The 144,179-nt window shown below is 40.9% G+C and overlaps 1 protein-coding gene, 2 long non-coding RNA genes, 2 other non-coding genes and 2 pseudogenes across 10 annotated transcripts; 4 read left to right on the top strand and 3 right to left on the bottom strand.

Annotated features, from left to right (window-relative positions):
- Nucleotides 1-5,579: 5,579 nt before the first annotated feature.
- LOC124093340 (MAP/microtubule affinity-regulating kinase 3-like) lies at nt 5,580-7,799 on the bottom strand (annotated as a pseudogene).
- Nucleotides 7,800-12,408: 4,609 nt separating this feature from the next.
- Nucleotides 12,409-26,770, top strand: LOC124092140 (uncharacterized). 4 transcript variants are annotated; one of them, XR_009228349.1, is made up of 4 exons: nt 12,409-12,675; nt 12,877-14,861; nt 15,728-15,835; nt 22,033-25,965. It is a non-coding gene; the product is annotated as an uncharacterized LOC124092140 (long non-coding RNA). The 4 variants fall into 4 exon arrangements; XR_006851538.2 differs by having other exon boundaries at nt 12,514-12,971; nt 14,664-14,861; nt 22,033-25,980; XR_009228341.1 differs by having other exon boundaries at nt 12,501-14,861; nt 21,367-26,770.
- LOC124075535 (small nucleolar RNA SNORA26) lies at nt 13,120-13,220 on the top strand. Its single transcript, XR_006846092.1, has one exon. It is a non-coding gene; the product is annotated as a small nucleolar RNA SNORA26 (small nucleolar RNA).
- Nucleotides 26,771-29,550: 2,780 nt separating the features above from the next.
- LOC124103856 (uncharacterized) lies at nt 29,551-33,795 on the top strand. Its single transcript, XR_006855305.2, has 2 exons — nt 29,551-30,049; nt 33,707-33,795. It is a non-coding gene; the product is annotated as an uncharacterized LOC124103856 (long non-coding RNA).
- Nucleotides 33,796-43,389: 9,594 nt separating this feature from the next.
- On the bottom strand, nt 43,390-43,513 carry LOC124075457 (small nucleolar RNA SNORA26). Its single transcript, XR_006846080.1, has one exon. It is a non-coding gene; the product is annotated as a small nucleolar RNA SNORA26 (small nucleolar RNA).
- A 19,150-nt stretch (nt 43,514-62,663) lies between these two features.
- Usp46 (ubiquitin specific peptidase 46) lies at nt 62,664-125,856 on the top strand. Of its 3 annotated transcripts, XM_046460271.2 has the most exons (9): nt 62,664-62,849; nt 88,849-88,929; nt 92,143-92,356; nt 93,698-93,927; nt 107,282-107,358; nt 114,543-114,626; nt 116,967-117,164; nt 121,371-121,449; nt 122,473-125,856. In XM_046460271.2, the coding sequence occupies exons 1-9, from the start codon at nt 62,814-62,816 to the stop codon at nt 122,572-122,574; spliced, it is 1,101 nt and encodes a 366-aa protein (XP_046316227.1). In that variant the 5' UTR covers nt 62,664-62,813; the 3' UTR covers nt 122,575-125,856. The 3 variants fall into 3 exon arrangements, with proteins under 3 accessions (XP_046316227.1, XP_046316302.1, XP_046316368.1); XM_046460346.2 differs by lacking the exon at nt 88,849-88,929; XM_046460412.2 differs by lacking the exon at nt 116,967-117,164.
- On the bottom strand, nt 81,261-81,669 carry LOC124103756 (large ribosomal subunit protein eL30-like; annotated as a pseudogene).
- Nucleotides 125,857-144,179: the final 18,323 nt, after the last annotated feature.

Raw genomic sequence — 144,179 nt, 5'->3', positions numbered from 1 at the left:
TAAAGGCTCATTAACAACTAAAAAATATTTTTTAAAAATAATAAAATTATTATCTTAATTTTATTCTTAAAGACCCTGGGGAGGATGTAATTTGCTTAAGGGTATACCTCTAATAAGTGGCAGAAGCTGGATTCAAAGCTGAACTTGTCCTCTTCCAAAACCCCAGGCTTGGTCCAGCATGCCCAGCCATAAGACTCACCTCCTGACTCCCTACCTCCAACTGTGCTAGAGCAAATCCTTACTCTGCCACTTTGAAGCATTTGTTCGAAGTTAAACTGTGTTTTGTTTGTTTGTTTGTTTGTTTTTTAAGTTGCCTTTGTTAATGGATGTTAATGCTTCTGTTCTCGAGGGAGCTTTCTATCCAGGATGCCCAGGAACATTTCAAAGTTACAACTGAGCAGTAACAAATTATGGTCTTAACAAATTTCCCACCTAATTATAAACTGATTGTAGATTTACAGGTATACACTGGGGTTTACATCCTGGCTGTGAGCGGGTATGCAGGCAAACATCAAAGTTTTGTGGGTGACAAAGAATCACCTCTGATCTTCACTTCAAAGACAAACCAAACAAAAAGACCTTCCCAGCTATACATTGGAGATTAATGTCAATCAGGCTTTTTCCTCAACTTGTCTATACAAGCGTGTGTTTTATGATGATGGAAGCTTGTTGGGAAACTGTAAACCTTCTCAGAAAGATGGTAAAAACACCTACAGTGTGCGCGCGCGCGCGCACACACACACACAATTTTTTTTTCCTGATGTGTTATAAGGAATTTTAGTTAATGGACTTTCCCCCCGACTTAATCCTTATTCCCTAAGACTAATTTTTAAAGAATTCCAACAAGTACCCACTGTAAAGATGTAAGAATTGTGTTTTCAAGCCCCAAAACCTATACTCCTAATGTTTTCTATAATGTCTGCAGAACTTTCCTTCCTCTCCAGAGCCCACATATAACTCTTCTCTCCCAGGAACATGCTCAGCTTCCAAAGCCTTTTGGTCTGATTATAGACTTTGCTCATGGCTCTGAATCCCACCTCATAAACAGAGTGTTTCTAGGACACACAAACCTGAGGAAGGCAGCCTTGCTCCTGGAATCTTCCCAGGCTGGTTCCCTGCCCCATTTCGGTCTCCCACAGAGCCTGAAGTTGCCACGACTACATCACTTCCTGTGCAGTCTCATCCATGAGCTCTCTGAGAGTTAGGACCATGTTTTAATTATTGTTTCCACAGACACAAAACTCAGGGCCCAGTATACAGTCAGTGCTCACTAAGTGCCTGTCATCTGATTAAGTGCATGAAGGGATGTGCAGACCACACTTCACCCATGCGGCTGATCATGAGTCCTCAGAAGTCCAGGAAAGGAGATGGAGAACAATTGGAGGAGGGGGGCACGTAGCTGGAGCAAGGTGGACAGTTGCAGTTTCTGTTGTGAAAACTCCAAAAAAAATCAGAAAATGTGTATTTAATTAAAAGGGACCCATGAAGCACAGGTTAACAGCCAAACAGATCATAATATGACAGTCATTATGGGACAAAGGCTGGAGCTTCTGATCCAGGAATGGTGATATCATTTTCTTTGCAATCAAGACCCAGGATGGTCTCTAACTTTTTAAACTAGTCCCATCCAAAATCTCTATGTTGTGTGTGTGTGTGTGTGATCTAAATTAATGTGATAATGGCCTCTTTTGTTTGACAAATACCTTCAAACTTCTCAAATACTGAATACTCATGGCCTCTGTATTAGTTTTCTGTCATAACAAAATACCTGAGGCAAAGACCTTACAAAGAGAAAAGGCTTGGGGCTGGGGTTGTGGCTCAGTGGTAGAGCGCTGAGCGCCTAGCACATGGGAGGCTCTGGGTTTGATCCTCAGCACCACATAAAAATAATAAATAAAATAAAGGTATTGTGTCCAACTACAACTAAAAAATATTTTTTTAAAAGAAAAAAGGCTATTAAAGCTCATGCTTTTGGATGTTCTAGGACATGATCCAGAGGCTCCATTCTTTGGGTCTCTAGTAAGGCAGCACATTAGGGCAAGGGCACATAACAGATCAAACCATTTGTTTCATGACCAGAAGACAAGGAAAGGAAGAAGAAGAAACTGGGGTCCTACAGTCCCCTTGGAGGGTATACCCCCAATGTCCTAAGGACTTTTTACTAAGACTCACCTTCTAAAGGTTCCACCACCTCCCAATAGCACTACTAAAGGGGCAGGTCTTTCATACATGGACTTTGGGAGCCACTTATCTAAACCACAGTAGCCTCCATGATGGGTCTGTCCCAAAAGGAGCTTGATAAGACCTCTTGGATCAGATTATCCTAAGTCACCTACTCTGTTACAGAAAACTGATTAAAGGCATTATGAAACCCCTTAAAATTGCTTTTCAACATTTTCAATTCAACTTTGAATTTGATGATTCAATAAATCAACAAATATTTGTTTAGTATCAAATACATATTAGCTCCTGGGCTAGGTCTAAGGATACATCTGCATACCACTAAGTCTTAATACAAGTATCAGCTGGAAAGATGCAAAGTAAAAACATTTCACTTTTCCCACTCACCCTGATTCTACAGCCACTGCTATCAAGAGGACAGAAGAACCTGAGAAAGAGTGAAAGAATGATATTATTTCTAATTTTATCTAAACATCAGTGTTATGGTTTGGATGTGAGGTGTGAGACAATGCAAGAAAGTTTAGAGGAGAGATGATTGGGTTATGACAGCCTTAACCCAATGAGTGGTCTGGCTATTGTTAAGGATGGTGGGATTAACTGGGTGGTAACTATAGGCAGTTACAGGGTGTGGCTGGTGGAAGTGGGTCATTGGGGGCATGCCTTTGGAGTACATATTTTGTGAGCTGAGCTGAGCTCTCTCTGCTTCCCTTCACCACACTTTTCCATCATGATATTCTGCCTCACCTCAAGCCCCCAAGAAATGGAGCCAGCCTTTTATGAACTAAGACCTCTGAAATCTTAAGCCCCCAAATAAACATTACCTCCTCTAAAATTATTTTTATCAGATCTTTTAGTCACAGCAGAAAAACAAACTGACTGAAACAATCAGCATCTATGAAAATGGTGATTTCTCTGAGTTACTGAAATGAAGTGAGTTGACTTGAGGAATTCTATGAACAGAGGTTGCCTTAGTTCTTTACATAAATGTTATCCCAGGGCCAAAGTAATGAACATTAATAGCAGATGGCAAGAAACTGCCCTCCCTGTTCAGTTCACTCTTCAAACTCACCAGGCAGAAATGTTCCTCCTTCTCTGGGAAGCAGGAAGGAAGGGAGCCGGCATGCTGTTCTGCTGGACACTTGCTCACTTGGAAAGTATATGATTGGGGAAGGAAGCACTGTCCACTGACCAGCTCAATATTTTAGAGTGGTTGATTTTATTCCCTATGATCCTGACTTGGACTCTGTCTTTCAAAAACAAGTACAACCATAATGTCTGTCTCACCTAATTGCTGAAGTAATAGCTGAGCTCTCTCATGGTCATATAGGACAGTAACAGTTACCTGGGATGGTTCTGTGGTTTCGCTATGGTTTGTCCCCACCAAAACTCATGTGAAATTGGATTTCCAATTTAGTGGTCTTGGGAGGTAGGCTCTTTGAGAGATGATTAGTCATTGCGCTCAAGAATGTATTAATGTCTTTCTCTCTAGAGACTGAATTAGTTATCTCAAGAGTGGATTGTTATAAAGCAAGACTGGCACCTTCCCTCAGACAGTTTAAGTCTTTTTTTCTTGTACATGTTCTCTTCTGCTTGTACCCCTTTCCCTGGTTCAATCCCTGGCAACACACACACACACACACACACACACAATGTGCATTGGGATTGATGGAAAGATCTCTGTATGATGAAGAGTCATTCTGAAATGCATTGCCACAATCTTCCCATGTAAATTCCCATGAAGACAGCAAGTTACTTTTTGTTGTTGTTGTTTTAATGTGTGTGTGTGTGTGAGAGAGAGAGAGAGAGATGCTGGGGATTGAGCCCAGAGCCTTGCACATGCTCTACTACTGAGCTACATTCCCAGCCCAGCTTCATTCAACTTAAGATTTAGTAATGCATTTCAGATATTCTTGCTAATTTTACTGAAAATAAACAGTGTCTTCCCAAGAAAGCAAAAGAAATAGACCTCCATTTGTAAGGCAACCCTTCATTTCCTTCTTACAGTTTTGATTATCACTTGAAAGATTTGTCTTAATTCTCCTCTTGTTTAAATTTAGAAACTGAATTTTAAAGTGCAGCTGATCAATTACACATTCCAGATTTTAAAGTTTTAGCTTTATATTAACTCATCAGGGGAAAAAAACTAGAAAATTCTCATTTCTTATGAAAATATAGGAATAGGGATACATAGCAGTCACAAAATAGGTCTAGGTCATTTGTGGTGCTCATTAGTCCTGCGATTCCTATGAAAAAAAGCTAAAAGCACTGCCTGTATTTTGCAGATGGAAAAAAAAAAGTGACAGGTTCCATCTTGCTCTGGGAATAATAGCAAAGCCTCTGGTAGAGTCAGAAATAGAACCTCAAGGGATTTGTGTCCTTACTTGATGCAGAACATAACTCAACTTAAGCAGTCTCATTAAAATCATGTTACAGAAGAAGCAGGTCTATCTCTTTCCTCAATTTTCTTTAATAGAATTAAGTAATTCACTTCAGCTCTACTCTCAATTGGATGTGTTATGCTAATAAAGCTACTGAACCAACCAAATATGATTTAGATAGTGGTCTTAAAGAATACATTGAATGCTAAGCAAAATGAATAACATGTAATCATTTTAAGAAATCTTTAAAAAAAAAAAGAAAAAGGAATATATAAAATCCAATGTATTCAGGGCTGTGAGAGAGAAAGCTCTATCATTTAGGTTCAGTAGGTCAATATGCAACATCTAATATTGCTGCCTTAAAATAATTATGAATTTTAAAGGATTATAAATTCCATCCCACAATCATTTTTTTTACTGAGAAAAAGTATAATTTTAATTATCTTGTGAATCTACTTAGGAAAACACATACAAGCAATGTTCACAACTATAAATTTAAACCTTTTGCACTAAAAAAAAAAAAAACACGAAACAACAAACACAGGCTTGAATTGTAAACCTGTATTAATTATCAAGTAGTCTTAAGGTTAACTCTTAGCAGTAATTCAGTATTTTCTTCCTTTGCAATTGTAATATTTTAGCACCAAATGATCTCCCACTAGTAACAACGCTGGTTGTCAGTGTAAGGAGATGTTTCACACACACACTCCTTGTACACACACCTTCCCCTCACACCAATAAGGAGATATGTGCAAGTGGCATCACATGCTGATCCAGAGCAATGGAAACGAGATGAAGGCATGGGGTCATACGTGCATTCCTAGAAAGGGCCAGCTTCTGCTCCCAGGTGTGTGCTTGTCCTCAAACTTTGCTGTCATTATTTAGAAGATGCAGATGTTATTGCCTAAATATTATTCTATACCTTTCCATCAGTGTTCAGGAAAACACTTTAAATTGCTACTCAATTTACACCATAATGACTGGGTTACAGCTTTAGCTCATTGGCAATTTTGGAAGCAACTATTTTTGAAAGTTATGGATGTCTCTGGTTTCAGCTTGAACCGGACCTCCTTCAAAGACATTCTCTTGGTCGCAGCTATTGGCGTCCATCACTTGGCGGATTTCCCTCATCATGTCACTGGAATCCCTGGAACTAGTGGTTCTCATGCTCCAGGTGAAGCTCAGGGAGCGAAGTGTTGCTTCTTCGTTCTTGTCCTTTTGCTCAGCAGAGACATTGCGGCTTCTTGTGAGTTTTGAAGTTAATTTACAAAAGAGATTAGTGGCACCTCTGCTTCAAGTCTGGGACAGTGGCGTGGCTTGGTGGGACAGGCTGCGCTAGTCAGGAGGGCCGTTGTCTTTGGCAGTTTGCGATTCCTGGGGGCTGGCGGTGGGAAGTGCTGCCACCAGCAGTGCCTCTAGGGAAGAAGTCTGGGGAGGTGGCACTGCTGACACTGTGCGTTGAAGCAGCTGGAGTTCTCTGATCTGGAATGGTGCTCTTCTCCTTGCCATTCTGGATCACTAAATATCTGTGTGCTGTGGTTTACTCACTGCAAATGTGAATATTTTTCTGTATCATCCCCTCCAGATCCTGTGCTACTGCTGGAGACCTCAGGCTTTTCTTGCGTTCAGGAATGTCCATCTTGTCGGGAATACTTGCCTTCCCAAGCATGGGACTGGCTGGAGCAATTCCCTTTCCTGTAATCCAAGTGGCACTGCCTCCTGATTTCCAGGAGAGAATCCCATCTTCTTTGAGGGATCTGCAGTGCTAGTCCGACTCCTCTTCGGATATGCCACAACTGAAGGAATAGCTGGTCCAGCATATTCACTGTACTCCCTGGGCTCCTGGATTGAAGAAATACTTCTTGGTACTTTGTGGTGAGGAGACTGTTGCTGAGGTCACTGCTTGGCCGCACCTCTGAAGATTTGCTCCTCAGCAAGTATGTAGCTGTGATTTGATTCTGTTTCATTTTACTGAGAGATTCTTGAATTTCCTCTTGTGAATATCCCATTCCTACTATAACATCTAGTCTCTTCTGGTCTGAGATGTCTAGCTCTGGTTCAACAAAGGGTTTAAGTTCATCTTCCTCATGCCCTGTGTTGATCCACTTGTCCTTCATGATTTGCTTTAGAGTACCTAGAGTAATTGGATTTGGCATCAGGAAGCATTTGAGAAGGTTCTCAAAGTCTATGGACATGAAGAAAGGGATTCTGTATTTCTGTCATAACACTCTTTCTCTCCAAGTTCCTTCAGATTTTGCCTGCCAAAGGGAAGAGACCCACTGACCCGGGTATATGGGAGAAGGCCTAGACGCCAAGCGTGGACTTCAAGCCCATCGTACTTCTTGCCCTGGAAGAGGTCTGGGGCTGCATATGGAGGACTACCACAAAACGTGTCTAGTTTACTGCCAAGAGTAAACTCATTGCTGAAACCCAAACCTGCTATTTTAATGTTCATATCCAGATCTAACAACAGATTTTCAGCCTTGAGTTTTGCCAGGTTTTATTCGTGACTAAAACACTTAGGGGTCACTCCAGGGGAACTGGGCTAACTGGGCTGTGTGAAATAACCCACATAAGAGACAGAAATACCTTTTTCTTTGGGGTTGCTGTGACAGCTCCTATTACCTTGAGGGTTGGGGGGGGGAGAATGTGCTGACCCCTTTTATTGAGAAGCTATTCAAATGAGGCAAGGGGTCAGGTTTCAGGGGACTGAGTCTAGCTTCATGATGTCTGCTGTCAGTAGGTTGACTAACATCTAGGTAGGCCACACCCAAGGGCACAGTAAGAGAAGGGGACATGCAAAAGGCACTTTCATAGAACATTCTATCCCAAACAGGGCAAGGGGTAATATTACAAAGGAATAGGTAAGCATAGCTCCACCCATGGGGCTGTAGGAAGGCACACCCAAGCACGAAGATACCATCCCTGAACCCAAGAAGGGTGGGGCAGTCTAGCAGCATCTGCTGCCTGATGCCTCAATCACCCAGCTGGGGAGTGACTCAGTCACATGCAAGGTTGGTATCCCACAGAGTTCCCTGTGATCAATCAGCTTTTAGTGGCAATACTGTACTGCGGACATGATCTGTCTAAATTTAGCTCTTGCTTCTTTTCCCGCCATTCATCCACGTGGAACCAAATAGTGAAATACGTCCCATCCACTTGTGTATTCCAAGATTAAGTAGAGTGGTTTTTTAGTTTCAATGACTTCAAGCAACTTCATTATGTTTGGATAATTAAAAATCTTCATACTCTTAATTCTCTGAAGACCTTTTGAAGACTTGTTGGATTCAACTGAGTTTTGTCAATTTTTTTTTTATACCAGGGATTGAACTCAGGGGTACTCAACCACTGAGCCACCTCCCCAGCCCTAATTTGTATTTTATTTAGAGACACTAAGTTGCTTAGTGCCTTGCTTTTGCTAAGGCTGGCTTTGAACCTGTGATCCTCCTGCCTCAGCATCCCAAGCCACTGGGATTACAGGTGTGCACCACTGGGCCACAACTGTTAATTATTTTTGTTGCAATCTCTCTGCCTGTAAGGATGTGTCATGTCAATGTCATTTTTGCAAAGTTCCCCTTGCTGATGGTTTTCAACAGTCTGTAGTTTCAGATGTGAGGCTGCTCATCTGCACAGGAAGCTATGGAGTTTCTATACCTCCAGAGCACCCAGTGTGGGAGGTGACTTCTAGTCACCCATCTCCATGTGAGGTGTGCATGCTATGTTCAAGGTTCTTTATCATTGAGTATCTTCAATGTCTTTTGATGATTTAACAGAAGAAAAATAAACACATAAATCTACTCAATCAGCAAAGTTAATAAATGTCTGTGAGTACCATTGGCAGGATTAGGACACATAAAGGGAAGGGGAAACAAGGAAAGAGTTGGAGATGAAAGATTGTTAAAAAAAAAAAAAAAAAAAAAAAAAGCTTCATGTGCCTTCCAAAACAAAAGATGTTTGCCCAGGTAAAAATTATTCTTCTGGGTAAGTCTAAGAGCAGAAGGCAAATGAGAAGTGGTACTAGGTCTACTTATTTTCAAGATTCTCATTCTATAATCTGCTATGCAGTCAATGTAATCATAAAGGTACTGACTGCGTAAAGAATGGGTATATACAACACTGGGATCAAAACTTCTGGGTTCAGCTTACACAGACTTCAAGTTCTATCAGTACAGATTTTCATGTCAAATGTCCATAACACAAACCCCACAATATTTAGACTCTACTAAAAAGCAACTGCCTAGCTATTAACAAGAAATACAAAACATCTCCTGCTTTGTTTGAGCTTCAACTTTGAACATCAAGATTCCACATAACCCACAGAAACAATGCCTTAACTAATCTACATAAGATTATATAAGACTGGTCATGGCTGAGCAGTTTAAGTGGCTAGAAAGCAGTGCTAAAGAACCTCAGGTTGAAGAAAAATTGGGTTCTGTTAGTTAGCTGTCTCTCAAATGAAATGCCTGAAATAATTAACTTGTAAGAGTAAAGGTTTGTTTAGCTCACAGTCCTGGAGATTCCAGTTCAGACAGAGGAGGAGATTCCAGTTCAGACAGAGGAGGAGGATGAGGAGGAGGAGGAGGAAGGAGAAGAAGAGCCCACAGTCACTTTTAAAGAAAAGCACCTTCGGGGCTGGGGCTACAGCTCAGTGGCAGAGCATTTGCCTAGCTTGCTTGAGGCACTGGTTCTATCCTCAGCACCACATAAAAATAAACAAATAAAATAAAATAATATAGTTGTCCATCTACAACTATAATTTAAAAATAAAAAGGAAAAACACCTTCAAAATTACAGAAATTGAGATTCCATGCTGCCATTATTATCCACCATCTTACCATTGCAGATTTTCTAAATATGTGTGTTTTTGCACACAAGTGTGCCAATGTTCAGAGAAGAACTGGAATCTCTAGTGCTATATTCATTGGATGTGCTTAGAATGCCTGATAGGCTCACCAGTCACCTATCCTATTAGACTGGGGAATCAAATGTTTTCACAAAATATTAGCAATATATGGGTCCTTGTGGAGTGTGGTGACTGAGATTGGGGGGTCCCTGACTGCTTCATAGCTGTGGCATACCTGCTACCTGGGAATGTATCTAGACAAGGGTACAGGATGCCCAGTTGTTATGGTGACACCCCCAACCCTCCCAACCCCCACCCCCACCAAGGTTCTGTGCAAGAGTCTTCTCAGTCTCTACCTTGATCTCAGGCACATAGCTCTGGGGAGAGAGGAATTCTAAGCTTGACAAAACAACTACAATGTTTCATCAACACTCCTACTTTGTAGCCTGCCCACTTAACAGTAACTTTAGACAATGGGCATCCTGGAGTGCTGCAGGAATCTCTAAGCATTGCAGCAGTGAAATAGCTACAAGAATGTTTCTAGCCTTGTAACTTTCTAGTGCACAAAGAACAATGCTTCTATAGTCCTGTACTTCTTGATTATGAAACATTATATAAATAAACTTGCTGGGTCAACTCTTTAGAAACTGCTTCTTCATCAGAGAGCAGTGCTCTACCTGATCCCAGCCTTTGGTCTTAGTATCTGTGTGTGTATTTCTTAATTTCCTAATGCCCCTTGCTGGTTTCTCAGGTTCAGCTATACAGGGCGTGGCAGGTACTCAGGTGGAAATTGAGGAGTTTAATCTTAGCTACTGGATAGGGAGTTAGAGGATTGAATTAAAAAAAAACTATATAGAGCAGTTAAAGGAGTCCAGAGAATGTAAAAATTGAGCAGTGAAAATTGGCTACTTTTATGTAATATACCAACACAAACACATGCTGGTCTGGCAAACATAACTTTTTATTAACATGCATGTATACAACACATTATTAATGAGCATCATTTATGGGCTTGTGTATGTGTTGGGATAAGTACTGGAGATTTAACACAGGGCATTCTACCACTGAAATGCATCTTCAGTCCTTTATAAGTTGGCCAGGCTGACCTCCATCTTGCAATTCTATTACTTCATTCTCCTGAGTATCTGATCTATGGGCATTTAATATGGTCTAAATGTCTACCATGATCTGATAGCCTCCAACATCTCTAGCCACATCCCACCTGTAGCCCGGTTTATGTTATGACATCCTGCATCTTTTTTCTACTTAATCTCTTGGCTGTTTTTGCTGAAGTCATGGCAGACATCCTGCTCTTCTAGGAATGAACAGAGCTCCATCCTGGAGCATACATTCTGTACACACTCTTGCCTTTGCCTGGAACTAGATCCCAAGCTCCTCTTCTTTGCCTCAGATACACTTTTTTTGTACTAGGGATTGAACTCAGAAGCATTCTACTACTGAATGCTCAGCCCTTTTCATTTTTTAAAGCAGCCCCCCACCCACCCAAGTTGCAGAGGCTGGACTTGACCTTGTGATCCTCCTGCCTTAGCCTCCCACGTCTCTGGGAGTGCATCACTGTGCCATGCTCTCATAAAGGCATCTTCAATGTTCTGCTTCTTCATCTCTTCCAGCCTTACACAGGAACCCTGATATCTCCATTTTAGCTCTTGTCAAGTGGCAATTTTACATTTTAAGTGAGTCTTACATTCATGTTTGTCTACTAGATTGAAAGTTCCACAAGAATGAAGTCTATGCTTTGGATTTTTGTCTACTTACTCCCAGGTCTATTTACAGTGATTTGGCATGTGGTAGGTTTTCAGTACATATTGATTCTATAAAATAACAAAAACATCCCAACATAAGGCTGGTGCTCCTGAAGAATGGGCATTTCTCTCTTTCACTTTATTTCACAATCATGGTTCCCCTTATCTCTGGCTTTACTCAACTATACTATGAAGAGACATACATATTTTACTAGGTAAAATTAGCTTGCAGAAAATATGAATTTAATTGTCAGGAAATGGGAGAAGGAGGAAAAGAAAAGTCAATTAAGTAAGCATACTGAGAAATTGGGTAGTCAGGGTTTTACACAAACATGTATACAGAATTTCTGGAGTATTACTTTCATAGTTGAGAACAGTGTTGCTGCACTTTCATTGGCCACAATGCCATGTAAACATGTGCATGGTGTCTAAAGATGTATCTATAAAGAATGTGAAACTGTGTAAAGAAACATTAATAAAAGATGTTCTTAGTGTGCTACTTGAAGAGAGGGAGGAGAAAGGGGAGGAGTTGGAAGAGAAATAATAATGAGGTGGTGAGTCGACATCAGCAAGGTACAACATGAATAGTAGTTAAACTCATGTCACGAACCAGACAAAGAACAGAAGACAGAAAGAGGAAATCAATGAAGAGACAGGAGACAAAAAATAATGGCCAAGGATGGGCTGAGATAGGTGGGAGCAGAGACCACAGGAGTGGGGTGGAGCATTCGTGGGGTAGGGTCCCTCCAGCTGCCAAAACAGTGGGAAGAACTAAGCAGGCCCATTTCAAGGCTGGGAACCGAGAAGCTGAAGAATTTGAAGACCTCAACTCCTCCCCATGACTGCCTTCTTTAGAGGTATCCTCTTACTACTGGCTCAGTCTAAGGGAGGCCTTTTATTTCGTCCATTTAAGAATTAGGAAGCTGCAGGGTACGTAGAAGCACTCACTGAACTTAATTGATCGTATAAGTGAATAAAAATATAGCAAAGAACTAGCAGCTCAGGATTCTAGAAGCTGTGAGACCATAGCCTAGACTCCGAGGTGGGGAGAGAGTAACTGAGCAGGCCAGGAAGGCTCAGTGACTGGAGACACCCCGATTCATCAGTGCCAAGGACTGGTGAGCAGCCTGATAAATCCGGTTCTTTGGGCTGGGACGCTGGAAGTTTCAAGAAGGATTCTTGGAGCAAGGTGCACTTCTTCTAGAGCTACTAAGTGCCACAAAGATCCCGGCGGGCACAAGACTTTCTGCAGCCAAGGTCCTGGCCCGTCCCGCCCCGCCCCTGTCCCGAGACCTCCCGAGATTGGTTGCCCGGCCAGAGGCCCCTCCCACGTGGCACGCCCTTCCAAAGTCCTTCCAGGGATTGGTTGCCCGTCCTCAGCCCCCAGTCCCAGGTCAGTGCTCCACCGAGCTCCGCGCCTTGAGTGGATCGCGGGTCTCTTTTTTCACTCGCCGAACTGACGGAGTCTTCGGCCTCCGGCTGCGATGTGCCCTGTCGGCCCCGGGCCTGGGTATGGCTGGGCTCGCCACACGTCCCCTCGACCTTTGCTCCAGCCGTCAGGATGGAGGGAAGAACAACTCCCGGCGGCCCGGGGGGCGGGTGGCCCTGGCATTCCCGGGGCCGCGCGAGACACCGGCTCTGCGCCCAGTCTCACGGAAGGTCCCTTGGGAGAATCTGACGCAGTAACAAGTTTGCGCTTTGCTTCCTCAAGCGGATCCGCCGCAAGTACCCGACCTGGGATGACTTGGGCCCCTGGAGTTTGTTTCTAACGTCTGCGGAGGTCAACAACCTCAATTCTAAGCGCAGGTATGTCCCTGTCCTTGGGCGAAATGAATTGACCCAGATTGCCAGCTCTTGGACAAAGGCGACAGAGTATTCTCCGGAGTTTGGTGCAGTGGTGCTAATCAGACACGCCCTAAAAATAAATAAATAAAGAACCAGAAAGCTCCCGAATAGCCTTTTCCTGTGTACTTTAACGGTTGACGCAGCAGATAGGTTAAAACCTAGAGAGGAGATTGCAGAACTCCTCTTTGGATCCTGGCCGGTGTCACAGCTGAACCAGAAGAAAAAGATTTCTTACAATTTGAGAACCTTTGTGATATTTTTACATAACTTAGAGCACAAGTAATAGATTCAAACTTATTCACTTTGTGGATCATAGTATCCACTCTGACCTCAGCCATTAACAACCCTGGTCTCTTTACATTGCAATAAGGTGCATGAACGGCTCCCACCAAATGGTCAGGGCAATATGGACTTAGCTCTTTCAATGCTAGCCAAGTTACAAAAATGGGATCCTTCGTGCATAAAGAAACACCACTTAGTTGCACCCAACAAGACGTCATAAACAATCCACTCAGGGATTCAATAATATGAACACTTTTTCCAAGTTTGGCAACTATGATCTTCCAAATGCAATTCCAAAGTAATAGAACAAATGTTCATGTCACTATGCAGACCTTAGAAGTCTATCAATCTAAAGTTACTGGAGTAACCTCTGTACCAAAATCGTGACCTACAAATACTGATCATACAACAGGGAAGAGCTTGTTCAATCATTGGCAAACAGTGGTGCTTCTATGTAAATAAAACAGGAGAAGTAATGTCCAATCTACAGTGTATAAAAGCACAAGTCAACATTCTACATCAAATAAATGAGGCACAATCATTTAATTGCACTGATCTGTTCCAGGAGTGGGAGACTATCTCTGTGGAACATGGAACTATGTGTTCTCTTCATTCTTTTCTGCTTATTCAACCTTGTTCTAATCTGTTCTTGTCTTTCATAGATCACTTAACTCCCAATCTTTAACCCAACTCCTCTCTCCACAGCAATGGAGCCAGCTCCTTGTCTATGAAACTTCATGTCCATTTTCAGATGGGACAGTGAACAACACTTGGAAATGGCAGAACAACTACTTAGTCCATCTGAACAAACAGCAGCTGCAGGAAAAAAAAAAAAAAGCCTTATCTAAGCTTGCCTTTGATGTGTATTTCAGGCCTCTCTGAGAATTCACCTGCTCTAGCCCCTTCCAAGGGAGCATCCTGTGAGGAAACTGAATGTGGGAACTTCTGGGGGGATTTAAATGTATAAATAAGCCTTATCTGACCCTTCCATACTTTCCCTCTGAAGCCTTAACACACACACCCTATCCTTGGTTATTCAGAAAAATACCATGCACAGTGCTTTCACATGCATGTATACTAATTCTCTTTCTTATTAATCTATTAATCAATTTTCAGAACCCCACACTGGAACCTAAGTTAGTAGAAGAAAACTTTTCCTCCCAGCAACGCTGTCTAGATTTTTCTGGATAGACAAGAGAGTGTGTTCAAGTAGATAATGTAATTTGGAAGCCTGTGTTTTGTTTGAAGGTGGGAAAATCCAATGTCTGCATATACACAAGGATTTCACCCTTTGAACTTGTCTTGAAGAGTAAACTTTGGACAGTCATCCTATACATTTAAGAACTGAGTGTAACTTTTTATTTCCTTTAGGGAGGAAGCTAAAAACCAGTTAAAGTGGATCTGTGCTTTCCTGACTTCCCATAGACACTGCAGTCTACAATCTTAACAGGGCATTAGGTGTGAATGGAACCAGCTGACCACCATGGGCAGCAGATGGGACTAGAACAGTGGGGATGATGTAGAGGAATCATTTATTGTACCAAACACTTCATTCTACCTGGTTTTGTGGTAAGTTCATAAAAAGAGGAAGAAGTAAGAAAAAAATTTATATACATATCTATTGGCATTTAAACTGAAAGATTAAGTCAGAAGTTAATGAGTGTGATTATATATAAGGAATGGGCAGTGAGATGTTCACCTCCTTTTTAAAAGTTGAATATAAACAAACTAATAAATTTAATAACAATAATTGTTTCAAGTTACATAAAAAACATATTCTGGGGACATTCTTAAAGGTAGGTTTATTCATTCTAATGTTGATACTGTAAAAAAAAAAAAAAAAACTCCATTGTGGGGAGAACCAAGACAATTACATATGTATACACACACCATATATATATATATATATATATATATATATATATATATATATATATATATATATATATATATATATTGTACACACACACACATATAGTGTTCTGGATAGAATTCTCTATGTCTAATCTATAATCTAATCAGATTGTATATTTATATATATAATTATATATATATATATATACACACACACACACACACGCAGATACACACACACACGCAGATACACACACACACACACACTTTTTATTTGAGGCTTTTAAATATCTTATTTAAAAACTTCTTATTCTGAGCTCAGTGCAGTAGCACAAACCTGTAATCCCAGAACTCAAGTCGATGAGGCAGGAGAATCCCAAATTAGAGGACTTAAGCAACTTAGTGAAACCATCTCAAAACTAAAAATTAAAAAGGGCTAGGAATGTGGCGCAGTGGTAAAGTGCCCTTGGGTTCAAACCTCCCCCAACCCCCCCCCCAAAAAAAAAACACAGAATTTTTATTCTGAATTAAATTTCAAAGAAAGTTGCAAAAATCATAAATTCCATGTACTCGTCATCCAGTGTCTCCCAGGGGAAGTATACCAACATTGAGATGTGTGGCAGTATTCCATGGTTCTGTCATTTTGTCACATGGAGATTCACATAACCACCACAATCCATATATAGAAGGTGGGTGGATTAATTTTTTTATCATCTTGATTTTTAAAACTTCCTATTCTCTTATGATGCTTTTGTTTTCATTTTACAGATAATTAAAATTGCAGTGTGTGTGTGAGTGTGTGTGTGTGTGTGTGTGTAATATATTCATTCATTCCTTCATTCAGATATTCTGGTCTTTTTCCACTGAATTTTTTAAAAGAGAGAAGTTGACTTTTATTTCATTGCTCTATTTTAAAAAAAATGTTTCCTAATAGTTTTATATTAATTTAGTTTTTATGTTTAATTTCTTATATTTGGATTGTTATTCAAATGTCTATCCAATATTCCCTTGATTTAAAAAACCTTGTACAGCGTGTATTGTTTTATTCTTTTTTAAATTGGAGCCATGTTTCTGAATTCTTATTCATTGGAATAAAAAATTTCAATACTGCTATTATTCTGTAGCCAGCAGAATAGGCTATAAAAGCTAATAATGACCTCTTTTCAGGTATCCTTTTATATTCAAATTCATTTATTTTTCCATGTGAATATTTGTAAATATTTTCTCTTTATATTGCATTCAGAATGCTCTATATATAATCATAATTGTATCAATATAAAAACTTCATATACATTTGTGCAGTTGTAAATTAAGTAGAGAAAACAGGCATATAAAATATTCAGTCTCAAGCTTCAGAACTTAACTTCTTATGCATCTAGCCATCTACAGCTTATTTCTTTTTTGCCTTCCTTCATCCGTTATGCCTCTATTCAAGAATAAGCTATAGCTCTCTCTATATACAATTCCTTTCTCAATAGACTCCCAGTAATAAACCTAAGAACTAGCACTGAAATGTATTTGCTATGCAGCAGAGAGTGTCCTAAGCACTTTATACTTTTAACTCATGTAAGCTTTCCAGGACCATTTCTTCATTTTCGAGCTAGGTAAATAAGACAAGTAGAAAACTCTCTCAAGTTCTCACAGTTGCTAAGTGGTGAAAGCCAGTGTGACCCCTGATACAGCCAGTTCTACAGGCCATTCTCTGAAGCCCAGTCCAGTCAATATGTTTTACAATTAAACAAATAGATGTTAGCAGCATCCTTTTTATTCTTTCATATAATTAAGTTTTTGTGACTGTTACAAATTACACATATTTTTAAGCTGGTTATATGAGGATCCTATTGACTTTTATCTGTTTTTTGTCATTAACTTATTTTTGTACCTACATTCAGGAAAATGTTACCTGATTTTTTGAATTTTCTAAGTGCATCAGTTACATCACCTGCAAATACTGGTGATTTTCTTTCTTTCTTTTTTTTTTTTGTATACAAATACACTGGCATGGAATTTTCAAAGCAATATTAAATACTAATTGTGTTAGAATTTGTTATTAAAGAAAGTGTGACTAGAGTTTAATTATTAGATTGAAACCTTTTTTTTATTATTGGTGCTGGGATCAAACACAGGGCCTTATACTTGCTAGGCAAGCACTCTATCATTGAGCTATGCCTCCAGACTTACATGAATATATAGTACTACTCTGACCTGGTAGAAGAAAACTTTTCCTTAACAATAATCGGCGGACCTGAGATTTTCTCTCTAATCTCAAATTTTAAGTGTAAGTGCTTTAGCTGAAGATCTTGAAAATATGAAAATGAATTTGATCCAGTTTAATTGGATTTGAAGATATGGGAAACCTAAGTGTGATTTAGGGATTATAGGGAAAGGTGATTGATGAGCCTTAGATGAAATGGTGTTTATCCTGCATTTATTTGGGGCACGAATTCTTGATCTTGGCTACATACACATTGGGAATTATCAGTAATATTTACAAATGATACTGATGCTTGGGTCCGTCTCCCAGGTACTCTAACATAATTGGTCTAGGGTACAGCATGAATACTAGGAACTTTTTAAACATTCAGGTAATTTTAATGTATGGCCTAATTTTATAACTATAAATTTAGGAGAAACTTTAAACCTTTTTCCCATATTGTATAAATTCCAGTTTAGAGGTTTATGTAGCCCACTAATAAAATATACCAATGTGTATATTAAAGTTCATCACAGCATGTTGAAAAATATGCTGAGTGAAATAAGCCAGACACAAAAGAGTCAATACTATATGTTCCCCCGTATTTGAGTTAGCTAGAATAGTCAAATTCATAGAGATGGGGAGACAATGGAAGGCAGGGGCCATGAGTAGTCTTGGTTCAATGGGTACAGAATTTCAGTTTGGGATTATGAAAAAGTTCTGGAAATGAATAGTAGTGGTGATTGCACAACATCATGTATGTATTCAGTTCTGCAAAATTGTACACTTAAAAATGGATAAATTTTATTATGTGTATTTATTTTATTTTTTATAATATCTTTATTTTATTTTTATGTGGTGCTGAGGATTGAACCCAGTGCCTCACACATGCTAGGAAAGCATGCCACTGCTTGAGCCACAACCCCAGCTGTTATGTGCATTTTAATACAAGAAAAGTTGCTGGCAGCTGGAAAACTTCCAGCTGCTGGCTGATGATTGGCTCACAGCGGCCCCAGCAACATCTAGCTGATTGGCTCCTCGGCCCCAGCAACATCTAGCTGATTGGCTCCTCTGCGGTGATGCTCATTGGGCTGTTTCCCTGCCCTTTCAGACCACGGAGCTGCTCATTGGGGGACTTTTTTGGCTCCGCCCACGTGACCCAGCCAATCGGCCTCAAGAGCAGGAGGATTGTGGGAGGTGGAGAGAAGCTTGTGTGGGAGAGAGAGGCTTGTGGAAAGCCGGTGGTGGCAGTTGAGGCTCTGAGGGTTTTTCCTGAGAGGCTGTTTTGTTTGGCATGTGTGGTTCTAAAAATAAAGTTAGTTTCTTTTGACAAGTGGCTCCTGATTGTGCCCAGCCAGACTGCGGCATTTGGTGGCCCGTACGGGGAACGAACCCGCGACCTTGGCGTTATCAGCACCAATACAAATAGATCAAGGAACAGAAAGACATGGGTTGGATTTTCAGAAAGGGCCACTGAGACAATAAAAATTACTTGGAAATCAGAAAGACCAGTATGGGTTCCTCAGTGGCCCCTGACTAAAGAAAAGATACAAGCAGCCCATGACCTGGTCAAACAACAATTAGCAGAAGGACATATACAACCTTCTGTATCTCCCCATAATACTCCCATTTTTGTCATCAAAAAGAAATCTGGTAAATGGAGATTATTGCAAGATTTAAGAGCCATTAATAATGAGATGGTTATTATGGGACCTGCTCAATCAGGGATTCCTCAGTTGTCTGCTTTGCCAAAAACCTGGTATGTTTTAGTTATAGATATTAAAGATTGTTTTTTTTCAATTCCAATTCATCCTGAGGATAGTCCACGTTTTGCATTTACTATCCCTGCACTGAATCATGAAGGTCCTGATCAGAGATATGAATGGAAAGTACTCCCTCAAGGGATGTCTAACAGCCCAACTATGTGTCAAATTTATGTTAACAAAGTAATCCAGCCACTTAGAAATCAAAATCCTGAACTACAAATATTTCACTATATGGATGATGTATTATTAGCACACAAAGATAAAAACACATTGCTAGAATATTATGCCACACTTACAAACTTATTAAAAAATTATAATCTAGAGATAGCAATAAAGTACAATTAAATTTTCCAATTAATTATTTAGGAGTTCTATTATCCTCAACCATGGTCCGTCCACCAAAAATTCAAATACGAGTAGATCAACTCAAATCACTTAATGACTTTCAAAAGTTATTAGGAGACATAAATTGGATAAGGCCTTATTTAGGTATACCAACAGGAGAGTTGGTACCTTTATTTGATATCCTAAAAGGTCCATCAGATCCAAATTCACCCCGAATGTTAACGCCTGAAGCAAGAAAGGCATTAAAAATCATTGAAACATATATGGAAAATATGCATTTGGATAGAATTGATATAAGTTTGCCTTTATTATTTATTGTACTACCAACAAAAAATATTCCTACAGGAGTATTTTGGCAAGAAGGTCCATTATTATGGATACATTTATCTTATTCTCCTAACACTATTCTTACTAGGTATCCTGAGGCTGTAGGACAATTAATACTCAAAGGAATAAAAGCAGCAAAGGGAGTGTTTGGAATTTCTCCCAATAAAATTATTACTCCATATACTATGAATCAAATTGATGAGTTAGCTAATGAGTTAAATACTTGGGCAATAATTGTGTGCAAATCTAATGTTTCATTTGATAACCACTTACCATCTAATCCTTTATTGTCTTTTTGGTCATTGCATCCTGTAATTTTTCCAAAAATGACAAGAAAAACACCTATCATGAATGCTCCAAATATATTCACTGATGGGTCAAATAATGGTACAGCAGCAGTAGTTACCCCTGATCAAACTTTTACATTTTTAGTACCCAAACAATCAGCTCAAAAGGTAGAGCTTAATGCAGTTTTACAAGCTTTTGTGATGTTTAAAGATTCTGTATTTAATTTATTTTCTGATAGTCAGTATGTAGTTAATGCTATAGTATCTCTTGAAGATGCTGGTAGGATTTCCCCTTCTTCTACTGTTTTCTCTTTGCTTTCCACTATACAAAGTCTAATCTGGGACAGAAAAGATCCATTCTTTATAGGACATATCAGGGCACATACAGGATTGCCTGGAGCCCTTAGTTTGGGCAATGATTTAGCAGATAAAACTACACATGACATACATATTTTCTCTACACTAGAAGAAGCTATAAATTTTCATAAAAAGTTCCATGTCAATGCTAATACTTTACAAAAGCGTTTTAAAATAACTAAGGAACAAGCTAGACAAATAATAAAACAATGTCAAAATTGTGTGACCTTTTTACCACAAGTTAATCTTGGAGTCAATCCTAGAGGATTGATACCTAACCATATTTGGCAGATGGACGTCACACACTTGCCAGAATTTGGAAAATTAAAATATTTGCATGTTACAGTTGATACTTCTTCTGGATTTTTGATGGGCTCCCTTCATGCCGGAGAAAAAACTAAAGATGTTATAGCTCATTGCTTACAAAATTTTGCCACTGTGGGTGTTCCAAAACAGTTAAAAACAGATAATGCCCCTGGTTATACTTCTACCTCTTTTAAACAATTTTGCTCAACATTTGGCATTACTCATATAACAGGAATCCCATACAATCCACAGGGACAAGGCATAGTTGAAAGAGCTCATCAAACTATTAAAATGTACTTATTAAAGCAAAAAGAAGGAATTGGGAAGGGGTATATATTCCCCAAAGATAAACTTAAAATAACCCTTTTTACTCTAAACTTTTTAAATTTGGATTCATCAGGACTTAGTGCTGCGGAAAGGCATATGTGTCCAAAAAATGTACATAAGCCCAAGGTACTTTGGAAGGATATTCTAACAGGACAATGGAAAGGTCCTGACCCAGTAATTGTCTGGAGTCGGGGGTCTGTTTGTGTGTTTCCACAGGGAGAACAGCAGCCGATTTGGATTCCAGAGAGATTAACCAAGGTCCTGACCCAGTGATTGTCTGGAGTCGGGGGTCTGTTTATGTGTTTCCACAGGGAGAACAGCAGCCGATTTGGATTCCAGAAAGATTAACTAAAGCGATTTCTACAGACCAAAAAGAAGATGATTTGGCTCAAATCCATAACAACTGATATCCAAAACTCCAGTTTGGCTATTCTTACATCTGCAACAGAACCAGGATGCTTTTTTCAATATCTATTTTATTATTGCCCTTTGCCATATCATGAAGTTCTATTTTGTTTTTTGAGCTCATACAGACCTAGGTTAATGTTTTGCTGATCAGTTCTATTTTTTGACTATAGAGTTTTTAAACATTGCAATGGAGATTTCACCTGTAAAAAGTTATAAGGCCTTTACTATAATGTTATGTGTTGTATGTATTATATTATGTGTGCACACTTGTGTTTTGTGTTATATGTTTGAATGTATGTATGTCCATATATCATATAAGATGAGCGCTCATGATAAAATGGATCCAAATATTTTTTTTCACGTGATTTATATGGTTTAATTTAAATTGGGTAAACAACTGTTGAGGATTGTTTTAATATGTAAACAAAAAAGAAGGTTAACAGATCTGTTTGTTTACTTTCACCTTTCCTTTTCATTATATTTAATAATTCTCTTAAAGATAATGTAAATTGTTAAGAAAATTGTTTTCTTTTAGTGCCTTCTGTAATGTTACATAATTTTTTCTTAAGCCATTATTGCCAGAATTCCTATCTTCATCCCAGTGCTGGTGAAGACAATGTAAATTGTTAAGAAAATTGTTTTCTTTTAGTGCCTTCTGTAGTGTTACATAATTTTTTCTTTAGCCATTATTGCCAGAATTCCTATCTTCATCCCAGTGCCGGTGAAGACAATGTAAATTGTTAAGAAAATTGTTTTCTTTTAGTGCCTTCTGTAATGTTACATAATTTTTTCTTTAGCCATTATTGCCAGAATTCCTATCTTCATCCCAGTGCTGGTGAAGTGAAAGATAAAACCAATCTACAGCTTCTACAATAGCCATCACTGAACTGCTTGCAGAACTTGCCTGGACACATTGTGAGCTCACCTGTATGCATTGTGAACTATCTGTTGGTACAGCGAATTGTGGTAGTGCTGGAGTATTTTTGCTGATGGTGTCACCGGTGGTACAATTTTTCAAAGGAGCCCTCAATTGGCTTAATGTCATGGCATTTTGCATCCTCCTCTACTAGTGATGGTCTAAAATTTGGGGGCCAACAGAGGTGAGGCAAAGAACCTCACCCCCCCACAGGTGCAAAGGCCTATCCACAAGTATGGCTGTATGCTGGACCGGTAGTCAGTGACGGGTATGATCCAATTGCAGTGGTACCAACCTAAGACAGGAGGCTGACGCCTAGAGGTCAGTTCATCCGATGACGGGTAAGGACCATATGTTGAATTGGACTGCCTAACAGGCACGGTCCCTAAGCCACATGCTTGTTGTTTAAACAGAGAGGGGGAGATGTTGAGAGCCACAGCCAAAGGGGCCCCAGCAAACTTCCAGCTGCCAGCAAACTTCCAGCTGCTGGCTGATGATTGGCTCACAGCGGCCCCAGCAACATCTAGCTGATTGGCTCCTCGGCCCCAGCAACATCTAGCTGATTGGCTCCTCTGCGGTGATGCTCATTGGGCTGTTTCCCTGCCCTTTCAGACCACGGAGCTGCTCATTGGGGGACTTTTTTGGCTCCGCCCACGTGACCCAGCCAATCGGCCTCAAGAGCAGGAGGATTGTGGGAGGTGGAGAGAAGCTTGTGTGGGAGAGAGAGGCTTGTGGAAAGCCGGTGGTGGCAGTTGAGGCTCTGAGGGTTTTTCCTGAGAGGCTGTTTTGTTTGGCGTGTGGTTCTAAAAATAAAGTTAGTTTCTTTTGACAAGTGGCTCCTGATTGTGCCCAGCCAGACTGCGGCAAAAAGTATTTTTTAAAAACATGCCAGTGGGCAGTCCATGAACCTCCTTTCCCAGCTAAATTTAGAGCATTGATATCATAGGGTGTTGTAGTAATGACTATGACAGTTTGTTTATGGGGCTGGAAGGGGGCAGTCCTCATGCTTTTTTTTCAAGGAAGACAGCACATGCACTTTGCTAACAACTACTAGCCACTATAAACCTTACACAAGTGCAGAGAGGTGGGCGTGGAGCTGGATCTGCAGTGTGCTGCTCTGAAAGCCCTTGTGGGTGGAGCCTTTGTGTGTGTATGTATGTATGTATGTATGTATGTATGTATTTTTCTGTGCTAGAGATTGAATCCAGGACCTTAAGCACTGTTGACAAGTGTTCTACCCCAAGCCCTGTGTGGAACCTTTTGAAGCAGATTAGAGGTGAGTTTTGTTCACCCTATACCTTCAGACCTACACATACACACCAAATAAAGTTAAGACATCAAAGCCATTATTTCTTATTAATTGACAAATTTATCAATAGTATGATTTGCATTTGACTTGGCAGTGTTTGGATGTTCCAAAGAATGAACTGAAGTGAAACATCTCTTTTTGATGCTATTTTGCATGAATAAAATGATGCCATTTATTAGTTTTGACTGGTGAAAAATGATGGATCATGGTGTCAAAGAATTGCCTTGCATTACTATTGTCCTGAGGTTTTGTCTTAGCAGAAGATAGGTGAGCTTCCATGGCTTGTTGTCCCACGCAAACAGTTACATGATAAATTCAAATTGGGTGAGTATAGCAAATTTATATTCAGAATGTCTAAATTACCAAAAAAATGTCAAGTCCAAGAGATCTTGCCAAGGAACAAATGGTTCTTTGGCAAGCAGAAGACTGTAGAACTGCACTGTCTGAAATTGTGCCCTTCAAATGTGGCTAGTGCTACTGAGTGTTTTAATTTCCTGTAGAAAATGAATACAAAGGTGGTTTAACCCATTATGTCCCATATTCTCAGATGTGGGCCTCCTATAAAACATAAATTGAACATCATTACCCTAAGTACATGTATGAAGACACGAATGGTATGACTGTACTTTGTGTACAACCAGAGAAATGAAAAATTGTGATCTACATGTGTACTATGAACTAAAGTGCATTCTGCTGTCATGTATAACAAATTAGAATAAAAAAATAAATCTTTAGAAATGTAAACTGAATAATCCATGCACCACTTATGGTAACTTTGGAATAATTAATTCATTTTATTAAATTGATTATTCAAAAGCTTGGAACTTATCAAAGCAATACATGTTTATACTTTTATAACTCTAGAGGCCAGAAATTCAAAACCAGTTTGACTGGGTCAACATCAGGTGTAAGCTGGGCCTTTCTCCCTCTGGAGGCTCTAGGGGATAGTCTGTTTCTTTGCCTTTCCCAGCTACTAGAGCAGCATTCCATGCATTCCTAGGCTAGAGGCCCCTTCTTCCATCTTCAGAGCCAGCAGCATGGCCACTGGCTTCAGTGACCACATTGCTCCTTCTCTTCTATAGTCAAATCTCTTCTGTCTCCCTTCTGTGAGGACACTGCCAGTTACTTTTAAGGCCTACCCAAATAATCCAGGATAATTTCCCATCTCAAGATTCTTAGTTTAATTACATTTGCAAAGTCCCTTTTGCTAAATAAAGTCCAGGGATTAGGATATTGACATATTTAGAGACCATTATTTAGTCTACTGCACTGAGAAACTGAAAATTTAATTAGACCTACAGCTGGTGGCTATTATATTACCTTAGGAATCTTTATTTTTTATTTTATTTTATTTTATTATTTTAGTACTGGGGATTGAACCCAGGGGTGCTCTACACTGAGCTACATCCTCAGTATTTTTTATTTTTTATTTTAAGATAGGGTCTCATTAAACTGCTGAGATTGGCCTCAAATTTACCGTCCTCTTGCCTCAGCCTCCCAAATCTATGAAATTGCAGGCATGTGCCAACTAAGCCTGGTTTCCTCAGGAATCTTTTCCTGTGATATGGGGCTACATATTTCATCTTGTCTGATCATGAAAAATGTTTTCCAAGGCACTACATTCTCCCACACTGGAAATAGTATTTTCATTTCTAAGAGTTTAAGTTCAATTCTAAAAGTTCAAGGTTGAAAGAACCGGGTGTCTTACTAATCTATGGGAATTGTGTCCCAAATTCCTTTTAAAAAGGACTTACATAGATATTTTTGAAGAGCAGTATAATATTAAACTCTGGTATTTTCTGCCACAGACCATCTAGAGCTGTTATCCAATAGAGCTTCCTGTGAAGATGGAAATATTATAAATCTGTGCTGTCCAATCTGGTCGCCAATAGCCACGTGGCTATTAAAATTTAAATTAAAAATTCAGTTCATTGGTACACTATCAAGGCTTACAATAAAGCCATAGAAATGGGGACAGTGTGGTGATGGTGTGAAGATACACAAATCACCTGATAGAACAGAATCAAGTTGAGAAATGCATCTGCACACAAATTGTCACTTAAAACACTTATAACAACTAGAGAGGGGAAAGTGATTTTTTTAAATTAACCTTGCTAGATCCATTGGCTGTCTACATAGAAAAAAAAGTATCTGGACCTACCTCGACAAATAAAAAAGTTTTTCCTCAAAAGACATCATTAAAAGAATGAAATGATACATTAGTATAATTTTACACACTAAAACCTACATGTCCATAGTCATCACATTTATAATTTATCAAAATGTATCCATTTATGTTAGATTTCCTATCACTTTGTTGAATGTTTAGAATCTTCTAGAGCTTGTATCCTTCTTCATGCTGATAAAAAGCTGTTAACCTAATAAAATATATTTCTAAATTAAAAATAAAGAATGAGGGGCTGGGGATGTGGCTCAAGTGGTAGTGCGCTCACCTGGCATGCTTTCGGCCCGGGTTCGATCCTCAGCACCACATACAAATAAAGATGTTATATCTACCGAAAACTAAAAGAATAAATATTAAAAAAAATAAATTAATTAAAAATAAAGAATGAAATGGAACTCAGAATGAGAGAGGATATATGCAATATATATGTGTGTATATATGTATATATACAGAGAGAAGAGAAAGGGGGTAATCAGGCAGGAAGAAACTCTTGGAGATGATAGATATATTTATGGTAGAGATTATGCTGATGGTTTCAAGGGTGTATCATTATCTCCAAACTCATCAAGTTGTGTATATACAATTATATTAGGTATATACAATTTAATGTAGTAATCACACCTCAATAAAGTGATTCTTTTAAAAAGACACTTGCAGCAGATGAACAACCTGTGATATATTAATCCAGTGGAATACTACTCAAAAATGAAAAGGAAGGCATTAATGATATGGATAAATCTCAATACAGTGTGTTAAATGAGAGGAATGTTACAAAAAAAGAATGTACTGTATGACTCCAGTTGTATGAAATTTTGAAACAGGCAAAACTGACCTACAGTGGTGGAAAAGATCAGCATACCAGTCGCCCTGGGAGAGTGGAAATAGGGGGCAGCATGAAGGACCTTCCAGGGTGATGGTATGGTACATATTTGATAGAAGTTTGGGTTACACAAGTAAGTGCATTTGTTGAACCTCAGCAAATGTTCACTAAAGATTTGTACCCTTATTTCATGTACACTTTACACTGAAAGAAACCTTAGCTACTGATTTTAAGTGAAAAACATGCTAAAATATTTAGAAAGTTAAATATGTATTGCTATCTACATTTTAATTTGAAATGCAACAACATTAAGATGGATAGACAAAAGAACTGTCATTAAGCAAGTTTTATAAAGTATTAATGGAAGAATTTCTGTAGTGTTCTTTGGTTTTGTTTTTTGGTGTTTTTTGTTGTGATTTTTGTTTTGGTACTGGGAATTGAAACCAGGGTGCTTAACCATTGAGCCATATCCCCTGTCGCTTTTTATATTTTATTTAGAGACGGGGTCTCGCTAAGTTGCTTAGGGCCTTGCTAAATTACTGAGGTTGGCTTTGAACTCACAATCCTCCTTCCTCAGCTTCCCAAGTGCTGGGATTACAGGCATAAGTCACCACACCCAGCTATGTGATATGTTTAAATGTGTTCACTGTATGAAATTTTCTAAACTTTGCTCAATATTTGCTATTTTTTTATAATCAAATGTTAGGAAAATACAAAAAAGACGTTCTGAAAAACGGACAAAGATTTTAAAAGACACTTCATAAAGTTATTTCTAAATAGCAAATAAATAAAATGAAAAGGTGCTCAACTTTGTCAGTCATCAGGAAGAAGCAAGTTAAAATGACATGAGACTCAATTATCACCCACCAAAATGATCAAAATTGAAAACCAACAGAAGTTTCACTAGATTGGACAAAGGGAATGATAGGAAGGGAGGAGAGATGGGAATAGGAAAAACAGTATAATGAATCGGAGATAACTTTCTTATGTTCATATCCAAATCACAACCAGTGAAACTCCACATCATGTACAACCCCAAGAATAGGAAGTTATATTCCACATATGTATGATAAGTCAAAATATATTCTACTGTCATGTATAACTAAAAAGAATAGATAAATTCTTTTTTTAAATTGTTTTTTAGGTGTAGATGAAAACAACACAATGCCTTTATTTTTATGTGGTCCTAAGGATCGAACTCGGATCCCACCCATGCTAGGCGAGTTCTCTACTGCTGAGCCACAATCTCAGCTCCAGATAAATTCTTTTTTTAAAAAAATGGAAAACCAAATGGTGATGAAAATGGTGAACATGTTGCCGAAAGGAGTACAAATAGACACAAACATTTTGGAAAACTTTAAAAATATCTACTAAATTTGAACATGATATATAACCTCTGATCCAAGAATTCCATTTCTAGGTTTATACCCAACAGAAATGCATTCATCATTCACCAAGTTCATCAAAAGATATATTACAGTGTTTGTTACACTTTATTTGGCACTGGGGATTGAACCCAGGGGTACTTTTACAACTGAGCTACACCCCCATCCCTTTTTATTTTGAAATACATTCTTGCTAAGTTGCTTTAGGGCCTCCTAAATTGCTGAGGCTGTCTTTGAACTTGCCATTCTCCTGCCTCAGCCTCCTGAGTTGCTGGGATTACAGGCATGTGCCACTGTATCTGAAAGCAATGCTTTTAGTAGCTCCAAAAGGTGACTACTCCAAGAGGACCACTATCAAATTTGGCTAGATAAATAAATTGTATATTCACACAACGAAATCCAAGACAGGGTTTATATGAACAGATGATACTAAAAATAAATAAATAAATAAATAAATAGCATGAACCTCATGAACATAATAAATTAAACAAACCGAGAACAAAAGTATATTTGTTGAAATGGCTTCACTCACTTACTGTGCAAATGCAGGGATACTACCTATGCTCTTAAAAGTCAGGATAGTGGTCACCATTGAATGGAGGGGAGTGGTTAGTCCTGGGATATAGTTGTGTTCTGTTGCATGAGCTAGCATGAGTGTGATTACAATTTCAGCAAACTGCATTCATGACGGTGTACTTACGTGTAGGTATGTTGTATTTTAATAAGAATCAGTCTCTGCTAGAATATGTAAGCAAAAAGGGGCCACAGAAGGATTACGCATTTGAAAGACTTGAGAAGGATTTGAGAAATGGAATCAGATTTGCATTGGGAAGATTAATAGAGGGTGGCCAGAGAGGAGTAACTAAGCTGTTTATGGAAGTAACCCAGGCAAGCAATCACGAAGGCTTGAATTAAAGCAAGAGTGATAGGGATGAAAAGGGCTGAGTACAGTGGATATTTAGAGAGTAAAAAACAGAATTTGGATAGATAAATAATTCCCCCCCCCCTTTTTTTTAGCTCGAAAAATGAGAATGATAACAGTTCTACATTGTTGGGCCTCTTTTGATGATTTATCGAATTAAGGGAGTTTAGTAGTGATCCTTGTTTACTATATAAGGTATTGATGGAAAGCTTGAAGAGAAATACTTCAATATGACAAAGTTTAGGCGAGTGTGCCTTCCCCCAAGCACAGGTAAAAGCCACCTCCCTGATTAGGACTGGTCAGCATGGATCGCAGGATGGAAGGCCAAGGTTAGGAAGGAGTCAGGACAAGTCTGAATCTGGGCGTGAATTAGGACTGAGGTACCAGGAGGGACTCCACTAGGTCTCCATTCGGGTGGCCAGGAGCACGAACCAAAGGCCTATGTTGACATTTCCTCTCCTCACCAGCTCTGCTAAGGGGTGGACTTACGGGAAGGGCGGGGACTCAGGCCTAGGGGTGGAGTCGCAGTCGGAAAAGTGGCCAATGGAGCGCGAGCTTCCCCGTTCTTAACCAATTACGTGCACCGAGGACCACTTCCACCGGTGATTGGTGGACGCGTCGCGCAGGATTCTCGCGAGCTGCAGAAGTGTGTCAAACTCTCGCGAGGGTGTACGTCTTGTCCCAGTCCTGACCGCTTGGTCTTCCTCCTCCAGGTGTTTCCTTGTCTACGGTGCTTTGCACACCTGTCCTCTGGCTCCAGACCGTGAATCGAGAGCCTCGAGGAGAGGTGGGCGCAGCCAGGGTCAGTGACAAGCCGCCTCTCCTCAAAACCTGGGCCTGAGGCCAAGGTGAGGCGCGGCCCGAGCTCGGGCTTTACCTGGCGTTCACCTGCCTTCTCCGCGGGGTCCCGAGAGACTCTGCTGCCACTTGGCGGAAGGAACCTGTAAGGAACCTGTAGTGTAGAGCCACCCGATTAGGCTGCACCAGGTACTACGCTCACTTCCGCTCTGAAAAGTTGCGGAGAGGAACATTTGAATGAAATTTTATGGGTGAGCTTGTGGTCCTATTGTTAACACTTTTAAACAATTTTTTTTAGTTGTTGATAAGCCTTTATTTTATTTATATGCGGTGCTGAGAACCGAACCCAGTGCCTCACACATGCCAGGCAGGTGCGCTGCCGCTGAGCCACAGCCACAGCCACAGCCCTTGTTCGCACTTTTTAGCGCTTGCAGTACAGTATACTACCATGCTGATGGGGATTCACTGCCTAAGTTATTTAATTGATGGCCTCCTGTTCCCATTCTCTTTCTAGCTCTTGCTTTCTCTGCCAATTTAAAAGATGTTCAAGTGAGCTAAAGCCACTTATATTTTGAAGTGTCTTTCCAGTGCAATCAAAGTAGTCCTAATGCAGATTCCTTCAGTAAAGAAACAGTATGTCAATATGTACTGAATTCTTACATTTGGCAAATAACTCAAAATCATTTCTACGAATATAAGATTGTGAAGGTTCCTAAGAAAATAACAAGTGCTAATGAGGCTGGGAAGAAATTGGAACCTTTGTGCATTGCTAGTGGAAAAGTAAAGAAATGTAGCTGCTGTGAAAAAAGTTTCATAGTTCCTCAAAAAATTAAAAGAATTATGTAGTTCAACAATTTCAATTCCTGGTATATGCCCCAAAGAATTGAAATCAGGGATTCAAACAGATACGTGTACACTAATTACATAGTAACATTCACAATAGCCAGGGGGAAATGATCCAAATGTCTATCAACAATTGAATGGATAAACAAAATGTGGTGTACATACAAGTGGAATATCATTTGGCCATGAAAAAGAGGAAAATTCTGATACATGGTGACCTGGGTAAACCTTAAGAACATACTCAGTAAAATAAGCCATTCAAATATGATTCCACTTATGTGAGATAACTTAGAATAGAAAAATTTATAGAGACAGCAAAATAGTGGTGGCTAGAGTTGGGGGAGGGAGAAATAAGGAGTTATTCTGTAATGATTAAAAATAATTTCTGTTGGGATGATGAAAAACTTCTAGAAATGAATCGTGGTGGTGGTTGCACAAAATTGTGAGTGTACACAGTGCCAAAAAATTGTATCCTTAAGTAGGGTTAAAGGATATATTTTATTTTCTGTGTATTAATACACACCAAAAATAAATAAATGAATAAATAAAACCCTAGTAGATACACTCTAAATCACATCCAATCACTGTAAAACTTTGCTTTTTTTTTTTTTTTTTGTAGTTGTAGGTGGACATCATGCCTTTATTTTTTTTTTATTTTCTTGTGTGGTGCTAAGGATCAAACCCAGTACCTCACACATGCTAGGCAAGCACTCTGCCACTGAACTACAGCCCCAGCCCCAGCCCCTAAAACCTTATTTTTAACTGATTGTGGCATGTGCATTTTACAGCCTCTAAGTGAAATATCTATTCAAAATTTGTAAGATGCTATTTTTTAACATGTGTGTTTTTTCAACCACACTAAGCAGTATTTGCAGGATGAATTTGGGGAACAATACTTATGTTCCTAGGGACATAACCATACATATTATACAGACCAGAGACATCGATGACCATTTTCTCATTATATATTTTGAAATAAATTATTTTGATATTTTCCTTTGAGATTCCCTATCTGTCAGTACCAATAGAAAAAAATCCTAATTTCATCTTAGCTCATTCTAAATATACAGCCCAGACAAGGGAGAGTTTATATGTTTTTAAGGTGTATTTTTATCATCTTAGTTTATTGGGAGGGGGGAGTATGCTGCCTACATATAATGAATGTACTTCCTATTCATTTGATAAGCAAGAAAATGCCAATTTATCCTTTTAAAGGTGGGAAAATAGAAAGCATTCAAGCTGAAATGGCATGGTGCCAAAGCCTTCATCAGCTCCAAAGATTATTTGTATTTTTTTGTAAAGATTAATTGTGCTCTTCTGAAATTTTATTAATTTTTCATGTGTACCTTGGGAAATTAGAGGAACAGCTATTGCCAGGATAGATTATAATATTTCAGCTGGCCACAATAGTGCTTTTAAAGCTAACTTTGTTAGGAGGTATGTGTGAAGATAACTACCTTCACCATAAAAAAAAAAAATGGGTGCTTGTAATTTAAAGCAAAAAAAAAAAAAATCATATTAAATAATGTAAAGTTAAATATATCTGCAAATGAGACACTTAAAATGTTAAATGCAGTCAGCAGTGACAAAAAGATGTCAAGAGCAAGTATTTTTGACTAGCACAAAAGATACAAAGAAGGTAGGCATAAGCCAGGCATAGTCCCAGCAGCTCAGGAATCTAAGGAGGAAGATCTCAAGTTCGAAGCCAGCCTGGGAGGACCTTGTCTCAAAATAAAAAATAAGAATAGCTGGAATATAACTTAGTGGTATAGAACCCCTGGGTTGAATCCCCAGTTACACACACACACACACACACACACACAAACTGCAAGGATAATATCCATGATAACCCATGAAGTGGTCACCCAGCCACCCACAAAAACCGTAAAAACACTGAGGGTCAAAAATTTGGCTGGGGTCATAAATTTTATTAGCTCAAATAGCCAACTAAATTATAAAAATGGCCAAAAAGTTAAACAAATAATTAAATTCATTCTGAAAGAAAACGTGTACATGAAGAAACTTTCTGGGAATATTATTTCTCATGCTGTTGTGGTTGATGATCTTGGGAGGCTTAACCAAAACAGCTACACAGGGATCTGCCACTTGGGTATATATTCAGGACACAGTCCAACTGTTGGTCTTGGAGTAGCAAGCTAGTGTCTTCAGATGTTTTTCACTAGCTTTATAGATATGTGATTTAAACAACACAAAGCCGGTAGAACTGGTGTAACAGGGTGGAACATGGGACTAGATGCTTATTTATTTATTATGGTTCTAGGGATGTAACCCAGGGCTTTGCACATACCAGGTAAGCACTTTATGACTGGGTTCAATCCTTAGCACCAGCCCTCTTTCAGACAGAGTGTTGCTATTAAATTGTGCAGGTTGGTTTTGAATTTGAGACCCTCCTGTCTTAGCCTTCTGTGTAGCTGACATTACAGAGGTGTGCCAATACACCTCAGCTGGCCTAGATATCTATTAGGAAGTCCCTAGCATACTACCTCATGCATTGCTACTTTTTTTCAAGGTAAGCTCATGTGAATGATCCTAGGCTACCTGCAATCTGGGCACTTAAACTATATGGAAACATCTCAGAAGTAAGAGTAGCCATGTTTAAGCAGAAATATTCAGGTTTGTAATGAAACTTCTTTTTGAAGTCAAGGTAGTAGAAACAGGAATTTGATTCCATCAGCGAATATATTGAGGGCTGGGGCTGTAGCTTAATGGCAAAACACTTGTCTGGCACATGTGAGGCACTGAGTTTGATCCTTAGCACCACATAAAAACAAACAAATAAAATAAAGGCATGCTATCCATCTACAACTACAAAAATAATAATTTTTTTTAAAAAAAGAATTTATTAAGAAAAAAAGTGAACAGTTTAAGTAAAAATATGCTCTTCATTTGTACTTATCCCACCCATGAAAAAAATCAGGACCTTATTTTAGTCACTTTTCAAAACTTTCTAATCTCTATATAATCTGAAATGTCTTTTTAAATTTTTTGTTTAAAATGGTACTGGGGATGGAAGTCAGTGGTGCTTTTGTTTGTTTGTTTTACAGGATCTCACCAAGTTGCTGAGGCCACCCTGGTAATTATGATCTTTCCTGAGCCTGCAGAGCTGCTGGGAATAAAGGCATGCACCACTGTGCCCAGCTCTAAATTTGTTTTAAATAGATTTTAATATATAAACTGTTCACATATGAAATTTGGTATGAAAGGTAGGCAAATAGAGGTCAATGTTGAATCCTACCTTCTTTATTTATGAGAATGAAATTTCACAGGTTGAGTTTTCATAAGGCATTACTGCAGTTCATATATACACACACTTCATCCACAAAAACAGACTAAGTTTTGACCTTCACATTTTCTTTATTATTGAGTGTACCTGGTCATACCCTAAGCTTCAGCTCTAAATGCATTTATTAAAGGGCAGCTTTACTAAATAAGTGAAAAATGGTTTCAGATAGATAGAATTCTGATAAGCCAAGAAAAAAATGCAAAAAAAATTTCAGGGGGCTGGGGTAGCTTAGTGGTAGATAGCTTGCACTTGTCTGGCACATGTGAGTCACTGGGTTCAATCCTTAGCACCACATAAAAACAAACGTATCCACCTATAATAAATTTTTTTTTAATTAAAAAAAATTTTCAATATGTTTGCCCTTAACTTTTAAGGAGCTAGTTGAATCTCATGAGCTCTTCCTTCCCATAAGAATAAATTTTTGAGTTCAACAATTATGAATTTCTTTCAGAAATTTATATTCTTTGCCCTAATTTCCTTTTTGGTCTCTGCTATACTGGTGTTTAAGGGTTATCTCCTGTCATTATTAGTATTCTTGCAACCTATAATATAAAGGACTTAAGTCAGCCCTCTGGTATCTGACCAGTTTAGTTTTATTAGTTAAAATGCAAAACTTCCATAGCAATCATGATTTATGGAAAAAAATTTAATTGTCTGTGTCACCTCTGGGATACTGCTGACCAAAGCTATATGGCCCACAAGGAAAAAATTATAATTACAATGTTTTTCCTATTATCTTGTTTCTATTACTAAAATCTTTTAACTTAGTATTTTATACTGTTTAAATGAAATTTGTTAAAAGCATACATAAAGTGACATTCTAATAAACTAAAAACTTTTTTGATGTAGTTGCTTATTCTGCATTTTACCCACATGCTTATGTCATTATTAGTCTCAATTTTAAATTCACCACCCCATATGGCTTTTCAAAAATTGACCCATGAATAGATAAGCTCTACTTCTACCCTTCCATTGATACTAATACAAATAGTCTGGGAGGTATTCTGGTGTGGTAGTTTTAATCCCATCAAAAACATTTGCAATCTTAAGCTTTCATTTTGTTAGTTACCTGTGGTTGGTATAACAAATTGCCACAAACTTGATGGGTTGAAACAAATTTATTCACTCCTTTCTGAAGATTAAAAGTCTGAAAGCCAAGTACATGCTGCCTCAGGAGGGTCGAGTGGAGAATGTTCCTTGCATCTTCTAGCTTCCGGTGGCTCCCTCACTCCAAGACCAGTATCTTCAAACATGTGTTTTGTCTTCATGACTGCCCTCTATATGTAAGGAATCTCCCTTATGAGGGCACCCCCCCATCCTGTTGATCCTGGAGTATTCAGAGGTAAAATGAATAGATTGAGACCTAGAACCTAATCAGTCCATCCTACTTTGAATGGGCTGACTGGGTGTTATCTATAGGTAGGTATGGCATGGTTGGAGGAGGTGGGTCACTGGGGACATGCCCCAGAAGGGAACATCTTCCCTTCAGCCCCTTCCCTTCCTGCTTCCTGATCACCATGATATTCTGCCTCACCTTGGGCCCATAGTGATGAAACTGATTGATCATGAATGAAATCGTAAGTCCAAAGTAACTTCTTTCTTTTTTAAGCTGTTCTTGTTGAGTAGTGTATTTTGGCTACAGTGATGAAAGCCAACACAGGCTTTGTGATTGCATTTAGGGTCCACTAGGATTATCCAGGATAATCTCCACATCCCCAAACCCTTAATCTAATCCTATCTGCAAACCAGCTAACATTTTCAGGTTCCAGAGAAACCTGTTAATTCAGCCTACCACACTATCTAGTTCTGATATTTTCTGAGAAATAAGATGGCTATACTACATAATCTCTACAAGAAGTGTACTCCATCTTTTGCTGTCTGTAGCCAGTTACAGAGCACTTGAAATGTAGGCAATGAGTTATATGGTCACAACCACTGTTTTGTCTACTTTGTAAATAAAGACCAAAGCTATTCTAGTATTATATAAATACTAAATACCGATATTGTGACTTTGTTCTCTTTAATTACCATATATTATAAAAATGAGTACCACTAATATAATAAAATTTACTGAGCATTTACTACTGACAATGCAGTTATATATATTATGTATGACTAGTTTTTAGAAATGAAGATTAAGAAGTAACTTACAAGATCACATATAGGGATTTGAACCTAGGCTCTTAACATTGCTGCTCCTATGAGCAGGTGACTCACCTGAATGCCATATATAATTCGACTCACCTGAATGCCATATATAATTCAATTAAGTGAATTCATAATGATGCTGCTCCTTGTACTTGTCAAGTTGGGCATAGGAGCCAAGTTAAATATTTGAGAATGTAGAGTATGCCAGGCACTTAACTAGACCCTACAAATATGGTAGGAATTTAGATAAACCTCACCTCTAATAGTCCAGGGCCTGTAAAGTAAGGGGCAGTGAGTCAAGTATAGATCTAACTATACCATGAACAGTTCCAAATGTGGTAAGGCTATTATAGGCTGCTACAGAAATTCAGATCAAGTGCACTTATGTGGGGGAAGGAATGTTTGGTCAGAGAAAGGTGAAAACATGACCTTCCTCAGAGCCTTTATACATACTTTTCCCTCCATTTGAGGTGGTCTTCCCCCAAATATATATATATATATATATATATATATATCCTAATGGTATTTCCCTCATCCCTCCTCCTTCAGGTCTCCCACATAGAGCCCTTCACTCGCCAGCCCAATCTGAAATAAAAAACTCCTTCCACAGAAATACTTACCATTTAAGGCCCTTACCTCCATCCTTAACCATGAAAAACACGTCTGTTATTCATTTCTATAATTTTGTCACTTAAATAATGTTACATAAGTGAAATCATACCATATGTGGTGTTTTGAGATTGGATATCTTTATGTAGCACAAGTCTTTGGAGATATATCCATGTTGCTGCTTGTTAATAGTCTTTTCCTTTTCATTGCTACATAGTACTCTATGTTGTGGATGTACCTGTTTATTTAACTATTCACCCACTGAAGGACATCTGGATTTCTTCCAATGTTTGTTACAAATAAAGTTGATATTTGCGGGGTAGGGGGCACAGCCGCCGGGAAGACTTCCACTTAGGCATGCACCCGTACTTATTGCCCTTCCTAGCAATTTTGACCTGCCTATACATGTCGAATAAATTTCTGAAGACTTTTTATAAGACCAGACTTTTAGAGTATAATATGGAACATAAATCTTAGTAAAGCCAGAGAAATGTTAGAAGTAGTAAGAATGACTCCAAAGTAAATATTAAATACCTTTATTTTAAAGTTTCTGGAAAATAGCTCATTTGTATTCAGGCTCATTAAAAAAAAAAAAAAAAGTCAACTGCTAGACAAGTAAATTGGTTACAAGGAGTGAATGTGTTCTGGGCTGCATGCACCTTTGCAGACCATCACATTTCCTCCCAAAAAACTTTCTCCATAGCCATCTAATGTTTATATATTCTAGTGATCTAGTACCACTGTGTCCTTTAAATCTCCCGACTTTTTTTTTTTTTTTTGAGTACTGGAGATTGAACTCGGGGGCACTCAACCAATGAGCCACATCCCCAGCCAGTTTTTGTATTTTATTTAGAGACAGGTTCTCACTGAGTTGCTTATGCCTCGCTTTTGCTGAGGTTGGCTTTGAACTCACCATCCTCCTGCCTCAGCCTTTTGGTGGACATAATATCTTTATTTTTATGTGGTGCTGAGGATTGAACCCTCCCTCATGCATGCTAGGCACTCTACCACTGAGCCACAGTCACAGCCCCTAAATCCCTCTTTTATACCTCATCATGGTACGAACATTAGAAACACATAACATGCTGACATGTGCTCTCTTTGTGGGAAACTAGGTTTAATGCAATTAAATACTATTAAAAAGCGTATATTTTTAACCGCTCTTTTGTGGCCCTTTCCACCACAAAACTGACACAATCTCTTTAAATGTTATTTTTTTACTGTTAACTAGAATACCAAATTTCAAGGGATCTCATTAGTTACAAAGCAGTTACAAATGTGAGGTTCTTCATTCAGAGCCACTCTTGTGACAAGTGCCCACCTAACCCATTTTTTCATCTGTAAAATGGGAGAATAGTACCTACACCTCAGTTGAGAAAATTAAGTGAAAGGGGTACATGAAGCACCTGCTGCATTGTCCTGCTACCACAGGCACAGTCTTACTGTTCTAACTCCGGGGGCAGGGCAGAGACAGTTCTACATGTAAGAATATTTCATGTCATTAGAGGCACTTCCCTATCCTAACTGTAGAATAATTGATGTTGTCAGTTATTGAAATAACAACATCAGAGCATCCCAGCGTCTATGGCTTGTACTTCTGTTTTTGACCTCTAAAAAGAATGGAAACTTTTTAAATGATCTTTTAATCAAACAACTTTTAGTATTTTTTTCCTCAGTAAATTTCTAGGACAAGCATTATGTACATGTGTTTTACTCTTTTGGATTTTTTTTTCCCCACCTTCAAAGAAAACCAAAGTAATTACCCTGAACAAGAATATCAGTGGTCAGTCTTCTTCAAACACAGGAACCACATCTGGAGGTTAACCACTAGACATATATAATAAGCTCCTAAAATGGCTCACCAAAATGGTTTTTTGGGCTATCAGGCCCCTTCCTGCATGGCAGGAGTTCAATCTCTTCTCTTGATGCATTTACTCTTCCCTTTTGTGATTGTGTGACAGTGGTCTTCTTTATGCTTTGAATGTAGCCCTTGATGCTCTGCCATTGCAACTTATTTTTAAAATGGACAGGTTTCTCTTCCTTTCTCCCTACTCCTCCCTAATCTCAGAGGAAACAGGATTACATTTCTTCCCCATTTTAGGCAGTTATCTGTCCTCGAGTACACACCCACCATAGGAAGAAATAATCTAAACTTAAGGGATGGTACCAGAGATCTCAGAAATGACTATCTCCTTACTTGTCTCCCAAATTAACAAGTGAATTTCAACTCCAGAAAACACAAGGAATGTAGCCTTTGAATCACCTCTTTAAAAGCCCCATGATGCCTGGCAGAATCACAGCCTCTGGGACAAGAGTGTTTTTCTCCTTTGCTAGCAAAGCAATAAAACTTCTTTTCCTTTTTCTCAAAACTGTTTTCGTGTTATTGGATTGGCATCCTGGACAAGAACTGAGATTTCAGCAACAAAAGTCCAAGGATTTTATTCTTAAAACTTTGGCAAAGTGGGGAATCTAGTTGAAAGGACACTCCCAAAGTCCACAGACCACACCATTCACACCAAATCTCACACGAGATTTATTGTCAGTCTCAGAGCAAACCAGCAAGACTGTCCCTCCACGGAGAGCAGCAGTGTCAGCACTCAGAGGGCTTTATAGGCTGCAAGAGGAATTTCACATGCACGCTTAGGGGTTGCAACATGGGCTGGGGTGGGGCTGACCTTTTAGCAATTACATGTTTTACAAGAAGCTGATCGACATTGCCTCAGAATTAAAATTTAGGAGTTCCTAGATAAAATGGCTCCTGAGCTAAAATGGCAGATCTGATGCCAACATTCCTCCCTTTTTATTTTTACAGATACCAGGAGTGGGGATAAAGGTCTTTCTTCTGCAGCTTTTTCCTGCTGATTAGAGGCGAAGAGTCTTATTCCTGTAACAGGGGTCAGGGAAGGTTTTAGGTGGGGGCAGAGTCTCTGGAGTCTGAGGATTTGACAAAGAGTTCTAGATCTCGTCTTGGGTGTCAGGGGTGGGTAGTCTTGGAGGAGAAGTAGTTGACTGACTGGTTGGTGAATTTGTGTATCTAATCTTGCATCTGAACTTCTGTAGGCAATTTAACAGGCATGGTCCTATTAGGAGAAACATATAGAGGACTAATAGGGGTCCTGCAGGGCGGGGAAGCCAAGGCCACACTAGATTGAGCATTCCCCAGGGGAACTGTTGGCCTAGTTGTTCTCTCCTCTTTTCTACCTGCTCTTCTTGTCCTTCACTACCCCTGACTGGTTGACTAAAAACATTCCTCTTGTAGGTACAGGGAGAGGCCTCCTTGTTCTGCTGTTAGTATGTCCAGTCCACAGCAGTTTTATAGGACCACAGCGGCAAAGGAATCCAGTTGATTCTGAAGGGTTAGTATAGACGTGGCTTCCTGTTGGATATCCCCTATCTGCTGATCTGCAGAGCTGATGATAATAAGTAATGGATGAGGTTATTCCTGTGGCTAGGCCTGCTGTAGCCCCCAGGGTGGCTAGTATGGGAACAAATTGAATTGCCCATTTGTGTCAAGGGCTCATATGAGTCATGAGAGAGGGACTTCCTCATGCCCTGAGATGACCTCTGTAGGTGGAAATAAGAGGACTAAAGCACATATACCCTTCCATCTGGAGGGTAGGCAATGATATATACTTGTCCTGCACAAGGAGGAAGCCTTGGAGACTGGTGAGTGGGAGTTTTGAGACACTGTGTATGGGATGATCTGTCTACACTGACTATCCTGCAAGTCCCCACCTGATGTAATCCTTGATGAGTTAAAACACATTGGAGCACAAGCTTAGATGAAATGTCGGCGGAGTCTGGGGAGATCTCATTGAATACCAATGAGTTGTTTAGGTCTAAAGGAGTTGCTATTATATGGGAGAAGCCAGTCTTTAGGCACATCCAACATCCTTGAGCCAAAGAAGGATTAGCAAGATTTAGCAGATAGTGAGTAGTATTAATTATCTAAATTAAGACAGGGTCCTTAGGTATGGTTCCCCATCTGATTGGGTCGCCTTGTGGGAAAGAAAATATTGTGGAGGTAGTACTTGGGGCAACTCAGTAAAAATGTGTTCTTTGCGGGCCTGATCCTGCACCCCACCCCCATCCGACATTCCCATGTGGGTCTGGAAAGTCCAGCAGTAAGTCTTGAGAGTGGCTTGATCTGGCCAGGGACATTGATTTAGTCTAGCTTTGAAATTTGATTGACCTGTCCAATACCTAGTCTGACCCGTTTGCAGAGGGTTGCTCGACCATAGCATTCTTTGGGGACATGGGTATAGGCCACAAAGTAACCCTGGGAAATGCAGGCCTTAGGACACTCCCGGACATTAGCTAGATTTGGTTTAGGAGAGGTTGGGTTTGGCAAGAGGGTAAGTATGAAGGTTAGTGCCATGGAGGTAAAAAGGGAATAGACATTCAGGTTACTCATTCTTTGTAGCAGCCTCCTCTGGCAGAGAAGAGTCTTCTTTCAGGAATCAGTGGGAGTTCCATAGAGTTGAAAGTCGAAGTTTTGGAGATGCGCAAAGACAGAGATCCTGTAAAGAGATGATGTGAACAGTTTGAGATGGGAATTATGAATCCAGTGTGGATGCCCTTGAGTTTGGCAGCAGAGTGGGTAGTTAAGATTACCCTAAATGGTTTCTTTCATTTTGAGGTTAGTGAAGGAGGGGGTTGGGGAGAGACTGTCTCCCAGAGTCAGAGGAGAGCATGAGGCCTTAGGAAAGGCAACACTGGCCTATAGTTTATTTCCGAGGTAGTGTAAGAGAGGGGTCATTAGATGAGGCGGGAGTGTGGGAGGTTGGTAAGCTAGATAGAGTTGGAGGGAATGGCTCGACCATACATCAGCTCAAAGGGGAAAATGTTTAGGGGCTTTCTTGGTAGGGCCCTAACCCTAAGTAGAGCTAGAGGAAGGAGTTTAAGACAGTCTAACTTTAACTCTAAAGATAGTCAAGGTTGATTTTAGGGCTCAATTGATTCATAACACCTTTCCAGATGACTGAGGATGGTAGGGAATGTGAAAGTGCCAGGGGATGTTTGGGGCCTTTGAAATGATTTGGGAGATTTGAGTTGTAAACTCCAGCCATTATTAGTCTGTAGTGAGCAGAGCAACCCAAAGCAGGGAAGGATTCCTTTTATTAAGGTGTCAGCCACCATTTGAGCCCTTTTATTAGTTGTAGGGAAGGCCTCTGTCCAGCTGGTGAAGGTATCTACCAGGACCAGGAGATATTTACTGTGGACATATGGGTGAAGTCCATCTGCCAATCAGATGCAGGCAAATGGCACCAGGCTTGACGAACTGGGAAGGCAGTTGAGTGAAGATTTGAGTTGTGATTGGAACTTTGGCAGATATTGTAAGAAGCAGAAAGGGTCTTCAGAAATTGAGTCCAGGGGAAGAGAGGTAATATAGGACTTTATGTATTATTGCAGGGCAGAGGTATTAGGATGAAAGAAGTTATGTAGATAAGTTAGTATGTCTTGAGTGGCTGGGGTTTGGGTCTGAGGTGAAGAAGAGTGTCGGGGCCTCTTTTGGGGGATCCAAGGCTGCCTATCTTGCTGCCTCATCAGCTTTGTTATTTCCCTTGGAAATGGTAGAAGTTTCGGTTTGATGGGATCTGCAAGGAGTTATTCCTGTTGCAGTGGGGAGGTGGGACGCCCTAAGCAGGGGCACAATGTAGGAAGCATTAACCACTGAGGTACCCTTGATGATGAGGAGTCCCCTCTCCTCCCAATGGCTGAGCATGACAAGAGGATGTGGAAAGCATATTTGGAGTCTATGTAAATGTTAAGGGTGTAAACCTGAGCTAGGGTAAAGGCCCTTATGAGAGGAATAAGTTCCATCTGTTGGTTGGAGTTGTTGGGAGGTAGAGGCTTGACCTCAGTGATTTATTTAAGGGATACTATGGCTATCTGCAGATAAAGAAAAGAGCTCCCATCAGTAAACCATGTGTAGGCAGCCTGTGGCAGGGGCTCCTCTTGAATGTGGGTAGGGTGAGGTAGAAGGTCTTCTAGGGTCTCTCTACAGGAGTGGAGGAGGATGGGAGTGTTTAAGGGAGAAGACTAGCCAGATTAGTCGATGGACAGGGTTGAAAAGTCAGTATAAAATCCTCCATATGAGCAACTTGAAGGGAAAGAATCCTGGAAAGAAGAAGGATCCAAAGGCCTTTGTAGGTGAGGGGTTCAGAAGTGATGTGGAAAGAGGACTGTGGTAAGAGATCCAAAGGTTAGCTTCTTTGATTCCTGTACTAGGAGGGCTGCCAAAGCTAAAGTTCTCAAGCAGCGGGGTGCCCAACCTTGGATGGTTCCAAGACTCCCAGAGCATATCCATCCTTTTCAAGGATATACAAAGAGAATGGGCAAGTAAGAGCAGGAAGACAGAGGGCAGGGGCTCGCAGGAGGGCTTGTTGAAGCCTGTGGAAATTTGGTGTGATAGGATTCAGACGGGGTTTGGAGAGGGGGCCACGTGCAGCCTCATAGAGAGGGCGAACCAAAAGGGAATAGTTGGGAACTAAAATGGGATTGATGCCAATACTAGTCTTATCTCAAAACTCCCATTTCATCTGTATTTGAAAACATTATCTTGTATTCCCAGGAGTCTGAAAAGCATGCCTGAAGATTAGTTTAAATTGGAATGTATCACTTTTTTCTATTATAATAAAAACATCACAAAGATATTTAGATCTGTAACAAAATTTCTTCTAGTTCATCTGTAACTCCAGACAGGTTCCAAAGAAGAGTTTCTGCAGTCTCTTCTCTGGGTTTTTATGGAGGTTTCCTTTACCCTTCTGTGTTAGCCTCTTAAAGCACTGCATCAACCTTAAAAGGGCACAGGAAAGGGCGATTTGCCTTGTGGGTCTCAGTTATTTTTTTTTTTAGCAAGTCTGAAAATCCATTAGAGGCAGTTGTTGAACTGGGTGAGCACGTGAATGTAAATTTCCTTTCGGTTAAGGGAAGGCCAGTTTCCGGCCTCTGCCTGAGCACCCAGTTCGCCATTGGCCACGTGCTCGTGGCCTGGGTCTTTACATTCCACTCAAGACACGGACGTACCTGCACTTTAGAACTGAGATCACTCTGTCTTCGAGACGTCAGAGACAACGTCCCAGGGCCCAAGGTCAGCCCAGGTCGGGGTTCCTGCAGCGGCGGTAGAGGCCCTGCCCGCCACTCACTACAAAGTAGCAGCGGATCCGCCTGCGGAAGCAAAGCGCAAACTTGTTACCGCGTCGGGTCCTCCCAGGGGAACCTCCGCGTGGCTGCGCCGGCGCCTGTGTCTCGCGCGGCCCCGGGACGGCCAAAGGTTGCCCGCCCCGCGGGCCGCCGAGAGCTGCTCTACCCCTACATTCTGGCCGCCGGGAGCAGCGGAGCTCCGGGCGGGCAAAGCTTGAGGGGACGCGAGGCAAGCCCAACCCCTAACCCAGCCTGCGGGCCGGCAGAACACACTAGCAGCTGGAGGCCCGAGGACAGAGACACTCACCGACCAACTCCGTGGGACAAAAAGGCCGCAGTTCCGCGCCAGGCGCAGAGACCCGGAGGGCGGAGAGGGCGGAAAGGAGGGCGGTGGAGCAGACAACCAATCCTCAGAAAGTCTCTGGGCCGGGGAGGGCGGGGAGGAGGGCCATGAGGTGGGCGGCCAATCCCCAGGAAGTCTAGGCCCGGAGCGAGTAGGGGCGGCCTGGCCATTGGCTGCTTTGGAGCTTCAGCTTGCCGGGGTCGGGGGAGGGGGAGTTCTTCCAGCTCTTGCTATGGCTGTAAAAGGAGCAGACCCTGAATAGAGAGAGTATCCTTCTTTAAGTCTCAGGCATCCCTGGCGAGAATGCCGTGTTCATCTTCCCCACCAGTTCTTGGTAATGGGGAGATCTGGTTCTCTGGGACCCACGTGTCTTCCCCGAATACTTGGCTGGGGAGGCCTTCCTTGTTACTTCAGGGCTGGGACAGCCCAGCGCTTCATTTTCCTAAAACTGCACAGCCCACAGTGTGTTCAGGGCTTCAATCATGTCTTGTTCAGCAAGCTCACCCCTGCTCTCTCCTAAACCTGAAAGACCTCGTGCTCTCTGTTCATTTATTTACAATGCCCACCAAGTAGACTGTAATCAGCTGGGGGTGGCATGGTGGAGGTGAGGTGAGTATTACAAGCATTCTCAAGATGACAGATACAAATTTGGCCAACAATTAACAAATTTAAAATATCTTTTATCATCCCCAAATTGTAGGGATAGCAATGGATATATTGGGCAACTTACCCAAGTTCAGAGAGCAGCTAGCAATTTGTTTTTGTGGGATTTGAACCCAAGCAGTCTGAACACAGAACTCTTCAAACACTATACTACACCCCCCCCCCACACACACACACACACACTTTTTGTGGGAGTTGGGGCCGGAAGGGAGATCAAAAACTGGCCTTCTAATTGACTGACCAAAATAGGCAACTGTGGTGGGGTTGTCTGTCTACAGGCAGAAAGAACAGCTTGCCCAGAACTCTAAGGTAGAATAGGAAAGTGCTTGATCTGCTTAAGAATCCCAAAATACTTGAGCATATAGAAGTGTGGCCTGAGATAAGGGTGGCTTGGGGCCAGACCTGCAGGAGGCCCAGGTAGTTTGTTAATTGTGCCAAGAATGATGGAGCAAAATCCATTTATAGTGGCTTTTGAGGTAAGTTCAGGATAGTCTGTGTTTGGTACTAAAAGTGCTCATAATACAGTTTAAAGGGAGCTGAATCAATTGAGTTTATTATTGGGCCTGATTATTCAAGAGAATTTAGTCTGTCCAAATTTAACCTGTCAGGTTAAATGAATGAAACAGAGACCTAGAGGAATAGGACTCCAGATAGAAAGGCATAGACCTGTTGATAGTCCTGTTGGGGATGCATTGACTTCATATTCTCCCAAACGCTTAGTTCAATAAATGTGTACATTTCCCCTTGATGACTATTAATCTCTGCCCCTGGGCTCTGGGCTCCATCCCTGCCAACCTCTTCAGATTCCCCCAAGTTATTCTCTCTGTCTCCTCTCTAATTTCTCTCTGGCTGATAGCATTTCTGTTTATATACATTCTGTCTTGGAAGTGAATACCTCTTACCTCCATCAAATGTCCCCAGTCCCCAGGTACCACAAATGCTCTTCTTTCTTCCTAACCAACCTTCAGAAAATACAATATATTTTCCCATCACCTCAGCCCTACTCACTCCTCAACCTTGCATAGTCCAACGCTCTTTCTCACTATTTCCCTGAAATTGCTTTAGTGATCAAATCCAATGGTCCTTCACTTACTCAGCTTTTCTGATATATGACCCGACTGTCTACTGCCTCTTTGGCTTCTCTTGCCTCTGAGTTGCTAGCTAGGTCCCTGTTCCCCATGGTGTTCCTCTAACATTTATCTGCAGCCATCCTTTCTTTTTTTGTGGCTGAGTTCTTTCTCAATTCCCTTCTCTTTTCACCCTGTATACTCTGGCTGACCAACTTACCAGGTGTGACAGTAATAAAAGTCATATACTGAGTGCCAGACATTTTATACACATTATCTCTAATTCTTAAAGCAGTTACACAAGAGAGATAAGAATGTTAGCAATACAGAATGAGCACTTATGAGCCATTCATAGTATTTAACTCTTTACATAAAAATTCCATTATCATCATTTTAATAGGCCTTGAGTGACTCTCTTTCACCACACAAGGGCAGTTCTGGAATTCCAGTCCTGTATCTCAGCCCACCTGTCTCCTAGCACCCCACACTAGAGTCCCATATACTCAGAAGCTTTCCAGATATTGTAATCTGGATATCTCAAATCAGCTTGCCTCAAATATAATTCACTGTCTTCATCCAACCCTACATGTCCCTTTTGTGTCCTCTGTCTTGATGAATAACTTGTTCTTTGAGGCAAAAGGATCATTTGCATCCTGGAGTTTAAAGCTATTCTGGGCAACAGAATGAGATGCTGTCTCAAAATAAATGAACAAATAAATCCAACAAAAACAGTTCTTGGTCCCCATATTTTCCTCTTTCAGGCTCTTCCACATCTCTTGGCCTCCTTCTTCAACCTGTTCTAGTCAGCCAATTCTGGATCTTCCTCTCCTCTTTATCCTTTGCCTGTTTCTTAGTTCTAACTCCATGATCTTTGTTCTGGCCACTGAAGCAGGCTCCACTCAGTCTTTCTGTCTCCAGTTTTCCCTCTTCTAATAATTATTCCACATTGTCATTATCTGCATTAGAAATTCTAGATGGTTCTTCACTGTCATCAGGAACAAGACCAACTCCCCTATCTGTCTTTCTATCATCTCCCCCTTCCCACACACCTCTTTATGATGCAATCATGCTGAGCTAATCACAGCTTACTGTCCTTTGAGGCAAAAGAATCATTTGCAGCTCTCCAGCACTGTCCAGAACAACTGTCTGTATGGAAATGTTCTGTCCGTGCTGTACAATATGGTAGCCACATGAGACTTTGAGTACTTGAAATATGACTAGCATAATACACGAATTCCTAATTATCATGTGGCAAAACAGTTCTCTGTCAGGTCAGGTGACATTTGGAAAGAGAACTAGATTCTGATTATGAAGCAGATAGGCCACACTCTACTGAAACCAGTGACTGAAAATAAATTGGATGATATCATAAGAAAGATATTAGTATAGGGCCAGGGGTATAGCTCAGTGGTAAAGCCTAGCATATGTAAGGCCCCGGGTCAATACAAAGCACTAAAAAAAAGAAAAAAAAATGTAATTCAGTTTAACTCCCTGGCCAAAGATTAAGCGTTGAATTATAGATGAGTATAGACATGCATGCAACATATTTTTAAGGCAGTTCAGTCAAACAAGAGTTAGAGTAGGTTCTAGGAATAACATATCTCCATAGGAAGCCCTTCACAATAGACAATTAGATATAACATATCAAAATACTTGCTTATCTTGATGATGAGAAATCAACTGGTTGCTCAGAATATCAACTATTTGGTTAATATAATTTTATTCTCACAGAATTTCAAGTGGCTTTTGAGGAGGGAGTTTAAATAATCTTTCTCTTTTTAAAAAATGACCAAGAGGGCTGGGGTTGTGGCTCAGCGGTAGAGCGCTTGCCTAGCATGGGCGGGACCTGGGTTCGATCCTCTGCACCACATGAAAAAATAAAATGCATTGTGTTTTGTCCATCTACACCAAAAACTAAATATTAAAAAAAAAATGACCAAGAAACTTATAGCCCAGTGCCTTTCCTATTTTGTCCATTAATTTTCCCCAGTTAATGGAGGAATTCAAAATTTTCTCCTTGAGCTTTTTTCTGCTGAAAACTCAAAAGTAAAGACCTGCTTCTAATATTTGCTCTTCAACCTCATCCTTACACTACTGAAATTCAATGGTACAACTGAAATTCTTGGAATCAAAACAAATTAAGTTGGTTAAGAAACCCTGAGTTCCTTTATTCTTAACATTTTTATTATGAAAATTTCCAAGCATGTACAAAAATAGAGTTCAACAAGTCCTTGTGTATTTATCTACCAGCCAATGATCATCAACCACAAACATTTATTTTTTGTATATTTGCTCCATCTATCACTCAAAATATTTTAAACCAAATCTCAAATGTCATGTCACTTCACTCCTAAATATTTCAGCATTCATTTCAAAACAAAAGATACAGTTATACCTGGCAACAATGCCAGCATGATTACTAAGAAAATAAACAATAATTCCAAGTTTACATTCAAATTCTTCCATTATCTTAAAATCTCATTTTACAGTTTGTTTGTTTCAGTTGGGATTCAAACAAGGTCTATTCATATTTAGTTAATTATGTTTCTTAAGTTTCTTTTAAGCCTGTTTTAGTCCAGTAAAATGATGTTCTCTTTTTCTTTTTGGTACTGGGTACTGAACCCAGGAATGCTTTACCACTGAGCTAAATCCCCAGTTCTTTTTATATTTTATTTTGAGACAGGGTCTGCTAAGTTGCTGAAGCTAGCCTTGAACTTGCAGCCTGCTGAGTCACTAGAACTATAGGCATGCAGTACCACACCTGGCCCTTTACCTTTTTCAGTAATAATTTTTGAGATATAATTCAGGTACTCCTTTTTTTTTGTTTGTCTTTTATTTCTTTTATAAGCTAGGTACTATAAAAGTCACCTTTTTAAGTGCCCAAATTGGTGGTTTTTATTAGTTATCGAGTTTCACATAATCATTACCGTTATCTAATTCCAAAATATTTTCACATTCAACATTTTATTCCAAAAAGAGACCCTAATTCTTGATAGCCACACTTTCTGTCTCCATGAATTTGCCTATTCTGGGCTTTTCATGTCAATGAAATCACTCAAAATGTGGCATATTGTGTCTGATTTTTTTTACTTGAGACTCATATTTTCAAGGGTTATCCACATTGTATCATGTACCTACTCCAGTCCATTTTATGATTGCATCACATTGCAGAGATATGCAGCATTTTGTTTAATCATTCATCAGTTGATGGACAAGACAGTCTTTGAAGAAACCAGGTAAGTTGTCCTAGAGTGTACCACATAGAGGATTTTGCTGATTGCTCAAGGAGGGAGTTTGAATAATCTTTCTCTTTTTAAAAAATTACCAGCTGCTGTTGTTCTTGTTTTTATCTTCCCTGTTTTTTTCATAGACTTGGGAACTATTTCAGGGTTTTTGTTTGTTTTGGGGGTGGGAGTGGGGGAGGACATATCAGGGATTGAACCCAGTGGTGGTTACCACTGAGTCACATTCCCAGCCTGGACCTCACTAAAATGCTGAAGCTTAGGACCTCACTAAAATCCTGAAGCTGCCTTAATGTGTGATCCACCTGCCTCGGCCTCCCAAGATACTGGGCTTATAGGTGTGCACTACCATGCCCTGATGAAAATTTATGTTCTTGAAGACTTGACTGTGAAACTTTATTTTATGGAATAAATCCTCTGTCATGCTCGCTAAAGGTCCAGAGTTCCAGGCCACATCACCAGAGTCTGATTTCAAGGGCATGAGAGCAGGCCTAGGAATCTGCATGTTTAACACACACCAATGGATTCTGATGCAAATTCTGAACATGGTTTAGAGAAGCATACCAGAACACAATTTTAGAAACACTGCCTAGGTATCCTTAAATATTGACTTTAATGACACTTGGCATTTCACAGAAAATGCCAGAGGAGCAACTGGTAGGGTTGGGGATACTACTTTTAGAGATACTAAAAAGGACCTACGTTAGTCCCCTGGCTAATATCTTGTGGGATGAAGATGGACATTTGAAGAAATGATGGCCAAGAAAATGTTTGTGTGTAGATGAAAATCAGCCACCATGCTTGAGTGAAGTAGCCAGATTTAGCTTTAAAGGAAATGAAAGCCAAATAGCCCCAAGAATTAGATTACTGCATACAGCTCCAAGATATTGACCTCAAAATTTACCTATGCACTTAGATTAATGAGAATACTGTAGGAACGGTGGGAAAAGCTCTGTAAACTCAACAAGCCAAAACAACCGTTTACCTGTCCGAGATTTTATTAGCAGGACCTTAGTGGCCAGTCACAGGGGAGAATGGGTGGGGCGGGGAGAGGAGAGAGAGAGAGCGTGTGTGCACAGAGGGGGAGAGGGGAAGAGAGAGGAGAGGAGGGCAGAGGGGGAACAGGGTGCTGATACTTAAGGGCTCAATGCAAGATGAGGAGGCACAAGGCAAGTGGGCTGTTACTTCTTCATTGGCTGAGAGTTCATGCCCCTTCAGGGACTGGAGGTGCGCCATTCAAAGTCCGCGCCATTCAGAGGGATTGGAGGTGATGGTTAGCAGCCATTCAGTGCGTCATGGACCTGAGCTCCTGGAAGAGAAGTGCTCCGGGCGCCATCTTTGCCAACAAATACTTCTTGATAGGGAAATATGAATTCCGAACCTGAAACCATTTTCTTTAATGTAAGCAAGAATAAGGTGTAACTTGCAAATATTCAGAGACAGCTATCTTTTGCTCTAAAAATACACCAAAACAAAGTACAATCATTCTTGTTTCAACACATTTTCATTATTTAAGTAATGCATTTTGTATCACCAAAAACTCTTGAGAATGAAGAATTGTTTTTCCCTAATTTCATGTAAAGCATGTGTGTTCACTTAATAGATGAGCAATACTTTTAAAAGCTGAAAATGGAATTCCTACTCTATGCACCTTATTAAGCTATAATAGAAGAAGGTAATGTAGCATAGGGGAAAATATTGGCTTTTTTTTTTTTTTTTTTGACTTCAAGGGAAAAATGGATTTCAGGTAAATAAAAGTGAATTTTGATTTTCTGGAAGGGTATTAGGAATCACTGAAAGGAAATGTTTAATTGTGAGTCATAACAGCTTCCACTTGCTCAGTCCTCTTGACCTTGTTAGCATGAGGCGAAGGGGTGGATGCCCAAACAAGCTATATTTTAAAAAGTATTTTATGATGGAAAATATCAATACTTAAATGTAAGAAGAATATATAAGAAGATTCAACAATATAGAAATATTTTGCCAATTTCATTTCATCTATTTACCTATCTTTCTTTTTACTCAAGTGTTTGCAAAATTACTTGACTTCCCTAATTGTATCAAAGTTGTCTTTAATAGTCAGTTTCTTCTAATCAGGATCCAGAGAAGATCCATAGAGTTGGTTATGTTCTTAGGTCTCTTGTATTTTTTAACACCCTCCTTCCCTTATACCACCACCGATTTGTTGTAGAAAATGGATTAATTGTCCTGTCAGGTGACTCATAGTCTGGATTTGCCTTAGTGCTTCTTCTTAGTGTATTTATTACCTTCATTTTTCTGTTTCCTAGCTTGATGAGATTTAGATTGAATTTTTGGATCAAGGAACTTTGTACTTCCTGGTACATCCCATTGTGAGGCTCTTTTTTGTTGTTTTTAAATGGTACTGAGGATTGAACCTAGGAATGTTCTACCTCTGAGCTACATCCCCAGCCCTTTTTATATTATTTTTGAGACAGGGACTAGCTAAATTGCCCAGATTGGCCTCAGACTTGCAAACTTCTGCCTCAGGCTCCCAAGGAGCTGGGATTCCCCAGATGGCAAGTACCTCACCAGGGTTCATGAGACTCTTGATTTGCCCTGTTTTTCTAGGCTTCAACAATGGGTTCAGGTAGTGTCAATTTAATCCGTTCAGTATGAAGTTAGCCTTATCACCTTTGACTCAATGGCTTTAGTGTCCATTTATGTTCATTGTCTACCCCCTTTATTTCATTGGTAGTTGTAAAAACAGCATTTTTTAAAATTTTTATTTATTGTTTTCATTGCTGGGTATCAAAACTGGGAACTTGTACATGCTAGGCAAGTTCTCTACCACTGACTACACCTCTGACCAGAATTTAGAAAGACAATTCATCTTTGTCTCTGCATTTCTTAGCTGGGCTTCTATAGGGAAGAATTGCCTTCATATATTATTTGGTTACCCTGGAAAATAGTTCATACGGGGAAGTCCCCATAAATTCTTTTTTTTCCCCCTCTTATCAAATTCACAAGAACACACTGTCCAATAATGAGGGGAAAAGTTTTATATTATGAATTCAGAATTTTAATATATTTGGCATGTCATTTAAAAAACTGTTTTTAAAATTGATGCTGGAGATGGTATCATGAAATGTTGGCATCAGCCTCCTGAGATGGTGTTTCTGAAAATAAAGCCACAGACCATCTATATCAGAATCTCCTGGGGGCACTGATTACTATGCAAATTCCTGGTCCCCACCAGGACCAACAGGGTCAGAGTCTTTGGAAGCAGAGCCCTGGAATCTGATTTTTTGTTTTGTTTGCTTGTGTTACCAGGGATTGAACCCGGAGGCACTTAACAACTGAGCCACCTCCACAGCCCATTTTTAGTTTTGATTTTGAGACAAGGTCTCCAGTTGCTTAGGGTCTCACTAAGTTGCTGAGGCTGGCTTTGAATTCACAATCCTCCTGCCTCAGCTTCCTTGAGCTGCTGGGATTACAGATATGGGCTACCACCCCCAGCTGGGATCTGAATTTCTGATACTCTCTGAGGATTTCTAAAAATCACTGTGGAATGGAGAGCTTATGAGGCAACCTTATCAGAAATCAGATATAAAGGACTGGGAGGATGCACACTAAGATAATTATTCCAAAATGACCTTAAAGATCAACCACCAATGATTCAGAAAAAACAGGGTAGATAGTCTAGTTTAGGGCCTGCAAGAAAGACCCAACAGACAGGAGTAATACAATGCAGAGCTGACTGCCCACTGGATCCTGAACTCTCAGGAGCTTTTACCTGCAAATCCTGTAGAATATGGTTCTATATGCAGTGAACTAATTTCCCCAGTGGGTTGACAGAAAAAGTGTTGCTTATATCCACAGCCTCAGATTTTGCACAACGGCTGTCTGCCTGGCCCCTGATCTGTGTCATGTCATCAGGTAACACAGTTCCTCTTCCATCAGGACATGGAGTGCCATCAGTATTTGAAATATCAATTATCAATGTTGTCATCCACTCTGTTTTTGCATTGCTCATCTTCTCTAGGGAACATACTTTCCATATTTTATTCAGGTTCCCTAATGCTTGACATTTAAACAAAACATTTGTTTAGTTGGTTTTCCCTAAAGTGATGATCCATTTTTATAATTTCATTTGTCTTTAGTTATTGAATTTTAAATAACATTGTTGAATGCACTGACTCACAGGGGGAAAATATAGATTTTTTTTTTTTTAAAGATTCAAACTTGATCTCCTTGTCAATTGAATTTCTTGCAGATTAGAGAAAGCTAAACTACATCTCTCAGCATTTTTCTGCACATGTACTTGGGAAGGGGGAATGGGAATCAGGTTCATGGTTCATAACAGAAATCCCTGATCTCTCTGGATGAATGAAGCCCTGTTGTATGCCAGTGAAGCTTTGTGTTATGCCAACATTCAGCTCACAGAAAAGGCATGACAAAGAACAGGACTGGGCAATCCAGCACGGCCCTGCAGGGGAGACAATTGTATGCAGCTTCTTGTGAGATTCTTCAAGTTGGTGCCTGTGTCGGCATTGTTGTCTCCAGCCAGAAACCTGACTTGAGACTCTTGGATTAGAGCAGAGGTTGTAAACTCAAATGACTATGGTGGCTAGGAAGGTAGCTTAGAGGAATGAAGAAGTCTAAACAGCAGCTAGGAAGACATCCCCACCGAAGGAGGCCATTTCCAACTCAGCTACTCCTGGCCATACCAGGAATGTGGACAATCAGTGGCTAAAGCTTTTGATGGTTAAGAGAAGTTGATAACTCTGAATTTTTATGTGAACTTTCTGGATTTCAAATGTTGGCATTATTTCAAACATATTTTAAACACAGCAACAGTTAAACTAGACATGTCTGCGGGCCACTATTTTGGAGCTTTTGATGGAGGGGATATATGAAATAGAAGAGGACTTATTCTTGCCAAATCAAGATGAGAGATGAAAGTCAGAGTCATGGCTAGTTTGCAGAAGCTGTTAGTGGAGATTCAAATCATGAACATTATAGGGACAAATCAGCCTTATTCTGGTAAGTAGCCAAAGGCCAAGCTTGTGCAGTTGTGAGCCATTCGTCACCTCGCTGCTCTGGGCGGTTGTACATGGATCAGTGCAGAGCCATAACTCAAATTCCATGCTGTATTGATTGTGGGCCAGTGTGACATCTTCCTACAAGAAAATGATTACATTACTGAGTTACCCCTCCTCCTGAGTCCTCAGTGGGAAAGAGACTTGAGTATTTACATGGATGGCTCTGTAAAACTTCAAACCCTGACTTGCTGGCAAAGAAAATAGTGAGATTTAGTCAAATGCTTTGGTCTTTCTGAAGAGCGGTTGTCAGATAGCATGTCATGTTAGGGTTGGGTTTCAGGGTCTAGTTTGCCTCCTGATTAGTCAGGGAGAAGGAGCGTGGCTATATAACTACAACATAAGGACAGAAGGGTCTTTTGTATGGTTAGCTAAGTGCATTTACAAAATTAATCTGAACTTTTCGAAGTTAAATTGAATTTAAAGAGAAATTTTAGACTTCAGAAAAGTATGTGGCATAAAATTCTGGGATGCTGTAAAAGATTATGGGTATTTAGACCAGACTTCTAGTTCTAAGTCTGTCTGTAACTGGTTAGGATCTTAATTATGTGATCTCTTTTGGCCCTAAGTTGATTGAATTAGATGAATTTGACTGATATATTTAATCATTATAGTTTACATTTAATTTTTTAAAAGCTGGCTGTTTCTCTGTTATTGCTTATAGTTTCTAACTATTCCTTTGCCCATTTTTCTTTTCTTTCTTTTTTTGCATTGCTGGGGATCCAACCCAGAGTTTACTGAATGATAGACAAGCACTCTACCACTGAATCATATTCCCAGCCCAGAACTGTAGCTCTTCCGACTAACATAGCTGAATCTCAAAAACATGATATTGATAAATAGAACACACACACAAAAGCACATGCTGCATGATTTTATTTATATAAAACCCCAGAAAGTTAAAAAAAAAAAAAGGACTATCAACTGGGCATGGTGGCACATGCCTATAATCCTAGGAACTTGGGAGACTGAGGCATGAGGATCTTAAGTTTGAGGTCAGATTTAGCAACTTAGCAAGACCCTATCTCAAAATAAAAATAAAAAAGGGCTGGGGATGTTGCTCAGTGGTAAATTGCCCCTGGGTTAAGTTCTCAGTACCATAACCAAAACAATTTTCAAAGCAAAACCAAACCAAAGTCAGGATGGGGTTGCCCCTCGTGAAAGGGATAGTGATTGGGAGGAGTGTGTGGGGATGAGAGGGGGTGAGGGGTTCCAGTGATGCTGGTCATGTTCTATGCCTTCATCAGGATGGTGATTACACAGGTTTGTTTGCTTTATCATAAATCACTTAGGTTTTCTGTATTTTTCAGTGCTTACATTTTAATTAAAAACATTAAAACAGAAAAATTATGATTTTCATACTTAGCCGTAAGAAATCTTTAAAAGTTGTAGACCAAAGAGAAATATAGGTACTGCCCTTCTGAGGGCAGAAATCTTATTGCAGATGCCCCTGGAGGCCTTGTTATCCCAGGTAGTCCTAGGTTATCCTTAAAGCTTATACAGGATAGGCTATAATATATATATATATATATATATATATATATATATAAATATAATATAAATTTTAAATAATGTTTGTGGACCTGGAAGGAATATATAAAATGCCCCCAAAGAAAGCCCGTTCTAACTCTGTTCATGGTTTGGAACAATTATTCCACTTATCTATGGTCTTACTCTCTTTTAATCAAACCCTCATTCAACAAACACTTCTTGAGCACCTACTGTGTGCCTACAGTTCTGTAGTAAACAGAATAGTCAAATATTTTGGGAGTAATGGAGGAGATGTATTCCCACTTGCTCTACTGAGAAGATGAGGACCTCTCATATCAATTTCCACAACCTAACAGAAGGACTTTTATCTTTTCAAAGTTTCTGAGCCCTTGATCTGTCCGACTCCTCATGTCTCCCAATAAGTGACCCCCCCTATCAAGCTTTACCACTACTGGTCCCTCACTTTTTAATGACAAACTCAGAGCCTCCCACACTAATAATCTTGTTGAAAGGAACAAATAAATTGACAAATCCATTGATTTCCTCACCTCCTTCAAGCTTCTGTCTGAGATCTCTTCTTATTTTATGGCCAAATCTCTCTAGGAAATTTCATTGCTAGGGAAGCTCATTTGCTTCCATTTCCACAATTGGCCTTATTTACCAAACTCCACCCTCTCACGCTCCAAGGGCGCCAGTTGTGTATAATTCAGACCAGAGCCTGAAGGAGAGAGAAAACCACCAGGAAAGCAACATGGTGAGTACGATGGTTTTGATCAAATGTTTCAGATAAAGTGATGACTTACTGAGTATCTGGGGACATTTCCAGTAGGTGCCTGGCACAGTGCCAAGTGTTCAAGGTTTCTACAGAATTATTTTTTTTTAAAAAAACACCTTTGACTAGAACTTCCCTGGAGAAGATGAGGCTGGGAAGAGTTCCCTATGGAAGTGAGCTCAGGAATGAGTGGACTTGAAATAGAAGGAGAGGTGGGGGTGTTGTGAGCCTACAGGCCTGGGGGCATGAAGTGAGAGTGATGTTTGACTTCAAAGGTGGAAGAGGTGGGCAGAAAGCCCCTCACTGGAGGTTCTTTTGAGCTCTTCCATTGCCTACTCTTGAAAGTCAAGCATCTTTAGGGTCTATCTCATCTCCTTTTCACTTACTGACCTACTCCCATAGGCATTCTATCTTAACCTTCCACCTAGATTGCCAATAATAGGATTCAAAGTTCTCTCCAGAGATGATGCTTACAGGACTCTGGGCAACTTACGTAAACCCTGAGTCTCAGCTTTCTCTCCTTTCAAAAGGGGAATTTAAAATAACCTCTCTCACAGAACTGTAAAGAGGATTAAATGCATCTTAAAACTTGGTTCAAGAGCTGACCATTGTTACTATTATTATTTACCATCCTCAATTTTGTAGCTGCAAACATTTGACCACTTACTCTATCTTCAAATATTCTTTGCCCGGTATTATGTGTGTTTTTTTTCTTTTTAATGTTTGGTTTTGTTTTGGGTGTGTGTGTGGGTCTTACTACTTTGGAAGCCCTTTTAATTTTTTTGCTGGCTCCTCTTCTTCCTGATCCTTGCATGGGGAGTGCTCTATTACCACCTCCTCCCACTCTATTCTCACTCTGTTCCCTCTCCCTGGGAAATTTCATCCACAATTGCCTGTCCTCCATTATCTTACATATGTTAATTACTCTTAGATTTATGTGTTCAGTTCAGACTTTTCTTCTAAGCCCTAGATTTGTAAGGCCAAGGGTTTAATTGTGTACAGCCAAGGGTTTATTTGCTATAACTATTTAGGTGTTTTATGGTTATCTCAAAGTCATCACCTTTAAGCCAATCTCATTTCTCCCTAATCAGGTATGCTCAAGCCTCCTCTTACAGCATTCCATATCATAAAGCCAAAAAACAAACAAAAGACATTGTCTTCATTCCAGTCAGAAACCTTGAACTTATCCTTGTCTCTCACTCCAGTCATCCACAAATTCAGCTGACTGCCTCCAAAAGCCAGTCTTTAGTCTGTACGCTTCTTTTTCCACAGCCACTCCTGTAAATCCAGGTGGCCAACAGCTCTGGGACTCTAAGGTTTCTCAATGGCCTCACCTAGGGCACTTCTGCTGTCCTTCAACCTTCTTTCCTATAGTGTAGCCAACTAGAGTAAACTGTTCTTTCAGCTAATCAAAATGTATTACCACATAAAAATCTCATCATGTCCCAACCTAGTTTAAAAATCCTTCAGTGGCCTTTTCAATTAGTTCTTCAAAATCAGCCAATTGTTCCAAAGGCTTAGGGAATCTCGACTATTTATAAATACAACGAGGATTCTACACCATGATTTTAGATGTAATTTCTCCATGGGAGAGATCCTAATGTGACCATCACTCCAAAGTCATCTTATCCTTATTTAATATTAATAGCATATAAAAAGTAGCAAAAATACTTATAAACAATGTGGAAGAAAACTTCATTATAAAATCCAGCAGGGCAGAGTTGGAAGTGCCTGGTTTTTATCCAGGGCTCCCCAATGCCTTTTGCAGGTTCAGCTCAAATCATGTCTTTAATATCTGTTGGATACATGGTGATTAAGGGAAAAGACTGAATGGAACTGAGATACAATTCACAGAAATCATTTTGGTAATTAAACTCAAGTCTACAGCTAGGAAAACTTTTTTTTTTTTTTTTCTCCACCAGAAAGCCACCATTTACTAACCATTTGCATATCAAATGAGCTGCAATAGCCTGTTTGGCAGTAAGGAAAATGGAAAGAGCTTACAGTGCCAGGCACAGTGTTTGAGACTGCATGAGGTTTTTTTTAAAAAATGAGTAAGACCAGTCTGCGCCCCTCTAGGAGCTTCCAGACAATTGGAAAAGAGACACGTGTCCAAATATTAATATTCAGTCTATTGGCTCCTGTTGTGGACAATGCCCTGGTTCTTTAGGTGTAGTATAGGGAGCAAAACCAGACCTGTTTCTTATTTCATGTCTGATGAAGAGTCAGAAACAGACATTCATCAAACAACCCTATGCATGATATTAATGGCTCTCAGATAGTTGTTAGTATATGCCATACATATCCACTGTACTTTATAGAAAACAGTGAAATGAGACTCTGAGGGGTACTCTTATTGTCTTCACTTTATAGGGAAGGAGACTGAGGCATAGAGAGGGTAAGAAACTTACCCAGTCATACAGATGATCCAGACAGCCTGAAATCAGCATCTACTGTTTAACTACCCCTTGTCTCCATTCTGTGCTATATGGCATAAGCATATTTACAGATATGAGTTTCATTTTGGGAGGATGGATGGTGCTATAAGAATATAAACAAAAGCATCTCATGTGTCTTAGGAGACACTTAAAGACTGAGTAGGTGATAGCAAAGGGAAGGAAGGCAGATGCAAAACTGTTGACAAAAGGGATGTATGGCACCAATGGTCATCAGGATGGAGAACTTCATTGGTGGGGGTGGGGAAAGCATGAGGAGTTGCAGGGGCCATCTGGGAACACCTAATGGAGGAGACAAAATTTCTAAGTTTGGTTTAGAGGATAGAGAAGAGAGGAAAAGGGAAATCATGAGTTCAGAATGAATATCAGGGACAGGGAGACACTGTTGTGTTAGGATTCTTTTAGTCGTGAACAGCAGGTGCCTAGTTGAAGTTGGCCAAAGAAAACAAAGACTTTACCAGCTTGAGTTACTGAAAAGTTCAGGAGTTAGATCTGGCAGCAAGTCAGTAAATGATACTAGGATCTCTTTATCATCCCACAGTTCCTTTTTCCTGAGTTGGCTTTGTTTTCAGGCAATGGAAAGAAGACAGCTCTAGATTTATATCTGATCAGTTCAGTGAACTCAGGAAGGGAGCAATTCTTACCCCCAAAGTCCCAGGGCTGACTCTTACTAGCTTAGCTTGTTATTACATCCTCTTTACCAAACCAATCACTGTGAATGGATCATGAAATGCTCTCATTGGCTGGGTCTAGTCATATGCCTTCCTCTGGAGCCAGGGACCAGGTCAGACAACACCTAAACCCTAAGGTCTGAGAACCAGGGAGGGAACATTCCCCAGAGTAGAATCCCCAAGCAGTTCCTAGAAGAAGGGTAATGATTGCTGGGCCTGCAGAAGCAGAATTCCACCACAAATACTTGGCTGGAGCAGCGGTCCTCACACTTTTAAGCAAAAACTGATTTGTTATTTAGGTCTGGGATGGGAACAGAATCTGTATATCTAACATCCCAGCCCATGCCAGTGCTGCTGGTTCAAGGACCACACTTGGTGTGTGCAGAGGCATGCATACTACCTGGAGTGAATGCCTCCCTCAAATGAGGCTACTTAGCTTCAGCCCATAACCTGTTCTTCCATTTGCCTTCTTTTCCCAGCCTTAAATTCTACACCTTCATACCACTGCTCACTATATGTGGAACAGTTTTCCTCAAAGTTCTCTCATTGGTTTGTTAAAATTTTCACGGTTTTACCTCTTATCCCCTCTGAATAATGTTTCCTCACTGAGTGAAGCTACGGTTACAAATCTTCAACTCAGGCCTTTTCTTTTTTTTTTTTTTAATTTATTTTTATATACATGACAATAGTTGAATGTATTATACTCATTATTACCCATTTACAGCACAAGTTTTCGTAACTCTGTATATAAAGTATGTTCACACCAAATTATGCCATTATACATGTACTCTTTTTTTTTGCATTACAATTCTTAATACACACATATACCACATTTTTTCATATCTCTGTTTGTATATAGATTTGAAGTGGTGTCAACTCAGGCCTTTTCTAGTTAAGACCTATGAATATCAACCCTGTGCAAGTGTAAGATGTATTTAATCATTCATGAGTTGGACAAGCTCTGTCATGTTCAATTGATTTGTTGTGTATGTAACTTACTACCCCAGTTTCAATCTTGTTGTATATATTGAACACTTCGGTTTAGGCTATAGGCTGTGAGAGGCATGTAAAAGTTCCCTTTAACTTGCTGAGGTAGCACTCAGTAATCAGATGCTGTTCAGTTTTCATTGTGTCAGTGGTCTTTTTAATCCTGTGGATTTTGCAATCCATATGCCAACGTTGGGAGAAAACTGAACTCTTATCATGGTGTAAAATTTTCATTTCATTTAAAGATTTGAATTAATGCCTTTATAGAGGACCTGTGAAACTGAGGCCTGACTTTTAGTCTTGAGGTTGCTCTTAAACTTGTTATGTGACATTTTTAAAATCTTTAAATTTTTCTGGGCCTCAGTACCCTGATGGATCACAGTTTGGGTGTTTTGCTGTCTCCTCCTCAATCAATAGTGCCCAACCTAGGTTAGCACACCGGCTTCATCTGTAACATTTGAATAACACAGAACGGGGCAGGATAGTTGATCCTTTAAACCTCTGTTAGTGATCTGCACAATAATAGTGTATTAGTGTATACCACCTGATAAAGTCATGGTGGCAACTGAAGGCGATCATAAATGTCAAGCACAGCAAGACTGACAATGGTTAGAAATGAAAGTTGGCTATCATTATCATCAGGACCCATTCAGAAATTAGATTTAGGTTGTATGGCTTAAGCAGGAATATTAATGCTTATATCCACTGAAAAATACAATGCTGACATGGCTCCCCAGATGTTCAGTCTGCAGTGTTTGTCTTCTATTTCCACAACAGGTCCTAGGAGTATTAGCAATTAACAACTCTTAAATCTTATGTGTGTAACACCACTTCCCACCCAAAACATTACTCTTGGCTAGACAGAAGCTGTCTTCAATTATTATTAATTTCTCTTCTAATTCGGTTTGTCATTAAATATTAGGAATTTATCATGTGTTTCACTTGTACAAACTTCCTTTATGGACAGCCCTGAATTACAACCTTGCATGTAGCATTGTTTCTCACAGTTGGAAAAGGTTTCTTTAAGTTCACATGAACTTATCTGCTAAGTGATGTACAAATTTGCACTTGGAGCCTGCAGTCATGACCTTCTATGAGGGAAATGCGTATAAGGGGAAACATCACCTATCTCAAAAACTAGAGATTAGGTGCCCCTGAGAGGGATATGTTTTCTTGGAGGATGAGGAAAAGTTTTGTTCTTCTTTCCACTCTATTTTTATACTTGCCCAGAAGCATGACTTTCCCTTTATACCTGCTAATGTCACAAACTGCCTGAATGCACTGCTGCATCTGGCCTCTGCCCAGACTCGGATTCCTTTCCTTTCCCGGCACCCTTTACCAGGCAGCTGCCGGCCGGCTGCTGGCCAGGGCTTTCAGGCCACTCCCATGTCCTGACCCCATTTTACTTCTTGGATTCCCGCGGGTGCCATCTGGCTGGAACCCTGGGGGAAAACTAAAAGTTGGACGTAATCACCCCTACTTCTCATGTTCTCCACGCACTGAAAAACATAAAAGCCAGGGAATTGGACAAGGTGGTGGTGAGGGCTCAGACATAAGGCAGAGAGACCTAAAGACGGGGCTCAGACTGAAAGCGGTGGGTGTCCCTGACAGCCCTCTCCTTGGCGCGCGTGCCCTAGACTGGAGTCCCCGTTTCCTCAGCCCGGGTCGGTCAGTGGCCAACGTCTGGAGCGGTCATTGGCTTCCCGAGGACGCCACGGGCTCCGGAGGAAAGCAGAGGGCCACCGCTGTGTTGGGGTTGAGGTCCGCCCTGCGGGGAGCGTGGTGCTGCTGCCACAGCTGTGCGACCACCGGCCAGGCCCCGCGTGCCAGCCAGAGTGGAGCAGGGCATCCAAAGGAAAAGCCAAAGGCTGAGACCCGGCAGGGAGCGAGGCGCGGGCCGGCCGGGCGCGCGGCGGAGCGCTCGGAGCGGCCGGCGGACTCCCGCGGCGCGCTCGCCGCCCCTCCTCCCCGCGCGCCGGCCGCGGCCCAGGCTCCCTCGCTCCGCCACTCCCCGCCCCTCAGCCTGCCTCCCCGCCCTCCCCGCCCTCCCGCCGCCGCCTCCTCCTCCCTCCCGGCCTCCCTCTCCCAGCCAAACTGAAAGCCGGACCCCAGGCCGCCTCGCCGCCGCCCGGCCTCCTGCGCGCTCCACCATGGACAGTCCTGTTTTCACCTTGTAAAGATGGCGGTGCGGGATCGCTGCAACCTTTAGACTAATGACTGTCCGAAACATCGCCTCCATCTGTAATATGGTGAGTGGCCGCCGCCTCGGGGGTCGCGCCCGAGGCGCTGCGAGGCAAAGAAAGGGAAACCCGAGCCGCACACACGCCTGGCAGCGGCAGGGTGGGGACGAGGGGGCGGTGGGTCCGGTCAGCGCGGTCAGAAGTTCCCGGCCCCCAGGCTGGGCGGGCCGGCGACGACACGAGCAGCGGGGGAGGCGCCCCGAGCCCCCTGCCCCGTCACCGAGTGCCCGCCCGCCGATTCCAGGGCCCGCTGTGCCCCCGCCCTCCCGTTGCGGTGGAAGCCGCTGGCTGGGAGGTGGCCGCGCTCGAAGGTCCCCGGGGAGGGGAGTGGGGCTGAGCTGGGAGTAGGGGTCACCCATCCTGTCTTTGCAGTCAGTAAGCTAGTGTTGGACTCCCTGACTGCCCTCATCTCATTTTGAGTTTAGTCCTTCGATTGTATTTACAATTCATTTTGTAACGACAGTTGGTGTATCTGGAGAAATTTGAAATGTAATAAAGCTGTAAAAAAAAAGTGCAAAATTGTGGTTAGAGAGCTGAAATTCAACCTGGTTTAGGAAAGCATGATAATTGATTCTGGGTACCTCAGTTTCCCTCCCTGGGAAAGAGGGGCAAGGTTCTTTGGCAGTAACATTTATGGGCCCTAAAGGTGGGGATGGCTGTGGGTGTGGAGGAGGTCTCCATGGTTCTTGTGTCCCATTCACTGTGGATCCAGAGGAAGCTGGTGGGCATGGACACAGTGAAGGGATATCACTGGGCTCTAATGGGGTCTGGATCCATGACCTAGTGGGAATTTGGGAATCTCCCATTGCTTTCCCTTCCTTTTCAGTTTCTGCAGTTTGGGTACCTCCAGTTTGGGTACCCAGGGTGTACCCTCTTGACACTCTCCCTTGTCAGAGCCTTGGGAAGCTCAGCTTGGGATAAGGTATTGCTCCCCTGTGCAGGGTTTGAATATTTTATTTTATTATTTATTTATTTAATTTGGTGCTGGGAATGAAATCCAAGGCCTCCTGAACTCTAGGCAGACACTCTGCCACTGAGCCAACCCCCAACCCCAGGGTGTGTGCTTTGCTCCAACTCTCTAGAATTCTGCCCAGCCCCATTCAAGTGGGAACTAGTGGCAGTTTAAGGACACCTCCCCTGAAGCTGGTTAATATTGACCTCTAAAAGCATCTGAGGAGGCTTGATTGAGTAGCCTTGGGGTAAAGTGTTCTTCCTCCATCACATAGCTTTTTAAATCTTCTATCCCAAATTCTGTTACAAGATCGGCACATGGCAAAGGATCATTGAGGAACCATGTGTTAGCTCAGGGGTGGAAAATTGAGACCCACTGGTTCTGGCTTCAGCTTTCAGGGCCACTGGGCAAGGCCACTGCCATAGCCAGTAGAGCAAAGGCTGGGGCTTCCCAGAGTGACAGCTGCCTGGGGTTGGTGCAGGGGGAGTTAGACAATGTGGGTGGCTCTTGGAGGCTTTTTCCATTTCCTCTTTTTCCTTCCTTTCTCCACAAGGAGACAGGTTTCCTGCTTCTTCCTGTCGAGTGGCATTAATGTTGCTTGGTGCAGTGAGAAGAGATGCTTTTCTTCTCAGTGTCTCTCTGCTGTGACCAGCACCTGAGGGGACTGTGAAACCACAGCAGCTTGAATGCTGTTATTCACGCCTGCTGGGGTGGCCTCAGGCCTACAGGGTCTCTACTCTTGGTAGTTCCTGCCCTGCTCCTTTGTGGTGACACCTCTCTGTATTAAAGCAGGCTGGAAACTTTGAGAGCCAGCATGTCCCAAGAGGAAGCCAGCCTCCGGATTTTTTTCCCTTTTCAGTGTATCTGGGGCTCCTTGGCACACCTGGGCAGAATGTTACAACCTGTTTTCCTTGGAACTCAACCATTGAGACAAGCTGCCTGGCAGGACATGAAAGGAGCATGCCAGTACTGTGGTCAGAGTGTTGACACCTCCGTCCTGTGGCCACCTAAAAAGCTATCAAGTTTAGGATCACTGGGTGAAGTGAGGGCCCAGTAATTGATAAACAAGGAATTTTATCTTCCTGTTTGGACGCTGTGTCCAAAGAAGTCAGACTTCTGGGTACAAGTCCTGTAAAAGCTTTGTGTCCTTGAGCAGGTTGTTCTCTGCCTTGTCCTTGAGCAGTTTGCTCTCTGTCTTGCCTTCTTAATCTATACAAAGAAGATGATAATGGTTATTATCTCACTGGACAGTTGCTTTAAGTGAGTTACTGGGGTTCAGGAGGGAGTCCACACAGCAAGTACTCAGGGCTAGCTATCATTGTCCATAATCTTCTTTTTCATTGTGTTACCTTCCAGTTGTTAAAGGGACCATGGAGATTATGCCTCTTCCTACTGGATGGAAGCAACCACTAATATAAACAACCCACACATTATCTTTTGCAAGCTGAGTGGCACACAGAGGCCAGGATGGGAATTATTAGTCCCGCCCCTCATAATAGGCTGTTCAGGTCACGTCTGGCCTTCCCAGACTCATTCCCAGAGCAGAAGGGTTGGTGATGAGACTGCTGTCTTTTCACCCAAGCAGACATAAATGTTCACTGGACCTCTCTTTCGTGTCTTCACTCAGAGATGAATTGTTTCCAGGTAGGTCTTTTCTGGGTCTAGCCTCATTATTGGGCTTCTCTCTGGGGGATGCTTACTGATCCTTTCCACTCCTAATTGCACTTGGTCCCAGCCATTTTGAGGTTTGAGAAGTTGTAGTAAGAGTTGGTGGGACTGCAATTTTTTTTTTTTTTAAGCAGGTCATTTGGCATATTTTAAACAGGCATATGTGTGTCCCCAAAAGGGTGTTGGGATACCATCCTTCTGGGTGAGACAAACAGACCACTGAAAAGTGGACTTGTTTCCTCCACCAGAGAAGAAGGGGCTCAGCTGAGCAGAAACAAAATTTGTAGCAAATCCTGAGTTGAATATCACCTCTTGTCCCCACACTTCTTTTGCCAGTTTTAGATATAGAGAACATGGAAAATGTCCTCATTCCTGCTCTTGCCTCCCACCCCACTGAAGTTTTATTGTCCTTTGGGAGTTTAGTGCTGGTTCTCTTTACTTCTTCCATATGAATTCCCACCATAGTAATTCTTGATCAACTTGCTTAGTGCAAATCAGTGTGGCCAGACAGCAGTGTCTGGTTTGGAGACAGTAAAGCTTGTTTGGCTGGTGTGTTGTAATTTTGAAAATGCTCTAGCTGCTCCCAAGCATGAGAAAATGTCCCCTGTTGATAATCCTCTGATTTTTGTCCAGACCAATGGACTTGATTTTCTGTGTATTTTTATGGCCCTAAAATGGAAGTGGGTTTTTTTTTTTTTTTTTGAGTTTTCTATTTGAATTGAGGAATTTTTTAAAGAGGAAGCATTTGTTAGGAGAAACCAAATGTGACTTGTACCAATGCAAATTGGCTTAAATCATCTCATCCTTATGTCATTCATTAATAGTGCTGTAAGATGTACTTTGGAGGAAATGCCATGTATCAAATAGATCACAAGTTTTGTACCTTTATAAACAGCCATCTCTTGAGGACCTGCTGTGTTAGTGTTAGCTCATACTAAGTGAAAGTGCTTAATAATTGAACGAGGGGAGTCCCTGTCTCCAAGGAGCTCAGCTGATCCTTATCTCGTGGGCATAATATTGGTAAAGATAAAACAGTTTCAATACAGTGATGATATTTACACAGATGAAGCTGAACAAAGTCCCCAAAGCAGAACAATGGAAAGACCAATTTATATAATGGGGCATTTCTTTAATATTGATACACTTTCTAGTTGTAGCTTTTATTTTATTTTATTTTATAGGAAGACATTAACTAACTGTGAGTTAGAACTGGAATCTGACATTGTCTTTCAAGTTAAGCATGAAATCTAATATTGGCTTTGTGTAAATTGTTTTTCTGGGGACCTTTGTTTTTCTCATCTTCTAAAGGTAAATATATATGTGTATATATATATTATACATATATATAAAATATATATATACACATACATATATATGTATATATATATACATATAAGTATATATATGGTTACAAAAATCTTAATAGTATTTTTTCCAAAAAGTCTTTATAAAAATTCACCTCTTAATTGGTTAGCAACCTCATGAGTACCTACCATACTTAAAACCTGTTGAACTTGTCAGCATTTTAACATCCATGGAACAACCCTGGGATAATATTAACACCAATTTGTGGGTTAGGTTTGATTTTTAAAAAAATAAATTGTTACCTTAAAATAAGGGAAAAGTAAAATTAACGAAATCTGGAGCCAGTGTGGTGGCTCATGCCTGTCATCTCAGTGACTCCTGAGGCTGAGGCAGGAGTATCACAAGTTCAGGGACAGTTTCAGCAACTTAATGAGACCCCATCTCAAAAAGAAAAATAGAAAAATGACTGGGGACCCAGCTCAGTGGTAAAGTGCCCCTGGGTTTCAATCCCTAGTTAAATAAATAGCAAAAAATTGAAACAAACCTAGAGGATTTTTATGAATATAGTTTTTATCCTAGTAAGTCAACTACTTATCTGAGGCAAGCATTTTGCATTTTTAGAGTGGCTAGAAAAGTTTTTAATAAAATATGTGTCGATTTCATAGTTTGGAGAAAGGATAGCTTGCCTTTTGTTATTCATTTTCATTCTCAAGGGTAGCTGGCAACCATGAGTTTAGTGTAATGTATCTACTAGGAATTGTTATAATTGTTGGATTTTTAAAAATGCAGCTTGCCGTGAGGTGTGTTAATGTTTAAAGAAAAAAATTCTGCTCTTGTGGCCCCACAGGCCTAATATGCTAGAGTTTATGTTAGGTCAAGACCTGACAGTTAAGTCTGCAGATTTTTCTTTGTTTTTCTTGGAATCCCAGGGAAAAAACAAAGTCGAATGCCAGTATTTAGGGAGAATTAAAGATTGTAATGCCTTTTGTGGATGTCAACTTTGTGTTTTAGTTCACCCGTACAGTAAAACCTATTTATTTATTTTTCACCAGTGTGGCATTTTGGTATGTTTGGGTTGTGTTATTTTTCTCCCCCCACCCCCAGTTTAGTCTTTCTAGTTATTAACGCTGGTTGAGGCTTTATGTTGTTATTAAGTTTGGTAGTATCATCAGAAATGTACCTCTTGGTGGTTTTATCTATAGCCTACCCACAAAGCCAGCCCAAAGCAAACTGACGGAAAAGTTGTAAAAGATGGTGTCTTTTAGTCTAGTTAACTTTTCTGGTCTACATATTTTCATGCAGCTCCTATAATAAACCTTCAGTTGTGGTGTAACCAAATGTTAGTCTACGAGCTTGGGAGCCCTTATTGGTCTTTTTGAGAGACAGGGCCACCCAACAGTGAACCAGCAAAAACTTTCTTGAGATAAATAAATTCTCGATCAGCCTCTAGCACTAGCACTAAAGGCTTTCTGGAATGTCTCTGTTGTGGGATTGTGGGTTAGAGTTTTGGGGATAGTATAACTCCCTTCATGGAATTTTACCACAGCTCAGAGAATGATTATTTGCTGTGCATAGTTTTAAGATCATGGGGGTTGGGGGTACGCTGTAGTTCCCAAAACTCCACTTCCCACATGGATCCAATATCCAAAGGAGTCCCGATGCCACTTTCAGAACCTTCAAATGCTTTAAGGTAGTTCAAATGTGAGATTCCATATCTGGGTGGAGGTGCAATTGAGGCGTCCAGAAAAGTAGATTAATAGGGTGAACACTCCTATATTTCCCACCCAGTGAAGAAATAAAATATTACAAATATAATTAAAACTGCCTGTCCTTCCCCATTTCATTTCCTTTCTTCCAGAGGGACCACTATTCTGAAGTTGGTGTTTATCATGTGTTTTTATGTTTTACTAGATATGTGTGCATTCAGAAATCAGATACAGTATTATTTCTTTGTGTTTTAAGTATGCTTTGTAGTACTAAACTAATCTTTTCAGTTTGCTTTTGTTGTTTAAATTATGATCTTGAGATTTATCCATTAAGATATACACGATTATAGTTTATTTTAACTGCTACATAATATTTCTTCATATGAATGTGCTACAGTATATTTATTATATTGTTGATAATCACTTAGGCATACATGTTTTCATTTGTGCTGTTTTTAGTGTTGTGAATGGTTGTGAACTCATTCTCCCTGTATGAAAGTTTAAAATTTCTCTGTGTTGTATTCTGTAGAGGGAATTGCCGGGTCAAAGGAAATGGGCATCTTTCACTTTAATAGATTACCAGATTGCTCTCCCCGGTAGTTGGATCAATTTTCACTCCAACCAGCAACAGTTTGGAGGGTTGCAGTCATTCTAGGTGCTTGCAGATAATTGATATTTTAGACATTTTGCCAACCTGATAGGTGTGAAATGCATCTTTGAGATTTAAACTAGCCCTTTCCTGTGTACTAGTGAGGTGGAATGTGTTTTCATGTGTTTATTATGCTGGGTTGTTTTTAGCCCAAGGCCTGGGGAGCAGTTTTCCAGGGCTTGGGAGTCAGGATTGCGGTGTTGGTTCTGTCCAAAAACAGGTAATGGGACAATGAAGAAGAAGAACAGGGGACCAAAGCAAGAGTCAGGAAAGGTAGGGAAGAATATGGAGACAGAGTTTGAAGGAATAATGGATGACAGAAGATCACCCTGGAGGGTTGAAAACCTGTAGCAAAAAGATGGCAAATGCATCCTGTGTGTTGGGAGTGATTTTGGGATAGGTTCTTGCATTCAAGCCACATTGCTTTCATTGAAATTGGCTTTGGTGAAAAATCATGTCAGGGGCCTCTTCCGTTGAGCACAGCATCAAGGCTGGACTTCTGGAATTTTCCTGTTTACGCAGTTGCCTTTTGAAGTTCTTTTAGAAAATCCACATATGCTCTTCTTCCTAAAACATATTTTTCTTTGTCCTTTAGGTTAAGTACACTGTACAGGAAACCAGTAACTCCTGGTGGAGTTACTATCTTCAATATTTGGAAAATATTCCCTGCACTTCATTTTAATTGTCAGAGAATGGTGAATGCTACCTTATTGAATCAGAAATACTTGGTTTATTTTAGAGAGAGAATTTTAATATTTATTTTTCAGTTTTTGCCAGACACAACATCTTTGTTTGTATGTGGTGCTGAGCATCGAACCCGGGCTGCACACATGCCAGGCGAGCGCGCTACCGCTTGAGCCACATCCCCAGCCCCGAAATACTTGGTTTTAAAAGTATGGTTTATGGCAGCTTTAAAAATGCTTTATACTGGGCTGGAGTGTGGCTCAGTTCTTGCCTTGCATGCATGAAGCCCTGGGTTTGATTCCTAGCAACACACACCACACACACACACACACACACACACACAAAGTTTAGTGGTTCTTGGATGTACCAAAGAATGATGCCTACATGTGCATTCTTTTATTAAAAATTCAGACTCTGGAGTTCTATTCCTAGAGATTTTGATTAAGTAGGTCCAGTGGGATCCTGGAATCAGCATTTTAAATAACTAGTTCTTTCTGTTTCCCACTCCTTCTTCCACACACTCTGCTACAGGGGTTGCAAGGACCACACTTTGAGAAATTTTGTTTTCTTTGCTTGCCTTAGCCTCTTAGAAAGCATTGCTTATAGAAGCTACCTGCCACCTGAAAGTTGTTTTTGTTTTTTTTTTAAATCAATGTAAAACTGTTTAAGGTAGTAATTTAACTTCAAGAGCTATAGATTGAGGCCATTCTGTAGATTTTTTCTAAATATTAAATAGAAAAGTTTTTATTTATGCTTGTAGAACAGAGAGTCTAAGCTCTGACTATAGATCATATCCCCTGAGAAGCTTCTAAAAGCAACTTTAAAAAGTAATTAAATCGTAAAACATCAACATTCAAAAGTATGGGGGAAAAAAAGTATGTAGTATATATTATATGGCCAAATACTCACCCTTCAGATTTAACAGATATTAAAATCTTGCCATAGCTAGTTGATTTTTTTTTTTTTTTGATACTGAGGATTAAACTCAAGGCTGCTTAACCACCCATCCACATCCTCAACCTGTTTTTTTTTTTTATTTTTTATTTTTAGAGACAGGGTCTTGCTGAATTGCTTAAGACCTCGTTAAGTTGCTGAGGCTGGCTTTGAACTCACGATCCTACTGCCTCAACCTCTGGAGCCACTGGGATTACAGGCATGCGCCACTGCACCCAGCCATAGCTGGTTGATTTCTTAAAACTTGTAGATGTGATACCTTACAAATACCACTCACTGCCCTGTTTCCTCATTGCTTTTCCCAGAACGGACCATTTTCATGAGGTTGGTGTGGTGTCCACCACACATGTCTTACACTTTATGAATCGATAAGCAGTCAAAGCTTGTGTGTGTGTAAAAATCTGTGGCCTTTTGCAACTCTTTCTTTGCTCCACAACTTTGTTTGAGATTATATTAACACGGAGATCTACTTTAGTCATTCTAACTCCTTTATGACCATGGTTTACTTATTCCCCTGTTTAGAGATAATTTGTTAGCTACTTAAGCATTCTCTTCTGGAAACAGTACTGCAGTGAGTGTCCTTGTTCCTGACATTTTTGCTCATGTGACTTCCTTTCTCCAGTATATAGCTCTGGAAGTGGAAGTGCTGCTCTTAGGTTATCCATCTGCAGCTTTACTAGGCATTGTGGCCTTCCACAGAGCCTGTGTCATGCTCTTTGGACTTTCATCATCTACCACTGTGAGCTAAATAAACCTCTTTTCTATATAAGTTTCCCAGCCCTGGGCATTTTGTTATACCAGTGGGAGGTGAACTAATACATCAGATATTTTCAAGTTACTCTGCAAAGTGGATCCGTCAGTGGGGCTTATTTGATATATACTACCTAAAGGGCCACAGTCTCAGTTTCTGATGATACATAGATGCAGGTAATTGGAGTAGGCTTTAGGGAGCTGAGTGTGTGTGTGTGTGTGTGTGTGTGTATGTGTTTGTGTGTTTTAGTGCCACAGTTGATTCAAATGAGCACATCAGGTTGAGAAACTGCCATATGTGACTGGCAACTCCATGAAGACAGGAGCTGTCTCCATCTTATTTGTTGTTGATTTTCCAGCTGTCAGCATGGTGTCTATTACGTATCTGGTAGATGCTCAATAAATAATTGCTGATAGGTGAATAAAGAGATGTAGTCTGGTATAATGGAAATTGCCTTATAGTCAAGCCACACTCCTCCAGCTGTGTTGTGTATAAGAATTACTTAAAGATTTCGTGAAATTGTGTTTTCTGACCAGGAGCCCTGGGATGGGGCTGAGATCTGGCATTTGATGGATATGCTGCTGTTTGGGGAAGCACATTTGAGCAGCAGGATGGTGGCAGGGGAGGGGGACAAAGACAAAATGAAACAATTATTTTCTTCTGGATAGTTGTAAAGTAGAGGAGTTTGGAATTTGGAATCCTGCTTGGTAAATCTCAGAGCTCATCTCTTCATCACTTTACAACAAAAGCAAATGAAGTACCTTCCTCATAACTGTTTTTTGAGATCAAAGGAGCTCTTGTTCATGGAAGCACTCCATGAGCTGTGAGGCCATCAGGCTTGTTACTTCTCATAATCATTGTCACTTTTGTAGTGAATTAATATTTTCCTTCACTTTGCTAAAAGCATAAAGCTGTTGTCATTACAGGATCCAAGGAAATCTCATTTTGACCTGCTATCTCTATTGAGTGGGGCACTTTATCTGCATTTGGGGAAGCAGAAGCAAAAATCTTCCAGTTTTTTGGTTCTGACTGTAGGTGCTACAGAGCTGAAGAGGGTCTCCTTCTTATTGTTTTTGGGGTATTAGAGAATTACAGCTAGAAAGGCCCATGGTTCTCTCCTAATCAGTACTACACTGTAGCAGGATCATAGGGAGATGAAATTTATTCCCTAAGTCAGGCACATCATAAAGAGAAAAGGGGGATGCTCAAAATAACAATAAGATATTAGATGTAATCTGAATTATTCAGGGCAAACTAGAGCTAAGAGTCCCCATAATAATTCACCATAGGACACTGTCATATAAATGCAAGTTTTCTGGATGCTTTGGTAATGGGGACGCTGATCATTGATCTGAGAGAGGCAATGGAGTGTGGAGAAGAGAGAGCAAATGTAAATAGCCACAGGAGGTGTTATGTGTTGTGTAGTCCAAGTTACTGGGAGACTGAGGCAGGCTTGCTTGAGTACAGGAGTTCGAGGCCAGCCTGAGCAACATAGTGTAACCCTTTTTATTAAAATAAATAAAATGACATTCAGAACTAGTTGCATTGCATGCTGGGGATGGGGTACCTATATTCCCAGGCTTCTTTTTCTCTAGAGAGAGAACATGGGATGGATCCAATTCCTTAGGTCAGTGTCTCTCAAATACCAATTTTGTGCTTCAAGGTTTTCACTATATCTATGTTTCACCTGAACTTATTTACTTAGTAGTTGTCTTTAAATCTGTTTATCTTGGTTTAATTTGACCTCCTTCTATGCTAAAACTATAACATGATAGGTTCAATGAGCTAGATTTGCGCTTTTCTGGTAAAGATCAAAAACATAAGTGCTGCGGGTCACGGTGGCACATGCCTGCCCAGTGGCTCAGGAGGCTGAGGCAGGAGGATTGCAAGTTCTAAGCCAGCCTCAGCAAAAGCGAGGCTCTAAGCAACTCAATGAGACCCTGTCTCCAAAATAGGGCTGGGGATGTGGCTCAGTGGCCAAGTGCCCCTGAGTTGAATCCCTAGTACCAAAAAAAAAAAAAAAAGTGCTAAGTTAAAACTGTTCATCCCTGTGCCACGTAAGATTACCTTCCTCTTACCAGGATTTAGGGCCTGTAGTTCATAAGATGTTTACTTGGATAAGAGGTTCTTGATGGTGGTTCAGGTAACTGGCTGTTGAGCTACATTGCAGTCTGCAGGTCTGGCTGGAGAACTTTTTGGAAGGCCCGTCAGCCCATGGATGGAGTCTGGCTGAGGTTTCCACATGCTGGTGGCAGGGTGTGAGCAGCTGTGTGAGCAGGGTGTGAGATGCCTCTCAAAGACTCTCTTCTCATCCATGCCTGTGGGTGATGAGAGAACTTTCCTTCCTGGGTTGTTGTGGGTGGGCTCAGTGTAATCAGTTATGTCGAGTGCTCAGTTTGCAGCCTAGACATTTTATTACCACTTGCTTTGAAAGTCCAAACAGTGCAATGGTCAGAGCTCTGAGCTAGGAACTCCCAGCTCCAGTGGCTTTCTGGTTCCATGACATTGAGCAGGTCACCTTGGCCTCTTCTAGGCCTATGAAATAGAACTGTTCCAATTGTCAACGGTGGTGAAACATGAAGGCTCCAATCGAGGAGGACTGGGGAAGGGGCTGGGGGAGGGCAAAGAAGGAAGAAGCTGTGATTTCTGGCCAAAGTATCATTGGAGGTCACAGTGCAGATGGTGCGTGGCTGAGCTTTTGTAATCATTAGTCAAGATGTGATGACTTTCCTTACCCCATCTGTGAGGGCACGTGGTGTGGTGAAAGGCATTGAAACATCTAAGAGCTTATGCCATTCCTCTTGGTGTTATTTAGTGAACCCAGACATTCCATACATGGAGTACTAACCTTAGCTTCTTTTTAATTTTTTTAAAAAATTGTTAGTTGTAGTTGGACATAATAACTTAGTTATTTATTATGTGGTGCTGAGGACTGAACCCAGTGCCTCACACGTGCTAGGCAACAAGCGCTCTACCACCAAGGCACAACTGCAACCCGTCTTATAAGTTTTTAAAGTTTTTGATGAATGGGTAATATACATTCACATGGCAGAAATTTCACAATGTGCAAAATGATTTGTGTTGAAAATAGACCCATCATCTAATTCATGTCTCTGGCATCTATCAGTATTTACAGTGTCTTACATTTCCATTTAGAGATATCTCATGCATATACAAGCAAATATGTTTATATTTTTCTCCTAGTTTTTGAAAACACGAATAGTATTTATAGTACATACGAATCTGTCCTCATTTGACCGTTGTTTTTGTTTCTTGGAGGTGAGCCTGTAAAGAGCATCTCATTCTTTTTTAATAGCTGCAGGATATTCAGATACTTGAATGTACTGAATTTACTTAACCAGCTCCACGAATCGGACATGTAGTTGGTTTTCCAGTCTGGTTTTTATAAACAAGGCCTCAAGGAACGATTTTGTGCATCATGATGCATATGTGGGAGTGTATCTGTCCTCTGACTTTGAGGGGTTGTGCCAAATTGCCAGCCAACGCCAGCATGTGCAGTGTGTTGCCCATAGCCTGGTCAGTTGGGGGAAAGATGGTGTTCTGGTGTATTTTCAGTTTGTTTCTCATATTCAAAGTGAGCTTGAGCATCCATCACAGGCTTAAGAAATAAACTCAATATTTAAATGTTTTGCTCTTGGCAGTTATTTTCAGTCTATAGGGAAGGACCTGTATTTTTATTTCCAACCTACAACCAATACTTTTATAAAATGCAATAAAAAAGGATTGGTAGCAAAGTGGAATTAAAAAATCCAATGATAAATAAAACACAAACCTCAATTTTTTGTTACTAAACTTGACACAGACAAAATTGCTCTGTCCACTCATTATATACACACAGCAGTTTCTGAACTTAGCTCCAGGCAGAGTATTAATGTTTTGCTTAGGTAGCATTCCTGCTCCTGAGAAGGTCTCTACTCGCTTCCTCCCCCATTGTCACCCTATTTGGGTAGGGGGAGAAAGCTTACAAGTTTATATTTCTATTTCACAATCAGTACATTTTAAGATGTTTTTGTTATATTGGATTAAAATATCTCTGAGGGTGTGATACTGATTCAGACAGGCATGGCTCCCAGGACAGGGTTGCCATCAAACACATTCAGGCACAGTGAGTCTGTTAGTTCTCCCTATGCTATGGGGGCAGTGGGAAGCTCTATGAGGGGAAGCTGTATGAGTGGGAGCTGGATTTGGGGTTTTTATTGATGAAGACCTCAGCTTAGATGGGGGCCTGTAGTATGAGATGAGGAGGGTGAAACACTATAGAAAAATGCACAGCACTGTTTTTTTTGTTTTGTTTTTTTTTAACCTGGGGTTTTGTCAGGATCCCATGCCCTACACATGACCTTTCTAGAAAGTAAAGGGAAGAGAACCTCTGGGTAAAGCAGGAGCTTAAGGGAAGGCTTCTTGGTAACTTTGTGAAATACTGGGCACAGAATGAGTTCTTGCTTCTGGCACACTGAGTCTTTACTCCTTCTCCACCCTCAGCTAGAAAGCAGACATGGGAACTGGGGGCTGTGGCGCATGCCTGTAATCCCAGCAACTCTAGTCAGGCTGAGGCGGGAGAATTGCAAGTTCAGTACCAGCCTCAGCAATTTTGCCAGACCCTGTCTCAAAATAAAAAATAAAAAAGGCTGGGCATGTGGCTCAGTGTTTAAATGTCCCTGGGTTCAATCCCTGGTATTAAAAGAAAGAAAGAAAGAAACCAGACATGGGCCCAGGGGAGTGAGTCTTTGTTCTGTTTTTAAGTTGAAGTTGACCTCTCTAAGGACTTCATGGTACTATCTCTAAATGCGTGGAGAGGGGTCACAATAGACAGATCCTATAGCAGGTCCACACCGTTTCTTGCTATAATGATGTTGCACCATTATGTCGTCAGTATCCCTGGGTCAGCCTTCTTCATTAGCAGATGTTTACCTTCCATGTTACAGTTATCAAATCAAGTCATGTGGAGGTTTTTTTCCTGAGTCATTTTTCTCCATCCAGTGTCATAAAGGGTGGAAATGCATGCTGTCATGGTGCAGAATGAAATACCCTTTACTGTCTTGCGGAACTGGTCCCCTGTTAAAGCCTGGAGAAGAACTGCCATTCAGTCAGGAATTGGGGTTGTAGAGTCGCAGTGACTAGTAATCTCTGTCTCATGCTAACACTTGACCTTGGCAAATTACTTAACTCCATTGACCTCCTTCCCCTCACCTGTGAAGTGGGGATGGTGAGTCCACATAAGTGACCTGGCAGGCAGGATGGGTTATATTCAGGGTTGCTCTGTAGGACACTCTGAAGTGATCTGTCTGGTAACTCAGCAAGACGGGCATCCATAACTACACTGGGGTGTGCCAGTGGTTAGGTAATATGTGGCAACCAGCTGCCAAAGGGTAAGTGCTCAGAACCAGTCCTGGCTCTCTGCCCGGGGCTCTGCACCTGCAGCTAAGGAATGGCTAAAATTGTGAATGAAGCCATCCTCTCTTCTGACGTGTGGTGGAAAGCTGAGAGTCTGGATCTGGACCACCTGTGTTTGAATCCCAGCCCTGCCGTAAGTGGCTGAGTGGGCTCCACAGCTTCTGTCCATTTTCCATGTGTAGAATGGGGAGATTAAGAGTAATCTGCCTTGGGTTAGTGGGATTAAACGAATATATAGATGTGAAGTTCTCTGAATAATGACTGCTTATCTTTCCTGTTTTCTGAGTTTTTTCAGTCAGCAACTTCATCAAGTTTTTTCTGCACGCAAGGCACTTAGGAGGCGCTGGCAACTGAGTCAGATATAATAGCCTATGAGGACTCTGTAAGGATTATAGAGTCTATGGGCTACTGTGGGGGTGGCCAGCTTGTCTACAAAGGGCTAGAGAGTGAACATTTTGTGTTTCGTGGGCCATAACATCTCTGTCACAACCATGCCACTCTTCTGTTGTATTGTGAAAGCAGTTACAATGGTAAATGAATGATCATGGCTGGGTTCCAGTGAAACTTGATGTCCAAAAACAGCGGGTCACATCTGACCTGTGGGCTGTAATTTGCAGATCTGTGGTTGAGTGAGAAGACAGATGTTAAATAATCACAAACAATTATGCTGTTACCAATTGTGATAAGTGCTGTGAAGGGGCAGGCCACATTCTGTGAGAGGGAAGGGTCAGGGAAGAAGTGACATTGAAGCCACACGGTGAGAAAGAGACAGCTGGAGAGGGAGAGTCCTCCACATAGGGGACTGCTCTGAGGGGCAGGGACCCTGGCCTAGATAGTTTGAACCAAGAGACTCAGCATTAGAGTCTGTATTTGTATCTTTTGAAGGCATTTCAGATACTTTGCAGCTTCCTTTGGATAAAAGAAGACAGTATGTTTTTCCTCTTATAACTTATGCCAATTCTTTCCTTCTCTGCCCTCTGACCCCCCCAGTGATCCCAGTGATAGAGGTGAACTATATCAAAATGATAACATTTATTTCTGCGTACTAATGTCTTCCTTTCTCTGTTGTCCCATTGTTTTTATTTTATTATTGTCAGTTTCTATACAAGAATTTAGAAGTTAGGTAATCAAGGCTGCTCTGTATTCTAGATGTAGAATGGCTTACTCCTTAGAGTTATTTTTGCTTCTTAGCAAAAGACTCTTAAAACTTAACATTACTTTCTTTTCTTGTTTGCTTGATAAAAATTCACAGCCTTTGAAATGATTATGAAAAAAAAAAAAACCCAACTCCTTCTGATACAATGTCTCACCTACTGCCAGCTTTAGTTCTCATAGTTTTGTAGTCGCAAGGAGACACTTGACATCTTGACAGGCAGTGTTGTGTGGTGGTCGGGGGCACACTCTGCAGCCAGACTGTATGAGTTCCAGCGTGGTTCCACTATTTATTAGCTACATAAGCCAGAATAAGGTTGCCTATTTTCCCTGTCCTCTGTGTTCTTACCTTTAAAATAGGGACAATAATGGCATGTACCTCAGAGGATTGGTGTGAGGATTAAAATGAGTAAAATATGCAGAAATTACTTAGAAAAGTGATGGGACACAGCACCTGCTGTTTACGAGTCCTCTGTTGTTATTAATTACATCTGAGGCTCCAGGGCTCTTTCCTCCTTCCCATCCTTGAGCCCTGGCAGGTGGCTCCTTGCTCATCCCCATACCTTGAGCTGCATCGCTTCCTTTGTGCTTCACGTTCTCCATGAGGCTGTAGAGAGACTTTTGCCATGACAAGTCCAGGAACACATGTCCTTTTGCACTAGTCCTTCATGTATCGTTGTACTTTGAAAATGTAGTTAATGAGGAGTTTTTTGAACATAGACCTAAAAACGTGGTTTTTGCATCAGCCTTCACCATTCACGTCATTTGTTTGATTCCTGCTGTGTAACTAATGACTTGTTCTCTGTACATAGGTGTCATCTTTACATGTTGTCTTTGGCCTTTCTTGGGTCTCCTCTCTACTTGATGTAAATGTGACCAAGAGATTTAATGCCTTGAGAAGCAGATGCAGGAGGTGCCTTGGGGAGATCTTGGGCGGGAAAGGTTACCTGTCTGGGCCTCGGTGTTATTACCTGCTTACCTGCGAGGTGAACTAGCTGATCTCCAGGGATCTTAGTGCTTCTTTGTTGTATTGTAGGCCCCCTTGTGCTGTGGCTGTGATCTCTCTGGTTTTTACAGACCTTGACATGCCATTGTTCCTATTATTTTCTTCTCCTGGGCAAGACTCTTTCTTCATTTTGCCCCCCAAGGAAAAAAAAATTCTAACTTGTTTTCCTTATAAGTTGCTTTTAAAAATTGTTTTACGAAGAAATTGCTTTGAGTCTCCACCGGGTGCATTGTGACTCATCCTTCCTGGGTCTTTGTTGTTGTTTCTTTTGTGTGTTCGTAGCACCCTTGGCACACAGAATCGCTTTCAGAGGTGCTTTGAAAAGCTAACATTATAGTCGTCTTGTTGGAACTTGTCCCAGCTCAGATTCTATTTTTAATAAAGTTGGCTGCAATTGTTTTTCAAAGGTCACCACTTTTTTTTTTTTTTAACTGATGGAAATACAAATTTTGCTTCTTGTAATCCCAGACCCTATGATTTACCCCCACAGGTCTGTTCTTTGTTCAACATCTGATCACAGGGCCTCCCATTGGCCTTTGGTGCCATTGTGCTAGGAGCGGCAATAGGATGCAGCTTCTGGGTTCCTAATGCACTGTGCAGTTTGTGTAGTGGGATGATATTCCCGGTTTCGCCTGATTCCTTCTGCTGCCCTTTGGAACAGGCAGGCTGGATATCAGCAACTTGAGCTGTCAGCCAGGAAACTAACTCCAAAGAGCGGTGAGGTGAGTGAAGTCAAAGGCAAATAAATACCAGCAAGAAACCGAAGAGCAAATGCAACCCTAGACACGGGCTGTGAGCCTTAGGTAACTGGTCTACAGGGCATTGGTTTACTAAATTTAAAAAAAAAAAAATCGTTACAAAAATAATACATGCTCACAGTAAAAAGTATAAAACATTGAGATGATAAAAAGGAAAGCCCCTTTGTGACCTGCTCATCTCCCTGCCTCACTCTCTGACACTGAAGGCTATTGGTAATCCTGTCTCAAGTGTAGTCCCATCTGTAGTCCCATCTGCTCAGGAGGCTGAGGGAGGAGGATCACTTGAGATCAGGAGTTTTAAGGCAGCCTGGGCAATAGGAAGACCCTGTCTCCAAAACACGAAAACAAAAAATACCTCTCACACACAAAAAGAATCACAAACAAAACGAACAGTTTCTCAAGTGTTCTTTGGGAGAATTGTCATTAGATGCAGGTGTTGAATACAGTGGTCTGGTCTGTTGTGTTCACCTGTGTTCCACTTATAGAATAGTACTGGCACAAAGTGGGCTCAGAGCACTGCTGATTGAATGAATGACATTTTCAGGATTGTCCTATGTACATTGTTACTCTATACCATGGTCATCACTGCATCTTGGACAAATTTTCACAGCAGTACATAGAGAGCCACTTAACTTTTCAAAATACCTACATGGGATTCCATCACATGAATTACTGTAATTATTTAACCAGTTCAAGTTACTTCTCATTCTTTCTGTTACAGACCTTTCTACAAGGACTGTCTGACATGTTGACTGCTGATCGTCCCCTCAACATCCATTTTTCATTTCTAGTATAACAGAGATTTAAAAAAAATTTTTTTTAGACATTAGTAGGCCTTTATTTTGTTCATTTATTTATATGTGGTGCTGAGAATCGAAGCCAGTGCCTCACACATGCTAGGCAAGCACTCTACCACCGAACACAACCCCAGCTTGGTGTAACAGACATTTTAACTGGTCATAGGTCTTAAGTACAGACCACCTTTGCCAGGTTCCCTTGCCCTAGTTGCGGCCATGCGACTAGATTAGATTCTGGCCAGCGAGGTGTGAGCAAAGGTGATGTGTGCAGCGCCCAGGAGCATCCTTGAAAGGGAAGGAGAGGTCTGCTCCCTCCTGGCAGAGGTCGTCTGGTGGTAGAGGTTGGAGCAGCCTTCTTGGTTCCAAAGCTAGAAGCTGACTCTGGAGGATGTCAGAGCAACAAGATAAGAGGAACCCAGGTCCCTGGCACCACATTCTCTTAAACATTTGCATGAAAGAGACAGATACCTGTCTCATTGAAGCCACCCTTGCATTATTTGGGTCTTTGTTACAGTCTGTGTCTCTTCCCACCTCTGTGAGTGTATATGCAGAATAAATAGAAGTAGAATTGAAGAGTTGAAGGACATGGTCATTTATGTATTTATTTTTTTAACCAAAATGAATGCAGTGTTTTTAAAACACGCTCTGCCAAGTTTTATTAAAGAAAAAAATTTACATGTTTTACTTTTCACCAGTCTGTTCTGGCATGCTTCTAATGATATCAGAATCACCTGGATCAATGATAGATAGTGTGCACACTCTGTAGTATTTTCCACATGCTGTGCCCAATTCAATATTATTGCCACTGTAGTGATGGACACTAGTTTTGGCCAACATGGCATAGTACTCTATGTCAGATTACCTCAAAGCTGGACAGATGTTGGCGAGGATGACCAATTTCGCTTTGCCCTGTCTGATCATCTTCAGAGTTTGCTTGTACCCCAGTACATACTTTCCACTTTTCATAACAAGCTGGAGCCAAGAGTTGATTGACTCCAGAGACTTTTTCATCTTTTTTGCGGCCACCATCTTCCCGCCCCCAACCAAGAGCAGCCATCAAGATGGCGGGAGAGCTCGAAAGGAAGTGGCCATGGTCAGTTAAAACTAATGGATACTGCCTAATTACTCTTTAAGCACTGACCACCATCATCATCTCTTGAGACATTCCCCATCCAGTCATCTTATCATGAAGACATTCACATTTAACTTCTCAATATGTTAAAAATGTAAAAAGGTTTAATTTACCAAAGAAAAATACTAGCAAGTAAGGTAAGAGTTTGATTCCAAATGTCAGTATCAGTCATATTCATACCACTGATGCCTCATGGAATGGTGCAGAGGGAGAGCACACACACCTATGTCCAAGTTGTCATGCTCATGGTAGCTGCTTAGCCTCAACCATCCCTACCGGTGTGTTCATCCAACAGCTCATCTGCTCTTATTGTGGGCCTACTATGTGCTTGCTGCTGGGAATGCAGTATTGGGCAGGTCAGAGACGGTCTTTGCTTTTTTGAGGTATAGCTTAGAGGACAGGGCAGATGTTAATAATTATACAAATAACAACTGGAATGTGTAAGGTAGTCACATAGGATGCTTTGAAGAGTGAGTAGAGATTGGGGAGGGGATGATTAATTTTCTATTAATTACATAAACTTAGTAGCTTAAAAAGACACAACTTGGTTATCTTAGATTTCTGGAGGTCAGAAGTTGTAAAATCAGACATGGCTGGGTCATGCATCTTCCTAGGATGGCTCTAGGGAGAATCTGCTTCTCTTTTCCGGTTTCTACTGGCCGCTTGCATTCCTTGGCTCATGGCCTCTTCTTCCATCTCTGAGGCCAGCAGTGTAACATCTTCAGTCTCTGTCTGACCTCTGATTCCACAGTTACCTCTTCTCACTGACTCCTCATCTCCTCCTGCCTCCTTCCTACGAGGGTACTTGAGTTCATGCTGGGCCCAACCGGAAAATCCAGGGTAACATTTCCATCTCAAGATCCTTAATCATATCTGTAAAGTCCCTCTTGCCACATAAGGCAGGATTGTCCTAGGTCCTAGGGATGGGATGTGGATGTCTGAGGAAAGCATCATTGCTCTGTTTGCATCAGAGGGACTGACAATGTAGGGGTGGTCTGGGAAGAATTCCCTGAGGAGCTGGTCTTTAAACCAGATTGGTAGGATTTTGCAGGATGGTAGGATTCAGGCAGGGGAAGGGCACTTAGGTAATATGTGGGAAGGAACTAGAGGTATCCAGGAACTGAAAGGCAGCCACTGGACTAGATAGTGGATATGGGGGCGGGGGGGGTGGTGTGTGTGATGGCTCATGCCTGTGATCCCAGCAACTTGGAGTCAGAGGCAGGAGGATGGCAAGTTCAAGCCTAGCCCCAGTAACTTGGCGAGACACCATCTCAAAATAAGAACTAAAAAAAAGAGCTGGAGATATAGCTCAGTGGTAGAGCATCCCTGAGTTCAATTCCAAGTGTGGGTGCGGGGGACAAGAACAAACAAACAAATCCCCCTAAGTATACCAGAGAATGAGTGGCAAGATGAGGTTAGTGACTGCAGTGTAAGTCGCTGGAGGACTCCAAAGCAGATGTGCAATTAAAAAGAGCACTTTTGCCACAGTTTTGATAGTGAGGTTAGAGATGAGTAAGGTGGAGATTGGAGGCTTTGTAGGAGGGGTTGTAATTCAGATGAGAGAACCTGGCAGCTTGGTCCAGCTGATGTAGATTGAACCACTGGGCACTATGATGGGGGTGTAGAGTGCAGCAAGCTATGCCCAGTGTGATCCTGTGGTTTCTGGCACGAGCCAAGAGGAAGAAAGTGCTGTCATTTACTAGGTGGGAAAACACCAGAAGGAGGAGAAATCCAGGTTGGGTAGAAGGATGTTGAGGCCTTATGGGCACATGGGAATGCCTGTATTTGTCCATTCTGGAGCTCAGCATGAAGTTTTCGGGATGCAGAGAGAGTTGGAAATGGTGGTGTGCAGTTGCTGTTTGAATTCATGTATGTAGTAACTGCCTGGGCCCTGGAGAGAGAGGCACAAAAGGAAAAAGGGCCTCAGACTGTCCTAGGGTGGAGCCAGCCATATAAAAGTGCCCTGTTGGAATCTGCAACCTTTGGAGCTCATCAGGGATGAAATGGGGGTAGAATTGAGAAGGGGGTCTTTGGAGGGAAATCTGAAGGTGAGGACATAGAGACAAGTCTTACAGAAGATTTTAAAACTCAAACTTGCCATATTAATTCCCTATGCTACTGTAGCCAATTACTTGATCTTAGTGGTTTAAACAGTACACATGTACTATCTTATAGTTCTGGAGGTCAGAAATCCAAAATGGATCTCAGTGGGCTAGAGAAAGGGGGTGCAGGGCGGCACTCTCCCTGGAGGCTCTAGTGGAGACTGTTTTTCTCACGTCTTCTAGGAGCTGTCTGCCTTCCTTGTCTCTGGCCCTTCCTCCATCTCCAAAGCTTGCAAAGGCAAATTGAGCCCTCACACTTTATATCACTGATCTGTTCTGCTTGGCTTCCCACCTTGAAGGACAGTTGTGATCACACTGAGCCCACATGGATTGTCTTGGGCATTCTACCTTTTTAAGGTTGGATGATTAGCGCCTTAATACCATCTAAATTTTCCTTTGTCATGGAAAGCAATGTATTTATCATTTATGGGGGGCCACTATTTTACCTGTATCTGTTCAGCCATGTCCTGCTTGACTACATGTCCTACCTATTGTTTAGGTCAACAGTGGGCTACAGATATGACAGTGGTAGTAGATTGTAGTGGAGCTGGAAAATCCCTACTGCTTGGTGATGTTGTGGTTGTTACAGTGGGATGGCATGCCACACACTCATGTTTGTGGTGGTGCAGATGGAAACAAACTTATTGCCAATCATATGACTGTATAGCACGTTCAGTTATATACAAAATATTTGACAGTAAACAACTACATTACTGGTTTATGTATTTACTATATTATTTTTTATTATTTTAAAGTGCACTCCTATTTATATATAAAAAATGAAGTTGACTGTTAAACAGTGTGCTGTGTTGCATTGGCAGCAGCCTCAGATGTTTCATGTTTACTGTTTACCCCCCACCCTCCATGCTGGGAATCAGACCCAGGGCCTCATGCATACTAGGCAAGCACTCCTTACACTGAGCCACATCCTTAGCCTGTTACCATGTCTCTTGAATGCACCATTTTCTCTTGTGCTTGATTGACACTGATGGTGTTTTGCTCATCATGGCCCTTGGAGCAATAGGCTATTCCATGTGTATATACCACACGGCCAGGTATGCAATAGGTGGTACCATCTAGACTTGGGTGAGTGCACTCTGGTGTTCCCACAAGGAACTTGTGAAATGCTGTATTACTGAGGTCATGTCCCCGTGTTTAAGCAATGCATGGCTATACTATAAAAGTGGTGAACTCTCCCAAGACCCATCACAACACGAATTTATCCCCATCCCACCCCCGTCATCTCCCCACTCACAAATCTTAGCAACCCTCTGGTTTATCTGCATATACTTCAGAAGGGACAGTTGTGTAAAGAAGTTGGGTGCTGAAGGAGGAGTGAGAATGGGTTGGTAACTGCGAAAGGCATTGATGTGGGAGATGATGAAGGACATTTAAATTCTGATGAGATAGACCTGAATGAAAAGGAGAGATCCTTGGGCAAGAGAGACATCGCCACTGTCAATGAGAGCATGTGGGTTGGTGAGTCTCAAGGGAGTCCCTATCTGCTGGTTAAAAAATATATTGTTTCTTTCTTTTTTTTTTTCTGATGAGAGGGGTCAAGGGGACGCTGAAGTTCTGAGGACCATGGGGAAAGTTGGAAATTGTCATTGTGGAGTGGAGAGTGAGTGCAGGAGGCAGTGTGGGGCCTGGGGCGCGCTGGGGACCATGGGGTCTATGCACTCTGGTGTGGCTGATCAGTTTAGAGGGGCGGATGATTAGATTCAGACTGGGTTGGTTTTCTGCTGGGTGGTGTGTCCAAAGGGTAGGGTACGGGGGATTCAGAAGGGCAGTTGAAATCATCACCCAAAGAGGAAGAAGCTGAATAAGAAAGTAGGGGAGTGAAAGTTCCGTGAGGTATAAATGTGGCCGTGATGGGACTTAAAGTCAGCATGCAGAGCTGTGCTTAGGTGGACGGTGGCGGCTAGAGATGAGGATTTCAGGATGGTGGCCGGGTCCAAGGTTTGTCTTTGGAAGACCCATCTAGGACCTGTCTCCATGAGTTGGGGGTGGTCTTCTACAGTCAAGACAAGGACAAGAAGGCATGCATCTCTAAAAAGGGGATGTTTTGACAAGAGGGGGAGGGTGTGGGGGTCTGGAGTCAGCATCAAGGGTCAGGCCCTGCCAGCTTCTCCTCCTCACCTTTCTACACCCTTGCATGTTAGGCTAGAGTCCATGAGCTTGACTTGCGGGATGGTGAGGCAGTATTGCCTTCAGGGAAGAACCAGGCTTCACCCAACTGTCATTCACTTTCTTCCTGGGCTGTGCTGTGCTGTGCTGTGGGTGGTGCTCCAGCATACTATCCCAGAGGAGCTGTCCCCTGGGACTCTTCCCTTAGGAGGAGTCACCATCCTCACAAATGGGAAAATACCAAGATAGGTAGAAAAGAGCAGAAGCAATCTAAGACTTAATAGCTAGCAAAAAAATCATACATTAACTTGAATATATTGCTTTTTTTCCTGAAGATTTAATTAGATTTATCTCCTTGTGCTATATTTTTGTATCTGACGTTTCTCCTGGGCTCTAAGCCATATATTCTAATTTTTCTTGAAAAATGGCTATGGGCATATTTAATGCACATTATTTACATTGAATTATGATCGAAAGGTAACTTTACTGAAACTTTAGTGATTTTTTTGTCTGCACCATAAAATCCTGCCATAATTTGATATGTTATTTCAAAAATTTAGCCTTGTAAGTAGAGTTACATTGGTCTCTCTCTCTCTCTCTCTCTCTCTCTCTCTCTCTCTCTCTCTCACACACACACACACACACACACACACACACAAAATAAAAAATATTGAAACTACCTTACCCACAAATGAACATTGAACTCATACCTCACTCAGTCTCAGATGATGGGTGAAGGAACTTAGATTGGTGGGGCAGTATTAAGGACCTAGAAACCAAGTGGAAACAGGATATTAGGGTGGGGGGATGCAGTTTGCCATTTCTGTTGCTATTTTCTTTTTTTTTTCTCCTTCTTTTTTTTTTTTTTTGCATTTAATGTTTTCTTGGTGACTAGTGGCCATCTTCACTAGGTCTCAGCCTCCATTTTGGCCATTTCTTCCTGTGAGAGGTGCTAATTTTGACTTAGGACTAAGTAGTAGCAGCAGATTTTAAATTGATAATAAAACATGGCTTTTTAGCTGGGCGCCGTAGTGCAGGTCTGTAATCCCAACAACTCTGGAGGCTGACGCAGGCAGATCACAAGTTCAAAGCCAGCCTCAGCAACTTAGCAAGGCCCTAAGCAACTTAGCGAGACCCTGTCTCAAAATAAAAAATAAAAAGGGCAGGGGATGTGGCTCAGTGGTTAAGCGCCCTGAGTTCCATCACTAGTGTCAAACAACCACCACCACAACAAAAAACATGTCTTTTTACCAATCTGTCTATATCCCAAAATTTCTGTGAGTTAAGTCTTAAGTGATAGCCTGAGAATGTGAGAAGGCTACAGAGTTAAGGAAGAACAAATGGAGTTTGATCCAAACCATTCCTCAAACTCCATCTAGCCCTTCACATCCATGGGCTCTTCATGCATGGATTCAGTCAGCCACGAGTCAACAATACCAAAAGAAAACTTCACCTGTACTGGACATGTACAGTCCTTTTTCTTTGCTGTTATTCTCTAAGCAATACAGTGTAGCAGCTGTCTACATGGTATTTACGGTGTATTAGATATCATAAGTTGGAGATGGTTTAAAGTATACAGGAGGATGTGTGTGGATTGTATATACTACATCATTTTACATAAGGGACCCAAGCATCTATGTAGGGGTCCTGGGACCAGTCCTCTGCAGATAATGAGGGGCCCCTGCACTTACCTTATTGGAGTGAACCTAGTCACTTCCTAATCCCAGCAGACTCATTCAGGCCTGGGGGAGTAATGATTATCCATTGCCAGTGACTGTCCCTTAGTGGGGCTCAGTCAATGTTTTAACAGGCAGGATCACTCTGTGCAGCATTTGTTTAAGGTCAAGGACTTCCGAGTCTGACTCCTGGTTTTATCCTGTGGCTTTACCACTTATTGACCGTGGACTTGGGACAGATTCGTCAGCTCTCCTGAGCTTTAAGTTCCTTGTCTGTTAAATGTGATCTGTTGGATAACTGTAAGGGTGAATAGCACAGTCCCTGGCACATGCTAGGAGTAACTGGTAGCTGTTTATTCCCATGCTGGAGTGTCTCGTGGCTTCCCAATTTGATGCATCTGAGAACTGTTAGGTGTCAAAGTGTATTTTCCATTACTCACAATATTCTTTGGATGCATTACCTTCTAGGTAAGGCCTTCCCTGACCTCTCTTCTTAGAGGTGCAGCTATCCACCCCCTGCTGCCGTATGCCTCTCCTTCACCACAGCTTCCTGTCATCCCCACCCCTGCTTCCTACTTTCTTCCCTACTTCACTTGTCAGTGTTCTCCTCCAGTGCACCGCACTCCTAGTAAACTGTCCAACCTGCTTGCTTTGTGTCTCAGGCCGTCTTCATCTACTAAAGTGGGCACTCCATGAAATCAGGCAACGCGTCCCTTTTGTTCACCACTCTCTTATCAACATCTAGACGGAGACCAGGGTCTGGCTCAGTGGGTGCACAGTAAATCCTTGTCAAATGAAGAAATTGACTTTGAAAGTGGTAATATATTTCTCCGTGCCATGTTTTTTTAAAGCCTCTGCAGCTGTCTAGAATGATGATGTTTTATTCAGAAGTTCTTAGTGATAGTTTGCTCATTTGCCTATCTCACACTTCGTTTCCTGAGGGAGGATGATGGAAACCACAAAGAACAGGGCTGCGTGGATGAAGAAGATAGAGCTGGCATCACTACCAAATCTACCGACTTCTTCTGACACCTTGCCTTTCAGTGCGAACATACCCAGACACCTGTTGACCAGGGGAGATGCTTGTCTCTGTAGTAGGCGGCTCAAGTATCCTCTTGTTTTCTTGTCTATTTTACATGCAACAGAGCTTTTGTTATTTTTTTTTTTCTTTTAGGGCACCAATGCCTCTGCTCTGGAAAAAGACATTGGTCCAGAGCAGTTTCCAATCAATGAACACTACTTCGGATTGGTCAATGTAAGTATTTAAAATGTACTATTTTTATCAAACGTTTTAGAGTATTTGATGCAACCTCTGCTGCCATCTTCATCATTACCAATTTTTAAATAATTGTCAATGTGCATTAGTTCATAGAAGTGGCACATGTTGGAAATGGGGGGCATTTTAATCTATTTTTTGAAAGTTTTAAATGAATTGTCCCAGAAAAAAAGGATTTAATTACGACAATATTGGGTCAGATTCACATCCCCCCTTCCCTGTGCTTTGAGGGATTTCCTTTGCACACATAATCTCATGGTGATTTCATTAGCCTTTGTAGCCAAATCTGCTTTTGCATGTCCTCCTTTATCATGGGGTGAGCTCTCCAGGCAGGCTTTGTTTCTGTATATATCAGTATAGCCAGAGTTCTGACACTGTCACCGGCTCATCAGTAGTGACTGGCTCATAATATAACCTGGTAGCGTGCCAGGAACAGGGACAGCTGTGGGGAAGAACCAGCACATGTTGCTCAGAATTGCTTGGCCTCACCTTTGCACTCTGCAGTAGCCCCTTGTATCTGGCTAGACTTCCAGGCTCTGCTTACTAAGTAGGTTGATGATAATCAAGGAGCAGGGCAGGTCACCCACCCCTCCTGAGCTACCCACCCCTTGTGAGTTTCCTTCCTCACCTGGTCCTTTCTCTCTGTGATGGAAGTTTGAAGTGACATCAAGTGTTAACTCATAAACACATGGTTTTCTGGAACAACTGCTCTGTGCATAGACTGCCAATGCCCAGGTCTGGTCAGTATTAGGGTAAGCTGGAAATATTCTCTGCAAGTAAATACAGCCTAGGATATAATGGAAAGAACAGTGGTTCCAGTGCAGTGTAGACCTGTGTTGGAATCCTGCCTGTGCTGTTCCCTGGCTGTGTGATCTGAACCTGCATTTTCCCATCTGTAAAATGGAGATCATAGTTTATACCCACTTGGGAAAAGGATGGATCAGTATAAGACCCTGAGATGAGACCGAGGCACATTGTGGACACTTGGCAAATTTTTGCCCCTTTTCTTTCCTAGGAGTTGTTCACTGGATCAGGGCCAAGCATTAAAGAATGTCTGGGTAAAAGTGAAACACTGAATAGAGAGGAAAGAAGAGAAGGTGGAAGGATTAATAAAGCACTAGAATATAGGGCATTGTGTGGGTGAAATACTGACTTCTAATTTTACTACAATTTTTTTAGCCATTGTGCCTGGGCCTCTGCTTAGCTCTGTGAAGATGATTATTGAAGTCATGGGAACTCTGCCTTGGCTAAGGAAAATACAAATGCAGACTATGAAGGAAAAAAAGAATTAAGGCCCCTTTCTAGTTTGTGGAAGAGTTGTGTCCTCTGTAGTTGTTACTTTCTTCATTTATGATCCCTCAAATGGTAATTTATGATGGTTCCAGCGTCTCTGTAAAAGGTTCATCTTCTGTTACATAATTGTGGTAAAGCAGATTAAAATATGTAAAAATAGGGAACGTTCTATCTCAGCTCCCATGGAGATGTCATGAAGGTGTGGCGGAGCCTGTGTTCCGCCTCAGGCAGAGGACCTGAGCCCAGAGCCAGTTCCGAGAAGGTGTCTGTGCCCTAGTGAGTCCTCCACTGCAGTTTGCAATCTGGGCTGTTAATCTTGTTACTTCCTTAGGGTCTTTCTTCCTGCTTATTTCACTGTGTAGGAGCAATTCTGAAGTGATGGTCTCAGCCGTGCTCTCCCACGGAGTCGGACTTAGTCACTGGGAACCGAGTGAGATAATGACTGTCTCCTCTGTACGCATAAGCTCAGTGTCCATGATTTCAAGAGGTATTAACATATTACTGTGTGGGCCCTAATCTGGTTATAGGAGACCGGGACTTGGGTGATACTGTACTGGGACAACTGCCTCCTTAGAAGAAATGAGGGAGGGTAATTTAGAAGGTAAGAAGTGGGAAGCTGGGAGATTGGTTTAAAGAGACTTTTTTTTTTTTTTTTGCCTCCTTTGCTCTGAAGTGAGGCATTGTGGTCTGAGGTAATGGGCAGGGGCACTGGACTCTTGAAAGAGGAGAAAGAGCCCCCCTTCATTTCAGGCTGATTCAGCTGGGCAGGTGGTTCCTAGTTCCTTCATTTCTTTTTAATTTGGGTTTAGTTTCCTTGTCATGAGAGTTTTGATGTGTTGTAAATGTGGCAACTTTTATCTGGCCAGCTGCTTTTATTGGTCTGCATATTGTGTAGATTTTTTTCTTCTCTTTTTCTAAGCACCAGAAGGTTTCATTAGACTCTTTTTTTTTTAAAGAGAGAGAGAGAATTTTAATGTTTATTTTTTAATTATCGGCAGATACAACATCTTTCTTTGTACGTGGTGCTGAGGATCGAACCCGGGCCGCACGCATGCCAGGAGAGCGCGCTACCGCTTGAGCCACATCCCCAGCCCTCATTAGACTCTTTATCTAAGCATAGGCAGAGTGCTTATTATTATTTTAGAGATTTTTATGGGTTAGAGAAGCACCAGAATTGTGTGTCTCCCCTTCTCTGTGGGGATTATGTTCCAGGACCCCCAGTAGATGCCGGAAACCATGGATAGTACTGGATATGTACTATGTTTTTTTCTATACATATATACTTGCGATAAAGTTCAATTTATTACACAAAGTTAACAACAATAATAATATCCTAATAAAATAGAACAGTTAAAACAATATATTGTAATAAAACCATCGGTATCATTGCTTTTTTTAAAAAAATGGCTTTGGAGCCATTATTAAGTAAAATAAGGGTAACTTGACCACAAACACTGTGGTACTGTGACAGTTAATCTGATAACTGAGATGGCTACTAAATGATGTATGGACTGGTAGCATATACAGCATGGATACACTGGGCAGAGAGATGATTCGTGGTCTTGGCAGGATGGCACAGGACGGTATGAGGTTTCATCACATGATCCTGAATGGATCACCATTGAAAACTGACATGTCCTTTATTTCGGTAATTTTCCACTTAATATTTTTGGTCTGTGATTGATTATAAGTAACTGAAACCATGAAAAGCAAATCACAGATAAGGTCCTTTCATTCCTTTCCCTCTTGATCAGGTAGTCACTGGTGTTTAGCTAACCAATTTTCTCATGTGGTGAGCTGGGCAGGTTCATGGATCCTGGCCTTCTCCTTCTCTCCTCCTGTTCCAGAGCTGGCTTTCCTCAGACAATGACTTGAACCACCCCTCTTGTCCTTTGGCAGTTTGGAAACACATGCTACTGTAACTCCGTGCTTCAAGCCTTGTATTTCTGCCGGCCGTTCCGTGAGAATGTGTTGGCATACAAGGCCCAGCAAAAAAAGAAGGAAAACCTGCTGACGTGCCTGGCAGACCTCTTCCACAGCATTGCCACGCAGAAGAAGAAGGTCGGCGTCATCCCACCAAAGAAGTTCATTTCAAGGCTGAGGAAAGAGAATGGTGAGTCAAGGTGGCGCATACTGGATTTAAAGCTCTAGAATAAGGGACGCTGACAGTTCTGTGCATCTTTACAATGAAAAGCCAACTTGGTTTCTAAAGGGAAAATAAGTATGGTCAACTATTCAAGTGTAATTTTTTAAGAAAAGTTATTTCTTCCTCTCTATCCATTATATATAACACAAAATTGGTTTGACAATATGCTTAAGAACTTAGATCCATCTCATGATAGAATAAATTTTTTTTTTTACTCTATTCTGAGTGGGATCTTTGTAAAAGGAAAATGGTCCATGGCAGCCTTCTGAGTGGGACAGTCATCAGATTAAATAGGCTGATGTAATAACTGAATAAAATAGTACTATTTTCTAAACTTGTCATAAGTGGTAAAGTAAGTGCATATTTCCTAATCAGAGTCTCTGCCGTTTTGAAGATAATACCTCATTTTTATTTGCCTAAGACAATTAAAGTCGATATCTATATGATAAGAATGTGCTGCCATCACCTGATTTTTCTGTCTTCTCTTTTGTGGGGGATATTTTGCACTGATAATATTTCTGACCAGGGAATTATTTGTCAGGGCAACTTGTGTTTATTCTAGATTTTGCTTTCCTCCAACAGACTTGCACGGTTAACCAGATGTTTACTTTACAAAGTCTTATTTAATTTGATTGCTGTCTTTTGAAGCTGTTGTGGTTTCTATGTACTAGAATACAAGTCACTCAGGGAGAGAAGGAAGCAAGCACTCCCAGTCCAGTGGTGAACATGATTAATAGTGGAGTTTCACAGCTGCATTCGTCTCCCAGTGAATGGTCCTGATAACAGGGAGCAGCAGGAGGCTTCTGGAGTCATTTGTAATTTGGTTTTAGAATAGTATCAGATAATGTGCTCACACATATTCCTCATCTCCCTTGTGTATTATATTTAAGCTGCTTCCTGGCTGGTCCAGGGTTTAATATGCTTTTTGGGAAAAGGCTCCAGGGCCCTGAAGAAATTACCCAGTGAATAATTGGTCATTGCGATCACATCATGTTGATAATTGGTATTTTATCAGATATATTGCCAGGCAATTTATGTTTTTCTCTAGAACAAATAAAAATTCTGCTCACTTTTTACATACATGACTATAGGGAGACAGAGGAAATTGGTTCTTTATGGCGGCAGAAAATAGAAATGAACAAAACTTTAGAAACTTACCCATTGAAGCCACGTGATAGAGATGAATCTATTTGTATTCCATACTGTCCACCCTTTCAATATAAAAATGGAAGTGTGGCATGTGAAACTATGCATCTCTGTTTGCCTTTTAAGAACCAGAGATAGAAATAATGACCTTCTCTTTTCCAGATCTCTTTGATAACTACATGCAGCAGGATGCTCATGAATTTTTAAATTATTTGCTAAACACCATTGCGGACATCCTGCAGGAAGAAAAGAAACAGGAAAAACAAAATGGGAAATTAAAAAATGGCAACATGAATGAACCTGCAGAGAATAATAAACCAGAACTCACCTGGGTCCATGAGATTTTTCAGGGAACGCTCACCAATGAAACCCGATGCTTAAACTGTGAAACTGTAAGTATTGGGGCGCTCTCATGAAACCTGCCTATGCACATTTAGGTGGGCAGTGCTGTGCATGAGTGCAGCATACTGCTATAGAACTAGCAGTTCCCTTCAGCATATTTGGAGGAGCTTATTAATGAATATGAAACTGAAGTGCAAACTTTGAGAAGCATGAATCCATCCAAGATGTCTCAGCTGGCTAATGCAGTGATGAGGCAGATCTTTTGAAATGCTGGATTGCTTCACGCCATGGACACTTTTAGGGTCTAAAAATTACATGACTGAATTGGATCATAACCATTTATCTTAAAAAATTTCGGTCATGTGTGATTTGGAACAGATCGTTGCCCCAACTTAAAGTGAGTCAGCTGTGGTTCAGTGGACTTGAAGTCAAAAGATTGACTCCTATTTTTCCAAAATAGAAAATTTCTACCACAGAGAGCTGAGTGGATAAGGCGAGTCACTCACAGAGCTGTTTCGAGGTTTGGGTGAGCTTATGTGTTTGGAAGGGTCTGGCACATGAGAGGTACTTAATGCTGATTGAATTTGAAAACATGTTCTCCAGAGCATGATACAGAATGGCGTATTTGCTTATTATATTTAATCTTTGTGAGTGTCCTCATGTATTGATATTTTAGAGTCCAGCTCTGGATTCAGGCTGCCTGGGTTTGTATACTGGCTCTGGCACAAGGTAGTGCAAATTATTCCTCTTTTCTGTCTCCTTATCTCTAAATTGGTGATTATGTGTGTGAGTGTGTGTGAGAGTGAGAGTGAGAGAGAGAGAGAGAGAGAGAGAGCGTGAGCGAGCGCCTGTTTCATAGGTTGCTGGGAGAATTAAATGAATCAGTCCTAATAAAGCACTTAGAACCATGTTGGCCCGTAATATCCATGCAATAAATGTCAGCTATTTGTTACAACTACTCACAACATAGAAAGTCTATGGTTTCATTAAGGGTCTCAGAGTTTCTTGATAGTATCTAAAAAAAATGTGTATGATTGTGCATTTTGTGGGACGGGAGACAGGTGCTTTTCAACAGATCTGCTAATGGCCCCTTAGTCTGGTCAGGCTGCTGTGACACAATGCTATAATGGGTGACTTAAGCAAAGAAAATTAGTTTCTCACAGTTCTGGAGTCTGGAAATCTGAGATCAGGGCGCTGGCGTGGTCTGGTTCTACTGAGGGCTCTCTCTTCCTGGCTTGGAGATGGCTGCTTTCTTGCCATGCCCCCACATAGTAGAGAGAGAGGAAGCCAGTTCTTGTGTCTCTTTTTTATAATGACACCAATCCCATCACACCCTTATGACCAAAAGACCCCACTTCCAGATACCATCCCTTTAGGGGTTAGGATTTCAATATCCATCTAGAGAGGACACAAACATGTAGTCCTTTGCAAGTTGTGACCTCCCCAAAATGGTTAAGAAATGTGGATTTAAACATCAACTTACATCTGTGTAAGTAGAGAAGCCTTTTATTTTTGGCAATCTTTCTAATGTTCTTTTTAATGGTGTTTGAATCAGTGTTCTGATTTCATTGTGGAAACAATTAGAAACCATAGCTAAGCAAATGGAGACTAAAAATTACTAGTAATCTTCCCATGCAGAGATGATAAATTTGTAAGAATTTTCTAAAAATTCTGACATATTAGCCCCACTTGCACATTTAAAAATATATCCTGCCCAAACATTTTCTGCACATAATTATTTATCTTGAGATCCTCCCATCCCCTTTTTTCATTTTCTCTCCCTTCCTCTGTCCCTTTATACCTTCTATTCTGGTAAAATTCAAATGAATATGAAGGTAGAATAGCTTAATAAATCCCACATATTCAGGATTAGTGATTGCTAACACTTTGGCCCATGTTGATCTTCTCTCCTTCCACACGCCTCCTCCCTCATTAAACTGGTTTATTTTTAACCAAAGTGCAAATAATCTTTCATTTGTAATTTTTTTTATTATTTGCATGTATCTGTAAAAGGAAAGAAGTGTTTTTATTTTTAAAAATGTGCAATACTTGGGGATGGGGATGTGGCTCAAGCGGTAACGCGCTTGCCTGGCATGCGCGGGGCGCTGGGTTCCATCCTCAGCACCAAATAAAATAAAGATGTTGTGTCCACTGAAAAACTGAAAAATAAATATTTAAAAATTCTCTCTCTCTCCTCTCTCTCTCTCTCTCTCTCTTTAAAAAAAAATGTGCAATACTGTTACCATACCTAAAAAGAATCCCTTTCCATCATTGTCCATTCAGCATTCAAGTTTTTATCGGTTGGTTAATTCTAATCACAATTCAAACATGGTCCATACATTTCATTTGGTCAATATGCATTCTAATCTACAGCTTGCCTTTACTTTCCTCTTTTCCCCCCCTTATAGTTAATTTAGTGACGAAATCAGGTTGTTTGTCCTGTAGAATATTCCATACTATAGACCCATCCTTGTGGTGTTATTTAACATGTATAATAAAATGGCACCAATCCCATCATGAGGGTTTTCTACCACATTTACCCAGAAATCCATTCCCAAAAGGATACCCCAGCAAGTCTTTTAACCATGTGCATAAGAAGACTTGTATGAGAAGGTTGTAGCAGCATTTTAAAGAATAAAGAAATATCCGCGTACCTGACACCTGGAGTAAGAAATGGAACATTATCAATAACTCTGAAGCCGTCCAAGTGTTTCATTGCAATTTAATTATTCTCTTAAATAATTATTCTCTTAACCCATTATTTTCAATTTTGTTATTAGTACTTGTTTTTCTTGATGGTTTTACCAACACATGCATGTTTATTGCTAGAAATTTAATTGTGCATGTTTATGACTTTTATATAGATGCCGTCATATTCTTCTACAATTGCTTTCATCATTGAAAGATCTAGTCATTTTTTTGTGTGCAGAATGGTTCGTTCATTTTCATCATTGTGCAGTATACTGTTTTGGAATATACCACAGTTTATTTTTCCATTCTTTTATGTTTAGTCTTTGACTTATTGACAGAGCTGCTACAGATCTTATACAAGTGTCTTCTGGTGCACATGGGCAAAGTGTTTCTAGGGTAGTCCTGTGGGGCATAGAATTGCTGAGTTATAGAGCCCATTTGCCTTCCAGTTTAATTAGGTAATGCCAAATTGTTTCTAATGTGGTGGTAAGTTTCTATAATAGATTTTCTGGTGTTGGCCCTGCCTTATATTTTTTTTGATAAACCAAACTTAGTTTTTATGTTTTTATATACATTGTTAGTTTTGAGATCTATTTTTTTTTTCTTTTTTAGGATTTTTGCAATGGAGTTTTTATTAGTGAGATTGATTTGAATTTTTCCTTTCTCATAGTGCACTGTCTATTTTTGGAGTCAACATCCTTATAAAATAAGTTTTCTTTTCTTTGGAAAAGTTTGTATACAGTTTGATCTGTCAGATGTTTGCTAGAACTCATTACCTACCTTACATCCTTTAAATATATAGTATGGCCTGTTTTGATGTTTTTATGAATGGCCATGTTGCCTCCCTCCCTTTTTTTTGTGGTGTTAGTGATTGAACCCAGGGCTCATGCCTGCTATGCAATTGCTCTACCACTGAGCTACACCCCCAGTTCCCCCCCACCAACCCCTCCCAGCCTCTGTAGCCTTTGTCTCTTGGTTTCTTTTGCTTAGTATCCCTCATGAGATTCATTTGTGTTTTGCATGATGCTGTAATTCATTCATTATCATTGCATATAGTATTCTGCTGAATGCATATACCACAGTTTACTAATCCACTTTAGTGTTGATGGATATTTGGTTCTCTCCAGTTTTGGTCAATTATGAACAATGCTTCTATGAACATTGTAATATTATAAACCCTGGTGCACATAAACTCAGTTTCTTTAGGATGTACACATGGAAGTAGACTTATTTGTTTATATCATATGCTTATCATTTATATCAGTTGAGAGTATCAGATTCTTAAAGCAGTTATACCAGTTTACACACCTAACGTGTGAGCACTCTCATTTTCCAACATTTTCGTTTCTCCTAAAATTCTCAGATGTCCTCACTGTTGCTAATCTATAACTGTTTTTAATTAAGTAAAAAAAAAAAAAAACGAAACAAAACAACAAAAAACATTTTTTTTCCACATCTGCTATGTAAAGGTAGGAGATGCTGAAGATACAATGATAGCCTTGTCTTTCTGGAAGTTCCATTATGAAGACGTATTAATGACAAAATGAGTAATTGGTTATGCAGTTACAGTCCCAAAATGCTGTGAAGGAGAAGTACAGTCTACTCTGTGATCATACAATATAGATATGAGAACAATGGGGTATCACACGTCTACATTTGTAACCAGGAAGTCTGCACCACACTGGTTGAATCCTTTTTGGTTGTCTTTGAAGTTAAAATTGCAGTTAAATCCATCTTGGCAATATTTCCATGTAGATTTTCAAGAAGACTCTGATGATTGGCTCAGTTTCTTTTTTGTCTATGAATAAGTGAGCCAATCCCAACAAACACAAATATTGTATCCTCAAATGTTGGTACTGCAAAGCAATTACCTGGCTTGTTATTTCCTGAAGGGTTACCATGGACAGGAAGCCTTTTGCCAGAGGATTCCTCCAAAAACTTTGAATCGTACCATAATATTTTTTATAATGGCAACTACACTGTTTGTGGTTGGTTTGTGAAAGTAGATGAGGGTGGGTGGCTGTGTTTTTCTGGAGAATGGGACAATCTTTAAAAATTATATATTTTTTCCACCTCGAAATGTGTAGATGATTTTTTCCCTCCCTGAAGTTACTTGTAGAATTCCCTCCATTTTCTTAGATCTTTCAACTGGATGGGATCCTAGAGTCATCTAATCCTTCTTCTGCCAGTGTCCCAGTCCCTTCTATGATGTCCTAGCCAGTTGGTCACCAGCATTGGATGGACCCCATCCAGAGGCTGGAACTCAATCTCCCAGGGATGCATTCCGTTTTTAGAAAGCTCTAGTTGTTCGAAAGCCTTCTGCTTTCTAAGAAAGCACATTGCCTGCAGGCTCTTCCTGTTGTAAAAAGCAGAGGACTTAGTGTTGAGGAAAAGCCAATGTGAAAGTTTTCCTTCAGAGATGAGAGACCTAGAGCCCTCTTTGAGGGAGGTCCCTTTGAGGACAGTCCTTGCCTGTGGCAGGCAGCTGCAGACAGAACTTTAGTCAGAATCGCCAGGACCCACACTTGTGAAATCTCTCAGTGGGATTAAATTGCCCTAGATCCTGAGCAGCAAATTAGCCCCTGGGGACACTGTGCCTTTTGTCCCGCCTCAGCCTCTTGTTCCTCCAATTGTGGAAAACCCTTGGACCACTCTTCAGGTTTTCAGAAAGCAATGATTTTGCCCCTAGGGTCTCACCCTTTGTAAGCATTGCTCATGATTGTAGTGCAAATGTCAGCTGTGGGATTTATGGAGACAAACTGTTTCTTTCTGCAATAGAGTTTTCCAAACTATTTTAAGGGGCAATTCATTGCTGACTTTTCCAGATAACCTTGATACAAGCACTTAAGAATTGGGGCTTGGGGATTTTCCACTCCAACTAAGAGTTCTCTTGGTCTATCCTTTGTTTGCTTCCAAAGATTTATTAGGCTAGTTGGAGTTTTATTTTGTTGTTAATTTTAATTTTTCCTCTTTTATTTCAGCTGAGTTTTTTTCTCTGCATATCTGTGGGTTTTCAGTGCTTTTACATGGCTTTAAGACCCATTTACATTTGTTTCTGAAGCCAAAATGTTGTTTAAGGAACTGCTGTTCCAAGTACCAATTTGCACCTCCTTATTGCTTTGTTTGCAAAGGTTCAAATTGATCCTATAGAGCATCTGAGGCCTTCACAGATGCAAGAGTAGGGCAGGTTGATGCATGGAGGTGCATCTTTCGCCCAGTGGAGAGTCCCAGTCCCAGGGTTTCAGATGGGTGGAAGTGGCCTCTTTTCTCAGCCAACCCTTTGGTACTACCTCCAGCCAGTACACTGTCAGGTCATAGTTGAGCAGTGCAGAACCTTGTCACCTTTTCTACTAACTCAGGAAAGGAATATGGAGATTTAGAAGCACATTTGAATATAACTTCAATTATTCAAGAATTTAGCAAAACTCATGATTTGTATGTATGGTCTATACATTCATTTGTTCTATTAACTGATATATAATTAATTACCTTAAAATGAAGAGCAAGTAGGGTCTCTTCTGTTCCTTTTAAGCTGGAGTGTTTGGGTTCCATGCCCAGAATGAGGGGAGAAAGGAGAATAAGATGTAGCTTGTTCTTACTGAGAGTATGGGGTCTCTTAGTGATATATGTTTCCTTGGGGACAAGCTGTATTTTACCTTAGACCAAAGCTCTGTGTGTAGGAAGAATATGTTTTTTTTTTTTTTTTTTTTTCTGGAAGCTTTTTTTAGGAGAGAGAAGGACACCCCAGGACCCTCACCCCCAATTTTTGCTTGATCACTCATTGCTTCTGATTGACACTCTGGCGCAGGGAAAGGGAAAAGTCCATAGAGGAAGGCTGTTTCCGCTGGGTAGATTGACCTGAGCACTACTTTCTCACATTCTAAATTTAGAAGTACTTTGAATTTGGAATTGAAAAAGGTACAGTAACTTTCTTCAGTTAGGTAATGAGATTTTTACCTTTTATTCCTCTTCCTGAAATCATTATTAGAGAAAAAGATTGGCTTCTAGTAGGACAATTTTTTATTCTTGTGATTTTTTTTTTCATTACAAAGTAATGCTAGTTATCCAACTTCTGTATGATTCCAGTTGGCTGTAATCCTTTGGTTTTCTCCCAGAGAAGGTCCATTTAGGTAAAAATAAATAAATAAATAAACAAATAAATTACTAATAAAAAATAGAATAACTTGTGGTTTGTTGAAAAAACAAATAAGAATATATGAAAAAGAAAATCATTCATATTACTGCCACTCAGGTGCCACTGCTCATATTTAGACATCTTTCTGTTTGTTCAGTTACTTTTTCACTTAGTGAATATTTATTGGGCATTTACTAAAAACTGGAAGTTATTTAGGTACTAGATATAGCAGTTGAAATAGAAAAGATGGTTCTTGTTCTTTCATTTATTAATATACATATATAAAACTGTAAATTTCCCTTTACTGTTTTAACTGAATACCATAGATTTTTATATTATATTTTCTTTATCATCAGTTCAAGTATTTTCTAATTTCTCTTGTGTTTTTTTTTTTTTTCATTTACCCATGCATTAATTAGAAGTATGCTTTTTAATGTCTAAACATTGTGGATTTTCCTAGATGTCCTGATGGCGTTGATTTCTAATTTTGTTGTGGTTAGAGAATGAATATATTTAGTATCATTTCAGTCATTTTAAATTTACTGAGATATATTTTGTGTTCTACACATGGCCTTTCCTGGTAGGTGTACCACATACACTTGAAAATGGGGTCTTCCAACCTCAAAACTATTGACATTTTGGCTCAGATAATTCTTTGTTCTTGGGGGGTTGCCCTAAACGTTATAGGATGTTTAGCAGCATCTCTGTTTTCTATCCAGTAGATGCCAGTGGCATCTGCCAAGATGTGACAATGGAAAACGTCTCCAGGCATTGCTAAGTGTTTCCTGAAGGCAAATCAGTTCCCCTTGGCACCTGTCCCTGCCCCCACTTTCATTAAGGGGGGTTGGACCCAGGGGCATTTTACCACTGAGTTACAACCCCAGTCCTTTTTATTTTAAGACAAGTTTTTGCTGAGTTGCTGAGGGTCTCACTAATTTGGTAAGACTGGCTATGAACTTGAGATGCTCCTGCCTTAGCCTCTCCAGTTGCTAGGATTACAGGCATGAACCACTGTAAAATTTCCCCTGTTGAGAATCCCTGAGTTGAATAAAATGTGCATTGTGTAGTTGTTGGGTGTAATATTCTTTGTCAGTCAGATGTGGTAGTTGATAAAGTTATTCAGATCTTTGATGTCTTTGACTACCCCCCACCCCAGCTTTTCTATCAGCTGCTAAGAAAGGGCTGTTAAAATACCTAACTGTGTGGGATTGTCTTATTTCTCCTAATTCTGTCAATTCTTGCTTCATGAATTTTTAAACTTTTAAAAAATGACTTTGTTGTGGGACAATTTACATACCGTGAGATTCATCTCCTCAGTGATCTTTTAGTAATTTGCATATTGTGCAACTGTCAGCTTCACCTAGTGTCTGAACATTTCCACCAATAAGACGGATCTCTTGTACCTGGCTGTTAATCCCATTCCCTGCACCAGCCCACTATGAATCTCCTTTCTGTCTTAGAGAATCGCCTTTTCTGGATGTTTCATGTGAATGGAATCAGTCTTTTGGACCTTGACTTCTTTGGTCTACATAACTTTTTGGAAGACCAAGTTTCAGTGGTTCTTTCCTTTTTATTGTTGAATACAGTTGAGCTTCATGTATTTTTTAGGCTCTGTTGTGAGGAGCCTTCATGTTTGATTGGTATATTCTGATAATAAATTGACCCTTTTGTCATTAGGAAATGTTTTATTCTCATAATAATTTTGTCTTAAAATCTGTTTTACTTGATAATTATATAACCCCTCTCCATACTTATTCTAATTATTTGCATAGTATTTTTTTCCTAACCATTTATTTTCAATCTATATTTTTATATTTAAAGTTTAGCTCTTGTAGGCAGCATATAATGGGTCTAGCTTTTTTTGTTAAATCAATTTATCAGTTTATTTCTTTTATTTGGAATTTTTAGTTCATTAATATTTGCTATAATTATGACATATTTAGGTGTGGGGCTACCATTTTATTATTTGTTTTCTGTGTGTTCTCTCGGATTTTTTTTTTCTCTTTTTATTTCTGGATTATTGGAATATATGTGTGTGTGTGTGTGTGTACACATACATATACATATATTTTACAATTCCTTATTAATTTTTCTCTTTGCCTTTGTTCTCAGTATTACCTGTGGGCGTGCACATGTGTAAGTTTAGTGGTTGTGTTAGAGGTTGCATTCCACATTTTTCACAGTCTGCAGTTCATAATGCTACTATTCCAGATAAATATAGAAGATTTATAAATGTGTAGGTTCATATTCCCTCTGCCCTCACCTTCCCTTGTTCTTTATGTTATGTAGTTATACGTATTATATTTGTGTATGGTAGGAACCCCACAGGACAATAATTTTTTCTTTAAAAATTTTCATTAAAAAAGAGGAATAAGAGGAAAAAAGCCCCCAGCGCCCCCCCCCAAACAAACAAAAACAGAAAATTCGTATCTTTTGTGTTCACACATGTGTTTACCATTTTGATGCTCTTTATCATTCCTCTCCATCCCCTACCGCCTATTGCTGGGAATTGAACCTCTGGCGCTTAACCACTGAGCCATGTCCCCACCCCTTTCTATTTTTTATTTTGATTCAGGATCTCTAAGTTTCTTAGATCCTTGCTAATTTGCTGAAGCTGGCCTTGAACTTGCAATCCTCCTGCCTTAGCCTCTGGATTTGCTGGGATCATAGGTATGCACCGCTGCCCCTTGCCTCTTTGTTTCCTTTTGAGGATCTGAGTTTCTTTGGCTGAAGAACTTCCTTTAATTTTTCTTATAGTGCAGAAATTGTCAATAACGAGTTCTTTCTTTGTGCCTTCATTCATGAAGAATTTGTTAGTGGGATATAGAAGATGGTATTAAAGATATCCTTCAAACTCTTCTGGCCGCCATGGTTCTGAGAGGTCAGCTACTAATTGAATCATTCTCTTCTGTGAAGTTGCCCTTTTTATCTTGATGGTTAAGATTTGCTTTTTATCTTTGGATTTCAACAATGTACCTCTAATATTTCCTGGTGGCCTTCTTTGTAAGTATCTTGTATATATTTTTGTATTTTTCTTGAGTATGTTGAATCTAGTAATATATGTATTTTATCAAATTTGGGAAATGTATAGCCATTATTTTTTCAAATAGTTTTCCTGTATTATTCTCTTCTTCTCTTCTAGGACTCTGTTTGTATGTACAATATTATAAAAAAGGCCCTGAGTATTTGCTAATTTTTACTGCAATTTTTTTTTCTTTCTTTTAGTAGATAATTTCGGTTGATCTGTCTTTTAGTTCACTTGCTCTTTCCTCTGTCATTTCCAATTTGCTCTTAAGTTGATCCATTGTGTTTTCCAGTTCTGGAATTTCCATATGATTCTTATTTTATTGTTTCTGTGTTTCTTCCAGGATGTTATAGTTTTTGATTCATCATGCATGTATTTTCTTTTACTTTACCAAAGGTAGTCATAATAGCTTCTTTACAATCCCAATCTAATAATTTCAACATCTGGGTCATTCTAGGATTGGTCTCACTTGATTTTCTGTTAAGAATTTCTTCCGTTTTCTTGGTTCTTTGCATATTGTAAGTTTGGATCTTGTTTAGAACATTCAGACTTTTAAATTACAGAGACTCTGGATTCTATTATTTTTCTTCAATGAGTATTGAGTGCCTTTAGTAATAAGTCCGGAAATCATCTTGACTCAACGAATGGACAACAAATTCTACTTATTGGATGGCTCAAATCTTGGATCAGGCTGTCCCCCAGCTGAGCTGCTTTGTACTCCATGCTGAGCCGCAGATGGGTAGCTCAGTGGTCAACCAGATGTGGGCAGAGGTGGTGATACCATCTCAGACTCTTTCCCTTCTTTTCAGTGGATGTTATTTCTCAGATTTAGGCTTCTGGATCCCAGATCAGAAAGACATTTCTCCCCACAAATCCCGGGTCCCAGGTGTGAAACCACAAACGTGGGCCATCATTCTTCCTCCGAGCATGTGTCCCCATCTGCTGTTTCAGCTCATTCTCCAACACTTTCAGGTGCCTGCCTTGAGTTTATGGTTATCTGAGTGTGTCCTATCTGGAGGAGTCTTGGTGTGCTAAGATCTTTGTTATTACTGAAGCCAGTCTTTTGAACTTTTCATTTAAGTAAGGGAGAGACAGATAGTAATCAAACAAAAAATTACATATAACATAAAGTGATCAAATCAGTTCTCTATTGCTTTATTATAAACCACCCCCAAAACTCTGAAGCTTAAATGAAACTGTATTTATTATTATAACCCATACAGCTGTGGGTTGGCTAAGGGCTGCTCTAGGCTGGGCTTGGCTGAACTTGTGTGTGTGAGGGTCAGTGGGCTCACTCATGACTCTGCAGGTTCCCCAGGGTCTTGCTCTAGGTTGGGCTTGTCTCGGGTGCTTTAGCTGACTCTCTTCTTCATGGATCTCCATCTCCTTGAGAACAGCAGGCTAGCCAAGACTTCTCTGTCCATCTTGTGGCCATGGTGTAAGTGCAAGAGAGCAGTTTCACACATGCTTATTTCAGTCTCTGCTTATAACACGTCTTCTGAAACCCCCACTGACCACAGCAAGTCACATGGCCACACTCAGCATCAAGAATAGGGCCACATAATCGCCTCTCAATGAGAGATCTGTAGTCATGTGGCAATGAAGTCAACATGGGCAGTGGTGAAGATTTGGGGCCATGAATTCTGCAACTGCAGGAATAAGTGCCTAAGAAAAAGGATGATAGAGAGCCATAAGGGAATAGATGTATGTGTATAAACATACAGAGGTCCTTTTTATTTTTTTTAAAGGGTTTTTTTTTTTTTCTTTTGGTGTAGATGGACACAACACAATGCATTTTATTTTTATGTGGTACTGAGGATCGAACCCAGGTCCTACCCATGCCAGGCAAACACTCCACCGCTGAGCCACAATCCCAGCCCCACACAGGTCCTTTTTAAAAAATTATTTTTAGTTGTAGATGGGCACAATACCTTTATTTTGTTTTTAGTTTTTTGTGTGTTTTCTTTTTTTTAAATGTGGTGCTGGGGATCAGACCCAGTGCCTCATGCGTGTTAGGCAAGCCCTCTACCACTGAGCCACAACCCCAGCCCACACATGTCTCTTTAATATAAAAATTGGAACTAACATGTACTTGTATAGCTTACTTTTTCATTCAGTGTTGTAACCATCATGTAAATCATTTTCAGCCTTTTGACCATTTTAGGTGATGTAAAATTTTTTACCCTCCTCCATTTATTGGGCACTTACCTCCCCATCCCAACCCTTGCCCCTGGTACTGGGGATTGAACCTAGTGCACTCTACCCGTGAACTATATCCCCAGCCCTTTTTATTTTTTATTTTGAGACCGGTTCTCACTAAGTTGCCTAAAGTGGGCTTGAATTTGTGCTCCTCCTGCCTCAGCCTCTCAGGTTGCTGGGATTGCAGATATGCCCCACCAAGCCTGGCTTAAGTGCTTACTTTTTAGAGTACTTTACATGTATTATCTGATTTCATCCTTACAGTGACCTTATGAGGTATATATTGCTACTGTCCCCACTTTACAGATGAGGAAGCCGAGGCACAGAGAGGCTAAATAACTGGCCCCGAATCATATACACTTTATAAGAGGCAGGGGTAGGATGTGGATCTGGGCAGTCTGTCTCAATGTCCATTTTTGTGCATACTTACAAAAGTACCAAAGGGTGTGCCTCCAAATGTCAGTATTTCCTTAGATAAATTCCAGAATTTGTGGTAATAGTGGAGTTGCCTTTGAGGAAGTGTGATTTCCATTCTGTTGCCAGTTGACTGAGCACTTGAAGGTTGTTTTGCTGAGCCCACTTGTCCCTCCCACTCCAAGAACAGGACAGTAAAACCCCGGGGTTGTTGGCAAATGAGTGGAACATAAGCACTAAAGCTTCAATAAGAACGAGATCCAGAGCTGGTGTGGTGTGACCTGTGCAGGGCCGAGAAGCAGGTGGGGCCTGTGAACTGGCTCAGCCCGTGCAGGGTTCAGCATGGCGCTCTACGTGAGCCAGGGATCCAGGCCAGCTCCTGGGCTGAGCCTCACACAGACAGCACAGGGCTCTGTAGACAATGAGGACAGCTCGGTGTGTGTGTGTGTGTGTGTGTGTGTGTTTACTGTGGCTGTCCACCACCTGAACAGTGAGGCACGGGAGGCAGGGCGTGAATTCAAGAGACTGACAAAAGGTGAAACAACTTAAAGAAGGGGTGATCCTCTGCGAAGTAAATTTTCCAGGTTTTGTCCTTTTTCCACTTGCGTCATTCTGCCGGGCAGGCTGTTCGGATGTTTGTCTGATACTTCCTATGTTAAAACAATGGGGCAGACGTCGGGAGAGGAAGAAATCTCATTGAGATTTAATTATTGAAGATTTTGAATCAAAATTGTGATAGAGATGAGGTTGACCTGAGAATCAGGTTTTCTCTAGATTGGGTGGTTTTGGAGGTAACTGCTTCCAGTGCATGTGCGTAGCCACGGGTGGACTCGTACCGCAAGGATGGTGTTGGATTATCTGTGCGTGTTCAGAGTTTTAAGCTACAGTGTCTACAATGTATTTTGTGCCTAATGCATTTTTTCTTTTTTCTTTTCTTTAGGTTAGTAGCAAAGATGAAGATTTTCTTGACCTTTCTGTTGATGTGGAGCAGAACACTTCCATTACCCACTGTCTGAGGTAACCTTATGACTTCTGCCTGTGTTTTGAGGCTAGTAAAAAAATGGAGAAATATGACCCTGTATTTTTAGGACATAATCTTCCATACTTTTAAACCAGTATAATCCTATTATTTTCTATTTCTTCTTTCCAAAGAGAGATTCAAAATAAATATATGTGTTCTGAGAAGAGTCTTACAAGCAGTGAGAGGATTGGGTAGAAGTCATCAGTCATTAAATTTAAAAAATAAAATTGTGATCTTTAAAACACAGAGGACCACTTTTGGCTTTCTGCAGTCTCTTTCTTTGTCTTATGCTCACTTATGTAAATAAGTTAATAAATATTACAGATACCTATCATTGCTCTTTCTTTTTCTGAGGTAATGTCTTCTATTATTTAAAAAATTACGCACTTTGAGAACCAATGAGGGAATTGCCTTCTCCTCCATCTTTTTAGTATTCTGTGGAGCTCATTCATGGAGAGTACTTCCTCCTCATTAGCCCTGAGAGAAGGTAAGGAGCCCAGAGTGTGGGCATGCCTATCCAGGAGTACTGTCCATACATGTGTTGACGCGTCTATTGAAATGTGCTCAGAGTCGTTATGTAGACAAGACCATAGCTCTTGCACAAGAGGACGTGTGTTCTTGCAGTTTTCCCAGGCCCTGTTGTGGACTTGGGGGCAAAGGAAGGACTACCACCTCAGCCCCCTGCTCCTTCAGCACTTACATTCTAGTGGACACACACAGGAGAAATAGCCCGCCCAGGAAGTGGCTGTGATGACAATGCTAGTGTAGACTGAGTGGCCAGGGTGGGCCTCCCGCACAGAGTGTCACAGCTTTTTATAGTGTCGTCACAGGGCACTATTGATCTGTGTCAGTAAGGCTCAGGTGACAGGATTGTTCTTTCAGATACTTAGGTTCCCTGGAACCTTTAGAATAGATTCAAGGGACTTGCTGCGTTGGTTGCCTGGTAGAACAACTTTCAGAGCAGAGTTGTCCCCCCAGCTGAGAAGAACTGTGGGGATGGGAGCAGGGTCTGATCACTTCCTGTTACCCAGGGCTCAGAGGCTCCTCACCTCCAGTGGACAGTTCCCTATCAGTTTGGTATTTAGCTCTTGTCTTCGTAGGTACAGGTGAGAAGGAGGAATTTGTTGTCTCTTTTGTGTGGTGTGCTATGGACTAGGACAGCCTCTTTTTCTTCTGCCTGGTTCTGTTCATGGCACATATTCCCAGCATTCCTGTGGGAGAAAAGGCACTTTTGATATCCCCAAGGTTTCGTGATCACAGGATGTGAGAAATGTTAAGTTTGAATGGATGTTAGCAGATGAGGAGATGGAGGAAAGGCATTATCTGCCCATTCCTCTTCTTGGAGGAAGTTTGGGGTTGGGCAAGTTGACTCTTTCCTTTCCCTTTTGGGAAATCCTAAGGGAAGGAAGCGGTGGCTGTAACTCTGAGATCCGCCAGGTAAAGAACTAGGTAGCTTTGACCTTTGGGGAGCTGTGTTATAAAGAAATTAGTCCAGACTTGTTTCCATGCTTTCTTTTCCTGGAGAAAAGTATGCATTGGTCTGTATGCAGGACCAATGGAGAAAGCAGGGTAGAGGCATTTGGAAAGGTTAAAGTTGGGATGGGTAAGTGTGTAATAGCCACCGAATGCCTTTAAACATCATTAGATCCACATCTGAATGGGCCCTTCAGGCCAATATTCCTGACAGCACACTTGACCTTGACCTTCTCACCTTATCTACCCACATGTGGACATCTTAAGAGAAGCTCTCTGCTGTTGCCATTCACCATTGAGTTCTGTGGCAGCTTTCAGCCTGTCCCACCAGAAAGAATTCCCACTAGGGAATGAGCAATTTGAGCTGGCCCAGTAACTTTTTCTATCTCTGAGACTAACGAGAAGGAATGATGTTGGTCTTTCCTGGCCTCTTTAATGATTTTATTTGGCTTTTATTCTTTTTTTTTCATTTGTTTTTAAAATTAGCCTATGAATTTTCTTGAACATTATCTCCACACATCTCTTATGATGTGTTATTTTGGTCTTTCAAGTTATTTTAATTTTTTTTTTAATAAATCAAACTAAAATTGTGGGATTTGCTAGGTGTGGTGGTACACATCTGTAAACCCAGCAACTTGGGAGACTGAGGCATGAGAATCTCAAGTCCAAGGCCAGCCTCAGCGACTTGTACCCTGTCTCAAAGGGGGGAAAAAAAAACAGAAAAAGAAAAGGGCTGGGGATGTAGTTTAGTCATGAAGTGTTCCTGGGTTCAATCTCCAGTGCCAAAAAGATAAATAAGTAAAAGTTTGGGAACTAAATGAAAGATTCCTGCCACCTCCTCCCAGAAGGGGTGTAGGTGAAGATTACAGTTATTTTCACTGAACTTTAGTCCCAGAGAAATGGTGTAACAGTGGTTAAATTCAGGATACAGATCTAAAGAAATTTTAAATCCATACTGTGGCAGAGCTATAATTCTGATATTTCAAATCCCAGGTCTGTGTTTTAGACATGATAGGAAGACACTGAAAGGTTTTTTTTTTTTTTTTTTTTCCTTTTTGAAAGAGTTTAGGGATGTCCTCAGGCAAAAACTTAAAACATGTGCAGTTCATCTTAATTGTCCTTGCCATGCCTTTTTGATAGCTTTTGTCTTCCCCTTGAGTGCCTTCTCCTTTCCCTGTGGCTCCTTCACAGAAATTCACATTTCTCTTCAAAATGTTCAGTGCCCCCAAATCACCTTCCACTTCCTCTTGTGTTCCCCTCACTTAAAATCCCCAGCATCAGGACATGGGCCATGTGTTAGAGGAAAGCAGCCTTTTAATTGTCCCAAAGCCCTTTCTATTTGAAAAATTAATATTCATTAAAAGAAATTTCTTTTCTACTTATTTTGAGAAACTTCTTTCACATACTAAGTTTGTGTACATGCATTCCTATTGCTAATCTATTGGTTTCTCCCTTCTGTTTCTCTGATCTGTGTCCATTTGGTTATTATTGATATATAGTATTTCATAGTATCAGACACATAAATATTTATGGATTTCTTTCTTTAAAATTGCTATAGTACTTGAATTAGTACTTCTCAAAGGTTAGTGTGTATCAGAATCAGCTGGGGAAGTTAGTAAAACTAGAGGCCCAGACCATGTTCAAGAACTTCTGAGAGTCTGGGCCTGTCTTTAAAAATATTCTGGTGATTCTGATACTACCAAGTCAGAACCTCTGCTCTAGCTCCTTGCTACTAAGTACTGGCACCTTGGATATCACCTGGCATCTCATTAGAAATGCAGAATCTCAGGTCCCCACTAAGACTCAATCAGAATCTGCATCTTGACAAGATTACCCAGGGGCTTCAGATGCCTGCTAACATTTGGGCCGCCTGGCGACCGCCGTTCCGAGCCCTGGCAGCACACTGAAACTGTGGGGGAGTTTGAACAGCAGTGCCTAGGTTTACCTGGAGAAATTCTTGTGTATTTGGGGTCGTGCGTGGAAAGAGGCAGGGAGGGCGGAATGGAGTAATGAGATTTGTAAACAATCCCCACGTGATCTAAAATTTAGAGCAAAGCTTCCTAGTGGCAGGGAACAGGGCAACCGGGGCATGTTGGTCCCCTCAACTCCTGGGTGAATGCGCAGAGGTTGGCACCAACAGAGCCCCATGGTGGGAGCAGCTGCATCAGTTTACACAGTGTGCTTCTCAAACTGTGTCCATTTCCACGTGGATTCTGACATGAAAATTATCAGAAAGCGTTGATGGAGAATTTCTTTTATACAAATCAGTTTTTGAACTATTATGTTGAATTAGTTTAGATTTTAATTGAAAATGTATTAAATATAGACATTAAAACTTGGACAGGGTAGCTGTCTGTATGATATATAATTGCCTTTCTGTGTGGGAACGTGGTCTTTGTCCATTTAATCCATTCTTGTGTATGTGTTTCCATAAGGTCTTATAGTTTCCTTTATTAAGGTGGGCATTTCTTATTAGATTTGTTCCTAGAGTGTATCTTTAAATAATGTTTGCTACTATAACTCTTTTGAAAGAAATGAAAAGGGCTTTGTGCCCTATCCCCCTCCCTGTACTCCTGTAATGTATCAAAGAGCTCTGCCATCTCCCTCCCCTTTGACTCTCTCCTTGAAAGTACCTTCCATCTCTGTGGCTCACTTTGCTTCTGGCAATCATCAGCCTATACCAATAGACCTGTTCTGCCTTAGTTTGCTGCTGTTCAGCCCCTTTTCCTGACCCACCCTCATTTTCCATTTCTTAACTCAAATACCAATAGAGCATCACCGTGTCTTTTGTGGCATGGGCTTCCAGCCAGCTGGAACTGGGCATGATGGTGATCCCTTGTAAACTGGGTCTTTAAATCAGTATAGGTTGAGCATCCCTTATCAGAAATGCTTGGGCCCAGAAGTGTTAAGGATATGGGGATTAGGGATGCTTTTCCTGTACTAACCTCTACTTATCTGGGCCTACAGAGAACATTTTTGGAGACATGAGGATAGAAAGTGTTTAATTCCTTATCTTTGCTGTGCTTTCCTTGGCTGTGCTGATATGGAGGCTTGTCTGTGGGAGGTGTTCCATGGACATGAATCTTCACTGAGGCCTGTCCTCACCTCCAGCTGCGCAGCTCCGCCATCCCACTCCAGCCAATCCCGTGCAACTAAAACACAATTTCACAGCGCTGACTCAATTAAAGTTCTTCATTCAGCTAATTTTGAGTCTGTTTATGCACTAAGCACTTGAAATCTGAAAGTTGAATATAATTGCCTTCTAAATGGTTTCCTTGGCTTGCAACCCCCTCTGTCCTTCTCTGCTGCCCAAAGTGGCATTTTTCTAAAGTATTGTCTGATGATGGCTTTTCCTTGATGAGAGCTGTTGGTGGCCTGCAGAGCCACAGGGTCCATGACAGCCTCATGGTAGCGTCCTGGGGACTGTGCTACTCACTGCAGAGGCCATTCCTGCCACATCCCCACCCCATGTTCTCACCTTACCTTTGTGCCTTGTGTCCCTGCCTCTGCGCTGTGGCGTTCCTTTGCTGTTGTCCCCTGGCACACATTCCTTCTGTGAGAACCTAACTTGGATTTTGCCCATTGAGGAAACAGCCTGAATTTCTCCAGATCAAGTTCATCTCTCTTTTTTCTGAACTGTTTCCCTTTCTGTCTTTGGTTGTTCATTCATATGGCAGTGAGTGAGACAAAGCCACTGCCTGCTTACAGGAGAGGCAAGTGACCAGATGAACAGAAGGAAGGTTTCAGATGGGCAAACAGGTGCTGAAAAAAACCAGACAGCCACATGGTAGGGGCTGGGTGGTCAGGGAGGTCCTCTCCAAAGAGCATAGTTAGGCTGAGCTCTGGCTAGCCAGCCCAGCAGCCATGCCAGCCTTGGAGAAGAGCTCTGGGTGCTGAGGAAGTAGCAGGGCTAGAAGAGTATAGCCTGAGGCTCCCACAGCTGAGGCAAAGAGGTCAGAGGAGTAATGGGCCCTCATGACCACAGCCTGCAGCTATGGCAGGGAGTTTGACTTACTCTTCAGTGCTGCGGGCAGAGTAACTATGTGTATAGCTTGTTGTGATTTTTTTTATGGGGGGTGGTACTAGGAATTGAACACAGGGGCACTTTACCACTGAGCCACATCCCCAGCCATTTTTATTTTTTTATTTTGAGAAAGGGTCTCACTCGGTTGCTTAGGGCCTCGTTAAGTTACTGAGGCTGACCTTGAACTTGAGATACCCCTACCTCAACCTCCCACGTCACTGGAATCACATGCATGTGCCACCATGCCCGGCCCATATCCATTGCTTTATGTCTTGGCCACACCAAGCATTTCATATGATCAGTGGCTCATTTGCACATGGCTCTGTTAGTCTATGAGTTATATGAGGGCAGTTATTCTCTGTGAATCCCCAGGACCTAGTCCAGAGGACTGTTTAGGGTTATAAGGAATGAGCAATTTGTGTTTTCTTTGATTTTTTTTTTTTCTGTGTAGAGCCATTAACGCCCATTTAAATGCCATTTTCTATTTAATAAAATCTGATCATTCTGGTAGTAGGACACTCTGAATAAGGAAATGTCACAAGTATTTTCAAAACCATAGAGTATTATTATATTCTCAATGTTCTTTTTCAGTCTTTTGAAACAGACCACAAAAATGTTAAGTAGAATCTTGACCAGAAAAGAAAGGCCGTGACATTTAAAAAATGAAAACCTTAAGTAGCAGAGTAAAACCTTGTGATAAGATGAATACACAGAGAACAGATACAATGCCTTTTGTTCTCAAAAGTAGGAAGGCTGAAGTTTTTCTCCTCTTGGGGGTGGGGGAGCCGTGAGGGACAGGGTGGGTAGAACGCAGTCACCTCCTGGTAACTGGGGGTTTTCTTAGTTCAAAGTAAGGGAAGTTATATGTGGTTTATTTATTTATTTATTTATTTGTACCAAAACTTGAACTCAGGGGTGCTTAACAGCTGAGCCACATCCTCAGCCCTTTTTTGTATTTTATTTTGAGACAGGGTCTCAGAGCCTTGAGTTGCTCAGAGCCTTGTTAAATTGCTGAGGCTGGTGATCTTCCTGCCTCAGCCTCCCCAGCCACTGGGATTATTGGTGTGAGCTGCTGCCCCCATCTATATGTGGTTTAAATTCCACTGTCTTTACTCTTGTGGTCTTTGAAAATGTTGACCCTCTGCGAGTCTTTATTAACTACACCTTCTATTTTATGTGATTGCCTTTTTCAGACCTGATGAGTATTAAGGAGGGCTTTTACTACAGTAGTTTTCTGTTAACAATTTTCAATTTCCAGCTTACAGGTATTCTCTGTTAAGTCCTGATGGTTTTTTTGTTTGTTTTTTGGTTTTTTTCCCCCCTGAATCTGTTGGCAAGCCTAGTTTATATCTGTGTTCCATTAAATAAAGTTGTATTTTAAAGTCTCTTGGTGAAGTGGTGAACTTGTTAACACAACCCGGTAGACATGCTCTAATGGCATAATGGCCCTGCTGTTACGAGGGATCTTCTCTGATTACTGTTTTCCCTACTTCCACTTGAAAGTCACTCTGCAGGTAATAGTGGGGTGTAAACCGTAGAATGCCAAGTACATTGGACTTTTTTTCCCCTTGGTGCTGGGGCATGGAACCCAGGCCTTGCACACGCTAGGCCAGCACTCTACCACTGAGCTGCATCCCCAACCCGTTTGGACTTTTTAAAACATGAAAATATTTTTCTCTGCAGAGACTTCAGCAACACAGAAACGCTGTGCAGCGAACAAAAATATTATTGTGAAACATGTTGCAGCAAACAGGAGGCCCAGAAAAGGTACGTAAAGGATTTGGCTCCAAAGTGGCTTTGTGACACGGGTGGCATAGGTGGGCACACAGCCCTGGCTGTGGATCTCAGCTTCACAGAGCTGTTCAGTTCCTTCCTCACCAGAGAAACGTGGAGAGCTGTCTGTCCGATTGTTTGCTCACTTATTTAGTCACTCATTCAACCAGTACTGAGCGCCATGGTGTGCCAGATATTATGCTGGGTACACAAGTGGGGATCAAATATAATCCCTGTCCTCTTAATACATTAAAGATAAATGTATTTAGCACAATACATAATGTAGTAGACACCCAATATTATTGTTGTTAGTATTATTTAGACATTGGGACTTCTTATTTACAGGGATTTAAAAAAAAACCCATCATCTAATAAGAAGTTGTGAGGGAGTCAAGGACACATCAGTTACAGAGCTAGGCGGTAAGAAAGTTATTGTGTTCTTAATTGATATAGAACCCAGAGCTCCCAGTCTTTTTGCTAGCACCTGACAGTTACAGTTTCTGGATACTCTGTGATAACCGTTTGTTCCTCCTTATCTGCCCCCAGAAGCCAAGATTGCTCAGTGTTTTAGTCATCCCATGAAGCCTTACTGCAAGTTAAATTTTATTATTATTATTATTTCTTCCTTCTGGTTCTGGAGTTTCCAAGGTAGCTCACGCATGCTCAATACTTCTGTTTAAAACCCTTGAGGGTCTGGATCAAGACTGAAATAATTTTTTTCTACCAGACTCCTTGGCCGTCCACCCCAGATATGAACATCTTTCCTCATTTCAACAAAACTTACAAAAGGCCCATCAGTGTCTCGGGCAGCAGTGGAGGTAGTAAGCAGATCTCTGTTAGTGGACAGGGAGCTTGTCTCTGCTTCCCATCTTCTTGGTCTTCTAAGGCAGATGGCATGAAGAAGATTGCTGCTCAGCCCTGCAGGGTTTTTTAAATTTGTTTTTTAATACTTATTTTTTTTTTAGCTGTAGGTTGACCTTTATTTTATTTTTATGTGGTGCTGAGGATCAAACCCAGTGCCTCACGCCAGCTAGGCAAGCACTCTTCCTCTGAGCCACAACCCCAGCCCCTCTTTATTTGTTTTACTAGTAATTGAACCCAGGGACTCTACCACTCAGCTACATCCCTAACCCTTTTTACTTAATTTTTTTGAGACTGGGTCTCACTAAGTTGCGTAGGACTTCACTAAGTTGCCGAGGCTGGCCTGGAATTTGCAATATTGCCTCTGCCTCCTGAGTTCCTGGGATTACATGCATGTGCCACCATGCTCAGGAGCCCTGGAGGTTTGATGCATTAAAATGTCACATGTTCCTATAAAAGAGGGGGTTCCCCATAATTCTTTGACTGATGTTTTTATTTTGCTTCTTTTTATGAACAAGTTTTAACTGATTCCTCAGACTCAATTTCTTCTTTTCAAACAATATGCATTGAAAATGTGCAACGCTGAGCAGCACTGACACTGACTCAGCACACTCACGACATGGGGGACCTGGGAGGTAACCAAGCTCCTCCCTTCCAGCAGTGCTGTCTGTTAAGCTATTACTGCTGTGATCATTGAGGAACGCTAATGATCATCCCATGAGAAAAGGCTTTCTGTGTTTATGTGAGTGTGGGACACGCTGCTTCAAACAAACCAGAATAGTTCCTTCATTGCAGTAAAAAACTCAAAACTTCAGTGTGCTAATGCATATGGAAGACTTTGAAATAGGAAGCATCCCTGTCCAAACATAGCCATAGGAAACTCCACTGTTATCTGGAGCCCAGTTTGGGAAATGTACCCCTGAGGCAACGCCTGCATTATAGGTGAGGAAACCGAGAACCACAAAAGGGGTCTGATTTGCCAGATGACAGGAGAAAGGGGTAGGTATAAGCCCAGGCCCCCTCGTGTCTAACACCAGGAGTGTGTGCCCGAGCATCTTCTGCAGGTTCTCTGGAGTTTGGTCTGCATCCTCCCGCCTTGTCCTCTTCCCAGCTTCCTTTTCTCAAAAGCTCTCAGCCTTCCTGTCCATATCTCAGGGATGGATTGTCCAAATACATTCTACTCTGGGAGGCAGAGAACAGTGACAGAGCAATTGCACGTGTGTTTTTATTAGTACACAAATTCAGAAGCATCTACTTTGACCAAACAGAGACACACGTTGTGATGTTGCTCCAGTTAGCCAAGGATCAGCATTAGTCAGTCTCTATAAGCCGGAATCCTTTTCTTCCTGTGAGCTGTTTGGTTATTGGCCAGTTTGAAATGTGCTAGAATCCTTCCTACTCACGTTTGTGAGGCGACAGCGTGTTCTCGTTCCCTAAACAGTTATTGGGTGCAACTGGTTTTCTGTTTCTTAGGATGAGGGTAAAAAAACTGCCCATGATTCTGGCCCTGCACCTGAAGCGGTTCAAGTACATGGAGCAGCTCCATAGGTACACCAAGCTGTCTTACCGGGTGGTCTTCCCTCTGGAACTCCGGCTCTTTAACACCTCCAGCGATGCCGTGAACCTGGACCGCATGTATGACCTGGTGGCCGTGGTCGTTCACTGCGGCAGGTAAAGGTGGGCTAGGAAGCGGGTACACATGATAACACAGGGGTTTGTCACCAAAACAGGCCCAGGCACCTCTGACTGGGCTGTAATACTCAGCACTTTTGGGAATGTCATCCATACTCTCATTGATCACCTCAAAAAAAAAAAAAGAATACACGTTTGTGTCATTTAACAGTGGGAATGTGTGAACATCGTAGAGTGTACTCCTAAAACTAAGGCTGTGACATTGCTTTACATTGTTATAGGCAATGTAATCTTTTTTTTTTTTTTTTTTTTAAAGATAGAGAGAGAGAGAGAATTTTAACATTTATTTTAGTTTTCGGCGGACACAACATCTTTGTTGGTATGTGGTGCTGAGGATCGAACCCGGGCCGCACGCATGCCAGGCGAGCGCGCTACCGCTTGAGCCACATCCCCAGCCCTGGCAATGTAATCTTCATTCTTCACTATCCCCCCACCGTCCCACTATGGATCAGAGAAAACATTTGGCTTTTGGTGTTTTGGGATTGGCTTATTTCACTTAGCTTGATATTCTCTAGTTCCATTCATTTACCTGCAAGTGCCATAATTTCATTCTTCTTTAAGGCCAATTAATATTCCATTGTGTATATATACAATGTTTTCTTTATCCATTCCCTTGTCGAAGGGCATCTAGCTTGGTTCCATAGTTTAGCTATTGTGAATTGAGCTGCTATAATCATTGATGTGGTTGCACCAGTATAATATGCTGATTTTAAGTCCTTTTGGTATAAACTTAGGAGTGGGATAGCTGGTCAAATGGAGGTTTCATTCCAAGTTTTCTGATGAATCTCCGTACTGCTTTCCATGGTGATTGCACCAATTTGCAGTCCCACCAGGAATGTATGAATGTACCTTTTTCCCCACATCCTCACCAACACTTATTATTATTGCTTGTATTCTTCATAATTCAGGCAATGTAATCTTAAGGGACTATTGTTGTATGTGTGGTGTGTCACTAGCTGACATATCACGTGGTACCTGACTCCATTAACATCCTATAGGTATACATAAATAGGATCACAAAAATGATAATTCAGTTGTTCTATAATAAAGGATATAATTAATAAATCTTCATTGGTAACAATGATACTTAAGATAAATTTAAAATAAAATGGAAAAATAAAATTTATGCTATGATTTTAATTTTTAAGAAGCTAGATTACATCTGCTGCATGATCTCAAAAGTTCTTTTAATATATAGAAATAAAGACTGGAAGCAAGAGGACAGATTTAATAATTTTGTGGTATTTGGAGTGATTAAAATTCTATTCTTAAAAATGTTCTTTAGGCAATGTTAAGACTTTCCCCACATTCTGTAGTAAGGGTACAATCAGAGAACGGAGAGAGAAGGCTTCTAGAAATGGAAAAGTAAAGTGTTTAGATGAAGGTTTTTTCAGGCAAATATTTTTATCTTATAATTTGGTATAAGCACAGAAAAGTATATTGAAAGCCCCCCCCCATCCCGTTTGCCATCTCTTTATTTTGGGGAGTGTCCTAGAGCCAGTCTTCTCTCCGTCCGCCTAGGTAGTAAGTCGTGAGCAAACCATTTCCAAGAGGAGACTGTTGCAGTGTGGGGAATGGGCTGGTCCATTTTTCACTCTGTTAGGGTGAGTGGGCTCAGAGAGTGTAGCGTTGCATATGATGTGCCCTGTGTTTTGTTTTTTTTTTTCTGAGTATATTAACTTCAAGTCACTGTATATTTTTTTCTTATGTCTTATGTGTCTTATGTAAGTTATATTTATTGACGGTTATGAACGAGCTTTGTGTTCTCCTGAAGAATAGCTCTAGCATCTGTTCTTCTAAAGAACAAAGACTCTACATTGTGGAGAGCTGAGGGAGGTCTTGGAGCAGGTGGAGCATGATGGGGGTGGACATTGTGGTGACGACAGTGTGGACCTTCAAGTTGTGCCAGGGAGGCTGGAGAAACGAGCATTCAGATGTGCAGGGCACACGAGCACGTTCAGTTTGGATCTCTGTGGGTATCCAGTGCTGATCCCTGGGAGCACTGGCGAGAGCAAGTCAGAGGCCCATGGAGGGCTTGGGGGACCTGTGGGAAGTTGGGTTCTGGAATCATCCCTGTCTGTAATGGGGATACGAAGGTCATAGCAGCCCTGGCAGCAAGGGGAGTTGGTACCAAGTTACACATGCTACCCACTAGGATGCTTTAAACTCCTTCCCTGAGGCAAGCTCCTTCCCGCACACAGAGCAGGGCTGGCCTCACATGGGAAGTGTGTGACTTCCTGGGGTTTGAGCTGCTGCCATGTGGGTTCCATGCCAGGATCTGAAGACTGCACAGGAGCCTGCCCTCGTGAAGCATAGGGTCCGGGGGAAAGACAGATAACACAGAAGTAAGCCCACACCACCATAATAAAACTTCTGCCAGATAAAGTATGGTTTTGATTGGTGCTCTGAGGAGTAAGTAGGGAGATGAGGGCGGGTATTGCAAGGCACCTCTTTAGGTAAGGTGGTGGGTGACATTGATCTAGGAAGGTAACATTCAAGCACAGCCAAGGAGGGAATGGGCCAGGAATGCAATTGCGCAGGCCCAGATGGGAGAATAGGAGCCCAGTGCCCGCAGCTCAGAGGCAGAGGGAAGGAGTGTCCTGAGGAGGCCGAGAGAGACAGGAAGAATTGTTTGCAGAATTTTTGTGTTTCAAGAAGTGGAGGGATTCAGCTTTTCAACTTCAGTGGTGCATTAAAAAACAACTCTAGATTTAGAATGAAAATCCCCTTAGAATGCAAATCTCATGTAACAACACAGTAGCAGTTGTTCTTTGTACTCCTTCCACAGTGCAAAACTCCACCCTTTCTATCTTAGCACTCATTATCATGTATTATGGTTCCTCAGCATCTTTCTAAGACTTAAATCAGATCATCCTGCTCCTCAGAATTGCTGGGTGTCTTCCTGACTCCTGCAGCCCGGAGTCTGCACTCTTAGCCATGAGGCCCCATGCTTTCTGCACCACTGCCCTTCTGCCCCTCTCTGGTTGTCTCCCCTGTGTCCTCCTGGGCCTTACTTGGCTCCAGCTGCTAGGTTTCCAGGCTCTTCCTGAACACGCCATGGCTAACTCTGCCCCAGGGCTTTGCACTTGGTATTTCCCAGTCTTGAAACTTCCATCACTAGTTGCATGACTGCTCTCCCCCCATGTCCCCGTGTCCTTCAAGGAAATTTGCTTCTGTTCAAATCTCACATTATCAGAGAGACCTCCTTTCACTGCTCTTTATCAAGTAACGCCTGCCCCTCAGTCCTCACTGTCCTGTTACCCCACTGACTCTTCCTCGTGGCACTTGTCACCACTTGACATGTATTAACTGTTGGTTGGTTTATTGCCTACCCAGCCCACACCCAGTGCCTCAGTCCCTTTAGTGCTGCTCTAACAGCATCACAGACTGGGGAGTTTAAGTGAGTAGAGGTTTATTTGGCTCATGGCTCTGGAGGCTGGGGAGTCCAAGGCCCAGGGGCTGCATTCTGTGAGGGCCTTCTTGCCATCCTACATGGCAGAAGACATCACCTAGAGAGGAGGGCAAGAGGGAGAGAAGGGGCTGATCTCGTTTTCATAGCAAACTGCTCTCACGATAGCAGCACCAGTTACCTTTAAAGATCCCACCTCTCAACTCTTGTTGCATTGGAGGTTAAGTGTCTAATAGGACCTTTAGGAGACACATTCAAACCCTAGCACCAAGTCCCAAGAAAGTGGGACTTTGTGTTGATCACTGTTTTTCTCCCTGACAGCCAGAACAGGGCCTGGCACACAGCAGGTAGACAGGAACTCTTTGTTAATACTTGCAGATCTGAAAGCCTGTTTCCCCACTGGAATCTAAGTCCTTAGAGCATATTCCCTTTGTGCATTTTGGTATTTCCCTACCAGGTGCTCCTCTATGAATTGTGGGTATAGACAAAGCTATACTTTGTTCTTTTTGTTACTATTATTATTTAAGGTGGGGACTGGCTATATTACCCAGGCCAGCCTCAACTTCCTGGCCCCAAGCAGCCCTCCTGTCTCAGCCTCCTGCATAGCTGGGACTGTAGGTGCCTGCCACTGAGCCTGGCTGTACCAAGTTCTTTATCCTGATGGCCTTAGTTGTTTTTTTTTCCCCCCCTAAGACACTGCTCATAAAGAGCAAAGTAGAGTTTTATAAAGAAATAAATGTTTACCTCGTGACTTTCTTTCATTTGTTCTTTTCCAGTGGACCTAATCGTGGGCATTATATTACTATTGTGAAAAGTCATGGCTTCTGGCTTTTGTTTGATGACGACATTGTAGAGGTTAGTATGCGGATTGTTCTCCAGTAGGCAAAGGGTACAGATGGGACTTTGGGGGGATGTGCATGTGTGGGTGTTTTCTAAAATAGGCCCGTTTTCCCATAATCTGACTTGAAAACTTAAATTTCTTTTAAAACTAACTTTTGCTGATCCCCATGCTCCATGGAAAGGGAGGGGAATATGGACAATGCACTTGTTACTATTGTGTTCTTATTACCTGATGCCATAGACATGGCATCTCTCCCTGTGTGTGTCAACATAAGTCACAAGGATGTGTGCTTCTTGTTTCCTACCATGTCTAAATTCCTTTCAGGTACAGAGCAAATAATAGACTTCAGAGTTCTATTAAAATTCTTTTTTTTTTTTAATAAAAAAATTTTCTTATTTTGATTATTGTTTAAAATATGTGTGATATTTTTCAGTCTGTTGGATCTGGAAATCTATATTACAGCAAAGCATTTCATATATTGATTTTGTTGATTTTGAACTCTACATTTAAGGACATGGTCTGTTTTAACCCACTAGGGTAACTTTTGGTAAGTTACACTGAAAGAAATTAACTCTGGTGGTCTGAATGAAATAAAGTTACTCTCAGATCCTTCAATTTACCAGCTGAAAGACAGAACCCCTGGTTTCTTCAAAGGGTGTTTGTGTATATTTGATGATGAATGAATAGGTGACTTTCTTCTTTAGTGATTTCTAATTTGTGAATATGTCCTTCTGTCTGTGGAATTATCCATTGGTTATCAAAAGTTCCACACTGGATCACAAGTTCAAAGCCAGCCTTAGCAACTTAGCAAGGCCCTAAGCATCTTGGCAAGACCTTGTCTCAAAACTATAAAAAGAACTGGGGATGTGGCTCAGTAGTTAAGTACCTTTGGGTTCAATCCCTGGTACCAAAAAAGTATCAAATTGTGATTTTATAACAACTTGTGACTCTTGCATTTTTCTGTATGTTCCATTAGTGTTTCTTTGCTCAGAAATCAAGGTAAATAATTGTATTGTTTTATTTTTCCTTTGTTGCAGAAAATAGATGCTCAAGCTATTGAAGAATTCTATGGCCTGACGTCAGATATATCAAAAAATTCAGAATCTGGATATATTTTATTCTATCAGTCAAGAGAATAAACTTAAAGAACTGTGGGACTAATTCAAGCAGGGGAAACTGTTCAGAGCACTATTACCCGTTTCCCCTGCAGACCTCCTCCTTCCCCAGCAGCCCACTAATGTCACCACTCAGTGATCTGGCTGTGTTAAACTTTCTCCCTTTTTTTTTTTTTTTTTTTTACATGCAGCACTACTCTTGGTTTTATTTTGGTCTGAGGTAGAGTTAACTGCAATCAGATTGAAGTAAGATTTATATGAATAACAGTTGCTAATTTTAGGTTTGGGTGAGTGCTAAGCCACTCAGCTATGTCTGCTGAGTTACAGTGGCATTTCCTATGAATGCCATGGTCTATTTTCAGTGTTTGCTAAACTTCCTAAATGGCTTCTGGGGTTTCCTTCCAATGCATTCCTTTAACTTGTCCCTGGAAGCATTGCTACTACCCCTTTCTAGCTTATCTGCCTCTTTTCTGACAGAAGGACAGAAGAATTGGGTAGATGTTCACCTTTTAGGGCTGCAACTATAGCTTTAAGTTCGTACAAGTGGAATTGTTTAAATGTTTAAAAGTGAGTAACCTCGATACTAAAAATCATCCTCCCCGTGGCACAGGGTGACGAGGAGCTGTTCATGGTGGCTAGTGTCTGCACCAGGCTGTGCTGACCTAGCTGTCAGAATTCCAGGGGCTAAGCAGTTCTGGAGCTCAGGGCAGGCAAAGCCAAGAGGAAGGAGTTTTTGTGGACAGTGAAAAGTTGCTTTTCTTAATCTTTCTACCAAAACCAAGTTTCAGGAAAATAACTCAATGCTGTTAATTTTTAGTGACACTTTTCTAAGGTCCTGTGAGTTGTATTTATCCTGTACCTGGCACTGCTAAGGTTTTCAAGCTCTCTTTCCAACCCTGCTGGTGTTTCGTAGTCTGTGATCTCAAGGCTGAGACACCCCGTTGACTGCTTCTGGCACATCTCTCCTTAGCCAGCCAGCTGGTCAGCACCAATGTCCTTCCGTATCTGGAGTAACAACAGCACTACACCTTCACAACCATGAGCCGCACTGTACAGCTTAATTTTTTAAAAAACATATTCTGTCTGTTTACTGAGGCACTGGCAATCCCAGGGCAGAAACAGAGAATCCTCCTGGAGGGAATGCTGGAGTTAGCTGAGGTATGAGGTGGGTCCACGGACGTGTTAGTGGGCAGGTGGAGGAATGGACAAGATGGCGGCGGTTTCTTTGGCTCAGACTCCTAGAATGCTTGACAAGACAGAGATTTTTGGAAGAACCTCATCTCACTATAGTTACTTTTACTTTTCACTTGTTATGTATTTATTAGAGCATTTGAGTATTGGTACCTTTTATTAAAAGGGTCAATTTGGTGTTTTTGCTGTTGGACTGGTTTTTGGTTTCCTACAAATACCATGAGTCAGAAATCACGACTTCCTTTGGGAAGTCAGTTGACTTCCATACACTTTAATATACTGTGAACATGTTATTTTGTTACCTAATCTGTCTGAGAACAAACATGCAAACTCTTGGCATAATGTGAACTAAATCTGAAATTGAAAATGTTAGTGGCCATTTTGCAACAATGAAGAGGATAGCACTTTATCTAGATGAAAACTGGATTTCTTATTTTTGAAATATCTTGAACTGTTTATTGCTCAAAACTTAAGCATGCCAACACTTCATTTGTTCATGCTTGAAGTGAAATGTTTTACTCTTCACTGGAGAAGACAAAACAGGGTGATCTTCATGTTATTGTTTTATACAAGTGATGAAAATGTACCTTGCCTTGATTAGAGGCAAATTCATGTTTATAAATATTTTGTCTTTTCTTTTCCTCCATGAAACATATGCGGTAATCACTTACCTGGGAGGTGAGTTAAGAAGAGGCTCTTTCCAATTGAAGGTGATTGATATAGGGAAAAGTTTGTACTATAGATAGTCCATATACTTGATTGCAAGTTACAAAGTTTAAGAAAATGATGGTTGATCTCTAATATTTGGAAGTGATTTCGTAAGAAAAAAACTATTAAAATTACCTTTGAAACAACTCTCGAATCCACTTTATTAAGCAAAAATGTTTCAATTGGAATGCTACAGGAGTAATAAATAGTATGACTATAGGCTCAGTACATTTATCACTTTTTTAATCTGTAAAGAATTTTTTCCCAGTTATTTAATTGGAGTGATTGCTTTGAATAGACAAAGTCAGTTATAATTCAGTATTCATGAATACATTTTGGGAATTAAAGTATGGAAACTATTGCACAGACATTTGGATGGTTGTGTGATACAGAAAAGAGGATCGGAAGGAGACAAAACACACTCTTCTATCAACACTCCATCAGTTTCTCAAAATTTAGAGTTCTCTGGTAATTCCTCACCTCTTCCTCTTCAATAAACGAAACAAAAACTAGGCAGCTACATCCCCCCCACCACCCCAATCATTTTTCTTTATGTAAAGACAATAGCATGCAAACACTTTGTTATTTTTTATCCCCTCATTCCAGGCATAATGCAGAGAATGGTGTGGGATGTGTGAGACCATTCCAAGGTCACAGTGATAGCACAAAGGCTCAGCAATATTCCCTCCATGGCCAGGGTTTTTGTGTGTCCTCTTTCAGCAGGAGTGAGTAGGCCTGCTGCATTTCTCTAGCTGCTGGGTGTCTAAACATAAGTTACAGTGTTTTACACTTAAAAAAAAAAAAAGAACTATTTGTTTTATTGGTTACTTACTAGTTTAGTGCGTAGATTATGGTACAGTATGCTAAAGTCTTTTTTTAAAAAGCAAATTTTGGTAAAATGCTGACATCCAGTCCCGTTCTGTTGCTGCGTCTTCTGTTCCAAGGCAATGAGAAGTGGACTGACGTGGAGTGCAAGGAACATGATCAGGGCGTTAGTTGAATAGGAAGCCAGTCATTTGGTTTTGTGGCCTGGTATATTTTGCTTTTAAGCTGAAATGGAAAAAATGATGGAAACAGTCCTATGCATTTATTTTCATGAATACCCTTAGTTTCATGGACAGCCTAACAGAGAACTGTGTTCTAACTGGCACTTAGGACTTATTTTAGATATTGGAGTGTAGCTTTATTACAGATGGATTTTATCTTTAAACATTGCATTTTGATCAACTTTGTATATTCATGTGTATTAAAATACTGTGCACAAAATGTTTTGCCCTCGTTTGCTATTATATGGTCAAGGCATTTTTCAGCACTATTGTGATTAACTCATGTAAATGGCATGGGTCAGAGAAAACTATTTCCTATTTTTCTGCCTAATTAAATTTCTGTTTTCTAGTATTACATTAATTTATTTTTGGCTCCTATTTCTGTATAACCAAAATAGTTACTGTATTTGTGTGGCATTCACTTGATTTTGTTGCTTAAAAAGAAAAGAAAGTCTTGTCATGTTTGTTTAAAATAATCTGTACCTTTGTTTCTTTTTTTTTTTATGTAACCAATTTAAGCACTTTAAGCAATAATGTCAATCTCGTGAGATTTCAATCAGTTTAACACCCTGCCTCTAAAACTGTTTGCAAAAGAATAAATAAATAAATAAAATAGGAATTCTCTTCCTAGAGAATGACATCTGGGTACTGTTACACACGTGGACCTGAAGTCCCTTTTACCAGGTGAGAATCAGTGACATATCTTGCGTCCAGGGATTCATTCCAAACTTGATTTTCAAACAGTGGAAATGTAAAGAAGAGTCTGGTCACTGTGGTAGATAAAGGCAGTGCTACTGTCAAGGCTGAGAAAAATCAATGTTCTGGAAATAATGCACCGTGTTTTGAGTGAGAAAGATCAACAGAATTAATCTAGAAACTGACATCTGGGGGATGGCACATAGAGAAAAATCAGTGTATAGAATTCAGGGGTAGCTAATTAGACATCACAGTGGATTTTTTGAGATTTTATGTTATGAAATGAAAGAGCCATTCCTGAGGTAAGAAAGTCGCTTCGGCCCTGGGGTTCTATCAACCTCTGGTTTCTAGGCAGGAGTAGGGTGTGGCCCTGGGCCTGGGCTGCTTGGCCTGGGAGCTGTGGGAACCCCGAGCTGCATGCATACCACTGCCTACCCAGAAGGCCGCATGTTCAGGTCCCTGCCTGGTGGTCTCAGAGTGCAGCCTGGGGCGGGGGGGTTTCTATTCCCAGGGGTGCATGCGTGGACTGGAGGTTGTTATCTGGATACCTGCTTGGACCCAATTATGGAGGTACAACCCCACAGGCCAAGAGCAGGGACTATGCCGTTAAGTGGTAGGTTTCCTGGTTCCTGCCTGTCCTCTTTACAGGTGACATAGTTGAACTTGACTGAGCAGTAGCAGACACTTTGGGGAAAGTCTGCCAGGAAGGCCAAAGGAGAAGACCTTGGGACTGTACTTTTTTAGGCTTCATTTTCTCCACTGGTCAAATGGCATTTATAGAAAGGCCTGTCACCCCCAAGGCACCAAGGTAAAAGTGGTGTTCTTACACAGAACCTCTACCTTTCTTCCTTAGGGCCCCACTTTGTTCCCTGCCTGCTTTTTGTCCGTGCTAGCCTGCCTTCTAGCCCCTTCTATGGATGATGCAATTTTTAAATCAAGGGATAAATCCATTAGGTTGCAGCACTAGACTGAGAGCTTTACTTTTTAATTCATATGATAAAGGAACCAGTATGTTAACGACCTTAACCATAGATTTTATGAATCAAATATGTCATTTCTAACAAATTGTTTACTACCAAGTAATTAGAACATATTCAGACTTCCAAAATAAATCAGGGCCTGAGAGTCTTAAAGCTATGTGTCTGGTGATTTTACTGGCTTAACCACCTGTTTGCATTTTTAAGTGCCCATTTGATTTAAGGTGCTTTGAACCAAACATGAGGACCTTACAAGGAAATAAAAGATAACTTCTTTGTGGTTATAAGAGACCGGAGTCAGAAATGACATTGGATTTTGTAAAAAAAGAAAAAAAAATGATTTCTAATTTTGTGTCCATTTCCCATGTGATTATAATAAAGTATTTAGTCACAACTTTGGGATGTCATATTCAAGTTATAAATTACACAGATACATCTTGCACTTTTTCCTCTCTCGACAGTGAGCATATAGGCTGTATGGAAGGTGGCATGGAATTCCACAGAAGCTCTTCATGAGAAAGGAGGTTGGCAAATGTAGGTTGCGGTCCTGTTTTGTCCCCACCTCTTCGTGACAGGGGGCTTGTGGATGAAAACTAAGACTTGGATCTGACTTGGCTGGAAGCAAAGTAATTTGATGGTTGAAGTTTTGTAACCAAGTCCTGTGAGCCAATTCAACTGTAATCATATTTCAGAGTCTTTCTTAATGGAACTTGCCAGAGAGAACTTTGTGTGCTGAGACAACTAAAAATAAACAAGAAAAATTTCAGAGTGAGCCTTGATACCTCACAGCACACGAGGTCTCTGCACTTTAGAGTTCATCTCCAGGTTGAGAGTTGCTGTCTTTCCAATCCGAGGAGATTAGATTTTGTTTGTTATTTCATGAGTTAGGAAACCTGAGTGAAAAAGACTATTGGCCTTGCCCTCTTTCATAGAATAAATTGTTGAAATGCCTTAAAAAGAAATTGCTTCTGCATATTTTTCTGTCTGGTACCTCAAAGTCCAGAGAACAATACAGCTATATCAGCAGCCTGTATTGTTATCTGTGTCAACTTGGGCATAGGAGGCTATGTGGAAGGAAGGGTGAAGGCTATAAGTTCCAGGATGTTCATTATTTGACCTGGATTTTAAGCCACATATCATCTGAAGAATCTAATGGTTTATGAAATCTGAATTTGCTATAAAACCTGCTGTCAGATGAGAACTTGGACAGAATGTAGAAGAAAAGGGGGGCATGAATCTCAGAGGGACAAGTGGAAGACAATGACTTGAAGACTTCCCACTTAGCTTCTAGCCTTGGGTATCGTTGCAACAGCTGGTCCTGTCTGTGCATTTGACCTTCAGGGCAAGATGGGACTTAGGCCAACCCCATAAATATACCCCCAGCTGATAAGAAACCTACAGATTCTTTTAAAACTTTTTAAATTGGTGCATTATAATTATCCATATCGTTGGGATTTATTGTTATATATGCCTACGTGCGTGCAATATAATTTGGTCAGTTTCATTTCCGGTCTCCATTGTCTTTCCTTGCCTTCTCCTTCCCTGATTTCCTTCCTCTATTTTACTGGTCTCCCTTCTATTTTGCAACCTGCAGATTCTGTGCCCTTTCTGTTGTTGCCCTGACCTTGATCTCTGATAGAATTTTAGACACCTTCAGTATAGGTGGACATAATGCTGGGGTAGAATGCTAACAGGTGGCATTTGGTGAAGGGGCCCTTCTTCCCAGGACCTCAAGGGAGATTCAGACACAACTGCAAAACAAAGATAAGCTTGCAATCGCTAGTTATTGGAATCATCCAGAACTCCTGGGGTACCACACTGCACTGCTTTATCTGTTCCCATAACATCTCCCAGGCATGAAAGACAAGGCTGAAGAGAGGTGAGAAAAGGAAAAACTGCCTACAGCCTGAGCCAGCTGCTGTGACCTTGTTTTTGCCTATGTGTCAGGAACTTAGATGCTGTCAGGAACCGCCTGGCGCTCAGAGCTGGTCCATGGGTTTTCTTGCTCGACATAATCTCACAAAACACCAGCCTCAGACAAGGTCATGCTGTGACCATGATGAAATGAGACCAAAAAACATGTCCACTCCATAATCTTATCGACACATAAGCAAAAACAAGGTCACAGTATGAACCACAAGATCCAAACATGCCCCCACCCCGCCCCGCCCAGTTTGCAGTCTGAGTGACTGTTGCTGTTTGACCAACTGCCACTTTAGCTTCACCCTCATCTGGCAGGTGAATTCAGGAAGATCCCCAAGCAGAATTATCCCTGCTGCCTGACAGCTAGTCCTGGGCAGGGCCCTGCACCTGGACCGCTCCCTCCTCCAACCAAAGCTCCAGTCCTCTAAGTTCTAAAACCCTGTCACTGAGATGCCTCACTGTTGGTGATGTGTGGCCTCTGGTTGCAATGAACACATTCAACAGTCTATTCACTGTAGGTGTGTTCCTGGTGGTTCCTGGGTAGAAGGGAAAAGGCCTTACACATAAAAACACGTTTTGTAATGAGTGTCTTGATGCCTAAAACTGATCGACAGCAATGCCTACCCAAGGGGTTGGTAGTATTGGTCTGGAAGCCAAGAGAGGCTTCCAACTTTAGGGAAGTTGAACTTCTGTTTCCACTAACCAATTAAATAAGGTCTGTAATGTATGGAAGCTGTCAGGAAGCACAATGGGCAGGCCACGTGGTAACCATGGACGCAGCATGATGAGAATGATAGGTTTTGTTTGCTGCTGTAGATTCCTGGTACCTCCACACCTACCTGTAGAAACCTGTGACTCAAGTGTGTCTGTCTCCAGAGCCCTTGAATCCATCAAGGTGTTAGGACTCCCATTCAAGGCAGGTTGGAGCTCTATCCATATGGAGAGTTCAGTCTATTTCAGAATTCTGAGGAAGTCCAAGTTCTTCTGGATCTTGCTATGTGTGCTGAAAAACTTCAGAATCCTCGGGCTAGGGGTGGAAAGAGGGACAGTGAGAGGTGGAGAAGACAGGTGGCTGCAGAGGTGACTGAGGACACAAGTACAGGGTCTGGTGCCCTCTAGTGGAAATGACCTAAAAACACCCCCCGATTTTTCTCCTGTACAAATCTGCCACCTGCAACACCAAAAAGACCTCAAATAACTCAGTCAATAAATGAGCAAAGGAACTGAACAGGCACTTCACAGAAGAAGAAATATGAACGGTCAATAAATATTTAACAAAATGTTCAACATCTCTAGCAATCAGAGAAATGAAAACTAAAACTATACTGAGATTTCATCTCACTCCAGTCAGAATGGCAATTATCAAGAACACAAGGAACAACAAATGCTGGTCCTTGAGGGTTCATTCATACGTTGCTGGTGGGACTGCAAAACTTGGAATGGAAGCCCCATTTGACCTAGTTATCTCAGTCCTTGGTATATGCTCAAAGGACTTAAAATCAATATACTACAGTGATGCAGCCACAACGATTTTGGGGGTGGGGAGGGTGGGGTGGGGGAGTCCCATGCATTGAACTCAGGGGCACTCAGCCACTGAGCCACATCCCCAGCCCTATTTTGTATTTTATTTAGAGACAGGGTCTCACTGAGTTGCTTAGTGCCTTGCTTTTGCTGAGTCTGGCTTTGAACTCATGATTCTTCTGTCTCAGCCTCCCTAGCCACTGGGATTATAGGCATGCACCACCATGCCCAGCCACATCAATGTTTTAATAAGTCAACTTACAATAGCTAAGCTGTGGAACCAACCTAGGTATCCTTCAACAGATGAATGGATAAAGAAACTGTGGTATATGCAATAGATTATCACTCAGCCATAAAAAGAATGACTTTATGACTTTTGCTAGATCCATTGATAGATCTGAGACTATTGTGCTAAGTGAAATAAGCCAACACCCCAAAACCAAAAGTCAAATGTACTCTCTGATATGTGGATGCTAACACACAAAAAGGTGTGTATGGGTGGGTGAAGAATAGAAGTTCATTGGATTAGACAAAGGGGAATGAAGGGAAAATGGGAATAGGAAAGACAGTAGAATGAATTGGACAGAACTTTCCTATGTACGTAGATGAATACACAACCAGTGAAACTCCACATCATGTACAACCACAAAAATGGGATCCTAAATAGAATAAGTTATACTCCATGTATATATATTATGTCAAAATATACCCTATTGTCATATATTTCTAAAAAGAACAAAGTTTTAAAAATGGAAAAAACGGTTGTGCATATCTGCCGCAGTCCGGCTGCAGCAAAATAACCGGGGGGTGACGAACAACTTGTGAACGTTGATACAGCAGGAGTAGGAGCCGTTTATTGCAGGACAGGAGCAGTATTTATACATTCCACAGAGCTTATCTAATTAGCATAAACTAGATACATCAGTCAACCAATAAGGAATCTCTACACTTAATGGCTCGCTTTTGTTACTTCTCAAACCACTCCCTCTGGCATTTTGCCAGGCACCATCCAGACTTGTTTACAGACTCTAACATTCCCCTGGCAAAATGCCAGGTGTTATTTTTGACTTGTTTACAGACTCTAACACATATCTTGCTTTTATTTTATTTATATACCATTATTTACTCATGGTTTTTTTCTAAGGGGAGCTGGGGGGTCGGAGGAAAGTAGAACTGTATTTTTAAACTATTTTTCTTTTTTTAATTAGAGCATTATAGTTATACATAGTTGGGTTCACCTCAACAAATTCGTACACCCATGGAATTCAGTTTCACTTCCTGTTCCCCCCTCCCTCCCCGCTTCCCCCTCTTCCACTGACCTTCCTTTCCCTCTTCTATTGGTTCTTTCCACTTATACATAAAGGTGAAATTTCCTGTGGTATATTTATATGTGCACATAGCATGGTTTTTTAAAAATTCAATCTGCATTTCTTCCCCTTTACTCTCTCTCCTCTCTCCTTCTAAATATCCTTCTACTCTACTGATCTTTCCTATATCTTTATGATATCCAATCCTCCCCCTCCTTCTTTCCTTTATTTGGCTTTAGTTCTTGATACATATGAGAGAAAACATTTGACCCTCAAGTTTCTGAGACTGGTTTATTTCACTTAGCATGACATTTTCCATTTCCATTCATTTACCAGCAAATGCCATAATTTCATTTTTCTTTATGGCTGAATAAAACTCCATTGTGTATGTATACCACAATTACTTAATCCATTTATCTGTTAATGGACATCTGTTGATTCCATGGGTTTTTGTAAAAATAAAACAAAAACCCAAAACTTGCCAATGATTATCTTGAATCCAAGCCAAGGCTGAAGTCAAATGGTCCTTCATCTTTTTGTAAAATGGGTCAGTGGAACAATGGATCTTGAAAGGGCGTGAAGGAAATTATCCCCATGAAGAGTGTCCTGTTCACCTCTGAAGCTTTGTGCCCAGAAAGTGTTGAGTGAATCAAATACACAATACAGGCATTGGCTACAGTGCAAGAACATACAACAGAAGACAGCTGACTCCAGCTTCTATTTAGCTTCTTCAGGTTGCAAAGTAGGATGGGAAGAAAGAAAAAGAAGGAATGAAAGAAAATAACATCTTTGAGAAATTGATGGGAGGGTCTAAATCAAAGATCTGAAAACCCTACTTTCTTATTCTGGGAGGCATAGAGAGAGAGTCCACAGCAAGTCAGCTAAGGTGACAAAGCATAATTTTAGTTCTCATACTCCTACCCAAGAGCAAATATCTGGTTTTGTTTCTGTTATTCAAGTCTTGGTTACAATTCTCTGCAAGCTGTTAATTTTTGTCAACAAAAACTCTTAAGACATTTCCCAAAGTAATACAGAATAGGGGCTTATTTACTGTTTTAAATTTTCTGGAAAATTAGTTTGCATTTTGGAGCACTCCCACATTATCTTGGCTAAAGACATTTATTTCAAGTTGTTTCTGCTAACTCCATACTAGAGGCCATATAATAGAACTTTATATTAAGCTCAGAATTTTTCTCTTCTCCATTTGCATAGGTGGGGGAGCTAAGTATTGGACCAAAAATCTACAGTGACATTCTGAGAACAGGAGCTGTGAAGAAGTGAATGATGGAAGTGTGAGAATATTCAATAAAGAAAATTTGCAAAGCAGAGCTGGAAGGAACAGGGAGAAATAACGTGTTATTCTTCCCCGGCATGACTTGTTAGTGAGCGACTTCTGTCACACCAAGATTTAGATGAGGCTGCCTGATGGAATTTATTTTAAAAATAGATTTCAGGAAAGGCAGATATATTTTGTTTTTTTAAAAATCTTTTTTATTACAGGGAATTTTAAAACATGTGCCAGCGTGGAGAGAATATTGAGGAGTGACTCAGCTTCAGCATTAACTACGGCCCATCTTCTTTCAGGCTGATAGGATTTTCAGATAGAATTGGAAAGTTACACAAATAACAAGGTTTCTTCTTTCAACTATTCAGGATCCCTAAACCCATGAAGGATAACATATGAGGTGCTAATACAGCCCAGACTGACAAGTAGCTTTGGGGGATTATCCACTTATTTTGTCCTTCCTCTTACTTGAAATAATATGCCATCCATGTAAATGCCGAAGTGTTTTGTGATTCAGAGGTTTTATTTTTGAAATGGCTTTAACTTGTATAATGGCCAAGTAGTATGAAATATAATGATAGTGAGTCTGCAGTGCATGGGAGTGACCACAGGCATTTTGAAAATTCTAATAAAGATAATGGCTCCTCATAACTAAGATAAATTATAGAATGTAATCTTGTACACATTTAAGTGAAAGTGAAAACTTCTACAGCTGTCTTTCTCTTCTAAGTTTTCGCCTAACCATCTACTCCTTCCTTTTCTAGAATTGTCCCAAAAGGGCAGGGCCAGCTCAATGTTCTGTCTGTCTGCACCCCTCCCTACCCATGATATTTTCCCTCCTGGCTTGTCATCAGCAGGTTTCACTGATCCATGGATTACAATAAAGAATGCTAGAGTGCAAAGGGGATAATGGGCTGAACTTTCCAAGCTGAGATAAGGGGAAGACGCCCTGACATCTTAGTAAGACTTGCTTGTGCCGCTTTCTAAGTGAGTACTGCCTAGAGGACAGGTGACAGTTGTGCTGGCACTGAAGCAGGGTCACTGCGTGGTGACTCTCACAGAGGGAAGGAGATGAGAGCTCTGTTTTAGCTCTCTGAATCGTCACCTCTCCTGGGAGTCTACAGACGGCATCTCAGAGAAGCACATGGGGCTGGGCTGCGGGGGTCTGGGCAGGAAAGAGAAAGGTGGTCTTAGCAGGCAAGGGGGAAACAGATCCAAAGTGATCTCTTGGACTCTAATCTTCCAGAACAGACTCAGGAGCAGTACAATGGTCTTAATCAGACACACATCTGACTGCATTAGAGTCCTACTTTGACAAACTTTCATGACTTTCTGTTGCCTTCAGGTTAAAGGTCTCATATTTGGAATTTCACCTTCCACACCTCATTATTCAAATGATCAGGGCAACCTTAAGTAGGACTTATATGTATGGTATTTATTTTATTTTAGTGGATGGTATTTTAATGGCATTTTATTACTGTACATTCCCTTTATATGGGATTTTATAAAGTTTCTTAATGAGAACATTGAGACTGTTCAATGAACCAGAAACTTTGAAATCGAGGATTATATCATAGTAACAGTCTCAGCATTCAGTTTACATTTGGAAACTTGTTTTCTTAATATGGGATTTAGAAAGTTTAAGCTTACACGAGAGCACGGTTTCAAATGGTTTTCTGCTTTCTCTTGGGTTTCTTTTCTTTTCTTGTTGTTAAAGAGCTGCTTTGCCATATCTAGAGTTCTTTTCAAAAAGCAAAAATAGTAGGGGAACTTTCATTTTTGAGATCTTCATAAAAGTAAATTAATCTTCTAGTCTACCTCAGTTGAGGTTATCAATGAGTTAGAATTTGATTTATAACACACTTGAGTATGTTTCATGATGATTAAGCCAAGTATATTTAAATGGTGAAATTATTATTTTTTTTAAAATTTATTTGTTCTAATCAGTTATACATGACAGCAGAATGCTTTTCGATTCATATACAAAAATAGAGCACAATTTTTCACTTCTCTGGTTGTACACGAAGTAGGGTCATACCATTTGTGCAATCATACATGTACCTAGGGTAATGATGTCTGTCTCATTCCACCATCTTTCCTATACCCATGCCCCCTCTCCTCCCTCTTCTTTGCTCAATTCAAAGTTCCTCCACTCATCCCAGCCTTCTCTCCCCCTTATAGATCAGCATCCATGAATCAGAGAAAATATTCCATCTTTGGTTTTTTGGGATTGGCTTACATTGCTTAGCATGATGCTCTCCAACTCCATCCACTTACCTGCAAATGCCATAATTTCATTCTTTCTTATTGCTGAGTAATATTCCATTGTTTATATATACCACAGTTTCTTTATCCATTCATCTTTTTAAGGGCATCTAAGTTGGTTCCACAGTTTAGCTATTGTGAATTGTATTAGACCAGAGACCCTATGCCTAATAGAAGAAAAAGTAGGCCCAAATCTTCATCATGTTGGATTAGGCCCTGACTTCCTTAACAAGACCCCTAAAGTGCAAGAAATAAAATAAAGAATCAATAAATGGGATGGATTCAAACTAAAAAGCTTCTTCTCAGCAAAAGAAACAATCAATGAGGTGAAGCGAGAACCTACAGTATGGGAGCAAATTTTTGCCATACGCACCTCAGATAGAGCACTAATCTCCAGGATATATAAAGAACTCCAAAAACTTAGCACCAAAAAAAAAAAAAAATGAACAACCCAATCAATAACTGGGCTAAGGAACTGAACAGACACTTCTCAGAAGAAGATATACAATTGATCAACAAATATATAAAAAAAATGTTCAACATCTCTAGCAATTAGAGAAATGCAAATCAAAACTACTCTAAGATTTCACCTCACTCCAGTCAGAATGGAAATTATTAAGAATACAAATAACAACAATTAAAAAAAAGAATACAAGCAACAATAATCGTCGGCGAGGATGTGGGGGATTGCTGGTGGGACTGCAAATTGGTGCCGCCAATCTGTAAAGCAGTATGGAGATTCCCTGGAAAATGATTTGACCCAGCTATCCCTCTCCTCGGTCTATACCCAAAGGACTTAAAATCAGCACACTACAGGGACACAGCCACATCAATGTTTATAAACAGTGAAAGTCTAATGAAAAGATCTGTGGAACTCCTGAGGCAGGGTTCCGTGGAACAGAGTTTGACAACTGCCGTGTGGCATTTCAGGTCCCCGTGCTGCCCTTGAATGGCTTATTTTTTCTCTTGAGAGATGGTGTTGAGCTCATTTTAACTTCATTTAACTAAGATAGCTCTGTAGGTAGGAGGGAAGGAGGGCAAAGTGGCCCTTCTGTCCCCTTCATTCCCTGGCATAGTGAGGGTGGGTTCTGAGCCAATACCAAGAAAAATCACCAAGTAGGAGAACTTTGTTCTCGTGGCTTCTCCAGTCCTAGAACTGGAATGTTTCTGCCATCTCTTCCTTTAGGAACTCATGGCAGTGAGCTCCCAAGGGGCCATGATCCAGATGTTTTCTTCTGTCTTATCTTTCATCAAGACTTCCCCATTCAGAGTCCTTACCGGCTGTTTTTAATCTGTACTGGTGTTATGGTTTAGAGATGAGGGTCCCCCAAAAGCTCATGTGTGGACAATGCAAGTACATTAGGAGGCAAAGTGATTAGATTATAAGAATTGTAACTTAACTAGTGGATTAATCCACTAGTAGGGATCTACTGGGTAGTAACAATAGGCAGGTAAGGTGTGGCTGGAGGAGAGTGCACTTAGGGTTTACATTTTGTCCCTGTGAATGTGACTCTCTGCTTCTTTGTTGCCCTGTCCTGAGCTCCTTTCCTCTGCTGCACCCTTCTGCCATGATGTTCTGCCTCACCTTGGGCCCAGAGCAGTGGAGTTGGCTTCCTATGGACTAAGACCTCTGAAACTGTGAGCACCAAGTAAAATTCTTGCCAGGTCTTCTGGTCAGAGTGGCAAAAAGGCTGAGAAAACAGCTGGTAAACTAATCTATCAGATAGGTTGACTTGTACTGTTTTGCAGATATTAGTTATTCTTATTACACATATGCTGAGCAATTATTAGATGCCGGATGGTGAGCTAAGCACTTTGCATGAGTTTTCTTGTCGGGTTCCTGCAACAATTCCATGAGATAGGTTCTTTCATGACTTCCCCCATCTAGGATTGGAAAACAAGAACAATGGGCCTTTCTGAGAATCCTTCTGGGGAGCTTTGTCGTGTGGCCACCCTGGCTACCTGGTGCAAAATCTAAACACAAACCATGAGTTGGTGTGGAACCAAGCTTTGTTCACTGGAAAGAATAGATCTTTCCCCATAAATAACACACAAGTTAAGAGCACAGGATTTGAAATAAAAATAACATGAATTTAAATGTTGCCTCTGTCGCTGACCAGCTGTGTGTACCTGGTCAGTCTCAGCTTCCTCTTCTGCAGAATGGGGATAATAACAGCACCTATGTCTAAGTGTTATGAGGATGAAATGAGGTAAGTATGTCAAGTATATAAGATGACGCCTGTCACTCTGAACATTCAGTGCTGGAATGTAAGTGGTGAGAAAGTATTAGGTGTTATTTTTGTTAGTATTGACTTGTTATTAGGGCTGGGCTAGCCGATCACAACACCAACAGCCCAATCTTCCACTTACTCACAATTTAAAACAGGAAAAAGTGAAGCTGCTTTGGATTAATTGAAGGAGAGAGAGAGAGAGAGAGAGAGAGAGAGAGAGAGAGAGAGACAGAGAGAGACAGAGAGAGACAGACTGTGCTAAGAGGAGATCAAATGGCCCAGAGAAGGGGCCACCAAATTACTACATTTTTTGCATGAGTTTTCTTGTCGGGTTCCTGCAACAATTTGGTGAGATAGGTTCTCTCTCTATATATTTATTATAAACTATTATAATACAAAAACTCATGCAAAACTCATTGAGCCTAATTCTTTTACTCTTGGATGATAAGCTTGCCTCTTTGCATCCTGTGAAGTCTGTTCTACAGCTCGATCCTAAAGGTAGCTATTCAGTATCTATTTTCTTTCAGAGCAATAAAATCTACCGGGTGGGTGCTGGGCATGGCTGGATGCTGCTGTGGCCAACTAAGGAAAGAGAACGGGAAGAGCACCTGTCTTCAGGCCCTCCTTCCTGCACTTTGGGCCCTGAGAGAAGTGTTGCCCCGGCAGCTGATTAGGCTGCTGGCGTGTAATTAAGTCAGCATTTTCTCCACAAATGCTGCTTCTGCGCTCTGCAAAGACAGAGGTTCTCTCGTGACACAAGCCTTGCTCCCAAGCAGGCGTGGGGCTCAGCCAGGGGCATCCCTGCTTACAGAGGCCCACACTCACGGGCCATGGCATCTGTTTAGGGCCTAGAGGACACTTGTCAGGGCCCACAGTGATGACAGTCTTCTGTCCATCCACTGAAGGTGCCCCAGCAGCACAGACTGCTCCAAGTTTGTAGTAATTTGGTGGCCCCTTCTCTGGGCCATTTGGTCTTCTCCTCCTGGGCTCTTTTATATGGAAATACCTTTGGTTTCCCCAGTTCCAGTCAACAAACATGTTTATCTTTTTGTTGTAAAACACTTTTGTAATATTTTAATTTTTTTTTTTCTTGAGATGACGTCTTGCCATGTTGCCCAAGCTGACTTGAGCCTCGGCTCAAGCAAACTCCTGCCTCAGCCTCCAGAGTAGCTGGGACTATAGGAGCATGCTGCTGCACCAGATAAAACACTTTGGTATTATTATTATTTTGGTGACCAGGGATTGAACCCAGGGGTGCTTAACCATGGAGCTACATTCCTAGCCCTTTGTTATTTTTTATTTTGAGACAGGGTCTTGCTAAGTTGCTTAGGGTCTCACTAAGTTGCTGAGGTTGGCTTTGAACTTGCAATCTTCCTGCCTTAGCCTTGCCGCTGGGACTACAAGCATGTGCCACCATGCCTAGTAATTTGTAAGAATTATTTTTTTTTTTGCCATTTTCATATATTTGGTTTTAATACACATTAAAAAAGTTCACAGAACTGACACAAATCGTGATTATAGTTAAAATTTCAAAAGATAGATAGAGTGAGCCGCAGGCACTGGCCCACACCTGTAATCCTAGCAGCTCGGGAGCCTGAGGCAGGAGAATCTCGAGTTTAAAGCCAGCCTCAGCAATTTAGCAAGGCCCTAAGCAACTCAGTGAGACCCTGTCTCTAAACAAAATACAAAATAGGGTTGGGGATGTGGCTCAGTGGTCTAATGCCCCTGAATTCAATCCCCATCACACCCCTTACCCTCAAAATTAGGTAGAATGAAAGACCAAAAATTCCCCTTTACTGCAATTACATTTTTCACCCAAAGTAACTACTCATGAAAGTTTGTAGAACTCCTTACAAAATTTCTTACATGTATTTAAACTCAAAGATATATAAATATGTAGTTATATATTTAGTTTTGATTTTGTAATAGATATCATTTTTATTCTGCAACTTGCTCTTTATTTCAAAGTTTTGAAAACTTTTCCATACTAGGGTTTACCCCATTTAAATAGTCACTGTGTGGATCAGGGGTGTGGCTTGGCGTTTGCTTAGCATGCACAGGAGAGGCTCTGAGTTCAGTCTCCAGTACTTAAAAAAAAAAAAAAAAGCAAAACAAAAGTTTGTATATTATTCCATAATAAGAATATATGGCATCATTCATTTCAGGGACATAAGAACATTTAGATTTGTTTTATTACTATAAAAAAACCTTACAGTGAGTATATTGGTACACATATCTTTGTGCGCCCACATTTTTAAACTTAAAACTCTCCCCATAGCACAGGAAGGATTTAGACTGGTAGGCTCAGAAGGTTTAGCTGTATGTAAGTGTGGAGTTAGTTCAGGGAAAGCATTTGGGAAATTGGAGGGACCCCTTAAATCTTTGAACCAAGAGCTAACAATAAAACCCAGCACGACTTGGTTTTAGGAATGCCAAAAGAGATTTCTCTTTTTAAAGTTTCACATTTATTTAATGTGCTCAGCTGGAACCACCATCTAAGAATAATAATCTGAGACACAATTTTAAGATTGCCAGAAGACAGCATAATGGGTTTAATATTTGTCATTAGCTGGCATGTGGGTCTTTCCTCTGAGGTGTCTGGGACCCAAGAGAGGCTTGAAAGTTGATAATGTGTGTTTTTCCACTGTTGCTCTTTCAACAGGCTCTAGAATTTCCAGTTGGTCAGTGTTGTGAAACTTGCCTTTCTTCTCAAATGTTTTCCTTGGTGTGCAGTTGTTTTGCAATGGTTGCCAAAGTCACATGATATCAATTGTTAAGTGTCACGGCAGTTGTTTACTCATTCTTGAGATAAAAGATGGAAATCTGAAAGTGGAAGGGTAAGACTTGGAAAGAGGACTTAAGAAGCCACTGTTTCAAAGCCCTGGATGAAAGAGCTGTCGTCACCCCTTGCTTTGAGTTTAGGGTCCCTTGAATGATCTTGTGTGTCTGCAGGTGATTCCTACATCAGTGATTTTACAGGCTCTGTCCTGAGGGTGGGTTTGCACTGGAACACGGAGGGAAGGACCAACCATCAGGGCCAGAGTCCAGATCTAAATACAGGCTATGCCTGAAGCAGTGGTTCCCAGCCTGACTATGCTTCAGAACCAGAAGGAACCCCCCCCACACACATACACACACCCGAAAAGCCACACAGTCTCTCCAGTCTTGCTCCACATTCCCTGATCTCAGACCCTGGCATGTGATTGTAGTTAATCTGTAACATTTATGACGTCAATGGAAACAAGTTATTAGTTCGCAGTTTGTATTAATCACATTAACCGTGGGACTTACGACATTTATGTTGACCCTTACCTTATGGTTATGATACCATAATGGTAGAAAGGCAATATCATGTTAATAGACCTGGTGGAAAGAAACTGACCCTGTAGGTGTGTGACAATGACTGGCCTTTCCCTCATTTCCTGGGCTCCTTTTACTCAAAGATGTTTAGTCAGCCCTAGAAGCACCTCTCCACATCCTTTCCCAGCCCTGAGCCCAGGCCAGCTTTCCGTCCTGCGAGCCCCACTTTCTTTATGTTGCTCCCTTCAGTCTGTTCCTGGCTCAGCAGCCTGAGTGATTTCTTGTAGCCTTCTATTTTGAAAAATTGTAAACCTACAGGAAATTTCAAGAGTAGAATAATAAGAACCTGTCCACCTTCACCCAGACTTACTGATTTAATAATTTGTGAGACCTTCTTTATCTCTACATACGTAGACATTATTATGGGTGGCCCATTTGCCAGTACATTGGCGACATCGTGACCTTTTACACCTAGACATTTCTGTCTGACCTCTAAGAATGAGGACATTTTCTCACAAAACCACAGTGCAGTGATCAAATTCAGGAAAGTGAACATGGATTCACTGCTATTATCTAATGTACAGTCCACATACAAATTTTACCCTTGGTCTCCCAAATGTCTCATATAACAATTCTTTTTTCCTTCCAGAATCCAAATCCTGGACAGGCAGTTAGTTGTCATGTATCTTCAACCTGTTTAACTCTCAGGCTTTGTCTCTTGCGACATTAGGAGTTTTGAAGAAAGGTATACAGAAGTCTTCTGCGTTCGGGTTCATCTGGGGTCTCCTCAGGAGCACATCCAGGTGATGGCTTTTTGATAGGGTCCTTCTTAGGACATGACGGCAGGCAGAGGGACCCTGAGCCCCGGGAAGCAGGTTGTTCTTCTGCTTGGACTGTTGTCCTCCAGTGGTGTCTCACTGGGTTTGCGTCCTCACCTTCTCAATAGGGTCCTGCACACACTGGTCCTGCTTCTGTAGTGTCCCCTTTCCTCTCCCTGTAATCTGACTGCACTGGGCTTCTTCCAGTTGTGTGAACAGGTCAAATGTCCTCCCTGGAAATCCCTTTCCCCTCCATTCTGATCCCAGTTGGTTGGTCCACACATTCTAGGAGGTTAGCTTGGGAAGGGAGCTAGTGGAAGGAATTGCCATTGCCTTGACATGGGATAACTGCAAGGCTAATAGCTATACCTATTATGCAGGTAGGCTTTTAACTATTTTAACTATTCAGTTTTGAATAAAAGGAAGAATGCTTGTATTTGGCACACTCAAAAGAATGATCCTTCTCCCATGTGATAGGCTTATTTGAGGCGTGCGCGCGCGCGCGTGTGTGTGTGTGTGTGTGTCTAAAACTTTTGCAGTAAGAGAATCTAAAAAGTAACTTAAAAAAACTTTTGAGAAAGATATTTTAGGCTTTTGTCTGAAGTATTTTTGGCACCTTAGGTATAATAGTAAGTCTGCTAGTGTTTATAAAACTAGAATTTCTGGCTAAATTATTCCATTTAGAATTCTTGGTGAAATCATAAGCAAATATTCCTAATATGTGCTTTAAAATTCTACTCCAAACAATCAGTCTATTTGACAGAAGAGACATGTGTTATGTTGCTTTAAGCAATCTAGGGGTGTCCCTGGGTGAAGGTGTTTATAACCATGTGCTTCTGGAGGCTGGGATGTCCATGTTCAAGGTGCGAGCACATCTGGTGTCCTCAAAAGTGGCACCTTTGTGTGTCCTCACATAGTAGGAAGGGAATGATAAAATTTTAATTTTAGAATAATTTAGATTTTCAGAAAATTTGCAGTGATGCACAGAGCGTTCTTATACTTTCTTCACCCAGTGTTTTCTAATGTCAACATCTTCCATTATGTTGGTATATTTGTCAAAACTGAGAAACCAACATTACTATAATATTATTAACTGAACTCCAGAATTTATTCAGATTGTACCAGTTTTTCTACCAATGATCTCTTTCTGTCTAAAGATCCAACCCAGGAGTGACAGTGCATTTAGTTATCATGCCTCTACAGTTTTTTCTGGTCTGGGCAGTTTTGTATTCTGGTATCTCATGACCTGACAGCTTTGTGGAGTATTAATCAGGCTCTTTGTAGACTGTCATCTAATTCGAGTTTGTCTGTTTTTCTCATGGTGAGACTGGGGGTCATGAAGTTTAGGAAAGAATTGCACAGAGGTGAGGGGTCCTTCCTACTGCATCAGGTGAGGGGTCTGAGAAGTTAGCGTGGCTAATATTGGGTGAGAGTGACCTTGGTCTCTTGGCTAAAGTGGTACGCAGGTTTTTGTAGTTATAGTTTTCTTATCCCATATTTTATTCTTTGGAAGCAAGTCACTAAGTTCAACCCATTCTCAGGATGTTAAAAAATAGCCTTAAAAGTTTTAGTATGCATGTTACTACTGTGATTGAGTTTATTACTATTTTTCATTTTGATTACTCCTGGGAGGAGGGAGTATGTTCTTTTGAAATGTCTCAACACACCCCCACTGAATCTCTTCCTAGGACTAATTGCGAACACCTTAGTATGGTGGTAGGTATTTCCTAAGCTGGTTCATAGGTAGAACTAGCAAGAATTTGCCAAGGAGTTGTTTTTTGTTTTTTTAATTAGTTATCAATGAACCTTTATTTATTTATTTATATGTGGTGCTAAGAATCGAACCCAGTGCCTCACACATGCTAGGCGAGCGCTCTACCACTGAGCAGCAACACCAGCCCTAGGGAGATTTTTTATGTTGAAAAAAAATTTAATTTGCTGAAGGCTTCCCTATATTCATTTACAGATTTAATAAATAAATATTTACTGAGTGCATACTATATTCTAGGCAGTGCTGGGGACCCATGGACATATTTCTCCATCTCATGATTTGGTGTGGAAGAATAAATAAAATCACAAAGGCTTACTGAAGACTTACTAAAGCTGGACACAAGGCTCGGTGCTCTATATTCATCATTAAATCTTTTTGACAGTCTTTGCAAGTAAGCTTTTACTAGCCCTAGTTTATTTAATTTAAAAAATCAATCAATTTTTTAAATCAATATAGTACTCATGTCATTGAAAACTCAAATAGCACCAAAAGATTTTACAAATGAAATACAGGAGTTCAGTATTCCTAATCAGTGCAATAACCCAGAAATAACCAACCCTGCCTGATCCCGCTGTCTCTTCTGGTGTTTA

This window comes from Marmota monax, unplaced genomic scaffold (assembly GCF_021218885.2).
Source record: "Marmota monax isolate L192 unplaced genomic scaffold, Marmota_monax_Labrador192_F-V1.1 WCK01_AAM20220418_F8-fsc00025, whole genome shotgun sequence".
Taxonomy (NCBI): Eukaryota; Metazoa; Chordata; class Mammalia; order Rodentia; family Sciuridae; genus Marmota; species Marmota monax.
This window is presented reverse-complemented; position numbering and strand designations above follow the sequence as displayed.

What these genes read in the sequence shown, in the direction of transcription:
- Usp46 (XM_046460271.2), top strand. Translation starts at nt 62,814, where the DNA reads ATGACTGTCCGAAACATCGCCTCCATCTGTAATATG. An exon ending in TCGCCTCCATCTGTAATATG is followed by an intron (nt 62,850 to 88,848) that starts GTGAGTGGCCGC and finishes TTTTTCTTTTAG; the next exon opens with GGCACCAATGCCTCTGCTCT. An exon ending in GTGGTCGTTCACTGCGGCAG is followed by an intron (nt 117,165 to 121,370) that starts GTAAAGGTGGGC and finishes GTTCTTTTCCAG; the next exon opens with TGGACCTAATCGTGGGCATT.